The sequence below is a fragment of the Scardinius erythrophthalmus genome (assembly GCF_964197995.2).
Source record: "Scardinius erythrophthalmus genome assembly, chromosome: 13".
NCBI lineage: Eukaryota > Metazoa > Chordata > Actinopteri > Cypriniformes > Leuciscidae > Scardinius > Scardinius erythrophthalmus.
The window spans coordinates 26,722,295-26,866,473 of record NC_138233.1 but is presented as its reverse complement, the minus strand read 5'-3'; the positions used below and the strand labels follow the sequence as shown (position 1 = coordinate 26,866,473).

Here is a 144,179-nt window from a genome sequence, read left to right as displayed (position 1 = left end):
TACCGTGTAGCTTTAAGGAAAATGTTAAGTATGGATAGTGTTCTAATATACGTTTGGGGCCATACTGTAAAAAGTGATCAGTTGACTTAACTTAAAAAAAAGTGAGGAAACCCATTACCTTAAAATGAACTAAACTTAATGCGTAATTGAAAAAATTAAGTTATGTGGAATTGTCAAGTTGAAGTTTCTCCACTTTTTTAAAGTCAACTGATCACTTTTTTACAGTGTATCATAAATAAATAATAAATAAATCTCATTAATGATGAAACAGAAACAGATAATTTCTTCCGTATCGTGACGTACATCTGACTGAAACGAATTATCAAAAAAAAAAAAAAAATGTAGGGTGGGGGCTCACCATAAGATTGGGTTATGATATTTTGATTAAAAATTATTTTTCAAAAAAGAAAGAAAGAAAGAAAGAACCATATGCAATAAGATCAATAAGATGATCAATAACATGCCAGGGTGAATTTTCATTTCATGCTGAATTTAATGCATTAAAATAATGCAGTAAGGGGACATTTTATCAGTAAAGATAAATGAAAACATATCGGTATAATATACTGTATGTCAGATTTATTTCAACCTTTTATGGCCCGCTCCAGTATGAACATAAATCCCTTTAATATTCCTGTGCAGAACTTCTCTCTCTCTACAAACAAACTGTACCAGAGGCCAGTAGCAGAAGCAGTGCCAGACATATCCGCATGAAATTGTAATCTCTATAATCAAAGTATAACATAAAACCAACTGTTTAATTCTGAATACCTCAAAAGAATTAGTTAAAACCACTATATTACAAAAATGACGCACCATAATCTCTGTGAACTCTTATAAACCAAACATTTATTCAGAGCTGATTACAGACAGATTTTCTCTGCTTCGTGTTATTCCTCAAACAAAATCACAGTCATATTCGAGAAATAACAAACTTATTACACTGTAAAAAATTATATGATCGTTACATTATGACAACACGTGTTTTCACTCGTCAAAATAATTTAAGCAATTTTCAACTTTTTTATAAGTTATACAAGATTCAACTCATCTTTTAAGTCAGTTTAACGTAATTGAATTTGAAATGCCTTAAGTTGATTGTACTTAAACATTTTGAAATGGCAAAATGGAACCAAAACAAGAGATTTATAGACATTGTATCGTCAATTGTGCATTTTCACGGGACTTCAATGCCTGTTTTCACTGCTTTGTATTCCAGTTGCTGAGGTTGCTGTGCTGCTGTTTTTGGTGGGGTGTGTTCAGGCGCTGGACCGCACACTCATGCTGTCCAATGAGAGGAGCTCGATAGAGAGAACATACGAGCTGACCAAATACCTGGACCACCAGCTGAAGGAGATCAGAGACACCTACGTGAGTCACAATCTGTTTGTGTGTGTGTGTTTTATCAGTGTGTGGCGATGAATGACGTTTTTGTTTATAGATGTTTTCCTGTGGATGCTCTCATCCTCACTCTTTTTATCTCTTTTGCTTCTTCCTTTTGTGATACATGCTCTAGTTTTATCATTTGTTTCTAGTATCTCGTAACTGACCTAACTTTTGCCAGCTAATAGTGTATAAAGACCCTTTTAAATGGTTTGATAGTAGTTTTGTTAGCTGTGTTTATGTGTTTACTTGCTAATGAAACAGTTGGGGTGGGACACACATGTCCTTTTCATATTACCTAGTCCTTAAAATCAGCATGAAATGAAATTCACCCATTTTTCTATATGTATATTATAAATCTTAACGTGAACAATTAATCTGTGCATACGTTTAATTTTCTTCCTGTGAAAACGACAGACTTCTCCCTGGTGAACCATGCAGGACTTCTCATATCATTTAGTTGATTAAACTCGTCCCTGCATGCTCACGTTCATCTGCCTCCACTTTTGAGTGCAACACCCAATGCATTGAACCAAGTGACCAAGTTTCTTTTTCAATATCCTATTTCACTCGGATGTGCGTCACAATACAGAAGAAAAGATTTGTCACTACTTCCATTTCTTCGCAACTTTAAAGGGATAGTTCATCCAAATTATGAATATCCTGTCATTACTAACTCACCCTCATGTTGTTCCAAAACTTTTCTTTCTTCTGCGGAACATAAAAGAAGATATTTTGAAGAATGTTGGTAACCAGACAGTTTTTGGTTACCACTGACCACAAAATAAAGAAAGTCGTAGAGGTTTGAAACAACATGAGGGTAAGTGATGAGAGAATATAAATTTTTAAACAACAAACATGCCAACTAAACAAAAACAAACAACCAGTATACCATGACTTGCTACTTTCTAGTCAGAAGCAGATGGTATTAAAGGGATAGTTCACCCAAAAATGAAACATCTGTCATCATTTACACACCTTCAGGTTGTTCCAAACCTGTATGAGTTTCTTTGTTCTGTTGAACACAAAGGAAGAATGTGGGAAACTTAACAGTTCTGAGGCACCATTGACTTCCATAGTATTTTTTTTTCCTACCGTGGAAGTCAATGGTGCCTTAAAGCGACCCAGTAACAAATTTTCTTCAAAATATCTTCCTTTGTGTTCAGCAGAACAAAACTCATACAGGTTTGGAACAACCTGAAGGTGTGTAAATTATGACAGAATCTTCTAGTTCACACTCTTAAAAATGTAGGAGAGCAACAGAATAATATTTTGGGTTCCCCAAAGAACCTTTCAGTGATCAGTTCTTAAAATAATAATATTTCAATAATCTAAAGAACATGTCCACGATAAATAACATTTTCTGCAATGGAAAGTGTTAAATGTTCCTCATGGAACCATCAATGCCAATGAAGTACCTTTATTTGCAATTTTGATTTCATGGGGTCTTGAAGTGCCTAAAAGGACATCTAAAACCTGACAGAATCAGTGTAATTGTTTTCTAATATCTCTCCTCATCTCTGGTCCTCAGCTGTCGTATCTCGGGCCTCCATTCAGTGATCCCGGCTTCTCTCCTCCACGTCCCAACAGCTCCTCTCTGTCCGTGCCCAGTGCAGCTACACGCGTGGACTTGTGGCGCGGGCTGGAGAACGGTGCCCGTCTGGCACAGAACCAGCGGGCGTACAGCATTCTCCTGTGTGCCGTGAGGGAGCTGGCGCGCTCCACCCTGTGCCCGTACCTCCAGAGCTCTCTCCTGCACTTCTGCTCCGGCCTCAGCGGGTTACTCGGCTCAATATCCGGCCTGATGAACGCCCTGGGCTACACCAACCTGCCACCCTCCACGGGATACGCTACGCCCGTTCAGGGATACGCCCCACCCTTGTCGTCACAGTTTCAGGGCGTGAGCGAGAACAGCCCCGCCCCTCTACGGAGTTACGTGCCTCGAAACAAAGGCGCTCACACCGCCTCCGGTGTGAGAGAGGGAACGACTCGGGCGGATCTCAAGCGGGATAGAGAGAGGGAGAGGGGGAGGAGAGGGAGAAGGAAAGAAGTAGAGAGTTGGGTCGCCAAAGAGGAGGGAGAGAAGGAGGAAGGAATGGAGAGATGGGGGAAAAGGAGAAGACTGCTGAGCATGGAAGAGGAGAAAATGATCAAACTGAACAACATGAACTACACCACTTTAAAAGTTGGAGACGGATACCGAAAGCAGCCCCTACTCTTTTCCTCGCCATCCCTCCATCCTCGTCGATCTATCCGTTCCCTGCCGTCTCGCCACGATGGTCTCTCTCCTCTCTCGCTCCTCTATCAGTACGGAGGGCCGGCCACTGAGGTTCACGCTTTGCTGGCGGCCCCTGTGCTGTCATCACATCCCTATCCTAATGACTTCTCCCGGAAAGTCGAGGGATTTTGGGTACTGCGGGAGCTGCAGAGCTGGCTGTGGAGATCCGCGAAAGACTTCACCAGGCTGAAGAAACGGCTACGCGCTTGAGAGAGAACAAAGGCTCGGGTCTAAAACCTAGTGAGCTGCCTCGCTGCCTTCTAACAACTTGCGGTCACATTAGCGAAATTTCATGGACAAAAAAAAGGTTGTCTATTGTCAATAGTGTAGCGATGTATGAAGGACAGCTCACACAGAAGACACTTTCAGACCTAGCAGTTTTCTGCAAACCACATGAACAACTAGAACCTGTTGCATTTATGCAAAATTCCCAATTGCATGGATTCCTTTCGAAATGACTGGATTTCACCCACAAAAATATGCCGAACAACAGTAAATGTGGCGTACAGCAAGGATGATTGAAGCCTTACAAATGAATGATTCCAACAGAGTTTGATAATAGCTTGTTGCTAAGCAAACAACATGACACTCCAATCAGAATATAAAGCACAAAATGCGCACATTTTAGGTAAAATAGTCAGGCATGCAGTTACTGTGAACTTTTGATACTTTTTGACATTGAATGAAACATACATGTTTTAATTGATATATCTAATGCTTCAGCCACCATGTTTAATTTATTTTTTCACTAGGCTTTTAGCAATGCATTCTGGGATTGCCTTATTTGCGAAGGATAGATGCAATGCTGGTCAAAACCAAATGTCGTCCATGTCAGGAGCTTGGATATGATGCCTTAAAATGCAGCCTGTGGAAGCAGCTCACTAGGTTTTGGAACAGAGCAGAAGTGTGTGTGAAACAGATTGATTCATGCTCTATGGATGGGGATCTAAGGACTTCAGATGGTCACGCTTTGCACTAAATCACCAAACAGAAAAGAGCCGCCAGTACGTTACAGACAAAGGGAAGAGAGCGCTCATTGAGAGAGCAAGACGTGATTCAGCAGAAGGAAAGTGAATCATGTTTGGAGTCATGCAGTAGTGAAAGGGTCAATGGGCAAAGTGGAGGAAATGTGGCATAACTAAAGAGACAATGGAGATTTTTTTGCTGCCTCACAAACTGAGTCAGTAATGCCTCATTGACACTGACTCGTCTTTTTCCAGACACACACAAATACACACCTACACATTTGGAAACAAGTGCACAAATCTGATGCTCAGATGGAAGTGACCATGAAAGTATATTATTCAAAAAGGTTTCTAAAATTTTTGGGCATGGTACCATGGTAATACTGTTTTCTAGAAATGTACAATGAGAATAGTATGGTGATTTTTGTAGACACATGCAGTACTATGTAAATACCAAGGTACGTGAATGTGGTAATCATTCAGTACCATGGTATATATCAAAGTACCACAGTATTACTATGTTTTTTGGCATGATACCCTGATAATACTGTGTTTTCTGGAAGTATAGAATGGTAATACCATGATATTTTTTGTAGGAAAATGTGGAGTACTATGTAAATACTATGGTATGTGAATATGGTAATCATTCAGTACCATAGTATTCCCATTTTAAAGATAAAAGTATTCTTGAAGGTTCATTTGGGTATCAGGGAAATACCAGAGTATATAATATATGGCATTTACATGATACTCCAGTCATACAAAAAAGCACAAAAAGTACCATAATGTGACATTTTTGTGGAGAACATGTAAATACCATGGTATTTCAGTACCATAGTATTTGATTTTTAACATAGTTTCATGGCAATCAGTCAGTACCAATGCTATGTTTTTTGACAAGGCATACCATGGAACTAATTGAAATAGGATTTAATATAAATTCCACTGTATACAAATATGATAGTCATACAGTCCCATAATATACTATAGTATTACCATTCTTTCAACATGTTACCACCACAGAGCTTTTTTTTAATAGATAAGGGATTCTACAAACATGAAAATGAGAGGGTGTATAAATATGAGTGTTTGTGTACAGTCTGTACATTGATTTCTGTATGTGTGTATATGTCTGTTATATTTATTTAATACTATTTATTTCTCTGGGGTATGACATTATGATGTCACGTGTTTTTTTTGAGAGTACAAAAGACCTTTACTGACTATACTTTGGGTGTGTGTGTGTGTACTGTTACCCCTTGAGGAAAAACCAGAGGGACTGGGAGGATAGCGAGTTTTATTCGTCTGTCTGAGCGAAATTTATGACCACTCCGTTCTTTCATGTAATCCCACATCCTCTCATCCCTCTCTTCCCCTCTATCTCTCTCTCACGCCTCTCCTCTTCCCTAGCGCTCACCTACTGACACACACACACACACACACACACACACACACACACACACACACACACACACACGTTTACTTCACTATCTAAATGGGAACACTGCATAGACTTCTATTGTTTTTATGTTAGAAAGGCCTCATATTAAGTGACTGTAGTGAGATTTAAATTAATAATTTGAAACAATGCACTTATTGTGTACATACATGTTTTTGTATTTTAAAAATACAATGCCTTTATTTCTGTAATTCCATTCTGTAATTACACTGTTGGGTAACACTTTATTTTACAGTTACACATTACTTTGTGTACTTACGAACTGTAAATTATGCAGAATTACAACTAACGCTAAACCAAACCCTAACCATAACTCAAAAGTAATACATGTAACTTAGTTAACTAATATTGCTCAGTACTTATTTGGAGTAAGTACAATGTAACAACGTCACCTTAAAATAAAGTGTAACCTATTGTTGACCTTCCATTACACCTTAACCCACCCTTAAATTTGGGAGGGTTTTTTAGCTCATTTCTGGGCTCAAATTCAAATTTGCCCCCAGAACATGTAGGTACGCACACATACTGTACATACACAAGATAAAAACAAAATGTCACATGTCATACTGACTTATGGCACAAACATCACAGTACAACATAATCAAATGAACGAAAGTTCAGGCGCTTAATGTTACTTTTCCTCAGGCTATGTTTGAGGTAAAATTAAAGGATCAATGATAATTTGTGTTTACCTTTGAGCAACACACCTGCACTGGAGTTATCACGACACAACCACACCCACACACACTGGGGTGTGACCTTCTTTTATGTGCAATTATCACAAATTACGGGAAAACATGAGTTTGGTGAGGGGGAACACTTTCTCTCTCACACACACACACATGGCCGACGACTCAGCGAAATGCGTAATGCAGAATCCAGTTAGCTTCGGCCCCTAAATGGATGACCACACATCGGCAACAAAGGCCGCATTGTGCGCGTGTGTGTGTGTGTGTGTGTGTGTGTGTATGTGTGTGTGTGTGTGTGTGTGTGTGTCATCACGTGTCGCTTCACTGAATCAGCGCGAGAGACTGTTTATGCATCTGCGCGACTGTAAAGTAGTTTTATTTGTTTTAGCCTACTTTAAAAGGCCCTTTTCCGAAGCCTCTCATCTCGTGCCATCGCGTCTGCCTCTATCTTTCCGCCATATGTGCAGCAGGTCGAGAGCAAGTCTCCACTGCCAATCACGCATTAAATCACTCGTCTGTCATCAGGTCGTCAGCAGCAGCCTATTTAGTCCATCTTTATAGCTCCCTCCATTCTCATTCTGTCTTTTCGACTTCTTCTGCTCGTCGTCAGTTTTTGTTTCCCATCCTCGTCCAGCACGCCCCCCCCCTCTCCCCTCTCCCCTCTCTCCCTCTCTCCCTCTATCCCCCTCTCTCCCTCTTTCTCTCTCTCTCTCCCTCCGTGTCGAGCCCTGATCACCTGCAGCACATAAAAATTCCTTTTTTCTCTCTCCAGAGGATTGCGCCGCTGCCTAGGGAGTTTCTGCATTCCTGTTTCTCTCTCATTCCGTCTGACTCTGTCTCCTCGATCCTGCTGTTTTTTTTTCTCTCTCTTGCCGTTTGCTTTGTCTTTCCCTCTCTCACCTGTGGCCCAGCCCTTCCTGTTACCTCACGGCACCCACCACCTGCCGCGCCCCCGCCCGCGCCGCGCCGCGCTTCTTTGGCTGCAGGGCTGGGCTGACTCTCCCAAACCGCTCGGTGCGGGGGAAACCCTAGGGCACAGGTTGACTGATTTATTACCTAATCAATTGATCCTCCCAGATAAGAGTCGGTAACCATAAGTTCATTTATGTACGCGAATGTTGACTGAGCCCCTGAGGAAAAAACTGACTTTAATGTACCGTGGCGTGTTTTAGTGTTATTCAACATGCTTTCAGAAAAGATTATGGATGATTGTTTTGGATTGCCTACAGAGAGTTTGGTGTGCGTGTGTGAATGTGGGTGAATGAGTCAAGTGTGTATAAAGTCGCACCTGTGAGCTGCTTATATCTTACCGCCTACATAGTCAATATCTTAACTGAAATGACACCCTGATTTGAAATGCTCTATACGTACAGTAATGGTGCTCCTCCAAGGAGGTCTATAATACCTGGAGAATAGCCTACATTATCTCACTCACAACTAAGTGGTTGATGGCACCACAAGAAGATGCACAGTCCATCTTATGCTCTCCAAAAAAAAAAGAAAGGAAAAAGCACTGGTAAAAAATCATAAATTATATTCTGAAATATTAGCCATATAAAAGTTTGGGTCAGCAATTTTTAAAATGTTTTTAAAAGAAGTATAGTGCATGTTCTGTGCAAACATATCTCCATTTCATGGCTAACTAGATAATGAATTCTCCTCCCCGCATCTGAATATGCCTACATCTCTACAATATTAGTAGGTGAAAAGCAGCAATCAAAGTACACTGAAACCAAATCAATCAAGTTAATTCATTTAAAGGGATAGTTCACCCAAATCTGAAAAATCTGTCATTATTTAGCCTACTCACCCTCAAGTTGTTACAAACCTGTATTTCTTTGTTCTGCTGAATACAAAAGAAGATACAGTAGGCTATTTAGAAGAATGTTGGTTACCAAACAGTTGATGGTCCCCACTGACTTCCACAGAAGCCTATTCCCCCTGATCGGATAGCGAACTGAATTGTTAAAAATGTCCCATTTACACTTGGCCACATAATGTGTCTCTCCACAAAACGAATATAAATCCGATCTTCAATTCCCTAAAAAAAGTTGCTGCCTTAAATGTTTTAAGTACAATCAACTTGGACATTTAAGTCATTTCAACTTAAATTACATTAAACTGACCTAAGAAATGAGTTGAATCTTGTTTAACATAAAAAGTTGAAAATTACTTAACTTATTTTGATGAGTTAAAGCAATGTAAAAACATATGTCGTCATAACTTATTGATCATATCTTTTTTTTTTACAGTGATCAGAGTTAATGTCAGCGAAAGCAAAAGATATTAGCTGCATTTTATTTATCATCAGCTAATTTCAAGATCAGAGACCGCAACTGAAGAGAGAGCGGCATCAGCACTGGTAAGATAATTTATTCTCACTACTTTTAAAGGGGTGGTATAATGCCCTTTTCACAAAATGTAAAATAAGTCTGATAAGTTTCTATGTGAAGTTTTAGCTCAAAATACCCCTCATATATTTTTATATAGCATTTTTATATAGCTCCTGTGCTAGCAGCTCCAATTACCACACACAGACAATGATGGAGAGACTCAAGAAGAAGTGACAACATGGTAGACAACATTTCTGAATGGTTAGTTGATGAATTTATGTAGCTTATGTGTAGTTACTTCTAGTCATTGATTTGCATATTCTGTCTTGATAATCTATAAATCGTGTTCGGGGGCGGGGTTTATGTAAATTTTAGCGTTGGTGATGTCACTAACTCGGGAGGAATGTCGTGTAGTCCCTACCAGCCGTTTGTTGTAGTCCTTAAAAAGCAATTTCTTTAAAAGCAAATATCTCCCTTTGCTTTGAACGTCGTTACTTTGCAGATGTTGTTTATGCTCAAACAGCAACATTACACACTAACTAAAGTTAGAAAAGTGAAATCATAATCAACCACCCCTTTAATGAAGAAGTTTACGCGTTGAGCTTCAGGATGCAATGCTGAACTTTCATTTTCATTTGTGGCAGTTTGCGCATTTGTGGCTTGAGATACTCAAAATTGACATGTGGCTTCAACAACCACATGCATTTACACTCTTCCAGTTTTCGTCACTCTTTCGACTACTTTCTGAAGTGATCAGAGGGATCTGATTTAAATCTGTCCCAAAATCGTTTCAGAGGGTATTTACTGCTGGTCTTTTCCCGATTGGATAGCTATCAGATCAGAGAAAACGTATGAAGTGACCAGGCGTAAACGGGCCCTTTGAAGAACACACAATGGTGCCTTTGATTTTAGCTAAATATTATCTTAGAAGGCTGCATAATGTTGCTGCCTACCTTTTGAAATCTGTTGCACTGTTGTTTTAAAATGCTGTCTAGGTAGGAAGGTTTGGAACAAAGTACTGAGTGAATAAAAACTGGTTGATAGAATTACTATAGCCAATGGTTTGGTTTAAAAAACATGTTGGCAGTTTCCCAGATGAAAAATAGGGTTAGCATGTGTTTGAGTGTGTGTGTGTGTGTGTGTGTGTGTGTGTGTGTGTGTGTGTGTGTGTGTGTGTGTGTGTGAGAGAGAGAGAGAGAGAGAGAGAGAGAGAGAGAGAGAGAGAGAGAGAGAGAGAGAGAGAGAGAGAGAGAGACATAATGTAGGTGATCATAAAAAGCTCTGCCAGGGAGGATGAACTCAACTGTAATGTGAAGGACACACAAAGTTTGATGAACACACACGTTTGTCTGTGAGCGTGTGAGTAAGTGAGTGAGTGAGAGGTAAATAAAAAGCTTTTAGTGTCAGAGATGGAAGGACAAAGATTACAGTCACAAAACCTCCCACACTGTCTCACCAACAATTGTACACTCACACGTATCCTATCTGATTTGTCTCCACACACACACACACACACATGGCTGGGCCTATTTTTGGAGGCTTTTAAAAGTTCCAGAATCTTCAACATAAACTAATGAACTGTAACAGTTCCTTAAAATCCGGATGAGCATGTAATGTTCTTCCATTCCGTTCTGCTTCTCCTCTGTCTCTTTCATTTCGATCTGTTGTTTCTCCGTGAACCAAACACAGGCTGACAGGTGAAGAATGGCTTTCTCACGCTGCGAGCGTGAGCGAGAGATCTCGCGGAGGATTTCGAGAGCGCTGCACACGCCCTCGAGGGATTCCACTTTTACAGCAGTTAAATGAGGTTGGCTAAGTGCCACGATCAGAACATCTAAAAACAGGAGCTTATTGAATAAATTATTGTCTATTTTTGGTCAAAGTTATCGTATGACATTAGAAGAACTGGTATACAGTATAATAAAATGAAAGGTTCTTGATTGGCATCATTGGCCTATTGAGATGCATTTTGGTTGATCGGATCACAAGTAGATGATGCTAAATACTGAAGCATATTGAACTTTCGACCACTTCCAGAGAAAAAGCTAATGTGTTCGAACAGCCACAAAAGATCTACTCTCCTCCTACTGACCTACTCCTTAACATTATGGGAAGTGCTCTAGTCAGACGAGATTTAAACTGTCAGCTGGAGACCCAAGTTTGGTTTGAAGACGAAAAATGTACCAAGCAAGATGTTCTCTCACCATTCCTGATTTCTAACACACACTCACAGAGTCTTTATGGCTGTCAAAGCAGAAACAAACGCTGATGTTCTCCATATGTTTTTCCGTCGTCTCCGGTTGTGTTCATATGTATATTTGCGCAAGCTTATTTTGTCCATTTGATCAAAAGATCTGAAAAAGCACATACATTTAAAGACCCAAAGACCCTCCCCATGAAGAAATCAGGACAGAAGTGGTTGAAAGTGGACAAAAGAGACGGATTAAAACTCCAGGTGTAAACGAGGATGTATCTCCCTCGTCTACTTGTGATCCAATCGACTAAAACGCATCTTAACAGGTGTAAACAGGGCCGGCTCTTAATGGAGCCTTTCCATTTTTTAGGTTCTTTAGATTTTTTTAAATGTTCTTCACACTATACAATAAAAAGGTTATTTTAGGAACTGTCAACTGAAAAAAATTGTTCATTGCTGCGAAAACCGACTTTTGGAACCTTTATTTTTTAAGAGTGTATTTCTACGGTACTTTGTGTCCTCGTTCACCTTCATTGTGTGGAAAAGAGTAGCGTCAACATTCTTCAGAACATCACATTTTGTTTTCCTCGGAATAAGGAAGTTTCAGTGGGGAAATTCCCAAATTCTTTTTTTATTAATCAAATCCTCAGTAAGATCTTTATTTATTAAGTGCTTTTGTTATTTCTGAATAGATGAAACGCAGCATTCTCAAATGCGACCACAGTTAGAATTTACCGAGAAACATCTTGCCAAACGCTTTCCATTGTATTTGACCGCTGAATCCAGTGAAGTCTAAGGAGCATGTTTACGTTCCATTCATTGAGAACTGTCAAGGTGGAAACATGTTGAAAAGATGAAAAGTCAGTGGAGCCTCCTTTAAATGCTTGAGCAATACTGTTTAGAATCACACACCTGTTTTTGAAGCAAAGGGAACTACACATGCACATAAACACACACCCATAAGTAAAGTTTGGGGAAGCGATCGAAGAGAAATTACAGACATGTGTGGACTCTGAAGGTAGAACTCAGTTGTACGAACTTTGACATGAAACCATGACCTTTGGAGATCTTTACGGAAGCAGACCTAAAGACAAGAGTTAAGCTACTGACTGACTGTTTATATACATACTATGAACATATGTTAGAAAACTCAACTGTCAGCTTAACTAGACAAATTGAACAAAACATTATTCATGGAGCATTTTTTTAGACAGACAAAGAGTCTGATCAAGCAGACAAACAAATGGACTTTTGCCCTTTTCAATGAATGTTTAAAACAGGACTTACATTTTTAGTTAAAGGGTTAGCTCACCCAAAAAATAAAAAAAATCTGTCATTAATTACGCTCCCTCATGAGACCTTCGCTCAACTTCAGAGCACAAATTAAGATGTTTTTGATGAAATCCGAGAGCTTTCTGAACCCCGATAGACTGCAACATTATTACCACTTTCAAGGCCCAGAAAAGTAGTAAAGACATCGATAAAATAGTCCATGTGAAGCGCTGTTATTTTAAAACAGTCAAACATAAGTTATAGCCTATCTCGCCATTGCCTAACATTGAGACATTATTTAGGCTATTTTAAAACAATGATTTGCTCTACATATTTTTTCGTATCCATCTTTCATGAGTTTTTTTTTTTTTTTTAATTGTAAATGAGAGATTTGATGTTTTTGGTGACAATGCATTTAATTGCAATTTAATTGTGCGAATGCGTAAAAAGCATTTTTAAAAATATGTATCTTCTAAATTAATAAATTCTATTTATTTGAATTGCTAGAGAGGGGTCAATATTACACTGTTAAAAAATACATGATCAATAAGTTATGACAACGTATGTTTTTACATTGCTTTAACTCATAAAAATAAGTTAAGTAATACAAGATTCAACTCATTTTAAGCCAGTTTAATGTTATTTAAGTTAAAATGACTTAAACATCCAAGTTGATTGTACTTAAAAATATATGGCAGCAACTTTGGGGGGGGGGGCACTTAGTTATTTGCGTTCTGGCTAATAGTTCTAATCTAACATAATACACAATTCTCTCTCCAAAAAAATATGTTTTGTGCTTTAATTGCTTTAATAAAAAACTAATGTGACTACAATTTGCACCTTAGCTATTCTTGGAAAGTGTCTTTTAGTGTCATAATAATAGTTTCTGTTACAGATTAAGTTTTTAACATGTCACACAGCAGCAGTAAAAATGATCGCAATGTCATGAATGACATAATTCTACAAATCAAACTCGATCTCCCATGCGCTGCATATGAGGAAACTAATGTTTTTTGACAAAAGGAACGGTGATCTTGTCAAAGCTCATTGCTGATCTGCTCTAAATAAGCGTTTTTATGGCAGCAGCGCTGTAGCTGGATCTCAGAAGTGCTTTCTGTCATGAGCAATCACATAATCAGCGGAAAACACAGCGCCGCTACAAATACAGCACAGTTTACAAGTCTACAGAAGTCCAAGGGTTTGTTCGGTTTGATGTTTACAGAGTCTGCAGAGAGGGAAATTGGTCTCCTCAATTTATCCCAGCAATGGAGATGTGTGAGCAATTTATGAGGGCTAACTGCATGAATGACAACACTATTGTTCTTTGTCCTCAGGTTGGGTGAAGGAGCGGATTTTAATAACACCATTTTAGACATTTAAGACACCTTTTGTTGTTTTATAGTTTAACCCTATCCACCGCTTTTCCCCCTCACATTCTCTTCTCTTCCACTGTCATCCATCATCCGTGTCGCTGGAGGTCACAAGCCATGGATCAGTCTCCCCCTTAAACATCACCTCTTGATCTCGCTTGTGTCTTAAATCAATTGATTCGAAGCAAGTCTTAATCATAATGATGGTTATGGTTACTAAAATAATAACTGTTACATGTATATGTTCACAGACTGTTTTCTTCTGGATAGTCTGATACTACACGTACACAAAAACCCACCCCCAATTGTAAAAAAAAGAGAAAAAAAAGTGAGAAATAGTTGTATAAAGTAGTTGTAAAAATTGTTGAGAATAGTTGAGAAAACTCAAAATATCATAATGTCTGAATTTTCTTAATGTTTTGACTCAACACACAAATAAAATGTTTAGCTTTCCATAGTTGAGAAGTTTATGGTACACTTCAAATGTTGTTTTTTTATTATTATTTGTGAGAAAAAAAAAAAAAGATTATTTGAGTACATTATACTAGAATATTCTATCTCAGTTCCAAATTTAATGTTTAATTCAATATAATTTCTTTGTAATTATTTGTGAAATTTACTTGCAATTTATGTGAAAATGTTATATCAATGATATGAAACATTATCATAATTATATAATGACAACATGTTTTTAACTTTTTCAAGTCAGTTTAATGTAATTTAAGTAGAAATGACTTAAACATCCAAGTTGATGTTTTTCTGTTTCTGACAGTCACTTTAATTTTTTATTTCTTGTCATAGCAACTAGAAATGTTATCCAGCAATTAGCATTTAAAACATTTTGATTTGCAATTTATTTAACACAGTTTTTTTTATATGTTTGCCACTGAAAGAGGGAACATAAGCTTGACGACATAAAGTTTAAGAAGCAAATATAGACCTGACAAAACATAAAACTCAATAATGGGGATAATTAACCAACACATATATTTTGAAGTATCTTATTTCATATTGTAACTCCAATATAATCAGTATAATTACTTACAGAAATAAAGTCTTGATCACAATACTTACAATAGAAAGAGAAAGCAAATGAAGTGCGTGTTTACTGAATTAATATGATTAAATGAAAAACATAAAAAATTCAAAGGATATAGTGCTGATAAGAAAAGAAGTGTTTTGGTGCCACCAAGTGGATATGAAAAGCAGCTGTTTGACATCCTGGCCCTTAAGAGCCCCACGGTCGGCCCCTCACAGATCTTCTGAAGAAATAACAATAAACTCAATCCTGTGTTTCTGCCTTGGAAGTGGAGTTCGTCTTTTACTGAAGTTTTACAATGAAACTCAAGCTCAGCCAAACTCCAAACGTTGCCCGGGGACGAAAATTAAAACCACATGAGCGAGAGAGAGAGAGAGAGAGAGAGAGAGAGAGAGAGAGATGTCTGTTTATATGTTCATACTGATTGCAGTCTGGTCATCATTAAGAACAGAGAAATTTAGGAATGATAATAAGGTCTAATTTGAGAGGAATTTAAATCTCACCAAAGCATTTGAGATCGTTTGTTAGGTGATCTGCTATTGTCAGAGTGTATTTGTAAATCACAACATTAGATTCCTTCAAAATCTGAAATCCAGTTTAATCCGATGAAGGAAGATGCTTGTTTGTGATGTATTTCCTGATCCGTGTCTGTGCCAAAAGGTTTTGTGCTGGCATTTTGATGTGTGCTGGCTGTTTGAGCGTCAAACACAACATGTGATATTTACAAAGTCTTTAGGAACATTTGTGTCTGCTTCTTCAAATTAGCAGGCCTGTATGTAAGATAATTAACTGTTTTTAACACTTCAGATTTGAGAAGAAACTTTTTTCATTTAAAGTATGTGCTGAAAACTTTTTTTTAGATTTAAATATATTCTACATTATCATTCAGTTGACTATTTCAATACAGTTACAAAAACATTTTAAATAACACAATGTAACAATGCTACACATTTTACATTTGTAAAATACATTTGTAGATACAGGTAATTGCAAATAAGCAGACTAAATTGGACAATACATGTAATTTTACTGTACATTTTTTGGGGGGGGGAAGTGAATTGACAATCTATGGTGAAAAAAGGTCTATATTAGTCTATATTCAAAAAGACAATACAAATAATATAGCCTACATATGAAGTAAAAAATATATGTTAAATGAAATTGAACAATATACTTTTTTTTTGGGGGGGGGGGGGGGAGAAGACATACATATACACTACAGTAAAGTATAGTTATTGTACAAAACATGATTTTAATAGTTATAGTTCAATATAAGTAGCAGGTTGGTATTTAAGGGGCTATGTAGGAATTTCCATTTATGAATCACCTTTTCATTGCCAATGTGTGAACAGCTTCAAATTAAACTTAAATAGAGAGATCTTCCCTGACTTCATAGGTTGTTTATGACAGAGGTGGACGAAGTACACAACTTCCTTACTTGAGTGAAAGTATAGATACTACTGGTCAAATATTACTAAGTAAAAGTTGTAAAGACCTATTTTTACTTAAGTAAAAGTACAGAAGTACTCGTTTTAAAAGTACTTAAGTATCAAAAGTAAAAAGTAAATGTCAATGCATTGTTTTATTATTGTTGCATTGTTGTATGTAATACTTAAAGTACCGTATGCCTCTGAATCTATGCCTGCCTACCCTCATGTCAATATCAGATTTATTTCTAGAACACAGTTCCAGTAGTGGGATTGAATGTGAGATTGAATAAATGCACTCAATAACGTCCACAATGGTTTTGGACACCCAAATGGCTGTTCCCTCAAATAGTGCCCTATTTAATTTTTTTTGGCTTTTAGTATGAATATGTTAGCCTTTACTGTTATCTATAAGCTAGTGTGCTCCAAAAAAGTGACAAAATTCACATTTAGAAAACCAAACCCAACGCTGAAAATGAAAATCGGGTTTATGTCAGAATCCAATATCAGATTGACGTTGATCTCCAACATCGGACAGACGTTGTATTGTGGTTGAAAATGAAAATAGGGTTGACTTCAGAAACCAACATCAGTCGGGTTCTGTCGTCAACCCGACTTTTATTTTCAATCAATATCCAATGTCAATCTGACGTCGGGTTCTGATGTAAATCGGATGCAGGGTTCTTACGTCAACCCGACTTTCATTTCCAACCAAAATGCAACCCCTGCAACCAAAATCATCCACTGACTGATGTTACTTTCTACTCAAGGACCTTGACAGATTTGTAGTGGAGTAAAAAGTACGATATTTGTCTTTCAAATGTAGCCTAGTGAAGTTAAAGTAAAAAGTTTCCAGAAAAAATAATACTCAAGTAAAGTACAGATACTCAAAAAGTGTACTTAAGTACAGTACTCAAGTAAATGTACTTTGTTACTGTCCACCTCTGGTTTATGAGAACATGTAGACTGTTTTTTTTTTTTTTTACGCAAAGGACTCGGGACGTTTTTGGCGGGAAAATCCAAAGGACGCACAATCGCGCGATCCCGCGAAACTCTCTTCCGTTCTTTGACACGTGAAACGAATGCTTAGCCTACAATATTACGGATTATGTAGTGTAATGATCATGTATCATGCAGAGAAAAGGATTAACTCAAACTATAGTCTCAATTTACTTCATTTAAATTCAATATCTATCTTAATAGTTTAATTTTGAGTTTGTGCTGCAAACATATTCACACATTGCTATGATCAGATTCTTTCTTAACTGCTGTTTTCTCACAGCTGTCATTTTGTTGTGTTTATTTTGTTATTGAGAGGAAAGTGCAGCACATAGGCCTATTTACATATTCATCTAAACGTTCGTTAATAGTAGGCCTGTCACTGAAAGGTATTCCCAATAACAAGGGTTTCTGAATTCTACATATAGCCTGTTTAACATTTTACCAGTTAATAAAACATACAGTTATGAACAGTAAATAGGCACCAAAATGCCTGTAAAGCCACTGTATTTTTTGGTGAATTACAATATAAAGCAACGACATCTAAAGATAAAGGCGTCAAGGATTCAAGACAGGCTCACAGGACATTTTGAGATCAGCTATGGCTTGCTGAACAATAATTCATCAGTATAAGGTCATACGTTTGGCACAATGTGTGCCAAATAATGTTTAAGACAGATGTTCTGATGGTCTCTGGAGTCTTTAACACACATGCTTCAGTCTCAGTAATTCAATGACATCACAACCATTCATGACCATTACATACCACAGGTGCATCTGGACATTGTTTACGATATTAAATTTGAACATTAAATTTCTGTGTCTAGACATAAGAGGTCATTTTCAGTACAATCAATAAATATAACAGAGACACAAGACGGCAGCAGCCGTAAGAGAGCGAGTGTTCAGTCAGTGTGATATGAGAGACATGAAAGATTCCCAGGTGGGCAGTATATTATTCAGCGTTGCTATTGACGACAGAATGTCACACCTGACAAATCAGAATCAAGTATTCCAAAGAGAGCCTTGTTATAAAGAAAAATAGTGCAAAGTAATAATGCATCTAATAATGCATCCAAATCCACAAAGTTGAACACGGGGGACAAGAAGATATTACACATAACCTCCTTTTTTAAGTTGGTGTGTGTCAGATTCAGCTGTCAAGCATCAGTGACATCTTCACTGATAGTCTGTCTCCATGGTTACTGGCCCACCTGTTCTTCATCACCTCATGATTCAATACCTTATCCCACTTTTTGTTGTTGTTGCATGTTTTCCTGTAATTTCCCTGTCTGGATTCTGTTTATAATTTTGAGTTCATGATCCTAATCTGTATCTTTGACTTCTCTCTTTGAACGCCCCTCCTATGTTTGGATTATTGGATTACATCAGCACCGAATGTGGAACTGATTTATTGATGACTGAAACTGGACTGCAGATTTAGCTTTGAAGCTATAATTGTTCACAGGGATGATAACCAAATGTCATCGATACTGAAGGCATTACTATGAATCTGTAATCTATTCTGAGTGTATTTATCAGCACTGTTCGTCTGTGTTTTCCTGGGCCCTTTTATTCATAATGGCTTCCTCCATTATCAAGAAGCTTATACGAATCTTAAATTCAAACATTGTAACTTAAAGTCTCCCAGTGGTGAAAATCAAGCTTTTAATGTTGTTTATATGTCTATTTTATGTTTTAATATGCTTTAAGACAAACCATGTGCAAATGCATGAGTCAATACCATTGCTTTGTATTTTCTCCTTAAAACTGCAGTGAACCAAAGACTGTCTCAAAAACACAGTTTGAAATCACTGGTGTTTCTGACGTCACAAACTACCTTGTCAGGTCAGGTCAACCATCAAAGGGATATTTCACCGCTGGAAAGATGAATGTGTATTTAAATTGGGTCATTTATGTAGTAGAAATGTGAAATTATTTTAGAAGTTGGTGCCTTCTAGACTGAGAAAAGCCAGAAAATGTATTTTTGGCTCATGTGGATGAAAGACAACAACTCCCAGAATGCACTTGCTTCGCTGCCCTACGAGGCCACTCCCAAGCCACGCCTACCGGTTACAGAGGGCAGTATCGGAAGAAATGATGCAACTAGGCTACTAATAACTCGACACTGAAAAGACGCCGTTTTATTGTGAGATCCCCCTATGGGCGGGTTGAACACATGCAGAACGAGCTCCTCCTACTGGCTGGAGTCTCTCGCCTCTGGACAAAAACTACGCTGTTCAACTGCTTTTGTGGGAAAAGGTTTAGAATCAAAAGCCTGTCCGCTAATCTTCAACATGTTTGCTCTCAAACGTTCATTTGGATTGATCTATTTTTAGAGTATATACTGAACAAAAGGCTGTTTTGTAAAAGAAGTCACAGACAATAGCGCAAGGTATGATTCAGTTTACGGCACTTCTCATTAATTTCTATGGTATCCATAAACAGTGATTGGCGGTCGCACAACTCCAAGGGAAATTCATTGAAGTCAAGGCTGTAAATTGTTTATCAAGGTGCTCCAAGTAAGGCTCCTTCCAATGGTAGAGCCATAGTCTCTCTTATCGCCCAATAATAAGACCTTCTCTGCCTTCAGATTGATGGAAGAAGGTCTGGACCCCATCACAGCTTTCATTGGCAAGGCCCGCTCAAGAGGATGCCTGACTGACATGTAAAGCAACCAATCACAGTTCATTTTGTTCTGTGTCATGTTTAGGGATGTGAAAATGTAAAGTTGACCATTTCCAGGTGGACCGTTAAAGAATGCGACAGGGAATTCAACCAATCAGATGACGACTTAGAAACCCTGAGGCTGTGTCAGAAATTGCCCCCTATACCCTTAAATAGGGCACTATTTGAAGTGACACAGTTTTGTAGTGGTGTCCGAAACCATAGAGGGAGATATCGAGTGCACATTTTCAATCCAATAATGCACCGATATAACGCAATAACAACCAATGTACACTCAACTGCTAGAGAATGCCCATAATGCACTGTGAGGGCCGTGCTGAATGAATTTCCGCGTCTCATCACAAGATGGCGTCACGTCATAAGAGAAGAGAAGTCACTGCAAGAGGGATGGAAAGTTATTTTAAAGATTAAAAATTATGAGGGCACATGAAAAAAAGAAAGATTTTTAATAAATATGGCAATATTCCATTAAAATATAAGAATAGTCCATTTTTGATTTCATGGTGACTTTAATCAAACAGGTCTCACAGCTCAGATTTGCTCCTCTAATGCTTTTTAAAACGTCACTGGAAACTTGAAATCTTAAAAGCAAATTGAGAATAACAATAAAAGTGATAGCCTTCCATTCCCACATCCTTGATACTCTTTCAGATGGGAGCACCCAAATGTTAATGTGATAATCCCTGGTAATCATGTGCATGCATCCTTTTGAACACTGAATGGTTCTTGATGGCCCATCGCCACGTGACTCGTTATATGCCTAAGTGATTCGTATCACTCCAGTGGTACTATTTACATATTACTGAGATTGTTGCAGTGTGGAATTAGGGTTTGAGGAGGCCAGTTTCAAACATCTGTTTGAATTACAGACACGTGTCTGATCAGGAAGAAGCTGATTAGTGTCAGGAAGGGTTAGGTTTACACAGATGGTGTACTATGTGCACCTTGAATGCAGCTGAAATAAACTTTGAGCTCAGAGTTATGTTATGTTTCATTGTGTTTTTTTCGTTTCCCTGTGTCCCAGTGTGTCTGATTAGTCATTTCGTTCACCTGGTGTCCTTCAATTATCTCATTAGTTCCCTCGTTTAGTTCTGATATACATGAAGATACATACTTCAGAGATACATGAAGTTAAGATCCAAAACCAAAACCATTTTTTTTTTGGTATTTGTCAGTGTTATTGTTTGTGTTTTTGGACTGGTGAGTATGGCGTTAAACTACCTCATGTCTCAAAGCACATAACGTTACTATAATAATGAACATAAACAGAGCACTGACCTTTTCCACCTGACTGCTGCAGATTCATTTCAGCATTGATAGTGTTGCCATTGAAATGCACACATTCTTGTCACGAACCACTCCAAGTATAACGTCACGGGTTTCCATCTCTTCCGAATTATGGTAGTTATGCAGTGAACGCAGCATAAGCTAGTTGTTTTGGTTCAGGAGGAACTGTAAAAGATGGCTGCTGTTTCGGTTGTGGTGCTCGGTGACTGACGTCTGTCTACACTGCATAGCATGAAACGGAGGTATGAAATACATATGTTGACGGGCAGGTAGGACATCGTTCCATGGCATTCAGACCAAATGCAATGATTGGACAAACCTTTTATGGTCCTATGCCTTCGACAGACGATATATATATATGTATATATAAACCTCTTAAAGGCACACTATGTAATTTTTCACCACTAGAGGTTGTTTAATCAAATCAAAGGCTTGATGACATGGTGATTTGGTTGTTGTCTTCACCTCTACAGCCAGTGGAGAATACGAGGGGACTCGCACAGAAATCATATCAGTGGATGACCGGTAAGATTTATTAACATTACGAATGTCGTTGGAGCGATTGCTACTGACAAGCACAACACACAGCTCAAGAGCATTGGAGCTTTTATTATGCTACGCTTCCGCTTCTTCCGGTCATGCATTCCAGTGAGGTACCGCACGTGTGTGTGTGTGTTGAAAGCTGTTATAATGCAACTCTGTGTGATCGCTCGGTGGCTACTATATGAGACACTTGTTGCACACTGCTGTGAGCTAGATCCATATTAGACATGGGAAATATGATTTAAACATTAAGACGAACTGTGTTGAGCTGTATATCAATTATTAGTTTTCTGTTGTTGAATGTATCCAACCAGTTGCTCACCTGTCTAATAAAACATATACTGTATATTAAAGTGTCTTTGGTGTTTCCATGGTTTCTACAAAATAAAACCGGAAATCGAGGGTAACGCGGGTATAGGCGACGTACGGACACAGTCCGTGTTTTGGTTTATTTATCTGGATTTAAACATTCTTATGGAATATTAGAAATATTTGGAATAATGTAAGTACTAAAATAAAATGATAAACAATATATAAATACTACTAATAATAAATAAAATAAAAATAAATAAAACAAAATATTTAACATTATTCTAGTAGTTTTTGGATATTTTATTAAATAAAAATCTTAAATATTGTGCATTTAAAGGTTCTCTAAGCGATGTCACGCGTTTTAGGCCAAAACATTTTTTGTCACATACAGCAAACATCTCCTCACCACACTGAACACGCGGTCTCTGTAGACAGCTCAGGCTCCACAAACGGCAAGAAAAACAAACTGGACTAACCCGCACCACGAAACATAACAAACTGTTTCAGCCAATAACCAACAAGAAGGATTTGGGGTGTGGTTTGGGGGGTTAGTGCGCGAATGTGGAGGAGGGAGGGTCTAGCTAGCCTCCGTTTTGTTTGATAATACCAGAGCCTGTCTACGGAGAGCCTGGCCACTCCCTTGAGTGCAAAATAAATGGCAGTCTATGGTGCTAGACGGCTAAATTTGTCTCTTTCACCCGATTGCCGTTGAGAAATCTCAGATTTGATTGTAGGTTTTGCAAGTTCAACATGGGTTATAGGTCGAAAGTTGAATGAACAAGTTCTTATTTCCTTTCGATTTCTTACAGGTTGAGTTGTTGTTGCCCATAACACGCTAGCATTCTGTTAATGAACGCTGATTAATCGGTGAAGGACTGATTTCGACCAGAGATACCACTTGATGGCATCTTGGCATCCGTGTGCGTGTGTGTATTTTTGGTGTGGTCTTTTAAAACAACAAAACAAAAACTCTTCTAGCACGTGTATTTACCTGTGTCAGCTGTGTTGTCGAAGCCTCGAGAGAAAAGAAAGTGCAGAGCGCGAAAGCACCAAAGTGACTGAAGAACTGCCGTAAAGCATTATCTCTGGTCGTACGATGACGTCATTGATATTTTAAAAGACTTTTTAAAGCAAATAAGTGACTCTAAAAAATCTAACACCCAGCAAAGTGTAATTTCTTTGCATCTCCTTTCGAATACAACATTCAAATTACTAGACAAAAAATTCTATCCTGAGAAAAGTGGATATGGAACCAGAGTGGAACTGGAACTGCAACCAGTTCAGAACCCCGAAGTTTACTGAGAGTGGAAGTTCTCCCCTTATTAGACATTCTCTGACAATACTTTAAACATCATCAAGAAGTGACGACACCCAACATCACTTAGAGCACCTTTAACTTAGTGATAGCTATCACGATGTGAAGAGACTTTCAACCAGCATAACAAAAAACTTTCTGGAACAAATTGCCTACCCTGCCTTTAAAACAAAACTAATTAATTAAAATGAAATACATAAAATTTTTCCATGAATGGAAGCCCTAAAAGGTTCTTATATATGAACCATCTGACCAGACAGAACCCTGTCAGGTTCTAAATAGAACTTTTACGTCAGCACACTGATTTAACGACCATGATGCTAATTCGTCAGCCTCCAGAGATTCTACAATCCACCACCAGAGGTCACTGTTACCCCATATTGACCTCGGTCGCCATGGTTACTGCCACAAGTGTTCCTCACTATCATGATTAGATTGTCTCCATATACAAATGCTCTCTGTATATGAATAGCACTTTGTAAAGTTTAGCATGTATTCACATCACTGCTGAGCACATTAAATATGCCAGCATGAGGTTAGCCCCCCTTCTTGGTATCTGTTTTAATTCCTTTTTAATTCATGGTTTCCTGCCGGATACAATGATATCTGTCTTGCTTGTGCCGGTAATCAAGGATAAGTCTGGTAAGGTTGGTTGCTCTGATAACTACAGACCAATAGCCCTTGCCAGTGTATTGTCTAAAGTTTTTGAAAGCATCCTGTTGAGCAGAATTGTGGACATTATCCCCTCTACTGACAATCAATTTGGCTTTAAACCTAAACATGGCACAGATATGGCCATATATTCCTTAAAGGAAATTGTTAATACGTATAGAGATAAGAATTCCTCAGTTTTAATGAGTTTTATTGATGCCTCAAAAGCTTTTGACCGTGTCAATCACTACAAGTTATTTGACAAAATGTGTAAGAGAGGTGTATCTAAATGTATTGTGAGAATTCTGTCCTACTGGTATGCCAACCAGTCTATGTTTATAAAATGGGGCCACTGTGTTTCTGCCCCTTTTGGGGCCAGTAACGGGGTCAGACAAGGTGGAATCCTCTCCCCTATTCTTTTTAACATGTATGTTGATGAGCTCTCTGTCTGCCTGAATTCGTGTAACACTGGGTGTATGATAGGCAACACTTTAGTGAATCATATTATGTATGCAGATGACCTTGTGGTCTTCAGTCCTAGCAGTGCTGGTCTTCAACAGCTTCTTAATGTTTGCTCTGACTATGGAACTGTTTATGACATGAAATTTAATACAGACAAGAGTGCGGTGATGATTTGCAGAACAAAGGAGGATAAATGTCTAATGTTTCCTCCTTTTAAATTGGCAGGTAATACCTTGAGAGTTTTGAGCAAATACAAGTATCTTGGGCATCTCATTACAGACCAGTTGAAGGATGACCTTGACGTTTACAGGCAATGCCGTTCTTTATATGCTCAGGAGAATAGTTTGGCTCGCAAGTTTGGTGGGTGCACAGATAGAGTGAAAGTTGCTTTGTTCAGAGCATACTGCACTCCTCTTTACAATGCACACTTGTGGTCTAGTTTCAGCAAAGCTAGCTTGCATAAACTCCAGGTAGCTTACAATGATGCACTGAGAATACTGCTGAGAAGACCACGCTGGTGTAGTGCCAGTGAGATGTTTGTGGCTGCAGGTGTTAATACACTGCAAGCCACATTGAGAAATGTTATGTACAAATTTATATGTCGGCTGAATAACTCAGAGAATTACATAATTATGGCATTGACCAGCATCAAGTTTAGCACTACACGGTATAAGTCTCCTCTGAAGTTTTTTATTGTATTGTGTGTACTGTCTTGTTTTTTATTTGGACCTGTGAGTCTGTAATAAAGTTTATTATTATTATTATTATTATTATTATTCTCACTGAAATTCAGAGTAATTGTCCTCATTCTGTTGGTAAACCAAACCTGTAAATACATCATACATGTCAAAAGCAAAGTAATGAGCAATCTTTTTTAAAATAATATAAATAAAATCTGGAATAAATATTTTTACTTGATGTAATCAACCATCATTCAAAAAACTGCATGTCCACTTTAAACAACCAGATTTTATGTTCATGACCCGCAGACGGTATCTTATCAGCAGGGGCACTATATGATATTTATTATCAATACATATCTTTGGTAATAATATATAATTCCTAGTGCTGTCAAATTGATTAACATCTGAGATAAAAGTTTGTATATATATATATCCTATACCACACACACACACACACACACACACACACACACACACACACACACACACACACACACACACACACACACACACACACACACACACACACACACACACACACACACACACACACACACACACACACACACACACACACACACACACACACACACACACACACACACACACATATATATATGCATATGATACATACATTCACAATAGTAACACATTCAAATTCTGCTGTAAATCAGCTCTAACAAGCCTCTAGTGTCATTATTCAGCTCAGATCAGTTCAGTATTGATTCAGTTCCACAACTGTGTAAAATTCATCAATTGTGCATAATGTATATACAGTGCATTTTTGTGTTGGAGTGCTATGACAAACTCCACTGCACACTGAACAAGCAAAAGACAAGATATAGGGTTTTACATTTTTCACATCTGTGTGTATTTTGGCGTGGATGCGGCTAATAATTTTATGTCTGTGTGTAGACTTACAAAAATAGCATTTCTAGAGTGCTTGCTTTTGCAAGAGATGTGTGATGTTTTGCATCTTTTGTGTAGAGTTTTGAGAAATGGAGCCATATAAAGAAACTGTAATACACATTTGAGTGATTCTGAGAACGTAAAATTGATGAAAAATTAAAAACAAAAAAAAAAACAAATAGGCTCTTAACATTCATGTACAAAATTATTCAACCCCCAAAAGTCAAATTTGGTGCAGAATCTTTTATTCTTTGTAACCTCCAATAAATGCTGCTGTAAGTTCTTACAAGCTTCTGTCAGCTCTCTACTGCAATCCTTGCTTGAAAAGAAAACGCTTCCAATCTTTGGTTTTCACATTACCACTGCTTTCTTCAAATTCCACCAAATATTTGTAATGAGATTTAAATCTGAATACTGTTACAGGCCACTCAAGAACATATACGACTGATCCCTGAACCAAGCTTCGGTATATTTGCATGTATGGGATGTCCTGCAGTAAAGTCCATTAATCATCAAGCTTCAGTCTCAGCACCAAAGGCATCACAATCTTTGCCAAAATGGCTTAATACTTCAAATAATTCATGATGTCCTTCATACAGTCAAGATTTCCACTTCCTGCGACACCAAAGCACTCCTATAATACTGGACCACCTGCATGTTTGACCAATGGAGATGCTGTTGTTCTGCTCAGAAGCTTTGCTGATCCAAAAACTTCCAGTTTTGGTCATATCAATCAATTAAACATTCTTCCAGAACTCCACAGATATATCCAAATCAATTTTAGCATATTCAAGTCGGCCTTTTGTGTTCTTCTTGGTCAAGGGTAGCATTCAGCAAGATCTCCCAATATGAAGGCTTGTAGTGTATCTCTTATTGAAATGTTTTTTCCTCCTTTCATCAGGGCATATTGCCAGTCTTTGGCAGTAAATTGAGGGCTTTTCTCAGTTGCTCTGATCAAACATTTTATTTCCCTTAATGATATTGTGCCTTTTCTTCATAACCCTCAGAGGTTTCCTGGTACACCACATTTTAAACTTATGAAGAAGGCAGGCAGCTGTGTTGTTAGTGTTTTGGAAATCTTCTTGTAGCCATAGACTTTCAAATGTTACATTAAATAAGCAATTTATAGCTTTTGTGAGAGCCCTTTTGACCATTTGCTTTAGCTCATGCATGGACTAAATGTATGAATGTATAACAGAACAAGCTATAATTCTGTTTTGTCCTCCAAAGTGTTTTAATACAATTCTGTACCATACAAATAAGTGACTTAAAAACAGCAGCGTTGAATGTGAGGTTGAATAATTATGACATGGCTATAATCTTTCAAACTGAACTCTTAAAGTTACCATGGTTACCGTGTTCGTTAAAATGCTGTAGTTATGGCTAGTCACTACATTAAACAGCGGCAGCCTCTTTATAGCCACAACTGAGAAGTAGCCTAAACAAAACTTTGTCACAGTAGTAACTGTTAACTATTGTGTAACTAACTGTTCGTAAAGGTATTGTAGCCTTACTAGCCTATAGTAATGTAAGTTACAGTAACTGAATGCATACGCCCACAAGCTGAGGAGCGAGCACGAGAAGAAGAAAAAGGGGGGACAGCGTGGAGGGTGTTACTCTCATAGATATCATATGGTTACTCTCACTCTATCCATCATTGTTAAATATAGGAGGTTAGTAACACAAGGAACAGAAGCTCAGGCCAGATAACTCCACTATCGAGTTGACTTCGGCGGCAACAGGAGAGAATTGGTAATATCTGTATTCTGTTTTAGCGCCGAAACCCGAGGAAACCAGGAAACAACGTAACGTTGCGGTTGACATTAGGAAATTATACAGAAATGAAGTAAGTTAATTCAATTTAAGCCATCATACATATTTTTTTAAAGAAAAGTAAAGGATTAAGGAACAAGTGCATTGTGTAGGTTGGTGGGTTCATCTTAAGGCTAACGTTAATGTAAATAGAGACTTTGGTAACTACACATAGAGACACGTGGCGAGTTCTGACTCTGAATTCAGCTTTTAATGAGTTTCCCGTGTTTCCTTAAAAAAAAAAAGTTGTTTTTTTTTTACGGAAAATGTCCGTTTGTTGTATTTTAAAAGAGCTCAAATGTATTTTGTATGAGCTAACTTTCTACTTAAGACTGCGCGTGAGACAGGCGTGTTTTATTGTAGTCGTGGAACGCGCATGTGGCGCGACCTTGAGCATCTCATCGGCTGAGGAAAAACTGTTTGTTTGTGTAATCCCGTCGAGAGAGTAGCCTAGACCCTACATTTGTTTCTCCTTGGGACACGCCGAGAAAGCTAAACCCTTTGTCCTCTGTGGAAATAGGAAATAGGAAATAGGAAAAGAGTTTGCCTAGACCAGAAAAACATTTCCCCCCGCCGAGTGTCTCACTGATGGATCTTCATTGAGGAATCGATTCGATTAATGCCTTTCGAACGATGTACATCCATAGTTTCTAACGATGGTGGAACACGCTACCCAAATTTAGATCCTCAGTCGTTTGATGCCTCGTGTTTTACAGTCTGTTCAGATTTTAAAAGTCAAGTAGGCCTAGCTAATACTTTAAGAAGGTTTCAAAAAGACTCAGTTCGGTTACTGTGTTGGATCATGGAAGATTTGTCCATTTAAAAGATTCGATTCCTCAGCAGGACAATATTCAATTCTATTACTACCAGAGATAATAAAGGATTGTAAAGATTTGATTCAAATGGAAATTTAGGGCACATTTAACCCACCAGAGGTAAAAAATTACCACATTTTATTTCAATTAAATGAATGTACTATATTTTAGTTTGATAATGTTTTTTATTTAATATTTTGTATTTTTAGGGGATTTTGTGGTACTGAATTATATTTATAATTTTATTATACATTATATTTTATAATCCATTTATTCACTTTCTGAGCATAGACCTGAAAATAACATTTCCAACTTGGTCTTGAATGCTTTAATTTAGATAACAGACTTAAGTTTGATCTCCTTTTAAAGACGACACTTGGCAGATTATTGCTGAACCGAAAAAAGTTTAAAAAAGTGAACTTAAAAAAAAGTCACAGAACGTTACGTTTATTGTCATGAAAAATGCACAAAAATACTATTTTCAATTTTTATATGAAATGCATATTTACTCTAAAACGGCAAGAAAATCAAAGCCATAAATCTAAATAAGTTGTGTTCCAAATTTGAGCTTGATATCTCAAAAAATGAGCTTTCAATAAGATTTTGTTTGGCCACAGTGCCAAAAGTTTTCACTAAATTTGTCTCCCATTCATTTCCCATTCATTACAATTGTTTTTCGGGACCATTTAACCTTTTCAAATCATGTCAATGATTTAGTTTTTGTGTTCACATAGCAAGTGGCAAAACTTTTACCAAGTTTTGTACCATTTCAATGAAGTACAAAATTATAAAAATGTCCGAAGAGCACCAGAGTGTGAAATATTACAATCTTGAAGTGCTCCCAAGACTTCACTCACTTTTGGTGCTTGAACTTCATTATAAAGCATCCTCTACTAAAAGCATCAACTGTAAAATTCCCAGGGCCCAGGGCTGGAATAAGCATTTTATAGGGGCCATCCTCCATTTCTCTGCTCAGAGAGTAATGAACCGGCGTACAGGACCTCAGTGGTCCCCTGCAAACACACACACAACGTGAATTGTTCCAGTCGAGTGTCGCATGACTCACTGGACAGAACTGTCAATAGTTACTTTTTAACTGTGCAATGTGAGCAATGTGGTTCACATACCTGTGTGCCAACAGGTTTACAGTAGATACCTACTGTTTTCACTAAACACTTGATAACATGAAAACCCAAAACCGTCTTCACTCATACTGTGAACAAACACACATGTGCCTGACCTAAACTGAGTCCTCTTGAAGATAAAAAAAGTGTGAAAGGCTTTCTTTCTTTCTTTGTGAAACTGCCAGGTAGTGAAACCTGCTTTCTCTCATTCAGGAGGATATCAGTGGAGGTTATTTTGAGCACGTGCCACCGTGTGAGTTACAAAAAAAATCCTCCCATAAGCCTGTGTGTTGAGGACAAAGACATCTAGTGGACTGCGTCTAATCGTATTAAACACAACACGCTGAATCAGTGTCCTGCTGAGATCCCTGCAGTTTCTTCTCTCTGGCTCTGTCTCCCTCTTTGTATTGCCTGTAACCCCCCCCCCCCCCCCCACTACTCTTATCTCTTTCTTTCTTTCTTTATTGTGTGTGTGTGTGTGTGTGTGTGTGTGTGTGTGTTAGTGGGTGTTTTGGTCATCAAAGTTATAATGACCGATCTCTTGCAGTCATGTCATGGGATAAGTTGACCCGGTTTACAAACAAAAACTTGGACTCACTTTTTTATTATCTCTAATCAGAAGGTACACATTTATCTTGCCTTTAAGCTCTGATTTATCAAATTAATTTGGTACACAGCATCACAATATGATCGCTGGTGGTTTTTCAAGATGTTTCACAAATAGCAGCCAATGCAAATTGATTGGACACACCCCTGTTTAAAGAGCTTTTGACTGGCAGTAAGTTGTCGGAAATGGTTAGGTGTGTCTCTCTTTTACAATTCACAAGAATTGCCAGAGATTTCAAGAATGAAGGCTTCACATTACGATTTGTGGACCAAGTGGACAACTGAACAATTTCTGAAATGTCATGAAAATATCCACCAGCGATGTGTTTGAAATATTTTTTTGACTAAGCAATGTACCTGTCTTAAGACTAATTTCATAGTGCCTGTAGCTAAAAAAATGGGCTAGTTAGTTAGATCGAACTTGAGGAAAGTAACAAGTAATGCACATGCGTCACCGTTTTCACAGAGTTGCGGTTTTGTAGTTTACACGGAGACGTTAACGGTAGCGTTTTCACTTTGAAACCTATTTTCAAAAGTTTACGTTTTCAGGCCCAAATCGCTGTTGCCGTGTAAATGAACGGCCAAAACGCATAAAGTTTTTGGTTTTTAGTTGAAAACGGTGTCCTGTGAACGGCCCATGACATCAAAGCTCTTCAGTTTACGCATAACAACTTTTTACCTTAAAGGGTTAGTTCACCCAAAAATTAAAATTCTGTCAGAAATTACTCACCCTCATGTTGTTCCAACCGCGTAAGACCTTCGTTCATCTTCGGAACACAAATTAAGATATTTTTGATGAAATCTGAGCCATGTTTCACTCCTCCATAGGCTTCCAGTGTGACCGAAACTTGCTGGCCCAGAAAAGTTATTAAAGAGATCGTTAATATTGTCCAAGTGACTCCAGTGGCTCAATCTTAAGTATATCAAGCGACGAGAATACTTTTTGTGCGCAAAAACAAACAAAAATAACGACTTTATTCCACTATTCATTTCCTTCTCTCTGGGCCTCGTAGTGTTTTTGCGCAGCGCGTCTGTGTTACACGTCACCACGTAGGCTCACTATTGGCCGACGCCGGTCATGTGTGTGTTGCGTGATGACGTGCAACACAGACACGCAGCGCAAAAACACTACGAGGCCCAGAGAGAAGGAAATGAAAAGTGGAATAAAGTCGTTATTTTTGTTTGTTTTTGCGCACAAAAAGTATTCTCGTCGCATGATAAACTTAATGTAGTGCCACTGTAGTTACTTGGACTATTTTAACGATGTTTTAATAACTATTCTGGGCCGGTGAGTTTCGGTCACACTGGAAGCCTATGGAGGAGTAAAAATTCTGTCAGATTTCATCAAAAATATCTTAATTTGTGTTCCGAAGATGAACGAAAGACTTACATGGTTGGAACAACATGAGGGTGAGTAATTACTGACAGAATTTTCATTTTTGGGTGAACTAACCCTTTAAATTAGCCTATTGTTTACATTCTCACCAAAACTAAGACTTGTATCATATGTTCCCATACACTTAAAACGTTCCACAATTTCAACAGCATAATAATTAAACATTAGTTTCCCTAACTAACAGAATTAACGTTGAAGATCAGTTGTGTTGTTTTCCTATGTCACATTTACTATGTGCAAACCACTCGATTTGCACCAGTCTTCAGTAACAACCACATTTCTGTCAGATACACTATCGTCAAGTACGATTGATAATTAGCATACAGCATAATTAGCATACAGTTAGGATTGGCGGTATTGTTCTGTTCTGGCCAAGAACTCCCTGCGCATCCATGCTTGTTACTTGCTTGTTGCTAGTTTTGACGTAAATGGGCACTAAGATACAACTTATGCACTACTAAATATTTAAATTAAACTTAGTTGAAGCGTAACTTTACGTATAAACTAAATATTTATGATAGCCTCCGATCAGGAGTAGCGGTTGGACTAAAATATCAGACCGACTGAACTGCATTAATAAGCTCTTTTACCTGACAGACTTCAATTCTTTAGACATATGATAATGCTGACATTTAAACTCGCTTACATTTTAAAAGAGAGAACATTATGTTAATAGATAACTTTGCTAGCGGCTGATCAACACGTACATCCTACAGCGCTGCTGTGTGCATCCTGTCCCATCGGCCCATCGTGTTGTGCATGTTACATAAAATCTTATATAAAATATAATATAATATTTCTTATGTTTTTTTTCATCATTACATATTTATTTATCCTTATTAATTTGTTTCAAATACAGTTTCTGAATGTTATTTACATATTAAAAACACTTATGTTATTAATGATCAAGTAGGCTATCGTATTTAATGGAAACGTATTTATACTGTTAGTTAAGTGAGGCGAAAGAAGTTAGAATGAAGGATAAACTGAAATTTACAGCATTTCAATACAACTTTTGCTCACGTATTTGAAGGCTGCTATTGGATCATCGAGGCTAAACGTCATATTATGCGACTACGCATTACTTTACGAAGAGCTTACGACCTAGGCTACTAGCTACATTCTGCCTTACGAACAAATGGTGCAACGAAATAAAGTACAGAGTTAGTTACAAACTAGCTAGTAGTTACTATTACTAATTCGTCTCGCGGTCCTACCCCAAAGCAACAAATAAAATAAAATTCCTTATCAAAATTTATAAGGAAAGACAAGTATTTTGTTTAGGCTTGGCTTGTAGGGAATTCCAAACCTGCGTATATTCTAACGCACATAACTATAGAACCCATTCTAAATGCGCATGTGACCGCCATCAGCGTTTCTCACAGGTTCGCGTTTAAAGTCTGTGTAGAGAGAATGGTGTCGTCTTAGCGGCCCCTAATTTAATAACAAATGATCATTGCGACGGAACCAAATCAATTAAAACTAACTTTAGATGGAAATAACTTAACTCTGCTGTAAAGCCGAAACAATCTCTGTTACCTTAAATTATACGCTTATCTCTGTAAAGCTGCTTTGAGACAATCTACATTGTTAAAAGCGCTATATAAATGAAGATGACTTGACTTGACTTGACTAAGCCTCTAGTGTGGACTTTACGAAAGAACTTACGAACAGCTGGTGCAACCCTACCCAGATGTATAACTCTATAGCATATTGGTATATATTGAGAGTAAGAGTAGTGACTGCTAGTGTTGCACGATATACCGGTACTAGAAAGGTATCGCGATACCTTGCTATTAAAAATGATACGATATTAACTTTTATTAGTACCGGTAATTTAAGAGTGACAGAGTACTCTAAATAATAAGAGCAGTATTTCTTAATTTGCCTAGCTGTGTGACAGCAGGAGTCAGGACGTGTACATTCACTAAACAACGGAAGCAGAACAGTAAAATATATACGCGCAGCACTTGACAAAGAAACTTGCATGCATGCATTATTAGGTTTGAATAGTCAAAATGATATGTAAAAATGCACGTCATGGCGAGTATTCACGTAAACACAGTCGGGTATGTCTTAAAGGAGAACTCCGGTCAATTTTAACATTGAGCTCATTTTGTACATTTGGAGTGCTGTCAATACAGAGAACAACGACAAAAATCGGTGTTGCCTACACCGAGTTATTCTATTTTTATAATTTGCACCCTGTTGACTTCAATAGGGCAAGTACTAAATCTGCTTTTAGCCTCTTAAAGGAGTCATGACCTAGTATTACCTTCGATACCTACTGCTGTATTATAGTCTTTCAGGCCCTTCTAAAAAAGAAAAGTGGAAAAAAATTAAACACAGAGCTCCTCAGACCCTTATTTCTGAAGGCATTATTGTCTCGCGAGATCTGATGCGATATTTTGGCTGTCGTGGACAGTCATTTTAATGATGCAAATGAGGGGCGCATTGATTGGTGGCAGGAAGGAGGGGGTTGACACCGCAGGTGACGCTTTAGCATATCATTACAAAATGACATCATGGCGCAAATTATGAATGAACCCGACCCGACCCGAAGTATGAGGCGCCGTTTAGGGCTTAAATCAAACTTCATTCACGCACACATATATGAAACACGCTTGCATACATACTAAGTAGTCACACATACATGTATATGAACTCTCCACGCACATACTCATTTGAGACGCGAGCACACACACAAACTCGCGCACATACTCATATGAGACGCGAGCACACACACACACACACACACACACAAACTAGACGGCGCCTCATATATAAGCGTTAGGCAATCAATATACAATAGCCGAATTCATGATGATCTCAGTCATTTGTTGTTTGCAAAGTAACGTTAGCAGCCATTCCCCATGTTTACCTCGAAGCTAATACTCCCGCTAGCATACAATAGCCGCATTAGCAGTTAGCTGCTGTTTGTTACACAGAGTAGAGCAATAAAAACACATTCTTACTGTTTCAATTGCAGGCAAGTGTCTGATTGTTGAAAATGGCCCCTTTTTCCCGAGCTTCGATGCCAACTTCGCCTGATATTGCCTCAAATTTGTGAAGGATTCTGGCGTAAAATGTTTAGTTAGCACAGACACATAACGTTAAGCCAGTGGGAAGGGTTGTAGGAACCGCGTCATTAAAAATGAATTTAATCCACTGGTCCCTGACAGCTTGGTCCGTTCTTGGGAGAGAAAACACATTTACATGTTGATTCTGGCAGTCAACAACAGAGCAACTCAGTGTGCACTACGTTTCTGCTTCTTTCTCGACTGAATATGAGGGGAGGAGGGGCGCCAGGGCGCACTTCCTGTGGCAGGTCTGCGGTGTCCATATATGGTATATCCTGCCCCGTCATGACGTCAAGTCGGGGCTGAAATCAAAATCTCGTATTTGAGTGCGCGTGCACGCGCGCTGGTTTATGAACCCTGGGGTAAACGAACGCTTCACTTTTAAATATCGGCTTCCAGGCCAGTGTATAATCGTTAGGCAATCATAACATACATTGATTCTCGTGGAAAAGTGAAAATTGCAGGTCATGACTCCTTTAACATCCTTGATGTGTCATTACAAGTGCACAATGCCGAGTTCACGCGCATAGGTTTAGTACCTATGATCACGCGCGTGAACTCGGCAATCGACTACTTTGGACTTCAACCGAAAACAGGATGTAAACAAAGGTATTTGCGCTGGCTTAAATAACATCATTTTTATTCATATCTTTCACATCTACTGCAGTCAGATTCACTCGTGTTCACTCAGAGGGAATCACTCACATTTTCTGTGCACTTGTAATGACACATCAAGGATGTTAAGAGGCTAAAAGCAGGTTTAGTACTTGCCCTATTGAAGTCAACAGGGTGCAAATTTTAAAAATAGAATAACTCGGTGTAGGCAACACCGATTTTTGTCGTTGTTCTCTGTATTGACAGCACTCCAAATGTACAAAAAATGCTCAATGTTAAAATTGACCGGAGTTCTCCTTTAAGTGAATGTAAACCGTTTGTAAAAAGAAATCGTATATGTTCCAATGTATTGGATACGTGCAGGTCTTAAAGGGCCGGACCGACAGCGTAATATTCTGTGTGATTAATGTTAATCCAACAACAAAAGAAAATAGACAGTCACCCAATGCTTGACTGAATAAATTTAATCTATTTATTAAGAATCAGTCTATAGTTAATTTATAGAGTGAAGACCTTATTTTTTCAGCTACAGAGGGTCTATTTAGCTTTCAAAAAAGAAATTAAGCACTGTTTATTTTATTTGTCTCTTATAGTATTTGTCATATTGTTTGTAATTTGTTGTTTTGCTTATTTTTAATAACAAAGATACAATTAAATTAAATATCTATATTATAATTATAAAATTACTTTTAAAAAATATTAAATGACTCGTATCATGAAATAAGATTTTGGTCATTCCAACCTGTTCAGAGTTGTGAAAGGTTTGTAAATGTTAGCATGACTGATAATAATGTGATTGTTGCAAACATCTCGGTAAGGACGTTCACACTGACATGTAATTATTATTTTTAATATTTTTAAAGGAGAACTCCGGTCAATTTTAACATTGAGCTCATTTTTTTGTACATTTGGAGTGCTGTCAATACAGAGAACAACGACAAAAATCGGTGTTGCCAACACCGAGTTATTCTATTTAAAAAAATTGCACCCTGTTGACTTCAATAGGGCAAGTACTAAACCTGCTTTTAGGCTCTTAACATCCTTGATGTGTCATTACAAGTGCACAGCTAATGTGAGTGATTCCTTCTGAGTGAACACGAGTGAATCTGACTGCAGTAGATGTGAAATAAATGTATAAAAATGATGTTATTTAAGCCAGCGCAAATACCTGTGTTTACATCCTGTTTTCGGTCGAAGTCCAAAGTAGTCGATTGCCGAGTTCACGCGCGTGATCATAGGTAACTAAACCTATGCGCATAAACTCGGCAATCGATTACTTTGGACTTCACCCAAAAACAGGATGTAAACACAGGTATTTGCACTGGCTTAAATAACATCATTTTTATACATTTCTTTCACATCTACTGCAGTCAGATTCACTCGTGTTCACTCTGAAGTAGGCTTGTTGCGATAGTCGGTGTTACCGGTGATACACGGTGTTTAACCCACCTACCGGTCATAGCACTTGACCACCGTCACCGTCCCCATCGTGTTGAAGTTTTAGCCTATAGTAATAAAGCACTTAATTCAGTTAGTGACTATGTGCCTTCTTAATTTAGCGTAAGCGGAACGAGCGCCGCAGTAAAGCAGCAGGTGTCCGATTTCATTTATCATTTGAGGAGAGTGAGGCGAGCTAACTGGCAAAGGATGGCGGAAGATCTGGTTTCAAAGAGAAATGCAAACGTGAGTTTAATTTTTATATTAGCTTTTTTTTTTGCACTTAAGTGTCCAGTGATTATTCGGGTAGGCTACCTTATTTAACGAAGTTTTTGATGTTCGTTCGTTTCATATTCGATGGTTGTGCGGTGTTTTTTTGTTTGTTTTTTTTTTAGCTGAAAAAGGCAGGCACTTTATTTAACGAATAGTGATTTTTTATATATAATTTCTTGTTTGATACTTGCACGATGTGTGCAGTGGTTCGTTTTGTTAATAAATGCACTTTAAAGGTGTTTCATAAGTGCTTTTGTTTAGTTTTTACATGGTGTGTTAAGTTATTATTCATTTTGCAATAAAGATGTGTGTAATACAAGCGAGTGTCTTATTGTTTTGTGTATTTTTATTAAGAATAAAATAAATTAACCCATGATTAATTCAAACAAATGCTACTAAATTGCCGCTAATTAAAGTGAAAGTAAATTGAGACGTGTGCACGTGCGCATTTTCGGCCACCCGAAATCCCCGACACGCAACCCCGGTGACACCGGGATTACCGGTTTTTTTACACGTCGATTAACCGGTGGAAAAAATCCGTCACCGCAACATCCTTACTCTGAAGGAATCACTCAGTTCTCCTTTAATAAAGGGGAGGGAATGGTCATAAAGCAGGGCAGGAACATGCTGGTCATGTGAGTTTTTAGCTTTTTAAAATTAATTTATAAAACAATGATTTGTAAGTTCTGTCATATTTTTCAATTACTTTTACTGTTTTAGTTTTTTTTGCCTTGGTATCGATTCGGTATCGAGGTATTTTGGTCTGGTATCGTATCGAAGTCATAATTTTGGTATCGTGACAACACTAGTGACAGCACACAACCCTGTGGTTCCCCTGTATTTAAAACCAGTTCTTTTGAAAATGTGCTCTTGATAAAAAAAAAACGTTGTGGTTGATCTGAAAGTGCGTCATTGCAGAATTTATATCCACATTACAAAAGCAAATGAACCTAGTGCATTGTATTAAAAGCTGAGGTAAAAGCAATAAAAAGTGCCTGTGCACAAGATTTAGTCCTGGGTATGCTTTACTATAAAATCATAGTAAGTGTGGCATATTCTGTCCCTCTGTATGGTCCATATGCAAACTTCAATGGATCTAAAATCTAGCCTAACTCACTGATACAGTAATAACATAACATGTTTGCTTACAATTCTTTCCAAACATTTTGCCAGGACAGAAGTCAATGCAACTGATCTATAATTTTCGAGTAGAAATCATTTATACACTACTGTTCAATAGTCTGGGATCAGTAGGATTTTTTGTTGTTGTTGTTGAAAAATATTAATACTTGGACTCATTGAATTAATCAAAAGTGTCAGTAAAGACATTTATAATGTTATAAATAAATGCTGTTCTTTTGAAATTTCTATTCTTCAAAGAATCCTGAAAAAGAAATGTATCATGGTTTCCTCAAAAATATGAATTAGATCAATTCGATAATTAAATATAATTAAACTGTTTTCAACATTGATGATGTAAACAAGAAATATTTATTGAGCATCAAATCATATTAGAATGATTGTGACACTGAAAATTCAGCTTTGCATCACAGGAATAAATTGCTTTTTAAAATATATTCAAATAGAACAGTTGTTTTAGTTTTTAATAATATTTCACAATAATATTGTTTTTACTGTATTTTTGATCAAATAAATGCAACCATATAAGAGATTTGCTGTCATGCTGCCGAAGAACCTTATGTCATAGTAAAGTTTGCTAGGGCAGAATTTGCATATGTTTTTTAATATACCACTATGCGTTTACTGTCAGACCCTTGATCTATTTTGTTTTTTAATAGACCCTCTTTTTTTTCTGTTTGATAGGGGGATGGCTCCCTCTCTAACACAGGCGTTCAGGAGGCGCTGGTGGATGGCCGTCACAGCGGTGTTGGAGAATCTGTTGTGTTCGGCTGTGCTGTTGGGCTGGGGCTCTCTACTCATCATGCTCAAAAGGGAGGGCTTTTACTCCCACCTGTGTACAGGTAATCAGTCGCAGAAGTCAAACACAATCACCCTAACTCAAGTCACTAACTAGCACAAAAAGAAAACGGAGCCAGAGTTCCTGGGAAACCTGAACTGCTTGGAGACATTAAAACTTAATAAAGTGTCTCTGTCTCTTGCTTTCATTGACCTTCTCTCTCTCTCTCTCTCTCTCTCTCTCTCTCTCGCTGTAGAAAATAAGACTGCTAGTGTGAACGTTAGCGAACCAGATGAATGGCTGAGCTGTGTGGAACAGGATGAAATGTTGAACTTGGGCTTCACCATTGGCTCATTTCTGCTAAGTGCCGCCACATTGCCATTGGGTATTCTCATGGATCGGTTCGGCCCCAGGCCACTGCGCCTCGGTGGAAGGTGAACACACTCATACACACTAATATTTACATTTTAAATTGATTCACTTAGCTGACGTTTTTATCCAAAGCGACTTACAATTGCTATACATGTCAGAGGTTGCACGCCTCTGGAGCAACTAGGGGTTAAGTGTCTTGCTCAGGGACACATTGGTGTCTCACAGTGGATTCGAACCCGGGTCTCTCACACCAAAGGCACGTGTCTTATCCACTGCGCCATCACCACCCATAATATGTGCATATAAGAGCACTTTCACTTTCAAGTTATTTATTATAAGTGTTTAATTTTATCGATAAAACAATCTTTTGATGCAAAATTAATGCTGCAGTTTTGCATAAAGAATGAATAAGGATTTGAATAAGGCAAGCAATATCTTTGTCATAGTATCCTTTCAATGGTTAAAGTCATTGCATGTGCTGCACTTTATATGTACCATTTTGTTTTATTAGTTTATTTATCTATTAAATAAAGATATTGTTTGATTAGTGAGATCTCTGATTGTAGTCCTTGAAAACCAAAAAAGTAGTGCTTGAATTTCATTGTACAGTCTCTGTACAAACCCTGATTACATTTGTATTTCTATCTTGGTCTGTTTTTGTTTCATTAACGATTATTCATGTATTAATTTTTTTTCTCAGTGCGTGTTTTGCGGTCTCTTGTATGATCATGTCTCTATCAGCCTATCAACCGGAAGGTGAGCGAACTAATACATTAAGAATGTGCAAGAGTCCCCGAATTATGGCAGTGATCAATCAGAGTTTTTAAAAACATTTTTAAAACATTTAACATTCAACAACACATTGTTTATAATTTGTTTATAATTCATTAGTGGCTATTTTGATAATTGATTATTAATAATCAGTCGAGGATTTCAAAAAACTGAATTTAAAAAAGCATAATTTTATTTTCAGAAAGTTGTTTATTTAGTTTGCTACATTTTTTTTCAATAGAAACAATTTAACTACTGTATAGTGATGTCTTTTTTTAATGAATTTTTGCTGCCTTTAAATATAGAGCAATGATAGATCAATATACCTTGTGCATCAATTTAAAAAAGTCATACAAATCAGAAGTTTTGAAGCACAGATTTGACCCTTGGCAAGATTTTTGTTTAAGGACAAATCAAAAGTTAAAGTTAAAAGTTTAAAAAGTGAAACAAAAAGAATTGAAAATTGTGAAAATTATTTATGAAAATTATTTTATATTAAGTATACATTTAATAAAATACGCTGAACCAAACCTGCTAGAAAATCAAAGCCATGAATCTAAACAAATTGTGTTCCAAATTTGCAGTTGAAGTCTAAAACGCACAAGGGATATATTGGCAGAGCCAAACCATTGTCAGATTATTAGCAATAGCCAATTTGATGAATTAACAGTAGTAGTATTTTTATTCCAAGTAAATTCTATAAATTATAAGTACATTTTGTGTAAAATATATGTTCACAGTTGTACACCGAGTCTCACATGTAGCATTTAGTAGTAAATTCTGAATTTATATGCATGCTACTCTATACAGCGGACACATAAAATGTAATGCGTCATTTTTCAGTTGACCAAACAGCTGTTTCAATTGTGTAATAATGGTTGTGCCTTTCTTTCTAGTCCTCTCTGCACTCATTTTTCTGGCTCTGTCACTCAATGGCTTCGGAGGGATCTGTCTGACCTTCACATCTCTTACGGTAAGAAGAAAATACAAAATGGTAGAGCGAAAGCGCACCTGTGGTGACTTGGATGTTTTGTAGTGCAGCTGTCACATGAAGCTTTTTTGAAGTTTATTTTGTCCAGACAAGTGTGTGGGTGTGCATGTGTGTATTTATGTTTTGGCCAGTCAGAGGATTGACGCACATGACCGAAGGAGAAATTCTGGCCTTTTCAGTGCCCACCAATCAGAATGCTAAACTGCCCACACACCTTCTCTGACGCCCTCTCCCTCCTATCAACCTCTAGCTGAAACAGAGCAAGGGCACAAACATTGTACCGCACTTTCCTATCGGTTTAGTGATATCACCTGGTGTGGGAAAGAATGACTATATATATCAGCTGCTCCCAAAACACACTTACCCTTGTGCATTTACATTGCTCATCTAGTGCTGCTGAGGTATGCGTACACACTGCCCTACACTAGACAACACATGGTGCTTTCTATCCAATGAGATCCTGATGCACACGTCTGAGAAAAACATAGCATAAGACTTTCTGCGTCTTTGTTGACAGTGATTCACTACCAGCATGGAGACTATAACAGCGTGTTCTGATATTGCACTGAACACTATTTACCATGTTCCACAATGTGCGTTGTTGTGATGTTATCTGAACTGACTTGTGATCAGCAGGTCAGTGACCTCCATGATTTTGTGTACTCATTACACATAATAAAATCCAATCACAAATGAGATCTCTTTAACTCTTTTTTGTCCTAGACAGCAATGATATGAAGGCAAGAGCGGATGGAAACGTTTAGCTTAAATCTCCTTTTCAGACGTCTCTTCTAAGCAAAAGGCCCCACTAATCTCACACTCAACATTCTCACACTATGCTCAGATTTAAAAAACAAACAAACGCTGTAATCAAAATTCAGCTAACCGTTTCTTATCAAATTCTTCCAAGATTAAATAACCATTGGTGTACCTCAAGGTCGTGTGTTGGGCCCCCTCCTCTTTTCAGTATATAAACAATGCTGACATCTATCATCCAGGCACATTGGTTTTCTTACCATTGTTACGCCAGCGACGCACCTCTTTACCTCTCATTTCATATGACCTTAGCTATTCTTTCCACAACTATGTTATTATAGCATTTATAGCTGTACGTCAGTAATTGCCTCTTATGTCTACTTGTATTTGTCTGAGGAATTTTAGTTGAAACTTCTGAAGCAATACTTGCCATTAACACAACTGAGAACTCTATTAACTTTCCTGAACTATGAACATCTGAGAAATAAATAACATCATTTCCTTCGGGTACTGCACTGGTCTTTAAGGTTTCCAACCTTCTGTAACAAGTTCCTTCAGGTTGTTGTACCACTCTGTGTTTGTGTGTGAAAACCACAAGGAAGTATCAACGTGCCGTTTCTCAGAAGTATGCGTTTGTGACCTTTTCATTTCACACAGGGTAGTAAAACACACTAGCACATCCCTGTCAGTTTGCAAGAGTCTGGAAAATGAAGCACTGCTTGGAAAGTTCTTGGAAAACAAATTTGGGAGTTCTTTGAAAACAATCCACGCCAGGACTTCGTGCTAACAGTAGCAAACATCTTTCTCACACAGCTTTTCTCAAAGTTTTTGTTATTGGTATTTAAGTCAGGCAGTTAGGCAGTTGCAGTTAGACACGTGATGCGGTTAGACAAGTGATGTTCGCTTGACTTTTGACTTGTGTCATTGAGAAACCACCCAGAACACCTTAGCATCGAGTGTTTCCATGGTCAAGCAAGCACCACTCACATTGTTTTCAAAAAATAAAATAATCTAGTTATTTTTCCTGTTTTTGTGTTTTGCAAATCAGCAGCGTCTTCTGATTTTCCTATACTGATAACGATGTGCGTGTCCTCTCTCCCTGTGATAGCTGCCGAACATGTTTGGAAGCCTGAGCTCCACCGTGCTGTCACTGATGATTGGCTCGTACGCGTCGTCGGCTGTCACCTTCCCTGGAGTCAAGGTATTTTCTTTTGTGTAAATAAAGGTTATACCAGTTTGACATGTACAGTTGCTACATGTACAGTCGCTACAGTCTGATGAAACATTGCATCAGATTGAAGGAAGCTGAAACACCTGTGCCACGTGTGTAGAAATCATCAACTTAAACTTCAGAATATAAAAGTGATATTCATTCATTCCAGGTTTTGAGCTGGGATTGTGTACGGCCAAATACATTCTTTAGTTTTAAACCATTTTAAAGGGATAGTTCACCCAAAAATGAAAATTCTGTCATCATTTACTCTCCCTCATGTTGTTCCAAACCTGTAGGACTTTCTTTCTTCTGCTGAACACAAAAGAAGATATTTTGAAGAAAGTCGGTAACCAAACGACTGATGGACCCCATTGACTTCCATAGTAGGAAAAAAAAAATACTATGGAAGTCAATGGGGACCAGCAACTGTTTTACCAACCTTCTTTAAAATATCTTCTTTTGTGTTTAGCAGAAGAAAGGAAATCATACAGGTTTGGAACAACTTGAGGGAGAGTAAATGATGACAGAATTTTCATTTTTGGGTGAACTATCCCTTTAATGCCAACATGAAATCGGAATGGACCCCATGTACTTACATTTTATTTAAAACACATCTGATGTTATAATGTTAGTCTAAAAAAAATGTCGTAATCATTTCTTTCATCAAAATGATTGGAAAACTGGACAAAATGGTCATGTTGCTGTTGGTTAGAAAGTACATTAGTGTTTATACGTTGTTTGTGAAAGAAGTATCTTGTCTGTTGTAAAGGCTGCATTTATTTGATCAAAAATACATTAAAACAGTAATATTGTGCAACATTATTACAATTTAAAATAACTTTTCTATTTTAACATATTTTAAAATATTATTTATTCCTGGTTTTTCAGCATCCAGTCTTCAGTGTCACATGATCCTTCATAAATCACTCTGATATGCTGATTTAATGCTTAAATATTAGTGGTGCTTAGTTATTATAAAAGTTCTCATTATTTTTTGCTGCTTTATATTTTAGAGGAACCCTTTTTCAGGGTTCAAAAGAACCCTCTTTTTTGTTCAATTTAATGTATTGATGCTGAATAAAAGTATTGATTTCTTTAAAAGAAAAGTCGTACTGAAGTGCACATGCTGACCTCTGTTATAACTGGATTTAGCAACATGTTGTTCTTTGCTATTTTGTCATGCTGAACCTAGTGTTACATGCTTTCTTCAGCCTCATTCAAACCTAATACCATCAACTAGATGCCGCAGACAAGCAACATCTTTTTTTTTTTTTTTTTTCGCCGACCATTCAAGCATGTCATACAAATGGAAAAAAACTCATCAATATTACATCTTGTCTTTGTCTCTTTGTCTTTCTCCAGCTGATATATGATGCCGGGGTGTCGTTTACTGTTATCATGTGGACGTGGGCCGGCCTGGCAGGTCTGGTGTGCCTCAACTGTTTTCTGAACTGGCCAGCAGAAGGGTTCCCTACCCCTGAAGAGATGTTAGTCCAACATTTTTGTTACCTATATAATCCTACTCAGTATTGTTACTTAAAAAAAAGCCTACCTAACTTTTACCCTCTTTGAGAGGGAATCTCTGGCGCCTTTAAACTTCTGAATAATTATTCCTTCCTTTTCCAACCATTTATTAGGAAACAAAAGAAATCAGCTGAAAACCACAAATTGTCTCCAGTTGAAGAGGCGACAGGAGAAACCGAGAAACTGCCTGCTGTAGCTCAGGATACACAACGTGAGACGCTTTGAGATGAAGTGATACATTCTGAGACGCTTTGTTACACTTGTGTGAATGTGTAGCTGAAGCTAACTTCCTGGAAATCTTTTTCTCAGCTTCTGTCCCGTTCCGTCGCTCTGTGTTCTCTCCCATCTTCCTGTGGAGTCTGATCACTATGGGAATGACTCAGCTGAGAATCATCTTCTTTATGGGAGCCATGAACAAGATGCTTGAGTTCATGGTCACCCACGGAGAGAAGCAATGTAAGTGAAGCAACACAGCTTGTGCATTATCACTGTATTTATTAAACCTGCCATCTGTCCAGGTGACTTAAAATGCGTTTCTGTCTTGTTTAGCCCTTAAAGAAGAGGAGGAGACAGAGCGGACAGGTGAGACCCTTCAAACTTTTGTTAGTTTGATGAATGAAACTGATAATGTGATTAAATGTGCTGATTGTGACCATATTTGAACTTCCAGTGAGTTTCTACTCGTCCATCTTTGGCACACTGCAGCTCTTGTGTCTAGTCACTTGTCCTCTGATTGGATACATCATGGACTGGAAGATGAAAGAGTGTGAGGTGGATCAGAAGACAGTGGCGAGAGAAAAAGAGTAAGGAATTGAAGCTCTTCTAGTCTCAGTAGTCTCTTCTCTGATGATGTGTTTAGTGGCACGAGGGCGGGGCAACCTGTCACTCACATGAGATCCACCAATAGCAAACCACAACCGTCCAATCAATTCCCCTTGGCCCTACATTTGTTCTTGTTTGAGAGGCCGTTTCACTCGGATATGTGTCACAATCGTTCTGTAAAAATCATTCTTTGACTTCTTGTCTCCCGCCAGAGCTGTTGCTGTACCAAAGCGTGACAGAAAGATCCAGAAGTTGACCAATGCCATGAGAGCCTTCACTTTCACAAATGTTCTGCTGATTCTGTTTGGAATCCTCTCACTCATAGACAACCTGCCTCTGCAGGTAACAACACACTGCTAGCAGGCTAAGAAGCTCACGTTATGAGTGGATTGATGGATATTCCAGTATCATGTTATATATACACCACCAGTCAAACCTTTGGGGTCGCTAAGGTTTTTTCAAATGTTTTTGAAAGAAGTCTTTTATACTCATCAAGCCTGCATTTATTTGAACAAAAAAAATACAGTAATATTAGTACAATTTAAGATGTTTTCTATTGTAATTATTTTCAAATGATAGTAAAGCCGAATTGTTACATGATCCTTCAGAAATCATTCTAATACGCTGATTTAATTCTCAAGAAATATTATCATCAATGTCGATAAAACAGTTGTGCTGCTAAATATTTTTGTGGAAACGTGATGCAGTTTTCAGGATTCTTTAATAAATAGAAAGCTCAAAAGAACAGCATTTTATTTAAAATTCAAAAGTTTATTAAATAAATCTGACTCCAAACTTTTGAACTTTTGATGTGTCATCTGGTTACTTTCTTATAACTGTCATTCTCTTTGTCCAGATTCTGACGTTCATTTTGCATACTATGGTACGAGGCTTCATTCACTCCTGTTGTGGAGGCCTGTATGCTGCTGTGTAAGTACATAAACACACACACACACACACACACACACACACACTAAACCTGTTGTTTAAACACTGTCAAGTTCAGACTTATCCTGCTCTAATAAGAGCATCTAATAATCCTGCGCTTGACAGGATCAGGTTTACCCTGTTTGTGTGTGAAGTATAGCATTGAGTGTGTAAAATTCAGACCCAGTGACAGGCATTAGTGTTACCCAGGCAAATGACCATGATGCCCTAACGAAATCACACATGCACCGTTTGACCTGTCATTTAAATGCCACAACTCTTCATTACAATCACAAAATGAAGAAACCTGAAAACGGTTTTCTCTCTCTTTCTCAGGTACCCATCCAATCATTTTGGCACTCTCACCGGGCTGCAGTCTATGATCAGCGCTGTGCTGGCTCTACTGCAGCAGCCCCTCTTCATGATCATGTTGGGACCTCTGAAAGGAGATGCTTTCCGGGTAAGAAATGCAATTTTTACCTGCTATATTTAGTAGAAGATCCAGTTCCTATTTAAATCTATAGCTCTAATCCACAATGAAGTGAGCTGCCTACCTAGACCGCATCTAAGGCATCATGGACCCGATTTTCTAAGATGCTTGTATTGGAAGACTATTTAAATCCTTTGTGGTGAGGGCAAACCCAGAATGCATTGTGACAAGCTCTGTGAAAGAAAAAGTTTCAGTTTGATGACTATTGATTCAAAGTAAATCCTACAATTAGGCTGTAGACAGCAAGGCTTGTGTTTATGGGTGTTTTCAGTGACAAATAACTATCATGTGATTTTATATGGTAAATGTATTTTCTTTCAATCCGATCAGATCAACGTGGGGCTTCTGATCTTCTCACTGTCCGGTTTCCTGCTGCCGGGATACTTGCTCTTCCACCGCAGACAACTTTGTCAGATGAGGGCTGAAGGAAAAGGTAACGGACACATTTATGTTGAGGACCAAGCCGTAAACCAGCCTCTGACCAACGGACACAGCAACGGTCACGTCCCGCAGGAAGCTTAACTCAATAACGGAGCATCACAGGACTTTACACATTTCATCCGCATCGGCAGGAGATGTGACAAACTCTCCCATTCCCGACATCTTCATTAAACACGCAACTTTTTCATTTTTTGTTGTTGTATGCAAGACATGTGGTTATCAGATCAGTATTGTCTTCTACTGAGTATCTATTTAAAATCTCAAAATCTGCCTGTGAAAAGCAATGCTTTCACAAGTTTTTAGAGGAATATTTATTGAACTGCACACACGTTGGCTGTGATTCACGGACATGGACTACCTCAGCCAACCTCTGGACTCACAGAGGGAATGGTTTCTGCCTGTTCAGCGTCTGTTCTCCTTCACAGAACAGAGAGAGTGTTGATTATTGTGTGTATTATAGTTCCTGTTTTTCTGTCTATGATTTAAAACTTGAGAGACAATCAACACAAGCATTTCAGCGAACACCAAAGACACTGCTAATGGAGCTTTTTAAAGTGTATCACTTTATTCTCCTCTTTTAGTTCACTACATTACGTGTTATCCCAAAGCAAAAACATTTCAGGCAGATTCGACAGGGTTTTTTTATAAAGCAGCAGAAATGAATTTAGTGTGTATTCAGCTTTTTCCCCTCTGTGCATTATTTTGAAAGGGAATTCTATTTTTGTATTTCTGTTATTGTGTCATCATTTTATCATTTAATGCGTATGAGCTGTTGATGCTTTGTATATAATACAACATGTATTCATGATATTTGCGTAAGCTTGTGGGATTGTTTGATTGGGTGTTTTTTTAAAGTTGGGAACTAATGACATGCTTTCGGTGTCTCTTTCAAATGTCAATATGAGTTTTCATTTATTTGTGTGAAACTAGTGCCTTATGTTATTATTTAAAGTCATCATTTTAGAGATTTGTGGAAAACCAAAGCCATTTGATCTTACTGGACATGGAGGCATTAAAGCCATATGGGACTATTGGAGATGCAGATGTGCGAGAGGAAGAGAGTATCCATGTACCGGGTGCAAGAATGTCAGATTTGAAATACCAAAAACATTAAAGAAATTCATACAGTTATTTTGAATGGTTCGCTTGAGTCTTCTATCTAAGATTGATATTGTCTTCATGGAGCATGTCTCCATCTAGTGGTAACTGCAATAGTGTTATTTTAGGATTATTTATATACTGTTATTTATTAGATTCAATTTTTTATTAGAATATAATATAAGTGTGTTTACACAGGAATTACAGTTACAGAAATAATGTTAAATACACTGCCTGGACAGACAAAAAAAAAAAAAAAAAAAAAAAAAAAAGTTGCTGTTTGGATTCAAATGAGCAAATGCTGATTGGATCATATTAATTGCAGTGATGATTATGATGTTAGGAAGACACATCATGGCCATATTCCAGGATGACAATGTCAAGATTCATCAGGCTCAGATTGTGTAATAATGGTTGGTAGGATCATGAAGAATCATTTGCACACATGAATCTCCTCTGAGTCCTTAAAAAGTCTTTGGGATGTGCTGGAGGAGACTTTACAGAGCGCTGGACTCTCAATACAAGATCTGGACCAAAAATGTATGCACCTCTTGATGGAAATAAATGTTGTGATGTAACAGTTGCCAAACATATAACATGCCAGAAACATAATAATCACTGCAATAATCATCTAATAGTAAACTCTTAGCATTTGCCAATCTAAACCCAGACAGCGACGTTACAGTGATGTGAATACAGAACCATTAATGACTTTTTTAAAATATTATAAACAAATTCGAATTAATATTGAAATATATGCTCTGTCATTACAAGGTGAAAGTGTAAGGCTGTATTTCTTATACACAGAAGCAACATTTTAGACGTTTTGCTATATATATATATTTGATAAATAGGTTAATGTTTTTGTTACTTTGTTTTATCTATTCATATCACGTCAGAAATGATGGCAAAGACTGTCATAAAATTAATCTAGAGGGGAAAAAGCTGAGAGCAAAGCCTTCAGTCGCCCAGTCCAAACTGTAAACGGCCATTCCCGTTTGTGCGCGTGCGCAGCGTGTGTTTAGTCTGTCAGGTCACGAGGTGCGACTAAGTTTGATTTTTATCAGCTTTACTGTCTGTGAATGCTCCCTGTCAGTTAACTTTGACGACCCGCAGCAAGTTACTAAGCACTACTCATTCAGAAACGCTGTCCCAGGCCCTGTGAAGAGGGGACCAGCCCAATACTACTCAGAAATATGTGGCTCAGCACTCAGAGATGGTGTCCCGGTCCGGCGGTCCTCGTTCAGCCTTCTTATTTGGCAAGTTTTCCGCTTTTTCCTTACACTACAGCAAATGAAATGTCTAGAGCAATGTTGCGACATCTCTCTCTACACACACACGACACTCTTTTGACTTACTGTGTGTGTTTTTTGTCCAACACTGCCCTCTCCTGACCGAATAACGTGTGACTGTTTCAATGACATTTTTTTAAGTGGTTTTAGATTACAGCTGTTTAGAGCTAAAACTAATTATCCTGACGAAAAAAAAAAGTTAATTTGAAGCACGTGTAAAGAACAAAGTTTATTCATTCAGGTTTTCTTTATATTCAGAAAAAAAAAAGGCAGAAATCTTCAACAATCAAGTCTTTGTAAACATCAGTCAAACACACTGGTCCATATCAGGGTCTCTAACACTGTTCAACATGCTTTCATACACACACACACACGCACACACACACACACGCACTATCTCAGGCTGTTGCTGTTGGTTTGAGATCCAGTGAGACCAGGATGATCAGGACTGTGTCGATTCTGAGAGAAAAAGAGGGTAAAGACGACGTTTCAAAAGCATGCACAGAATATACTGGGATCTGCAGTTTACAATGTCTAGCAAGATTATAAGCGAAATATTCTACAGCGTATGGATGGGGTTTAGGTGGCATTTTTTATTTCGGATGTTATTGATATCAAAGCTTATGTATTTATGCATTTAATATCGTATTTTTTATTGTAGTGTTATTTATATACCATTAAAGTACATAAATAGTATATACATGTATATTAATAATATTTTGAATTAGCCTTTATTTTATATTTTTAATGTATCCCTATTATTTTTAGTCTTATTTTGTGCTTTTTTTATTGTCAGTTTGTTTTGTCTAATACTTGTATCCTTATTTCTCATTTTAGATTTTTAATCTAATATTTATATTTTAGCTTTACATCCATTAACGAAAACATTTATAGTTGTTTTAGTTAACAGTAACAACACTTATTTTATTCAAGTTACAAAGCTGCTATAAATATGTAAAATCAGAAAGTTACACATTGATTAAATTTGCACAATTAAAGTTTTAGATACACATTTATTAATATAAATGAATGAAAATATGAAATTACAAAATCTGAAACTTCAAATTAATTATGAAATATATACACTTCCATGACAAGGGCAAAGTTTAAGGCTGCATCTCATTCACCGCCTCCAAAGTTTATGTATTTATACATTAATTACTGCATTTATTTATTTATTAAAAAAACAATATAGTCTGTCCTCTAAGACCCAATCTTGCTCAAAAGTACTTTTTGGACTGTTGTAAGCCCGTCCTGACGTTCTGCGCAATCTCATACCTTTTTTTTCTTTTTGTCTTTCTTTTTCTTCTTGCGATCAGGGTCATCATCCCTCTTTTTCTTCTTCTTCTTGGGATCAGAATCCGAAGGGGTTTCTGCACAGGAAAACACAGGTCACAGCATGCACGTACACGCAGAGACTATCAGCATGTGCAAATGTCTCAGGTCAGTAGTCACCTGGTGGTAGAGGATCCTGCGGTCGATGATGTCTGTGTTTGTGTTTGCTCTTTTTCTTTGGCGGCTGTATGTGCATCAGTCTGTATTGCTCTGGAAGCTACAGCACACACAAACACCAGAAACATTAAGCTTTCAGAGGTTTAAACAATATGCTGTCTAGACATGCAGCTCACTACTAGTGCACTATTTTACCGGGCCGGTGTGTAGTCTAAACCCAGTGAGGAGAGCCCCTGTCAGTGGACTGAAAGAGTTTCCACAGACCGGATTTTTTTCTATGAGAGAGCGCAGAGAACTGCCATCTTGAGCCCCAGGACAGTCTATCATCCCTGCAAGAGAGAGAACACATCTTAGTGGCAAAATGCTATGATAACAACACCCTTGTATAATTATGTCAAAAGCCAGTTTATCATTTGTGGCAAGCTCTTTCACGGAATTCATTGGATATTATGCATCTCTCTCTCTCTCTCAAATTGCTGTACCTGGTAACTCTGGTAAGAAGTTGCTCAGTTTCTCCTTCACTTTCTTGCCGCAGAATTTATTATACGCGTGTTCCAGATTATAATGCGTGATGAGGTTCGTGTTTCCCGTCAGGTCGTTTCCAACTGAAGCAGAACAACCACAGATGCAGTATACCATGTTACATAACATTGTTACAAATCACATATGTACTTTAAGGCCTTCTTAAACACTACAGACGTATTTACCAGGCAGTTCTCGTAGTAAATAGAAAGGTTCGTTCATGGCTCCGGGTTTTCGCAGTGTAGGCCCCTCATCCCCGTGCTGTGCTGGAATCGGAGCCGCCACAGGCGCTTGGTTGGGCGGCATTGGCGGCGGAGGTTTTCCGGGGGCGAACCCCAAAGCCGCTGGCCCCGTGGGTGGCTGTGCGTCATTTTGTCCGAACAAAGATGAAAATATTTCCGTCATAACTTCTGAAATTAAGTCATTTATATATTATTATAAAACAAAGTTCAAATAAAAAAGGCCCGAACTGCTGCCGGTCACACGGGTTTTGTACTGAGTTCAAGCGGCTCTCTCACATTATCAACAACAGCGGTACCATAATGACACGACCATAAGCGCACTCAATTTTATTAAAGGGATAGTTCACCCAAAAATGAAAATTGCTGTCATTACTTACCCTCATATTGTTTTATACCTGTATGAGTTTCTTTCTTCTGCTGAACACAAAAGAAAATAATTTAAAGGATGATGGTAAGCGGACAGTTGACGGCACCCACTGACTTCCATAGTTTTTAAAAAACACCCTAGTTTCTGTAAATAAATTAATTTGAAGCTTGTATTATTTATTTTTAACGACCATAACATGCTTGTGGGCTGTATTATCAAATAATAACCAGAGTTGAAAAAAGTTTCCCTTGCACAAATTTCCACCAATATTACATCGTACATTAGCACTGTCAAAAAAAAATATGCTTCTTATAATGTAAAAGGAGATCCTGTATCAATATATATTATATTACAATAGCAACAATAACTGTAGATATTTTCTATTTGAATATTGCATTTAAATTACAATCTTGTCCATTGGAATAATTCTCTTCGAGTACTACAGTAACAGCAAATCGTGTCTTTTTCATTTATTTATTCTTTCCACCGAGACAAATGAAACGCAACACTGTTAAAAAGTGCATGAAATGTTTAATGATTAGAGTACACATACTATTGGCATATTATAACACAATAAACCATGCAGATGCACATTAAGTTCATATTCAAGCTTCACTTAATCAAAAAAAGAGAGAGAGAGAAAGATATTTAGACTATGGATGTTAGAGAGACCCGAAGTTTTCAGATGAGGAAAGAGTCAAAACAACTGGTTCCAGATCTTCAAGAGATGCCTGCAGGCGGAGAACAAGAGTTAAAGCTGAATCTGTGGTAACTTATGGCAATGAAAATGTGTGAGTGTCTCAATGAAATCAGTTTTTCCTCTTACCCTCCATTCCTCCACTCCTGAGGCAATGCGCTGCTCGGTGTGTGTGATGTTCTCTCGGCCGGCCTGCACCTTCTGAGCAAGAGCAGCGTTCTCCTTCTGGAGTTTCTTCAGCTGGATCCGCATGTACTCCTCCTGCTTCTTATAATACGACACTAAACCACTGCACACATCCTGCTCTGGAACACCACTCGGACGCCTGCAATATATAAACGTTCAAAATAAAGCAAAAATCTTTAATTTAGAGGGATGATAAGAGAGAGATAGTAGTATATAAAGGGATATTTTCCACCGCTGGAAAGATGAATGTGTATTTAAATTGGGTCATTTATGTAGTAGAAATGTGAAATTATTTCAGAAGTTGGTGCCTTCTAGACTGAGAAAAGCCAGAAAATGTATTTTTGGCTCATGTGGATGAAAGACAACAACTCCCAGAATGCACTTGCTTCGCTGCCCTACGAGGCCACTCCCAAGCCACGCCTACCGGTTACAGAGGGCAGTATCGGAAGAAATGATACAACTAGGCTACAAGTTGACTCAACACTGAAAAGACGCCGTTTTATCGTGAGATCCCCCTACGGGCGGGTTGAACACATGCGGAACGAGCTCCTACTACTGGCTGGAGTCTCTCGCCTCAAGCCAAAAAAGCCTCCGATGACGCAAAATGACGACACTAGTGGCACTGAGTGGAATTACAAAAATAAAGCATATTTCAGACAACATGGCAAACGCCACTTTCGCACCTCCCCCAAACACAGCTCCTAATGGGTGCTTTTGAAGGCATGTCTCAACAGGTACTTTCAATAAAAGCTCCAACATATTAGGAATACTTTTAGCTGTACTGATATGTATCATGATTAAGCCACTGACTAGGTTAACACTGTAGAGCGAATGGGAGCGTCTAGAATATGAGTTATAATAAACCCATCTGCACCAGGTGCATTTTTGACATGCCACTCCACAATTGTTTGAGGCTGTCTACACTGGACACATCAAAGGATACATCAGAACTGGTACATTTGTCTTTCTGAACAAGTGAATGATGATGTTGTATTGAACCGTCCATCATAGCGTGTGGCAGCGCAATGCCCCGTTTGCTTTGACATTTTCATGACCTGTTTAATCATTGAAAGTCTATGTGTGGAGAATTTTTGCTTTCTCTTCTGTACCCAAAAGCTAAACGTCTTTTTCCATGTAACGTTTCAGTTTTTGGCTAAAAAAAAAAAAAAAAAAAGTCTCCGCTTACTACAGTAATGGGCCCCATTGACTTCCATAGTATTTGTTTTCCCACTATGGGTGTCGTCAACGGTTACCAACACTCTTTAAAATATCTTCTTTTGTGTTCAGCGGAAGAAAAAAAAACTCATACAGGTTTGGAACAACTTGAGGGTGAGTAAATGATGACAGAATTTTCATTTTTGGGCGAACAATCCCTTGAAGAGTTAAAAGGAATTAGCTCCACAGTCCACATATTGTGTTGTATATCATTACTGTAAAAAAAAAAAAAAATGGAGGCACTGTTTCCCCCATTTTTATACATACCTGTATATGGTACGTAACAATTTTGTAGTAATATTATGTTATTGTTTTTATTGTAGGAATAATGCCTATTTTGGTTATTGTATGTATGGTAGAAACAAGACTCAGTGTAGTCAGGAGAGCATCAGTCTGTGAGCTCACCATGCAGCTTGTGGCGTGTCTTTAGCAAGCTCCTCCAGTTTGTCCAACTCTTCAAGCTTCACCTGCAGGTCGCCCTCCTCAATCACAGAGGCAATTTCTTTCTGAACACATAACCAACACAAAACATGATCAGAATGATCACTACTAAAACTGTGCACAGATACACTGCTAACATAAAGCAACGTTCTGATCAAATAAACTGCTGAATGTTACACGGCTCAATCCATCAAATTACCCATGTGTAATCTGTTGTGTGTAGATAGTGTGACTTAAGACTGTAAAGAATGTGTGTGGGGGGGATTAAGTTAGATTTTGCTTGAAGAAATTAGAAAATTAAGCCCATTTTAGGACCATCAAGATTACTTTAATTGTGACATTATTTTCATGACAATTAAAGGCACAGTATGTAAGTTTCATCGCTAGAGGTCACTTATTCAAAACAATAACAAAAGTGTAGTTTGATGATGCCATGACTAAGTATCATGGGAGTTGTCGTCTTCACCTCCACAGCCGATGGAAAGCAGTCCGATGGGACTCAGGCAGAAATCGTGTTCATCGGTGAGCTAATGTATTAAGTCTTATTAACGTTACTGTGCTATGAAGCAGGGTGGAGTCGAGAGCCTGGGACGTTAACATGCCTCACGTTTCGCATCAACAATTGAATTTTAATGGCAGCCTACGGTGACATTTCACTAGTGAAAATACAATTACAGATATCAAGAATTATAGTTTTTACCAGTTGAAATTCAATTCTTGATATCTAGAATGAGCATTTTAATTAGTAAAAATGTAATTGTTGATATCAAGAATTAGCATTGTTACTAGTGGAAATGTAATTTCTGATATCAAAAATTGCCATTGCTACTAGTATAAATCTAATTCCTGATATCACTAACTATAATTTGAACTAGTGAAAATTGAATTGTTGATATCAAGAATTCATATCCTGGAAATTAATAAAAGTTAAAACGGCTTGCCATAGTTACACTGTTTAAAATATATAATACACACAATATGTAACGTGCATGCATTACCTTACCTGTACTAAAGTCTGCAGTTGGCTGATGAACTGTTTGTGCATGGCTTCAGTCAGCTGAGGGTTTTGCTTTGACAGCGGCTGGAAATAGTGGGAAAACCTATCGAAACTGACACACAGAGTGCAACTAACTTTAAACATTGAAGCTACTTATTAGTACAGACAACAAAAACACCCAGTCTGAATGCGGATGAAGTGAGATGATCCGGGTTAACGTTACCTGGCGTTGTCCAGCAGCCACTGCAGACTCTTCTCCATCACTTTACTGAAGAGCTTGAGTCTCGGTTTAGACTGAGATGACTTCACCGAGTCACTGCGACGAGTCGACGCTTCAGACGACACATCACCGACTTTCTCCGCATTATGTTGAGCTGAAACAGATTCGCTGCTCTTCTCGGACTCCTCCATGTTTCTGCCTAGCTGTTGATATTTACAAAAGTCCCCGCCAACCACGCGCGCGTCACACTACGGAAAGCGAGCAGCTGCCAGTTCAAATCGTTTTCTCGAAACGCGCTTATCTGGTCTGAAGGTTCATATTACCGCACTCACCCCTCAGCTGTCTTATGATCTATTTCTACCCTCCCCTTCTCTTTCCTTTACCACATGGGAGTTGGTTTTTACATCGGCTGCAGCAATGAGTTTAATTAGAGGCCTTGTTTCCACTTTATACCATCTTCCAAAGATTTATAAATGGTTTTATCGGCCCTATTACCTGCTGTCACTGCTGATGACCCTGGCGTTTCCCCTCGTGCGCCGCTGCCCGGGACTGTGCGAGCATTTGCCCTCTCAGAGAGAAGACAACAACTCATGCGCCTTCGACTGGGTCAGTGCTGCAGCTCAGAGGCAGCCTTCAGGAAACTGTCATGCTAAAGAATTTTTACTATAGCATAACTTTATTGCAGCTTAATAACACTTTACACTTGCATGAGCAGAAAAGTAACATGGTACTACTGACATGTTTTTGGACCTTGGTACTGCTGCATGTCCCTGTAAATAAAGCAAAACGCAATATCTAAGTGTATTCTACAGCCTACAATAATGTCATTGTTATATATACAGTACCAGTCAGAAAAAAACAGTAATATTGTGAAATATTATTCCAATTTAAAATAATGGTTTTCAATCTGAATATACTTTAAAATATACTTTATTTATGTGATCAAAGCTGAATTTTAAGTTGTCATAATCCTTTTTTCAGGATTCATTGATGAGTCAGTAGTAATGTTTCCTGACTTTTAGCCTATGTGTTTATTTATGTGTATTATGTGCATTATTGTTCCTTATAGAGGGAGGTGGAGATTTTAATGTTTCTCAGTGCCATTGTCATGATGAAGAACCGCAGAGCAAGTAAGTTCAGATCACACACATCACCAAATAGATATTCATGAAAAATATGCACATCGTTGGTGCTTTATTTGAATAGAGGATTGATCTTTCTCCCTCTCAGTAACCGTGGAGCAACACATAGGGAATATATTTCTCTTCAGTAAGGTGGCGAACGTGGTGCTGTTCTTCCGAGTGGACCTGAGACTGGGCCTTCTCTACCTCTCGCTGTGTGTGGGTAAATAAATGAAAATAAGACACACTTGGAAATGGTCACGAGTACACACGTGATTCGGAAAATAACAGCATAATACATAATTCTGTGATGTGCGATATTACATTATTCTGATACACTGTGCCTTCTCTATACAGTGTTTTTGATCACATGTAAACCACCGATCCACATGGGCCCCGAGTACATCAAATACTTCAGTGACTCGACTATAGATGTGAGTGGAATTCAGTAAGACTCCAGTATATTTGACCAATATCTTCTTTTGCATGTTGATATGCATGTGTAACACTCAAACACTTCTGCTTTTTAATAAAAATGTAATATTTATGTTCTTGCTTTTATATTAAAACAAGCATTAATTAAATTTTTTTTCCCTTTTCAGTGTAATCATTTGTAATTTGCCATAATTTTTGTACACTCTTGATATACATAAAAAAAACACTTAAATTTGATATCACATGTTACTGACAGACAGTAGCTATTCAAGTCATCTGACAATACATTGCAGTTGTCAGGATCCTGTGATCTGTGTCATGTCTTTTATTTTGAAATTTACAATTCATGCGTTCATGTTGATTTGTTGTTCTGTCCATGGTCTTAGTTCATTTGCTCTTTGTAATTAGTTGTTTTATCATGTTTCAGTTAGCTATTTAAAATTGTGTCTATCCTTTCCCCTTGTGGATTATTGTTTGTTTGTGTGTATGTGCCTCTCATGGTTCATGGTGTTACGGGTCAATATCAAGAGTTACGTCTCATGTCATGTGTCCCACGGTCAAGTCATGGATATGTACCATTAAACTTTTGAGGCCATGTTACAGTAGTATAAACTCTGCTACTACTAAAGACTCCACATTATTTAATTTAATGTCATGTTCTGTCATGAACTGAAACTAATGTGCACATTATTCCATACAATGTCAGGAGGAACTGCAAAGGGACGGTCGTGAGACATGGATTGTTGAGTTTTATGCCAACTGGTCTCCAGAGTGTCAGTCATTTGCCCCCATTTTTGCTGACCTCTCACTTAAGTAAGTCACACTACTAACACACACATCGGCTCTTAATGAGGTTAATGACTTTGCCTGTGTTCAACAGCTATAGCTGCTTAGGCCTCAAATTTGGAAAAGTGGACATTGGACAATACGGAGCAGTTGCCGAGAGGTAAAGCCATCTTTATATCTCTTCAAAGTCAGCATGAAATAGAAGCAGCAATAGTCTTTTCTTCCCTATATTGTGGCGTATATCTGAGTGAAACGGCTTCTCGATGTAGGGCGGGACTTTTGTCCATGGGGAATTGATTGGATGGTTGTGGTTTGCTATTGGTGGATCTGATGTGAGTGACAGGTTGCCCCGCCCTCGCGCCACTAAACACATCATCAGAGAAGAGAAGCTACTTTGATTAAAGAAAATAAAGATCTGTCCAATTTCGATTGGGCTTTAACCTCAACATATTTTTAGCAACAGTCTTGTTAAGAGATGTGTCTTGTTATACTAGTTCTGATTAAAGACAACACTGACAGTCCTGTGCTCTCATTCCAGGTATAATGTAAACCCTTCGCCTCTCTGCAAGCAACTGCCCTCCCTGTTGCTACTGCAGGGTGGCCGAGAACTCATGCGGCGCCCTCTGGTGGACAAGAAGGGACGGGCCATTGGGTGGAACTTCACTGAGGTAAAAACTCCAACACTCTCAAGATATACACAACAATTGGTTATTCTTCTCTAAAACATTTGTTTGTGTGTTTTACAGGAAAATATCATTCGAGAGTTTAATCTCAATGAGATATTCCAAAAATATAAGAAACTCAGCAAGGGAGAGAAGTCTGAGAAACCGAAGCCACTCCTGCAGGAGGATCCTGAAGAGGAGGAGCTAGTCGGCCCTCATGAGGAAGGGGAGGAGGAGGAGGAAGAAGAGGAGGAAGAGCCAGAGAGTAAAAAAGACAAATAAGACACAGAACTGAACTGACATGAATTCAGCATAATGAACCCAACACACATGTTATTCCTCTAGACTTAATAGTGCAGCACATCTAAATGACTTTTCCTGCTAATCTTAACTGCGACTTTCATTTTAGTTCACAGAAAACTTTTCAGGAAAACAATCTTAAAGTTATGTCATTCAACACATAAACCTGCAATATTTCAGCTTTCATATATCACATTGTGACCTCTGGCTTTTATAATAAATGTATTGAGTACAGTTTGAACTTGGCCTCTTTGCATTCATTTTTTATACTCACAAGGAAAATCATTTTTAAACTCTTAAGTCAGGGTGGTACTGCAGGGGGTTTGCCAATCGCTGTTTGATCTAAAAAAAAAAAATTAGGCAAAAGCACAATATTAAGTTAACTTCCACCAAAGATAAAATCCTGTCCGCGATTATATAATGCCAGCATCATAAACTTGTAAATGCATGAGGATGACATTATACGCGTTTTATAGGCCATTTAAAATGTAACGTCCCTGATCCATCTCTCAATCCACCAAGGGGTTCTTGGCCTCGAAATGGTCGAACACTCCTGACTCAGGCTTTATTTTATGCTACATTTGCCTCTGAGGTTGAAAGTTTTAAAACTGCTGAGTAAATCCTGTTTGATCCAGCATTAGTTATTCATACTGATATTTCACAGTCTTGAAGGAATATCCCAAAAATGAACATGCTGTCATCATTTATTCATACTCATGTGTTTCAAACCCCATATGTATGGAAGCTTGTTTCCGCCACTGAATAATAAACAAATAATAATAATTGTGACTTTTTATCTCACAATTCTGACTTTTTTGAAGTCAGAATTGTGAGAAATAAAGTCGCAATTCTGATAAATAAAGTCGCAATTGTGAGATATAAAGTCGCAATTCTGAGAAATAAAGTCGCAATTGTGAGATATTAAGTCGCAATTCTAAGAAAACAAAGTCTCAATTGTGATATATAAAGTCGCAATTGTGAGAAATAAAGTCGCAATTGTGAGATATAAAGTCGCAATTCTGAGAAATAAAGTCGCAATTGGGAGATATAAATTCAGAATTGCATGATATAAAGTCGCAATTGTGAGATATAAAGTCGCAATTCTGAGAAATAAAGTCGCAATTGGGAGATATAAAGTCAGAATTGCATGATATAAAGTCGCAATTGCGTGTTATAAAGTCAGAATTGTGAGATATAAACTATTCTGAGGTAAAAAAAAAAAGTCTGTCTTTTTTCCCCTTAGAATTGGACTTTATATCTCACAATTCTGAGAAAAGATGTCAGAATTGCGAGATATACACTCGCAATTATGTGTTATAAAGTCAGAATTGCGTGATATAAAGTCGCAATTGCCAGAAAAAAAGTCAGAATTCTGACTTTAGGCCTATATCACGCAATTCTGACTTTATATCACGCAATTGCGACTTTATTTCACGTAATTCTGACTTTATATCTCGCAATTCGTTATATCTCGCAAAAGATGTAAACTCGCAATTGTGAGATAAAAAGTCGCCTTTTAAAATGTTTTATTTTGTGGCGGAAACAAGCTTCCATACTTGTGCCTTGTGATTAATTACAATATTTTGGGTGAACTGTCCCTTTAAATTGAGCAGCAAATCCAATCAACACACTAGGAAAAACATTTGTGAAATGAGGGAATGACCTCATATGAAGTTCATTATTGAAATCTTCTTAACGTTGATAACACAATCAAAGCTCTAGTGCTTTCTTTATTTACCTTGTTTACATGTTATTGGTATGTGATGAAATGACTGGTCCTGAGTTTCATATTGACGTGAATATCATATGTGTGCCATCAGAACATGCAGCTGAAGCAGGAGCATAAGATATTTTCAGATCATACTACCAGTGTGTATATAGTTTAGAACATATATAGTTTTACAATTATAAATATTTTTGAAAGAAGTCTTTTATGATTATTAAGGCTGCATTTATTTGCTCAAAAATACAGTAAAACCAGTACTATATATTTAAATATTATTGCAATTTAAAAGAACGGCTTTCTATTTGAATGCATTTTAAAATGTAATTTATTCCTGTGATGGTAAAGCTGAATTTTCAGCATCATTACTCCAGTCTTCTTTGTCACATGATCCTTCAGAAATCATTCTAATATGATGATTTGATGCTCAAAAAACATTTCTGATTATTATCAATGCTGAAAACAGTTGTGCTGCTCATAGGTCATATATGAAAAAAATCAAAATTATTTCACACTTTTGATCAGTAGGCAATGAAACAATGTTTCCTGTGCACAGCTTAAAAAAAGACAGTAATCCTCCCTGTCTGAGCCCATCTGTATTAGACTCTGTTTATATGTACTGTATATGAGCCAATATGAGTCATTCTCTCTCTTTCTATTGACATGCGAATCTTTGTGAGTCTTATTATCTGCTCCCGTTTGCCTCTGAAGCTCGGAGAGAGGGGTCTGGGTATACTGTAGCATCATGGCACCTGGCAGACAGCGTGTTGGCATGGCCGAGGATACAGAGACAGATTGAGGCTGACACAGCAGACCTTCACTTGGCGAATGGCTGGCAGTGCCCGCTGTGCGGATCAGAGCAGGCCTCTGTGACTCCTCTCGGGGAGTGGAAAAAAAAGGAGTGCTGTTGGACTTCAGTTCCGGCTGCAGGATGGTAACAACAACAGCGGAAAACGTTTGGAAATCCTTCACAGTATGATGCCATATTCTAAATGTCATGGAGCCAAGTGTCTCACAAAGAAATTGGGGCATTTATGAAGGGCGCTTTCCTTACATTTAGAGTGTCAAACCTGATTTGAATGGCAAGGATGATAAGGGATATTTTCTCTTTGGTTATTAATGTTGAAAAGAGTTGTGCTGCTTAATAATTTTGTGAAAATTGTGCATTTTTTCTAGCCTGGGTTTCCTCATGCTGCCTTGTGCGCAGAGATTTTCGCCTCAGCGGGGGGACCAATCACAGAACGGGGAGGGAGCAGCAAGACTATGACGACGTCTATGCGACACACCGAAGCAGTTTGTTTATATCTATGGATCCAACATGGCATCAGACGCGAAGTTACCTTTTGATGCAGCCTTAGATAGTGTTCTAAGAACGCAAGTTTATTTAGTCTTCTTTCCTCGTCGAATTTCTGTCGCTCTACATACGTCATCTGGTATAGTTGAAACGATTGGCTATGAGCTACGTACAGGCGCATTTGATAGACATTTGTATCGCCCAATAAACGGCTCTGGGCATTCGTAAACCACGCCTCAAATACGAGAAAATGAACATGTGGTTCCCAGACCACGTCTCAAAGAGAAGAGGTCTGACGTTAGCCAGGCTACATTTTTTCAGCATTCTTTTATGAATAGATATGTCAAAGGAACAGCATTTATTTGAAATAGAAAACTTTTGTAAAATCAATTTAATGCACCTTTAAAAACAATAAATCTTACTGACCCTGAATGTTTAAATGGATAAATATACAGTATTTAAAATGTTGGCTATAAAACGCAAAATGGCGCCAGTTACTTTGAAACAAAGGAGAGCAATTCCTCGTTGCAATACGAGAAAAATACGAGATTTCTGCTTGATGTAATAGGCCTACCCTGGAAATAATAATAATATAAAAAGACACAAGTAGCGCCGGCTTCAGTTACGTCATTGAACGAATTATCTGACTGAAAAAAAAAAGATCTGACTGCTGTGTGATCAATTAGTAAGCCTATTCACAGATTCGTGCTTTTTTTTTGTTTACACAGAGACGATAATTTTATCGTTTTCAAAAAGTTTGCGTTTTCAGGCCCGTTTTCAACGCTGTTGTCGTGTAAATGAACGGCCGAAACGCATAAAAAGTTTTACGCTTTTAAAAAACGGTGTCGTGTAAATGGCGCCTAAAAGTAACAAACTAAAAGTTTAAGAAAACGAAAACACATTCCATTAATTTAGCAAACATTATGTGACCGTTTTTGAATGTTCTCTGAATCCGCCCAAGTAGCAGTGCTTCGCCTTCTGAGAATAGTTCCCAGTATGTATATATGGTTAGAAGATGTCTCATGTGACCTTGTTATTTGTACACGCTGTGACTATCCAAATCACAACATGTAAATAGGAAAATGTTGGCGTTATTTTGTCACTTACTGGGAGCAGTAGGCTAGCTGGAGCCATTTACCTCCAGTCTTTGTGCTAAGCTAGGCTAGTGGTGGGTGCGTCAGACAGAGTTACGGCACGCACGGAGATGAAAAGGGTGTGTATGGACTTATCTAACTCTGGGGGATACGGTGAATAAGCTAAAGTCCCAAAAAGTCGACGTGTTCATTTAACGTTATACTGGAAGGATTTTAACTAAAGAGCGATAGCTAAAGTTCTGAGGACGTTCCCTGTCAGCTGGGAAGGCCAGGATCACCTGCTTAGCTTCCCTCACTATATGTGCACTGTCAGTCGCTATCAGATCAGCCATGTTCAAGTCAAGCATTTTCAGTTCAGCCATGTCCTAGAGTCTTAATGTCATTTTGCCAAGCTTTCCAGCAAAAAGAGGGTTGCAGATGAATTTCAATAATGAGCCATGTGCTGCAAACAGCAGGACTCTTGTCTGGTCTCCTGTTCAAGCTGTGACTTGAGTATGCATGCTTTGCACCCAAACAAGGCAACAGGGGGCTTAAAGTGTGCTGCCCCATTTTATAATAGAGGATTATTTAAAAATCTGAATACTCAATCAGTAGGAAATAATTAAGCATTCTCAAATCAGCCCTGCATCCGATAAGCATATTGATCAGCCATGGTCTGCAGGATATTGTACACTGAGCCAAGTGCAGAATACAGTAGGATCCTTAATTAGTAGCCTAGCTATAATTAACATCCCAGATCGAGCCATTTATTGCAATTTGTCCATGCACGTATACATACATATTCAAACATCAAAGTGAAGGACTGAAAGCAAAATGGCCTCCCATGCTGTGTTTCTGCACAGCTCATTAACTGGGGTAAAGCTGGACCTACTTCCCTCATCCTTGAGCTCAGTTTCGTAACTGGGCACTGGGTTAAAATGATCTCTATGGAAAGCTTGTGAAAAAGGCAGGCCTATAACCCTTGGCTCTGGGGGATCTCTTCTCTTTAGGAGCGTCTTGAGTAAATCGAGTGCTGTCTGAAAGGCAGCTGCATCAGAGCTGTCAGACTGTCATGTCGTCTAATTCTAGAAATAGCTGTGAGGAGGGTTAGGCGAAGAGGCTGTCGGATTATCCGTGTTCATGAGAAATGCTTTAAAAAGATCTTAATGCAAATAAATGCTCTTTGAACGGAAAATGTCGATTTCATCCTTGGCTTTTGGTGTGAAGGTTTTTGTAGTTATGTTTGGCGCCATCTTTTGGTAATGAAACATTAAGCAGCCCAAGCTAGCAAATTTATTTTATATCAACACAGGCCTTATTTCTTCATTCTGAGTTCTTTACACCTTATAAATATCTCACACAATTATTTTTTTCTTATCTTATTAAGAAAATAATTGTATTCTTATTTTTACTTATCTTAGAATATGAATATGTCGTCATGAACTTGGACCATGTGTTTGTAAATGAAGACTATGTGCATGTAACTTGTATTTCTAGTAATTTTGAATATGATTGTTTGCTTGACCATTTTGAGTCACAGTCACAGTGCCTATGTATGCTCAGATGTGTTGTTGTTTTGGCGAACTGTTGTTGTTGTAACCCTGGCCTGGAACCTTCTAGAACATTCTAGAACGTGAAAAGCTTCTCAAAGACAATAGAAATAGATATACAATTTTGTTTTGATTTTGTTTCAATGTAATCATTATTTAATAAACATTTGTAATCTTAATGTGTTTTTATTTTTAGTTATTTATTCATTTTGTATTTATTGAATAAGAAATATTGTGCTCCTGTGAGGTTAACTGATGCTTTGAGTTTTTTTTTTCTTGTTTCGGGCAGTTACAGTGGGGATTTTAGTTTCACATAGTTATGGTGGTGATTTAATACACTTTAAATACTTTTTTGTCTGTTTCTGTTTCCAAACCCAATGCTTTTACTTTGTGTATTTTTAGAGCTTATATTATATGAGCTCAATGAGCTTGACTTCAAGGGATAGTTCACCCAAAAATGAAAATCTTGTCATCACTTACTCACCCTCAAGTTTTTACAAACCTGTAAGATTTTCTTTCTTCTGTCGAACACAAAAGAAGATATTTTGAAGAATATTGGTAACCAGACAGTTGAAGGCAGCCATTGACTACCATAGTAGGAAGAAAACAAATACTATTGGGTGCCGTCAACTGTTTGATTACCAATATTCTGTGTGTTCAACAGAAGAAAGAAACTCATACATACAGGTTTGGAAAAAGGGTTCGTATGTGATGACAATATTTTCATTTTTTGGTGAACTATCCCTTTCACAGCACTGGGAATCGGCTAAACCCCGCCTCGGTCTGTCTGATGGGGGCGTGGTCAAAGCGTACAGACAAACCCGAACCAATCGGCATTTAGAAAGCCGGAGCTCTGTGTCAGCACTGCCCAATAAGGTGATCCTATGTTTGGACATAGACTTTCTCGGAGTATATAACATTGAAGAATCCTGCGCGTCATTGCCTGACGCCAAGGGTTGGGGTGTGCAAGGCGCAGAAGTTATCTTGCTTTAAACTTACGTACTTTGAACTTTATTTTTTATTTTTAAATAACTTTATTTCATAAAAATCAAAGATTTATATATTTGTTTTTAATCAGATCATCAAATCTACAAAAGGTAAGCAATATATTAATTTATTATTAATATATCAGATTTTATAAATAAAGGCGCAGTGTACTTATTACATTACGATATGTTTTTTCAAGCTCTAAGTTAGATGTTTCTTTTAAACTGATGGTTGATCAGGCCTACAAATGTTCTCCACCACCGTAAAACAAACAGAAGCCTCTCTATGTTCGTACGCTAAAAGTTAAATGTATGGCTTGGAAATGGAAGCTAAATTGTTAATGTGAATGTACTGATTTAAAGTTTAACATTAAGTCGATTGAAACAAACCAGGTGTAGTTGAACGGCTTAAACGGAGCACAAACATCGTGAACTCGCCAGTTAGTAACTGTTAGCATAGACTGTTTGGTTAGTGGACATGCCCAGACATGACCAGCGGCCCTCGCGCACGAGTGAGCCTGTAAGTTAGTCTCCAGCTCTGACTTACACCATTGAGTAATGCAGAAAAAAAAGACGACGTTGTAAAACATGAGCACTGTTGAGTTTAGTACATTGTCAACGCGTGGATATTTAAGTGCTTTAATAGTTTCGTGAGTCAGGACATGCCCGGACATGTATTTAGACCCTCGTTCTCAAAGCGCTCAAGATGAACACAACACTTGTTTTAGCTCTTAGCGATATTTCACCCACAAATTAGTCTTTAATTACTCACCCTCATGTCATTCCAAACCCGTAAGACTTTTGTTCATCTTAAGAACTCAAATGAAGTTATTTTTAATGAAGTCTGAGATATTTCTGTCCCTCCATTGACAGTTACGCAACTACTACCACTTTGAAGCTTCAAAAAGATCATAAAGAGATTGTAAAACAAACCATTTGAATAAGGTTTAGTCAATTTTCTGAAGAGACTTTCTTCAGAAAGTCGCTTTGTTAATGTGCGAGAAACAATTAAGTTAATTCTGGTGTTACGCAGCACGTTAGAGCTTCAGCAAGAGCCAATGAGGTTTGAGCATTAGTCATGTTCGGTTGAGCTTCTGTTTACGTTTGCTGATAAATGTTTAGGCCTATGTGAATAAAAAGCCTAAATTCAATCTGTTCGTCATATAAAGCGATTGAGTCTTCAGAAATTTTGGATTAAACTGTGCGATTCATGGATTAGCCTAGTTTTACGATCTCTTTATTAACTTTTTTTGAAGTGTAGTTGCCTACACTTCACAAAGCTCTCAGATTTTATTAAAAATATCTTCATTTGTGTTCTGAAAATGTATGAAAGTTTTACGTGTTTGGAACAACTTGAGCGTGAGTGATTAATGACAATTTACGTTTTTGGGTGAACTAACCCTTTAAAGGCACAATATGTAATTTTTTTGCTTTAAAAATAGCAAAAATCACTATATCTATGTTATATATATATATATATATATATATTTTTTTTTTAGTTGTGTACTTACATTATCCCAACTGTTTCCAACAACTATCAAACCAGGAGAAATTTTAATTTAATTTGAAGACACAGCACGTTTCTTTATTTCCGTTTTGTCGCCGTCAATGGCGTCATATCCGCGTTGTCCCTGGTTTTGCTCGTACTGCCATGGTAACCAGAGCTATGAACCAGAGCCCTCAGATAGTAACCAAGGCGACAGACGTGGACAATGTAGTTCGCAATGTCTATTAGCACACTGTTGTTGTTTCGTTCAAACATCATGGACCATGGCAAGCAGACTTTGGATAAAAAAGGAGAACTGAAACGAGAATCAATATCAGTATCAATATGTTTTCGAGATGCCGAGAGCTCCCATAGATAGTATATAAACGATAGCTCCACGTCCGAGACTTCGACCGCTCCTACATGTGCTTTATTAAACAGGTGAGCACAAAACATAAAACTAATCAATGTTATATAGTTCAACAATGATAAAATGTTGTAATATGATCTGTATGTTATTCTAATGTTGATCTAGCTTACTGCTAGTCTCATACAGACAGACTAACACATTAATTTCAACACATTGAAATGCAGTTTAGTGTGATAGTGTAATGTTAGACCAGGTGAAACAGCGCTTCGTTACCTCACAAGTTTAATTTGTCTAATAAACTGGCCTGTGAGTAGTAATTCTGCGTGTAGTTCGGTAGAATGAAATGTCCATATTCCTTTTATATCCGCGGGACTCACGTCGCGTGTGGAGCTGATAGCTGTCTCTTAGCAATCCCGAACTGCTTCATATCACAGTCATGATAAAACATCGATGTATTTACTCATCCATAAACATTATTAGATCGGTCGGCTTGACGTTGACGACAAGATTCATAATTCTTAGCAAATGTTGCGTCATCAAACTACGCCTTTGTTATTGTAAGAGGTTAGCGACCCCTAGCGGCTAAAAAAATGACATACTGTACGTTTAACTTGCATTGTTACAAATGTATCATTTGATGTCCTTAAAAACAGGTGTAAGACTGTATTTTAATATTCTGAAATCAGATATTTTGGGAACACTTGAGCACTAGGTGTATCATAACTTGGCCTGCTTCGATTCTTATTTACTTTATCGTACTAGTAGTGCAGAGGTCAGATGTTTTCAGCTTGTATTTGCATCCCACGTAAAATTGTCTGCATGGAAAACCATCTAATAGAAGCATTAATTTTTTGCTGTTATCTTAAAAAGTGCTTTAGTTTAGCGTTTATAATTGAATTCTAAATGTTGTTGTATTATAATTTCAGATGATTGACAAGGTTACCGGAGCAGGGGCTTTGCCTTTTGCAGTCCAGCTCAAAGCTCTTCTGGACCAAGAAGCCAGATATCAGCCCAAACTCAGTGGACTCCGAGTTATCGAGTCTGCTCAGGATAATGGTCTGAGAATGACTGTCAAGCTTCGAGACTTTCAAGTGAGAGAGCTTCTGTCCTTGACACGATTCTTCGGGTTTAGTGGGGATACGTTCTCCCTTGCTGTGAATCTTCTAGATCGATTCCTGGCTGTGGTGAAGGTGTGTGTTTTTGGACAAATTTAAATGTTTATTATACCATTGGTCCTAATCCTCTCAGTATTTGACCTTCTGAATATGAATCAAAGAGGTTTTATCTGTCTTTTCTTCAGATTCAGCCCAAGCATCTGTCCTGTGTGGGTCTCTGCTGCTTCTACATCGCTGTGAAGACTTCAGAAGAAGAAAGGAATATTCCTTTGGCCAGCGACCTCATCAGGATCAGTCAGAATCGCTTTACGGTCCATGACATGATGAGGATGGAGAAGATTGTTCTGGAAAAGCTCTACTGGAAGGTCAAGGCTCCAACTGCCCTTCACTTCCTCAGATTCTTTCACTCTCACATTCAAGAGAAGATGGACGCAGAAAGGTGAGCGGCTCGACTTTGTGTTTGTGTGTATATAATGCAGTTCAAAAGTTGGTAAGAAATATGTAATATTGTGGAATATTACAGTTAAGTGTCTGTTTTCTATTCTAATGCAGTTCAAAGTGTAATTTATTCCTGTGATCATTACTGCTTAAGAAACATTTATTTATTATCAATGTTGAAAACCGTTGTGCTGCTTAATTTCTGTGGATGTTTTTTTTAAAGGTTTCTTTGAATAGAAGGTTCAAAAGAACAGCATTTATTTGAAATGAAAATCTTTTGAAACATTATGAATGTCTTTACTGTCACTTTTGATCAATTTAATGCATCCTTGCTGAATAAAGTATTAATTTCTTAGTCTTTCTGACAGTCATTACCTACATGTTTGAATGTGTATGTTTCTTGAAAATAAACATAACCTGTTTTAAATGATTTCGTAGGCCTACTGAAATAATGTTTCAATGTTTCTTTTCAGTAAGAGGATTCTGAACATTGAGAGGCTTGAGGCTCAGTTGAAAGCTTGCCACTGCTCCTTTATTTTCACTAAACTAAAGGTAAGCTGTTTGGACCGTTTTACAGTTCGATATCTAAACAAAGTATGTTTGGAGTTTGACTATAATTCTGCTTCTACAGCCTTCACTGCTTGCTTTGTCCCTTCTGGCCCTGGAGATCGAGGATCAGCACGAGTGTGAGCCAGTTCCGGCTCTGAAAGAGGCTCTAGATGCTCTACAGGAGCGTTTGTCTGTGAGTTTCCTTTAGCAGATTTACTGATTTCCATAAATGGCTGCTGCTTAACTCTTTCCCCGCCATTGATGGAATTTTCTGGCTTGCCGTGTTTTCACTGTTAACAGTTGGGCGCTGCTACACATCTTTTGAAAGATTACTGAATCTCCTTATCGAAACTATCGATGGCATTATGAACGTAGATGCATATTTAAAATAATCTGATCATCAACATTAACGGCATATAAATCAAAACTGCTTAACATTACCGAATGAAATGTCGACCCAGGAAGTGCTTTAGGACTGTGTTCTTTGTGGGGTGTTGATGGACTTGATCTACTCCATTGGTGTTTTGATCATCGTTCTGAATGCGACCCAGATGTAGTCTTTGACAAAGGCTTTTTTTTTTTTTAAGCTTTTTGCTCAATGTTGCTTGTTTATTAAACTTAATCTAATTCAAGAGTTGATTTAAGAGTTTAGAAGCTAGAATAATTTTTTTTAAGCAAGAGGGTCTGTTCTTTTTATAGAGAGAGAGAGAGAGATAGGTTTAGATATTCATGCAACAAGATAGATAGATGGATGGATAGATAGATAGAAGGTTTAGATATTCATACGGATGGATGGATGGAGATATTCATACAACAAGATGGATGGAGGGAGGGAGGGAGGGAGGGATGGATGGATGGATGGATGAAGGGATGGATGGAGGGATGGATGGATGATAGATGGTTTAGATATTCATATGGATGGAGGAATGGATGGATGATAGATGGTTTAGATATTCATATGGATGGAGGAATGGATGGATGATAGATGGTTTAGATATTCATATGGATGGAGGGATAGATGGATGATAGATGGTTTAGATATTCATATGGATGGATGGATGGATAGATAGGTTTAGATATTCATACAACAAGATCGATGGATAGATGGAAGGTTTAGATATTCATACAACAAGATAGAAAGAGTAAAAGAGAAAGAAAGAAAGGTTTAGATATTCATACAACAAAATATTTCTGGGGCCCATGAAATATTTGTGAAAATTATGAAATGCACTGACAGGCAACTTTTCAAAAAAAGCGCTGACAGGGAAACATCTTGTTTACTTGGTTGGGAAATCAGGTGGAGACATAAGCAAAGTGTGTTGCGCAACCAGTTATGCTGGGTTCAGACAAAGTCTCTTTAAAGGGATACTCCACTTTTTTTGGAAATAAGCTCATTTTACTACTCCCCCAGAGTTAAACAGTTGAGTTTTACCGTTTTCGAATCCATTCAGCCGATCTCCGGGTCTGGGGGTACCACTTTTAGCATAGCTTAGCATAATGAATTAACCCGGACAAGACCATTAGCATCTCTCTCAAAAAAATGACCAAAGAGTTTCGATATTTTTCCTATTTAAAACTTGACTCTTCTGTAGTTACATTGTGTACTAAGCCCGACAAAAAATGAAAAGGTGCGATTTTGAGAGTATAGTTCCTAGCCATATCAGCCTAGAAAATTGAAACTTTACATTTTCCGTTGGTCTTTTTACACGATGATTCTATGCAACGATTGTTGAGTGGATTTTGCTTTTGCTTTTCAGGTTAAAGCTGGAGACCTGGCTTGCATGAGGGAGCTTGTTGCTAAATGCCTGGCTGAATACGCCACCACCAAGTGCCTGAAACCGAATGGCCAGAGACTGCGATGGATGATTTCGGGTAGAACCGCCAGACAACTCAAGCATAGTTACTACAAGATTGCACATCTACCCACGATTCCTGAATCCGCTTATTAAGACTGTTAGTGTTGAGTGCCCATGACTGAACAACTAAATTCAGTCCTATGGAAAACCGTGTGATTGGTTTAATACTTTAATCTATGCTATGGACACCCAACACTAATTTCTTTAAAGCGCTTCATTTCTGCTAACTTTAATTCCTTCCTCAGTCTTTATGTCCTCTATGACACCTGCCGTGATTGTATTTATTTAACATCCACACTGGCTCAATCTTGATTACTAGTCAAGGGTGGGTTTGAGCAAGTTTATCAGATGGGTTTCACTGGTAAGACTTGCACATGTTCATTTGAATCGGCGCAAAAAGCGCTGGTTGTTTAAAGCAATGAAGTATAGAACCGCCTAGGTCCTCAGTCCACTGTGTGGAAGAGGAGGGAGAAGGGTTTTGAGATTCAAGACAACATCAGAACCAAGAGATCAGGCCCAAAACCCTTAACTCCCACCCTAGGTTGTCAGCTGTTGTAATGCACACTCCTACCCAAGGTGATGAAAATGAGATGGTTTTTTGTTTTTGTTTTCTTTTATTTTGGCTTTCTGCTTTCTAATGTGGCATGATGAAATCTGGATGGCTATGGAAATACAGGTTTTAACGCCTCTAATAGGAAGAAAATAGCAATTACTAACTAACCAGGCTGAAGCTTATTTTACATTTGGTTATTACTACAATTTTACGTAACATGACCATTTGTTTTATACCTGGTATAAATTCAACTCCAAACAAAGATGAGTGGAACAAATAAAACTGTTGAAATGGATTGAATTTAATGCAAGTGACTCCTTTGTTTTGGCAGCGTTTTGCAAAGTGATGTAGTTGAACCTTTCAATAAAACTGTATTGAAATGCGAAACATGCTTGTTTGTGGTGTTTGAGAAAAGCCATTTAATAAGTGCTGGAAGAACCACTGTGGTGCATTTACAAAACCTTGGCCTTGGCAAATTAAAACCACCATAAAGACTCGAGTCAAAGGCTGCTTGTGATTAGATTATGGCATATCAGTAGCCAGATAGCATTGTGATTTATATTACAAAGGAAGAAATGTGGAATATGTTCTCAAAGGAAATAAACTGGTGCAATTTGTTAAGACTACACCAAGTACATTAATGAAAGTAGTCCTTTTATTTTTGCAAGCTGGAGAAATCTGGTCCACCGCCCTGAAAGTTCCCTGAGATCTCTGCCCCGCTGAAGTCAAATCCAGGGTTCTGTTTGAAACAGAAGATATAAATAAATACACTACTGTTCGGTTATAAAGACATTTAGAAAGTTACAAGAGATCCAAGTTTCTTTAGGACTTTCTATTCCTCAAATAATCCTGTGAATATGAGTTATTGATCTCAAAATAAAGGTCTCAATGAGCTCTATCCAATGGTGCCAAAAATACCTATCTGAGATCAAACTGTATTGAATAAAGCAACAAACCAATAAAGACCTACACAAAAGTGTGAGTAATGTTTGGAGCTCTGAAAAATACATGTAGTTCTACAGTGGACAGTGAGTAGAACTAAACAAACCAGTGAACAGAAAAGCATATAAGACGCGACATGATTCTTTGGATGTGGTCAATGAATAGACTCACAGAGTAATTGAAATGGTTGAACAAAAAAGAAAAGTGAAATGAGTAAAAAGAACACGAGAGAACTGTCAATTGTATAGAGTATTTGAAAACAAAAAAGAATGAATGTAATGAAATAAATTGAACAACTCATGAATTGCCAATCAGAAGTGTGTTTAGCAAGTTCAGTGACTTATTACAGTCTGTACTGAATGGAAAAGTGAAATGAAAAATAAATAAAATTAATTAATTAATGAGTTAAATGAAAATTAATTACTTGTTCAAGTGTTATTCAAGTGTTAATTATTCAATCAATTCCCCTTTTGACCAATTATTTTCTGCATTGTTCAGCAGATACGCCCAATATGTCCATAGAAGACTTGGAAATGTTTGGTGCCAAAAAGGCGTATCTGACGTTTTTGCCATATTTTTTTTATTTTAAAATGTTTTAGAACATGTTCATTGTATTAAGTATGCATACAAGTATGCCTGTGGTTACAATGTTTGTGGTGTAAGGTTAATAATACAGGTGATTGAAGTGTGGTAAAAATTTAGTTTAGTCTCTCCTGTAAAGTTTGTCAAAAGCCCTCGCGGTTACATGTAGTCCAGTCATTTTGAGCCAAAATGGGGGTCAACCTTGAACAAATTGCAACAGAAGCAAACTCAACTGATTTAGTATCCTCAATATGTCCTGAGTAAGGGAAAAAAAAGCCCAGAAGAATCCCATTGGGGACAGTTTCGAAAAAGACCCAAATATAGCCTATTCATACGCCTATTCATTCTTTTTCTCACGTGAATAGGATAAAAATTTTAACCTTTAGATATCACCATGAAAATTACTGAGTTGATTACTTACATCAAGACAAACAAAAAATGTATTACAAGTTTTTTAAATGGTTTGTTAACATGGACAAATGGTGCATAATCTAATTATGTATGTGCTAATTTGCATAAATACCACAACAGATCTAAACATTAGGTATAGGCCCGGTGAAAATGTCTTGTTGACTCTTGTTGACACATTACAGTAAAATACTTCATGTTAAGGTCTGAATGGAACCCATTTAGGATACCCATGAGCATTAATACATAGAGGCAGGAAGAAGTACTTTAGAAACCAGCCTTTATTAATTATTAAGATATAGGGTTTGGGGCTGGGTCCGTGGGACTGTTTCTGGGGATTGACTTTTTATTTTGCCTACATTTTGTCTTCTGCATTCTCCTTACTATTGTCTCCTGTTCTTCCCTAAAGGCCCATTCACACCAAGCACGATAACGATAAAGATAACTATAAAGATATAATTCTAAAAATGGTTCTCCATATTAAAGAATAACAGAGTTCACACCACAACTAAAACGATAAAGATATGAGGAACGATATCGTTGGGATCACTTTCAGAACGATTTTTTTTCCAGCTGGCAAACGATAAAACACTGACAGCCAATCAGAATCCATTCTAGCAGGTCATCCATTTTCGCTACTTTGAAACCGCAGCGCGGGCGCGCGCATGCTTATAATGAAAAGACCATTATCGGTCGTTGGTGTGGACGCATGTATAGTTATCTTTATCGTTATCTTTATAGTTATCGTGCTTGGTGTGAACGGGCCTTTAGGGAAGAACAGGAGACAACGGTAAGGAGAAGAACACAAAATGTAGGCAAAATAAAAAGTCAATCCCCAGAAACAGTCCCACGGACCCAGCCCCAAACCCTATATCTTAATAATTAATAAAGGCTGGTTTCTAAAGTACTTCTTCCTGCCTCTATGTATTAATGCTCATGGGTATCCTAAATGGGTTCCATTCAGACCTTAACATGAAGTATTTTACTGTTATGTGTCAACAAGACATTTTCACCGGGCTATACCTAATGTTTAGATCTGTTGTGGTATTTATGCAAATTAGCACATACATAATTAGATTATGCACCGTTTGTCCACGTTAACAAACCATTTAAAACCATTTTTACCATTTAAATTGATATCTAAAGGTTAAAATGTTTATCCTATTCACGTGAGAAAAAGAATGAATAGGCGTATGGATAGGCTATATTTGGGTCTTTTTCGAAACTGTCCCCAATGGGATTCTTCTGGGCTTTTTTTCCTTACTCAGGACATATTGAGGATACTAAATCAGTTGATTCTGTTGCAATTTGTTCAACCTTTTTTCATAAAATGACTGGACTAATGACAATGTACTAAAAATGAATTTTTTTAAAAACGTCTTAAAAAATCTTACCGTCCCAAACTTTTGAGATGTAGTTTGACTTAATTTGGCAAATATATACATTTATATATTTTTTTAATTCAGGAGGTTGTTCATGAGACCTTCAAGTACATCTGAATGAAGTGTAGTGGAATATTTCCGCACCTCTCTCTGAAACCTCTCCAGCGTCAGCTTCCTCTGCATCTGATCCTGCACCCACGGGTCCGCCGCGTACTCTCCCTCCAGAAGAGACTGCCAGCAGTTCCCAGCCTCTCGGTTCGTCTTCATGAGAACTATTTGGATCATTTTTTTGTCCTCTGCATGGCACAACAAAGACGACAAGCAACATGCACTATTTACTCCAACATGAATATGTAAATGGCTTTTAGTCTTACCTAACGTCCATGTTGCTTCGTCGCCGACAGTAGATCCAAACAGCTTCCCCTACGAGACGACAGAAAACAATTTAAAATTTAGAAGTAGCTGATAGTTTCCATTAGCATCACCAGCAACGTGTACCTCAGTGGGACGTTTCACATGCCTATGCCACATTGCGGCACACAATAGAGGCGCAGGAGAAAATAACGACTTTATTCAACCATCTCTTCTCTTCCATGTCATTCTCCTAAGCTGTTGACGTAGCGTAACAGCGCAGCGCTTCTGGGTTGTACGACAGAACGTAGGCTCACTATTGGCCGACGCTGGTCATGTGTGTGATGCCGGTCAATAGTGAGCCTACGTTCTGACGTACAACACTGAAGCGCTGCGCTGTTACACTACGTGAATTCACTCAGAGCCCCACACAGAAGAAAATTAATAGTTGAATAAAGTCGTTATGTTTTTTTTTTTTTGCACATAAAAATATTCTCATCGCTTGATAAACTTATGGTTGAGCCACTCTAGTCACTATTTACTATTTTTGGGTGAACTAACCCTTTAAATCATCTGACATTAATAAGTGTGATTTACATTTGCAATATTCCTATAAAAATAAATTCTATGAAACTTGTTATTACAATATTTGATCACACTTAAGATTAGGGTCCAATTCTCACTATGAACTATGACTTTTGCCTCAAACTCCTAATTATTAGTAAGGTAGTTGTTAAGTTTAGGTATTGGGTCGGATTAAGAGATGTAGAGTATTGTCATGCAGAATAAGACATTAATATATGCTTTAGAAGTACTAATAAACAGCCAATGTCATTGTAATATGCATGCTAATAAGCAACTAGTTACTGGTGAGAATTGGACCCTAAACTAAAGTGTTACCCAATATTTATGTAATATTGCCCCCAAATCACATATATCAAATATTTATTTGATAGAAACAAGACACATATGTAATAAAGTTTTTTTTTGGCCCATGCTTACATAAAATGTGTAATAAAATAAAATAAATTAATATTGTAGTAACGGATCATTCCATTCAACTTTTAGCTGAGAGATAATGTGCAAATCTGGTTAATGTACAGTTTAGTAGAATTTGAGATTTCTGAACAGGCACTGCTAATGTATACTAACTAGTGTGTGTGTGCACAAAAAATACACCATAAAACATATGTTGTATTTTGTTTATTTACATTTTTAACTATTATTATTGTATATTTGAATGACATCAGAGAGCACATTATACTACAAAATCTGAAGTTGAACATATAAAGCATATATTTTCATTCACCAATTAAGTTTTAGGTTTCAGAAGGCTGTAACGTCCATTTTGATTGTCAGTTATGGGCATTTGTGTATTAAGTTGTCAACGTTTATTTTTTAATATAGTTAGGTGTCGATGTGAACATTATACAGGACACGAACATCTCTCCACGAAAAGTTATCTGGTCTCTATATTAATAATATCTTAATCTTAACACTTTGTAAAGATTTAATTTACTCCAGTCTCCTCTATGCTCATCATCATACCTTGAAGATCTGTTGGTCTTTCACACGAAGCTCTATCTGTTTGCTCCCGATGTTACACTTGATCTCTTTGGCTGAAGTACCAGGAGGAACATTGACTTCGATGAAAACCTCCTCCATAGTCTGATACCACGAGCCCCATGCTGTTTTACACGGGATCACACCACTCCTCTCCTCAAAATGCACTGACATACTGCTCGTTTCACAGGCCTCTCATCAGTGAGATCCTACAAACGCACATCAGCCGCAATAACAGCTATTGCTACAGTGCAGAAACTAGACATATTTCTCATACATTCTGGCAATATCTCTCAGTGTCTTCTTCTGCAGCGGAATGCTGTGGCATGGAGGATCATGTGGGCCATCTAGTGTTGGAGAGCAGGTAAACAAGATTAAATTTGGAAAGCTTCGTCTAAGTAGGAAATATGTACAGCCAGTCGGTCATTGTCGAAAAATAATCTTTATTTTTTTTGTGTGTATTTGTTTAAATACATCGGCTATGTATTTGAGTTGAAATTACACTTTATTTTGCTCTGGCCACCATATATATATATATATATATATATATATATATATATATATATATATATATATATATATATATATATATATATATATATATATATACCTCTTTTGCGCCGACGTCACAAATAAGAAAAACTGTTCAGGAAAAAAAGATAGAAATAATAAAGTTAGATCCCTTTTTCTTGAAAATATCATTTCTGTTTCTCCTGCAATCTCTTATTGGAGTAATTTATTAAAAAATTTAAATTGGAAAAAGATTTGGTCCTTACAACAGAAATATTTTCTAACTAATAAAGTAAAAGAAGTGTCCTTTAAAATAATAAATACATTTTACCCTGTTAAATATTTTATGATTAAATAAAAAGTAATATTGACACAAGATGCTCATTTTGCCAAGTTCACACAGAAACTGTTTATCATTTATTTTGGTCATGTTTCTATACCGAACAACTAAAAAACATTGAAATATTTATTAAAGATAATATCCAGCAAGATATATCAGTAACCTTTAAATACATTATTTTTGGATTCTTTGATTCTGACCGCAATAACAAAAAAGCCTGCTTTGTTAATTATTTATTTTATTTTATTGGCAAATTTTATATCCATAAATGTAAATTCAGCAATAACAAACCAATTTTTATTGTTTTTTTGAAAGAATTTAAAATGTACCTTAACACTATTTCATCCTCAGTAAATAAGAAAGCAATTAAAACAATTTCAAATTGTAATGACTTTAATTTGTGTAATGTCTTGCCCTTATGATTCCTTTTTTCCCCCCTTTTTTTGTCTTAGTTATGCACTGCTGTTATGTTCAGATGACATTGTTATATTTTGTATTGACATTGTATCCATGTTTGTCATCTCTGTATTGTTTGCAAGCGTAATAAAAAAATAAAAAATAAAAATAAATAAGGAAAACTGGAGACAGCGAATACAAACCAGCACTGATTCGGCTACATAGCTTAAAATATTATTATTATTATAATTAAATGTCATCTTATTGTGTTGTTGGATGCAAGAATGGACGGAGTACAGGCTCCAATTTGAAATTGCATCGCATAATGTTTTCTAAACTATTGTGACTATTATGATTGTATAGCCTACATTGTTGTGTTTGATTTGTGACTAGACTTTGAAGAACCTGGTAAGAAAGAATAATCAAATACATAGTTAAAAAATGAATTTGCTGTATCTGGAATTTTTATTTCTTTTAAAATATTCACATCATTAAAATCGGACTGTAATGTCACTCTTTACATGGTCGTCTTCTGGCCTTGGTGGAGCTTCGGATCGTACCACACAACACAAGTCTTGTACGTGACCATTCAGCACATAGTTATAGGCATCTAAAGATTTATATGCCCTCAGTTTCTCTTTATGCTTGGTTTCTCTTTCAGATAGGTGTAGATCAGATGTCAGTCCACTCAACCGAGGTAGTGTTAACGTTAATCCTGTCAGATCGTCCATCCTCTCATCCATTGAGTGAGCAGACAATCTGGTTCCGTCCGTTAAAATGAACTTTTGCAAAAAACAATCGCGGTCCTGGACAATGAGTGACTACACTGGATTTTCTCCAGTCATTGTTAATAATCAAGCTAACAAAACTTGCAAACTAGCGTTAGTGAAGCGGCCAGGGGTATCGTTCTGCATCCACCTAAGCTCCGCCCACAAAAACGTCACAATTATATTTAGCCGTCCGCCATATTGGAACGGTCAAAGTCCGTGACCATGAGTGCGAGTTGTCTCTGCAACCGTTGTTAGACTCGTGTATGAATATCTATATATGCAATAGACTTCAACAGACGATTTAGCTAAACTAACACATTAAAATAAGACGAAGGCGTCAGCTAATACGACATTAAAAGGTTAACATAATATAAAAACCTTTAATATAGAGTTGATAAATATAAATACACAAACAAACACATTCTCACATGTGAAAGGTTATCCCATTTCTTCAGCAATTTAAATCTCCGCAGTTTTAAAACCAGACGCTACGTGGCATCATTGATTCTTACTGTGAGTGATGACACGCTGACTGTTCCAAGATGGCGGGCGCGTCGACGTGTCTGGAACAGTCGAATGTGACTTCTTTGTATACATATATACGGCCTGACAATAAATGTATTTATTCCGTGGTTTGGGAAAGTCAGGGCAACTGCACTGCAATGTTTAGTGAAGCTCAAAATCTAGCAAGAAGTTTGCTAGTTGATATCTTTTTTTTTTTGCTAGTTGAACTACTCTTTAACCTGTTGCTTAAAAAAGCAAGTGGATTTTCCTGATCCCTTAATTTGATTATCCTCAAAGCTTTTTACTTCACATACAGCCCTGCATTTCCTACCAGTCATACATACAAGACAGTGCTTCAGTTCATCTATGGTGCATTATACAGTAGGCTACATTATGACTTTTAAATATTGACAGGTGAATTAATTTCTTTATTATTTGCCACTAAAATGGCTTTTCTTTTGGTCTTGTTATGTCTCTCAAGGTAAGTTAATGGATTAAGCAAATTATACTTACTTTGAATGTTTACTTTAATGCTTTATTTAATTTAAGGTCTAAATTCACTGAAAGGACTAATCAAGATGGGTTTTTTATTTCCGTTTAGTGTTGCCAATGTAATAGGTAAGCAAAAGATAAATTCAGAAAACATAACGCGGATCCTAGATGGGCTTCTTGAGGGTTATGACAATCGGCTGAGGCCAGGATCTGGAGGTAAGCATAGGCCTCTCGGCATTGAAATAATGTAATATTAAGATTTTCTATACTATGATGTTTCCTTCATTATGTATTTCAACGAACTTTGTAATAATATTATGACTGAGTCACATTTTTTGCATGTATGTGTAACATACGATTAACTTTACAGTCTCTGTAACCGAGGTCAAAACAGACATATTTGTGACAAGTTTTGGACCAGTTTCTGATGTTAATATGGTGAGAAAATACAGCCTAAACTTTATTGTATTGTTTTATTTATGTACAAATTCCACATCACTGAAAAAAAAAAAAAATTGGTTGTTATGAAATCAAAACATGATTCACAGAAATAAATTGTTCTCTCTCTCAGGAGTACACCATGGATATGTTTTTCCGCCAAATGTGGGTTGATGAGAGGTTAGCCTTTCAGGGGCCCATTGAAATATTGCCTTTGAACAACCGCATGGTGGACAAGATCTGGACACCTGACACATTTTTTCGCAATGCAAGGAGATCACACGCACACAACACGACAACTCCTAACAAGCTGTTCCGGATCATGCAAAATGGAACAGTCTTTTACACCATGAGGTAAAACAACCAGATGAGCTGAGTACTGAATAACACTTGATAGGAAACCCTTTAAAAATTGGCTAGTTTCCCTTTGAACAATACAAACGTTAAAGATGTTCCTTTGCTGCGCATTTAAGATCTTATATCATTTGGGTCACCTAATAAATACCTGTTTTCTCTATATTTTAGGCTAACTGTAAGTGCAGAATGTCCAATGGTGTTGATGGACTTTCCTATGGATGGGCACACATGTCCTCTCCTGTTTGGAAGCTGTAAGATCTATCTGTCTGTCTGTCTATCCATCCATCCATCCATCCATCCATCCATCCATCCACCGACCCACCAATCAATCAATCAAACAATCAATCCATCCATCCATCCACATCCGCAGCCATCCATAGCCCTCCATCCACATCCATCCATCTATCGACATCCATCCATCCATCCACAGCATCCATCCACATCCATCCATCCATCCATCCATCCATCCTCCGACCCACCAATCAATCAATCAAACAATCAATCAATCAATCAATCAATCAATCAATCAATCAATCAATCAATCAATCAATCAAACAATCAATCCATCCATCCATCCATCCATCCATCCATCCATCCATCCATCGACCCACCAATCAATCAATCAAACAATCAATCAAACAATTAATAAATCAATCCATCCATCCATCCACATCCACAGCCATCCATCCATCCGCAGCCATCCATAGCCCTCCATCCACATCTATTCATCCATCCATCCACAGCCATCCATCCACATCTATTCATCCATCCATCCAGCCCTCCATCCACATCTATTCATCCATCCATCCACATCCATCCATCCATCCATCCATCCATCCATCCGCAGCCATCCATCCACATCCATCAATCTATCCACAGCCATCCATCCATCCATCCATCCATCTATCAATCCATCCACAGCCATCCACCCACCATTTTTCAATCTTATACCTTCAGATGCTTACACTAATCGGGAAATTGTCTACACATGGAGGAAGGGTCTTCTGGCATCTGTAGATTTTCCTCCAGAATCATCAAGCCTACTTCAGTATGATCTTTTGGGCCAGACCTTGTTCAGTGAAACATATAAATTCAGTACAGGTATGTTTTTAGTTATTGCTTGGTTTTCTCAGAATATTACAGAAGTAGCATGCCAAATGTCTTGTACTATTGCTTCAGAGAATGACTTATCTAATTGTGTGTGTTAAGAGCTACAAGTCAGGCTGATCCCCGGGCAGCTTTCCCTCTGAGAGGCAATCTAAGATGCTTAACTGATCAGGCCTAATTCATGATGTCTGTCTTTAAAAATAACTGCGTGTCCCGAGGATGACCAGGGGCTCAGTAATGAGAAATTTCTGGGCAGGCAAAAGGCAGGGACCACCTGCTACGTACCCATCATATCTGTGGAAATGGATCAGGCACCTAAAAGAAAGGATTGTGCCTTTTTCTGTCTTTTCTTGTAATTAAGGACAGAAATGAAGAGTCAAAAGCCAAAATTCTCTCTAAATGTTTTGGAAACCAGTTTGGCCAAATGGCCCTGATCACAGCATCATATGGATGTGTACAGGCTGCATAATTTGTCTTCTTTAATGTCCTCCTCTAATCTCTTGGCACCATCTAGGTCTGTATTCGGTCCAGGTTGTCCATTTCTATCTTCAGAGAAAGCTTGGCTACCATCTTATCCAAACGTACATCCCTTTAATTATGGTGGTTGTCCTGTCACAAGTCGCATTCTGGATCAACAAGGAGTCTGTCCCGGCTCGAACAGTGGCTGGTACGAGCGTGTCTTTTTTTAAATTTTCATATTTCTTTGAGTATTAAAAAGACGATGAACATCTACACTGAACACCAAGTCTCTTATGCTCAGCAAGGCTGCATTTATTTGATAGAAATAATGAAATGGCATTACAATAAAAATCCATTTTAATCTATTTTAAAATGTAATTTATTCCTGTGATGGTAAAGCTGAATTTTCATCATCATAACTCCATTCTTCAGTGTCACATGATACTTCAGAAATCATTCTAATATGATGATTTGATGCTCAAGATACATTTATTATGTTGAAAACAATTGTGCTAGTTAATATTTTTGTGGAAATTGTGATAAATATTTTTCAGGATCTTTTGATGAATTGAAAGGTCAAAGCATTTATCTGAAATATACATGTTTTGTTACATTATAAATGTTTTACTGTCACTTTTGCTCAGTTTAATGAATCCTTGCTGAAAAAATGTAATTCTTAAAATTTCCTAAAACTTACTAACCCAAACTTTTGAACAGTGTGGTGCATATTTTAGTGTTTCAATATGAAATGCAAAGTGCAGTTTTAACATTGTGACCCTACCTGATGTAAAATAGAACATTTAATAACAAAAATATTTTGTTTCATATCAATTGCAAAGTTTTCCATTAGCTGCTAGCCCTCCATCCCAGTAAAGAACACCAGTCACCACATACTATCCATATTTATTCTATGGAATAACATGCTACTATTGTTATTGCTGCAATACAAAGTGTGCATACTTTGCTAAGTATGCAGTTTTTCTGTATACATGCAATAACAAAATGATGAATTACAAAATGTGCTGTATTATAGAGTACACTGCAAAACAGTACAATGTGCTTGACTTGACCTTTTATTTTTAGAATGATGAATGAACTGGAAGTAATCAGCCTCAGTTTTTTATGTCTTGACTCATTATTTGATCGTACTCTGCCAAATGTTGCATTTTTACAAAAAGGGAATTAAAATAGCAAAATAGTTTTTATTTCCAGAATGATGACCCTGAATTAAAAATGTAATATGATCAGCTCATATGACGGAAATAGTACCGTCACATGACAATAATATAGTATACTACCCTTTAAACATTTATTGTGGAATATATGTTCATTATAATTTCATTACTTCTACACATACCATATATGATAGGCTATCTACATCTGCAATAGACTTCAGCAGATGATTTTGCTAAACTAACACAATACAACAAGACGAAGGCGTCAGCTAACACGACATTAAAAAGTGACCATAGTAAAAGTAAAAACATTAAAAAGTTCCACAGTTAAAACCTGTAATATTGAGTTAGTACATAGAAAAACACAAACCAACACATTCTCGCATGTGAAAGGTTATCACATTTCTTCAGGAATTTAAATCTAGTTATATATACCTATGCTCTCTGCTTTTGTTTCATGTTCTCACTGTTTCTTGCTTTTTTCTCATATTTGCATGTATATCTGTACTTGTGAGCATAGCGTGTTCACATAGTCCCTTCTGACCTTCAGGAATCACCACTGTGCTCACCATGACTACTTTAAGCATCAGTGCCCGCTCTTCACTACCTAAAGTCTCCTACGCCACCGCCATGGACTGGTTCATCGCCGTCTGCTTTGCCTTTGTGGCTTCGGCCCTCGTTGAGTTTGCCGCGGTCAACTACTTCGCCACGCTCGAGGCCAACAGGGAAAAACGCAAGCTCTCCATGGCCTCCATTCTGGAGTCCACAGCCCAGGGCAGCGATGATGATGAGGAGACGGTAACTATCTCCTGTGAGCCTCACTTAGGCAGAGCGTAATTAACACTGTGCTCTGGACGAAAACCACAGCTGATATGCACAACACGAGCGCTGCTCTTCACAAACCAGTGAACTGTGTCACTGTTTATTGTGATGCTAAACGAGTGTCGCTGCAGCTGCATACATGCGCCTCCTAAAGGGCTGGTTAAATGCCTCTAAAGACATATTTAGCACGCATAACTAATCATAGCACAAGGCCTAACCTTTAATGTGTCCACTGCTGTGTTAAGAAGCGACTTTGTTCAGGTGTTCGGTCCTCCGTGAGGAGTCATTTACCTGCTCTGTGCAGCTCTCGCAGCCACGTGTGAATTGTAGTTCTTATCTGTTGTGCTGAGATAGAAATGGTAATTCAACAGGCATGTAGCGTCTCCCGGGACCGCTCTCACACGGGGAGCTCATGGTTGGTGTTTTAAAAATAGCCCCTCGTATTAAAACTGCGAGCCATGACTCCTATAATCTCTCACCTGTGCTGTGGATCCGTTTGCTCCAGTTCTCTCTCTGGCTTAGACTGGAAGAGGAAAGAAATATGACCACATTAAGTGCCAGCATGAAGGGTGTAGGTAGTTTAACATCTTATTTTCATTAAGGACAATAAAATATATTAGCAGTTGACCGATATTTTGAAGGCTAGGCAATTATTAAGCAGATATTTGGCTATTTATGTGATTTGGCACATTAGCAGAAGTCAAACCAAGCAGCTCTGTTTTGGCCGATGTGGCGAATTCGCGTGGAAAACTTGAACCTGTTATGAAATCTAGTGTTCGGAGATCTTTCGCCCTAACGAGAATGTCATGATTGTGTGGATTTCTATTAAAATGACTGGGTTTCGAGCAATGGTCAATTTCACCACACTGTAAAAAACTAAATTCTGTGAATTTATGGTAAAAAAGCAGCAGATGTGTTGCCAGAAATTTACTATAAAAAATACTGTAGCTACATTCTAGGTTTTATGGATTTAGCTTAAATTTACAGTAAAATACTGGATCAAAAATACTGTAATTAAAGGGATAGTTCACTCAAAGAGGAAAATTAGCCCATGATATTCTCACCCTCAAGTCATCCTTGGTGTATATGACTTTCTTCTTTCAGACAAACAGAGTTTTATTAAAAAAAATGTCCTGGCTCTTCCAAGCTTTATAATGGCTGTTTCTATTTTGAAGTCCATAAAAGTGCATAAAAGCTTGTTTTGTGTCATTCACAGTTTCAGCCTCAGACGGATGGCTACAGTCGTAGAAGAAAGGCAGACTCTGTGTCTGAGGCGCCCATCACTCGCATTCCCATCTTCCTTCAGGGCTCAGCTGTCCCACCCAACATAATGCTGGCAGGCACCAGTACTATAGACGAGTATGCCCGAGTCCTCTTTCCTCTGGCCTTTGGGATCTTCAACCTCATCTACTGGTACATCTACCTCAGCAAGGACACCTTGGAAAAGCCCAGGTCTGTGCTCACACCACTATAATTCTTAGTGTTTTCTGTTAATTTATGTGTTCTTTCTCTCAGTAATAAAGGAGGAAATCACTAATCAATTGGTTCTTTTAGACAGCAATGAGATTAAAGGTGCATTAACACAATGTCAGAATTACAGTGATTACGATATTTCTGAAAAAAGTGTTCACGTCCTCGTAGAACTTACAAAAATATTAAAACTTGTAAACTGAATTTTCGGAGAGCTCAGACTTCGCTGCAACGCAAACATTTACTATTCTTAATGTCTTAATAATGCGAGATTAATGAAAGACATAGAAAATAGTTTAGTGCAGTTTAGTGCAGCTCTGGGCGAGTTGGATAACTAATGTCTAATTTCCTGCTTAAAAGTGCAGTAAGCGAGTGATTGCTGAACACTGTTGATATTTGAAATCAACCCAAACAAACACACCCCTCCCTTCATTGCTCCTCCCCCAAAACACGCAACATGAACACGCAATGCAAGAGCGCATGTCCCTTTATTGTTGCTGTAGCAAAGCAAATTAAAGCTTCGCGAAAAATAAGCTAAGATGATAAATGAACAACAAGGAAGAACAAAAAATGTACATACTGTAGTAAGAGTTTACAAGCAATAGTTTGTTGTTAGTCGCCAGCAGCACACACTCAAAACCATGTTACTCACGTATGGAGCAGAAACAAAGCAACCTCTGTGTCCGTTTTCAGGCCTTCCTGCTTATGTCTCTCCAGCTCTGGAAATCTTTTCTAATATTAACATGGATCCTTAAGCTCTTGCCTGATCATAGCCCTTCTTTTTCCAGTGATATTCCTCTGAGCTTTTCTCTTTTGTAATGTCTCTCAGCCATCTCTCTTTCTACAGTCTTTCTTCAAATCTCCCTCTTGCTAACTCTCTCTCCTCCCCCATCATGAGTGTATACACCCCTACTGCTGATTGGCTACAAGTGTGTTGTGATCCACTTTCAACAGTTTCTCAGAAATCGCTTACTGCACCTTTAAAGTCACCATGAAATCAAAACTGACAATTCTTTTTTTATTTAATGGAATATTGCAGTGTTTATTATAAATAATGTATCGGTGCACTTCATTATTATAATATTTATTTATTTATATTTTATTTTATTTATATTCATTATTGTAATTTAATTCATATGCCCTCGTAATCTTTAATCAAAAACAGTAAGTTCCCCTCTTCTTCGTATTAGGACAATAATCCTTATATACCAACAGCCTGTCAATCACATGAGATCGCAACAATTAGCGAATGTCAACGATCCAATCAATTCCTGATGGACGAAATCAAGTCAAGTCCCAATTTTTTCTCGTTTGATAAGCCATTTCACTTGGATATACACAATAGGGAAGAAAAAACGATTGCAATTTCCGCTTTATCCAGACTTTAATAAGCAAAATAATTTTGTGTATTAAAGAGTTAGTTCGCCCAAAATGGAAAATTCTGTCATTAATTACTCATGTCGTTCCAAACCCGTAAGACTTTCGTTCATCTTCGGAACACAAATGAAGATCCTTTTAATGAAATCTGAGAGATTTCTGTCCACTGGAGTCACGTGTTTTTTTTTTTAATAATGTCTTTACCTTTCTGGGGCTTGAAAGTAGTAGTTGCGTAGCTGTCAATGGAGGGACAGACATCTCTCAGATTTCATCAAAAATATCTTCATTTATTTTCAGAAGATGAATGAAAGTTTTACGGGTTTGGAATGACATGAGGGTGAGTAATTAATGACAGAATTTTCATTTTTGGGTGAACTATCCCTTGAAGTATATTAAGAAGGTTTATGCATTATGAAAGCTACTTGATGTATTATAGTTTTGTCTACTGATAACACAAATGACAGATTTATTTTGTAATTCCAAGTTTAACTACATGATCAGCTCCGAATAGAATATCCGGGTTGTCATCTAATAATTGCGGTAATTACAGCATGATGTGAACGCAGCTTAAATCAATAGCAAATGGAACATTTTGACTATACTGACTGACTAAGAAAAAGACTAACTTGTCTAACATGTCTTTTTTTTTTCCTCTGAAAATTGTAGGACAAACCCATGAGACAAAATTTATAATAGAATAAAGCACTCCAATAAGTCTCACGATCTTAAAAAAAAATATGCAATAGCATTTTGATTATAGGCCATAATTGCAAGATATATTATAGGGACAAGGAGTTGAATCGTGGATTCTTTGGCATTTATTTTTCCTGTGGTTTTCATATTTATATCTGCTCTGTAGCTTATCTTCTCATCCCAGCTACACAGAATGCTGTAGATGTGTTTTTCAGGATACTATGATGGCACACGGTTGTAAATACATGAATAATTTCTGAACCTAAAACAGCCGCAGGACTTGAGCAGGTGAAAACAGGAGAGATGATGTTCCTTCTGGGTGACCCTGTTCCTGCGGTTGTTGAGGTTAGAGCCCTATCCAAGATTCATCACTTAGGGCCAACTCTTAAAAAAAAAAAAAAAGATCCTCTGCTAGATTTTTTTCTCTCCACCAAATGCTTGAATCATCTGATATGTTCAAAGGGACTATGAAGCAAACGTCACATTTAATCCCAAATTTCCCTCAATGCCGAAGGCGTGAGATTTACCGAATCAAGAAAATCAACACATCCTCTCAAAATAGTCACTTATCAAACTCAAAAGCTAAAGTTTCATTATTTGTTTCCTGAGGGGAGCTAAAGGCAGTCATTTGAGGCCTTTGCAATGTACTGCTTGAAATATAAGATGCAATAATATACGTCTTAAAATGGCATCGAGCCATCGCTCTGCGCATTACATCCCGATTTCACACGGAAAGAAATGATTTTCATCAAACATTAATCATTGACGTCAGGATACAGGCGATGAAAGCGCGTGTGAGGCTGTGAACACTTGTATGCCACGTTCTCATCTCTGCTGATCTTGTATTTGTCTTTTGTTGTGTTTTATCTCCACAGGGAGAACGAGTGAGTTTCTCCAGAGGAGCACAAGACATATTCAGCAGAAAGATTGTGTCCTCGGCTAAAGGGTGTGCTTTCCTTTGGACCTCTCTTTCTCCGTCTCTCACTTTCGTCATCTAGCAACTTAATCCCTGATGGAGCACGCGCCTGTCTGACACTATTTGACAAGCATTTGATCCTGTTCCTTTCGCATTTTATCACCTATATATACTTTCCACTCCACTTGCCATTATATTCACAGCCGAGGGCCACGTCGTTATACTACACTGGAAACCCTCCTCTGGTTCTGCTCTAGTTCTTCTCTAGTTCTGCTCTTCTGCATGTGTGTGTGTAACACACTATGGAGTTGATGACATAATCTGCAGCTCTAAGTGGTGATGCAACATTGAACCAATGCTTTCAGTGGCCTGCCCTCTACAGAGACGCGGCTCGCACTACACTAGATCAAAAGCAGTGGGTTTATACTGACAGCTTCAAAGATTTTGCCTTGAAAATAAAGGAGAAAAAGTGTATCCATAGAACTGAACTTTTACCAACACCATTCACACGCATACGTTTTCAGAAGCGAATGGTGATTCTCTTGGCGCGGTGGCGCTGTAATAGAGGGATAAAGTAAATCTCAGTGTGGGGGGTGGATGTTTAATATGCGTTCTCGGCTCGCGGTTTATTTGATGTTCTCTGATGTTTCTCTGTGCATCTAGTTCTCGGCTCTCTCTGTTGGGAGAACATGCATATGCCCAGTAATGCATGATGATGCCTGCTGCTGATGTCTTCATGAATTCAGACAACTCATAATATAATTACGCTTAACATCATAAATGGCTTTTAAACCCCATTTGGAGGAGACAATGTGGCACTGAAGAATAAACATGCAAGTGCTAATGTAAATCTCAGGAATTAAGTACATTCATTTACTGAATTATACTTGCATTATGTACTTGCATAATGTGTATTTGTATCAACGTAATTCGCAATTAGGATTTTTTTTTTCCTTATATATGTTTATTTGTCTGATGGTCAACTCATGCAATCTAATAAACATTAAAAAAGTCATGTTTAAAGATGATTATATATAATCACAGATCCATTTAATGGAACTCTAATGGCACAGAAATACACATTTCATCTTTAAAGACCTAATTTTTGTGTGGTTTTTAGTTCATGTCTATAACACTGTAAAATATGTTTTTTTTTTCAGAGTTTAAATAAAGATTTTGAAAGTATTATTTCACTCTTTCTACTTTGAAAGTTCATGTTTAATTAAATGTGTTACTCGCCATTTCTTTGTAAATAGGCTAATTGTAAAACTTTACCAGCAATTTCAAAAAAAAAAATAAAAAATCAACCAAATTTTTTCAGTGTAGCTTTGAGGTCATCTATATATACACATCAAAGTAGTAAACTCCTGAACCTTCACAAAATAACCTTTTAACAGATCTAGGCCTGGTTTCACAGACAGGGTTTAGATAAAGCCAGGATTATGCCTTTGTTCAATTAGGACATTTAAGTAGCTTTAATAAACGTACCTTAGAAACAAATATTACTGGTGTGCATCTTGAGACAAAACAATGACACTGACATATTTTAAGAGACAGTGCAAGTTGCTCTCAGTTAAAACAGCTCAAACATGCATTTTAGTCTGGGACTAGCTTAAAGCTGCAGTCCGTAACTTTTCTGGGTTAAAAATTATCCAAAATAAATTTGAGGAAGTAAATAACCAGCCAGTGTTCAAAACTGTCTGCTTGCCGTAGCTCGATTCAAAACGGTAAGCTTGTAATAATGTTCCAGTGATACTGGTGGATTTCCGCGGGAAATTTGAGCATGTCTTTGCATCATTACGTCACATCTGTACACATAAAGAAGGAGTCTCGGCTAGTAGGCTATGAGTGTGAGGATGTTGGAGGTGGAAATTTATAGCCTTTTCTCACAGTGCTTGATATAATTAAACTTATCAATTTGATGGCGGATCCAGAAAGGTTCCAATTAGGGCTGCATGATTTGGGGAAAATGTCATATTGCGATAATAGAGGTCAATATTGCGATTGCGATATGCGATATAATAAACAAATGGCTTCATGAGTCAACTTGCTTGGTTCTCAAGGAAAATAAATGCACACACAGATTGGTGATAATCTGCCTAAAGAAAAAAGTTCTTTAGTCAAGAGCAGTGAGTGTTTTTCTCTGTTCCCTTTGTTCTTTGATTAACATTAGCGACAAATATAATTAGTGGCTACTGTGTACTGTCCCTTTAAGACCAGCCGCTGCTGTAAGAGACGTGGATCTCACACGCGCCTCATTCTTTCACGAGTACAACTCTTCACGTTCATCATAAGACTACTCTTATGTTATGAAGATACTCGACAAAAAGACATTTTGGGATAATTGTGTGTGTTATTGTTCGTTCAAGCTCGAAAGAGAACTGTATTCTGGCCTGCTGTTTTGTGGGCACGCACGATATTAGCGCGAGTCTTTCTGTGTGTCACAGTCAGGACATTCACAGGCAGCGCGTTCATTTTGGCATACATGTGTGTTGTTCGTTCTACCGCGAAAGAGAACTTGATACTGGCGTGCTGTCTGTACGATACTGGCGCGCATCTATCTGTGGGTCGTGTGTATGTGTGTGTGTCAGGAGGACATTCACTGACAGCGCGTTCTTTTTTGTCTTATCGCGCATGAATGGTTTAAAAGCATTTGCATGAATAAGAGCGGGATCATAACACTAGCCAAAGGATGCCAAAAATTAACAGATGCTGTGTTAATTGCGTTAACAGCGCTAATTTGTTTATTTAATAAAAAATCGCAGCATTTTGCGCCATATAATCGCGTAGGTTTGACATCACGATTGCGATTGCGATACGATTAATCGTGCAGCACTAGTTCAAACGACAATCACCAGTGACAACTGGAGATTCACCCGTTGTAAAATGCAAAAGACTTCAGACTTCGGAGAAAAAAAGAGACTGCAACCGGGCCCATGCGAAAACAAGGATAAATATCGGAAGGGCTTTTGAAAGGTGGCATGAACTTCATGTTTTGAAGGGGTTCAAAACGAACACAGAGACGGCATTTCAATGGTTCAATTATGTACCAGTAGCGCACTTTCATACAGTTACGGAGTACTGAACTACAGGTAGCCCTAATACACATTAAATGTAGTCACGCAATGCTGATGTTGTTAACATTAAAAATTTGAGAACAAAGTATAATTTGCACGGTTTGACGTGATATGACAAGCGATCGTTAAATTTAATCTCAATTTACTGCAATGCTTTTTTTCCCTTAGTTGGTCAGAACAAAAGTGGATGTTACATGTTCAGATGACAAGTAGAATCTGTGATTCCGAATGACAGTATTCACACTGATTTCGAACAGAGATGGCGACAGGAAAAACTGCGGACTGCAGCTTTAAGCCTTGATTGTGAAACCAGGCAAATTTAACGGACTACAAATATTGATGATTCGTCCTGCACTCATGGGCGTTTCCAGCTTTTTGTCCAATCAAATGCTCTCTAGAATGAGAATGTCCCTCCCCCTCATACCACCTGTTTCCGACTATCAATAGCAAGCGGCTATTCACAGTAAACTAAAGACTACTGTCCTATTTCAATTGGAAATACACAGCGGAGAAACCTTTACTCGTGAAGCAATTCCATTTGGTCTTTAGCTGTAATATGTTTAATATGTTATTATCTGTTTCTCTCAGAAGCGAAGTAACTCTTAGCGGCTGTTTATTTCGAGACGTTTAAAGCACACGTTAATGACTTCGATGATACCTGAAGTTCGGTATGACTGAAAAACCCCTTCACGTAACCTTCAGGACGCTGCACTAACCTGTCAAGTTCCAGATTCACACACACGACTAAAAATGCTGCATGAAGATCACCTGATGTCTTCTTTTCTTGACTTGGTTTATTCAGTCGTCCCTTTAATTTTTCCCCCGCAATGGAAACAGCTCATCCAGCATCATCAGGAGCTGCTCTTTGATCTGGAGCTGGCGTGTGCGCATGCGCAGCTCATTGCCTTCGCTGCACTGGCTTCAGTAAGTTGGATGTGCGCCGTCTTCATCATCACATCCAAAACCCCATCAAAACTGTTGCAATGGAGAGTATCGGAAAAACGCCACATATCTTCTTATTATGTCCGCTGATCGTGGCCGTGGCATGCGCGCAGAGGTATGGTTGCATTTTGTGCCTTTTTCGAAAAGAAAATGTTGTGGTTTGGGGATGTAACAGGAATTTACGAACATCTCGTGATATTATTGCAGTAGCAGAGACCCGAGCAATATGCCAGTGGTCAAAGACACCGTGGACAGACTCATGAAAGGATACGACATTCGGCTGAGGCCAGATTTCGGAGGTAATGCATGTGTAAAATTCGTATAATTGTTGCATTTGGATTGTCACGCGCACTAACATGCCCAATTACTCATGCAAACCTTGTTCATTCATCTCAGTCTCTGATCAGGCGTGCACGTCAATGCATGAGAAAAAATGAACGCATGCTTATTTACTGCTGTTTTGCCATTTTATCTTTTCCCAGAGAGGGACGCGAACTTGGGGATCAATTCAATTTGCAGTGCAACTTTTGTTGCGTCATGACGACAAATGAAATGTCAAGCTTTACAAAAATATCCTTTGATGCACGCGCATACACGCGAGTCCATCAGAGAAGATGCTCAAGCTGTTATTGATAGATGGACACGTCTAACTGTTCATTTGTCAGTCATGCAGTTGCATTTGTGCGTTCACCTCCAGTGGTTGTTACAAATCAACAATTTCATGCGCATTGCCACGTGAATATGGGGTGTTGGTGTTTCATATATATATATATATGTGTGTATGTAATGTCACAATAAAATGATTTAGTGTAATTAGGGACAATCTGTCCCTGGATGAAATGAGGGTATACATGCATGCAATTCAATCAATCAGTCCCGTTTTTAACAATTTTCCCTTCTCTCCATCAGGCGCTCCGGTGGCGGTAGGGATGAATATAGACATAGCCAGCATAGACATGGTATCCGAAGTAAACATGGTATGTTGCATGTAACAATTTCCCATTGGTGTTATGTGTCCTGATGTGTGCTTATGTGTCCAAAGCATTATGTTAAAATGCATTCCCAGAGAATATCAATGCACACTAACTTGAGGCGCACCAGCTGATGTGTCTCACACATGATGATTAGATGTGAAACTGCAGAAGTTCATTGGCATGCTGCGGTATCTGCTCTGCATTTCGCTGCTACATTTGAATTCAAAACACACGCGCACTGGCGCACTCGCACGCGCACCCGCACGCGCTCCGCATGTCTCACACTGTGTTTTTGAGCCTGGCAGTTTTTGATATGCCACCGAGAAAACAGGCACGTTCGTGGAAGCACCTTCACACTCCATGACTTGTGTTTTTTAGCTAATCTAGTTCAAGGTGAGCGTTGCCCTCTCAAGGAGAAAGACGGCACGTGCCGTGTATGCTCACGGAATCACGCGTTTCTATCTCAGTAGAGAGGGGTTTTGCGAGATGTACATCTATGAACAGCCCCTGTCGATGTTTTTGTTGGTGTGTCTTGCTTTTAAAATGGTCAGACATTAAATTGTGATGTTAAGCAACATACTGTTGATGAGGACAGCTGAAAAGTTTATCTCGCGCAACCGCACCCTCTTTCGGAGGCTGTGGTTAGCGCAGCTGTAATTGCAGGGGAATATGTATGGCTGTGAAATTAAAGATTTATGGCTCGTACTCATTGCAGCTTTATCATTTCAGTGGGGGTGATAGAGTTTGTTTTCAATTCATTTCCCAGTCGCTCCTTTTAACTCGATGAAGGTGAAATGGCCTGTGTCAGGAGGTCTACATTTTCTTCACCAATCGGTTTGGAGAAACAAAAGCATGCTTCGCTTGCAAATTGAGTTCACTATATATTTATAGCTCTGTAGATGGTGTGTACACAAAAAAATGTCAAATCTATGATGAAAGCAATGCTGTTTCATTCATTGAAGTTACATAGAAGCATTTTTGTGAGAATTATGCGTATACTTGCCTGTTTATCCTGGTTGTCTTCATAAAAATGATTTGAATATGACAGCTATTGTCCATCAAGGTCAGGATATCCCATGTACACAGAAAACCTAGTTCGGAAAAGTAATTTAAATAAATAAAATCCTAAAATATAATGGAAATTTCTGTAATTGAATATAAATTGTTGTAGTTATCAGCAGCTTTAAAATATATATTCAACTAGAATTTGCTATTTGTGAAAGTCCTTATACAGCACATATCATGAATAAGGTAAACCATTTCCCATTATTTCTTTATTTATGGTAGCATAGGCACAACTTCCATGTTTTTGCTATTAGAATGGATTTTGTTACACTTATATACTTGTACATAAAATGTAAACATAAAATAAACCTACTAAATTGAACTAGTTTTAAATACATCTCCAGCTTAAAATGGGTATCTTCCCTTTCCCACCTCAGAGGTCTTGACTTTTTTTTTACTGTGCCCAACTATTAAAATATATAATCTGTTGAATTGGTATTCATATCTTGACCTTCAACCAGTTATTTTAATACAGAATGTTGAAACATATAATTTTCTGAAATTTATGAGAGCATAAGTTGTTCAAGAACTGCTATTACGTGCAAACCCATTCTGGTATAGTCTTTATTAGTAACACTATTTGAATGTGTCCTCGTTACACGTTACATGTATTTACTATAGTAATAACTATAAATTAGGCGTATTTACATGCAACTAATCCTAAACCAAACTGTAACCTAAACCAAACTGTAACCCTACAGTAAGTACATGTAGTTAAATGATATTACTCAGTACTTAAATGTATAACAAGGACACCTTAAAATGAAGTGTAACCATTTTATTCATTTATTTTTTGTATGAATTTTAAATTTTAAAACAGCAAACCTCATTTAAAATGAATTGCAAATTCAGACCTTGTACGTTTTATTTCGACCTCGTTAGCTTGACGATCGACGTTTTCATTCACTGATCTCGAATGACTGAGAAAGCCACTGACATTCACGGTTCAAAAGGTGCAGTGAACCCTTCGAGGTGTCACAGCCATACTGCAGTTTTAAGGACGTCGATGCTTCATACTGTGTAGTGATGTGCCTACAAATTACCTTTATAGATCTGTCAAGTTTGTTGCCTGTCACGGGTGAGCTCTGGAATCCCTAAGAGTTGGGAAGAAAAGATGAAAATCTTTGTTTTCTGCAGCTCCGGCGAAATTGGATTTTTTTACCAAGCTAGCGGCCGAGAGGATCCTCGACTATCCTAAGGGTTGACGGGGTTGATCTCTGAGATTTGGAGCCATTAGTATCTGATATTTCCATTCAAAGCCAGCACCCCATGCCTCACGCCTCATTCGCTCTTACGCTCGCCTCGTACCAGTTTACTGTCTCATTAGTCCAGCGTGATGCCTGCGTCTTAGACAGATGTATGATCTCTCAATTAGGAGCGGCACGGATGCCCCAGGTGTCTTTGTTAGGCGTAACTGCTTGAAGCGTTTTGTTTTAAAACGAAGCAACCCCCCTCTCTTCATCTCCTCCTGCCTGCCATTTCACACGGATGTAAACAAGAGTGTTCGCTGTGTGTTAAACGTGGCCGAAGAAGCCTCGACCAAAGGTCACCCGTGTTGTTTGGCAATGCAAATCTTTAGGCCAGTCTACGTAAGTTGCGTTTCCGCTGCTTGACATTAAAACGCGAGCTATTTTTGGAGAGAGGCCGAAAGAAGAGGCAAACACGGGCCGTGCTCTCTGGCTGAGGCGGCTTCTGATGACTCATTTGAGTTTTGAGGAGGCAAAATACAAACGGGATAGTGTGGTATTCCAGTCGATCTGGCCGATCGCTGATACAGGGTCCTCTGCCTGTGGTTTGTTTGGTGCTTGCATAAATTACTGTGGAAATGACCTTTATTTGTGGCTGGGACGGTGGATATGTTGAACGGTTTTCTCTGAAAACATAATAGTCACTTCAAAGGAAAAGATTCAAGCAGACTTGTGCTAGCTCATGGGCTAAATAATTACCGGGGCGGAAACATTGCCCTTATATGTATCATTATCCTGACAAGCATTAATTGCTTACATGAATAAGAGGCAGGGCCGTGCAATGATAGCCTGTGAAATAACAAATGGATGAAAAGACAAATTTAGACTCAATTAGATTGGTCGACTTAATTACTACTAGTGTGCGTAATTGTAGGTCATTTTTGACTAGTCAGTTAGTGTCTGTTTAGTCCCGTTTTATTGAATTCCGAGCTGATAAACAGTGTTATTTTTACTTTTTGTTGCTATGACAACACCACCCTTCTCAAAAAATGCTGGGTTAATGTGGGCTCTTCTCTGTTTCGACAGATTAGGTTTTAAGGCAAGGCTGCGGATTGTTTTTAGGAATTCTTTCATACTTAACGTCGTGCGATGTAGATTTAGCTACAGTCAGAAATAGAGTAGCAACGCTGTAGTCACATGACGCTCTCTTCCAGACAGCAGCAACTTGTATTATAATTTCATACACTGATGAGATCTGCAGCACATCTCACTCTACTGAGAAGCTTATTATAGTTCTTGCTCTGCTTTTTTTTCTTTTCCACTAATTTCTGCATTTAATTAATCACAACCCGTTAACGTACACTTGACTCCTTTTAGACTTTGTTTTGTGGGTTATTTCAGTCTTTCTTAGGTGTATTTTTTTTTGTAAACCATTCTTTTTAAGACATTTAAAGTTGAAATATTTGAAGAATGCAAATGCTGCGATGCGTTAGTTGCATACTGAATTGTGATTGGTCTTACTTTGCTCGCATTTATTTAACGGCTTATACACTGCAAAGGCGTACTTTTGATTCTTATGCACAGCACACTGTCTCTTGACAACCGTGAAGTGTCTTTGATGCAGCATTTCAGTTATGCAGAACTAAAACCTAAACTTACCTAAAGCCTTAAAGGGATAGTTCACCCAAAAATTCAAATTCTGTCATCATTTACACACCCTCATGTCGTTCCAAACCCATAAGACTTTTGTCTTCATTTTCAAAACACAAGTGAAGATATTTTTAATGAAATCTGAGAGCTTTCCTCCATTGAAAGTATATTCACACAAGACGTTCGCTTCGAAACGTTCATAAAGCGCTCGTAAAATAAATCCATATGCAAGTGTGCTTGCATGACGTGTGAGAACCAATGAGGTTCATTCTCGTATTATGCATCATGTTTGAGCTTCAGCAAGAACCAATGAGGTTCATTCTCGTATTATGCATCATGTTTGAGCTTCAGCAAGAACCAATGAGGTTCATTCGTGTGTTACGCATCATATTTGAGCTTCTGCAAGAACCAATGAGGTTCATTCTCGTGTTACGCATCACATTTGAGCTTCTGCAAGAACCAATGAGGTTCATTCTCGTGTTACGCATCATATTTGAGCTTCTGCAAGAACCAATGAGGTTCATTCGTGTGTTACGCATCATATTTGAGCTTCTGCAAGAACCAATGAGGTTCATTCTCGTCTTACACATCACATTTGAGCTTCTGCAAGAACCAATGAGGTTCATTCTCGTGTTACGCATCATGTTTGAGCTTCTGCAAGAACCAATGAGGTTCATTCTTGTGTTACGCAGCGCGTTTGAGCTTTTTTCCCCTAAGATTTAGTTTTTTGATTCTAAGAATACACAAATATTATGATCCTCTTGCAAAGGATCCGCTTCCTAAAATATATAGGCAACTATTTTAATTTAGACTAGTACGTGTGATACTATAAAGACAAATTAATCAACATGCATGTTTGTTGTCATTGTCAAGTAATGGTTAACATATTATCTGAACTCAAAATCATTTTTATTAGTGCAGCACAACACAATATACATTTGTCCAAATCTTTGTTAAATATAAATGTTGTAGTTTTTTTTTCTCCAGTTGGGGGTCCTGGTATAACCCCCCTGGTAAAAATGTACCATTGCCTACATGCATAGCTCTGAAAGTTTCATGTGTCTTGTAGTCTCTTTCTTTTTTAATGTTCTTCTCAAATTTTACAGTAATTTACATTTATCTATTAATATATGTATTTAATTTATTAATCAAATCAACATTTAAGCGGGACAGTGCTTTGCGTCGGGGTCCTGATCACCCTGTGCAGGTCTAGTTATTTGCGATGATCAGCTGACTGTTCATTATCCCTTATATGGAAAAAGTCTAACATAAAATGTTTTCAGAACAAAGTTTAATCAAATAACAACATTAAACTCTGATTTCCAAACTAATTCTGCAAAGAGGCGCTCAGTTGTAGATTAATTTGAAACACCTGGCGTTTGGAGTCTGTCTGACATTGCAATAAACTTTGCCACTTAATCACGTCTTCGACATCAAACGTTTATCTCCAAACATGTCATCAACATCCTCATCACGGCACTTGCAGTTATGAGTTTAGATTAAGTGAAGTTAATGTGACAGATTTCGCTTGTGTAATCTGTTATTATATCATCCTGTGATGGGGTGTTAGGCTGTTAAATCAAACGTGTTTAAGTAGCTGTAGAAAACGCTCCGTTGGGAATAAAGGCTAATCGGGCCAGTCATGCTATCAGCACCCCGGGTATGGCCACTGGATCTTAAGTCCATCTCTCTTGCAACCTCCAATATTTAGAGGCTTGTGCTTAACCAGTCATTCGGATGGTTTCGTTGTCATGACCAATTAATGATGTCTCCCAAGTCCACAGCGAGTGCGTTGGTGTTTCTCTTATTTGGAGAGACAGTGAAACTATGGCAGTGGTGCTGTTAAGTGCCTTGTTATCAGCATTTTCCATCACAGTCTCTTTACGCGCTCATTTGGTACTTTCCTCAAATAGGGATGAACAGAAACACTTTGGTGCCACATGACTTATTCAAAGCATTAGAGGCACAAATCCCATGTTTTTTGTTGTGAGAACATTTAGACATGTTAAATCATATGACATGAAATGAGCCTAGAATGAAGAGCAGATAGATTTAAACAAGCATTTTGTACTCAACTCAATTTTCTGCATTACAAACCATGTAACTTTCCTTAAAATTGTGGCACCCAAAAAATTACACGGTTTGGATCATGTTTACATCATGATGGGAGGACAAGTACAAAATCTCATTCTGTTTTCTCAATTTCTTCACAGATCGTAATGTTGAGAGCATTGACAATTGCACACTGTTATGCAAGTAATTGTAAGAAAAAAATGTCAAAAACATATTTCTCTTGCATTTAAAATAAAGTTGATCAGTAACTACTAAAAAACACATTTGTTCCCAAACTAGCTAGCTACTAATGAGTGACTTATTATGCAATTTTAAAGGTTCCTAATTTTGTCTTGGACTCCTACAATAGGTTTACATGCATCCAAGGTTAAAAAACACTTGAATTTTCTCATAAGATACATTGCAGCATCAGCTCTTTTCTCACAGTGTCTGAAACAATTCGATAAAGGATTCAGTCTCCTAAACCCCTCCTTTCCGAGAACCTACTCTGCTCTGATTGGTCAGATGGTCCAGTCTGTTGTGATTGGTCTACTCTGCTCTGATTGGTCAGATGGTCCAGTCTGTTGTGATTGGTCTACTCTGCTCTGATTGGTCAGATGGTCCAGTCTGAATAAATGAATAAAATGAATAAATGTTGTGATTGGTCTACTCTGCTCTCATTGGTCAGATGGTCCAGTCTGTTGTGATTGGTCTACTCTGCTCTCATTGGTCAGATGGTCCAGTCTCTTGTGATTGGTCTACTCTGCTCTCATTGGTCAGATGGTCCAGTCTGTTGTGATTGGTCTACTCTGCTCTGATTGGTCAGATGGTCCAGTCTGTTGTGATTGGTCTACTCTGCTCTGATTGGTCAGATGGTCCAGTCTGTTGTGATTGGTCTACTCTGCTCTGATTGGTCAGATGGTCCAGTCTGTTGTGATTGGTCTACTCTGCTCTGATTGGTCAGATGGTGCAGTCTGTTGTGATTGGTCTACTCTGCTCTGATTGGTCAGATGGTCCAGTCTGTTGTGATTGGTCTACTCTGCTCTGATTGGTCAGATGGTCCAGTCTGTTGTGATTGGTCTACTCTGCTCTCATTGGTCAGATGGTCCAGTCTGTTGTGATTGGGCAACCACTTACAGCGCATGTCAGAAATGAAATGCTTATTACCGTATCTGAAGTTCAGCTCTGGTTTTTCCTTAGCACTTCATACACAGTGATATGAATATTAACGATGGAGTCGATTTCACCGTATCAGTTCCAGCACGAGTCCTTATCCTTCGGAAGTGCATGCAAAGTGGATTTGCTTTCGCGATGCAGAAAACAGCGTCTTCTCAACACGTCGATAACACGAACCAAACTCTTCCAGTCCTCGACTACAACTACAGTGTTTCAGGGTCAAAGTACATTGTTCACAGGCAGCCTGCAGTGAAGACCATAGTTCGGCATTATGCTAATTTGTTACAAACCTACGTAGGTTTCGAGCAGGAAGTAAGACTGGAATTACTGATGACTCTTTTCAGAATCGCCAATAAGACAATATCTCTATTTATCATGCACTTTGATATTTGAAACTTTGCAGACCTTTTACACAAACAGCTATATTCCTCACAAACAGTTACTGTATATAACACACTACATGAAAAGTAATATCTGAAAAAGCATTATAGGGACACTTTAATTTAAATTAGCAACCATGTGTGCATATATTTAATTTTTAAAATATTTTGTATATTTAATTTGAATGTTTATTTAATATTTAACTGTAAAAGTCACACAAATCAACTTCTCAAACTTTGGCTTGCAACAGTGGTACAGAAATTACAAGCCTCATATCAAATAAAAATCAATAAACTGTTCATATAATATTCAGTTTGACATCCTGAGGTGGAAGACCAATGTTTTCTAAGCACCTCCGGTTACACTTTATTTTAAGGTGTCATTGTTACAGTGTAATTATATATTTAAGTACTGAATAATATTAATTAACTACATGTACTTACTATGGGGTTAGGGTAGGATTAGGATTTGGTTGAGGGTTAGTTGCATGTAATTATGCATAATTTACTGTTATTACTATGGTAAGTACATGTAACATATGTAACAAGGACACTGTAAAATAAAGTGTTACCGCACCTCCTTTCACTGACTATTTGTGTGGGGAAAGAAAAACTTTCAGTTTCTACCATATTCTTGGAAAATGCCATTTATTTCAATGCATGCAAAAAAAGTGAATCATGTTTTGCATGATGTTAATTTTGCATGACTTCTGTTTTTAAATGGGTTCTGTGCAGTGGAGACGGATGTCTTCTGAACGTGATGAGTGTTGGATTTGGGTTGTGACAGGCTTAATGGAGAACTCCCAGCAGCCTCTGCTTCAGTGTCAGCTCAGTGGGAGAGACCCGACAAATGACGTTGTGTCATTCTGTCACAATCTCAATATGATCTATCGATCTGGGTATCCATCTGAAGAGCTGGCATGCCTCACTTTATCTTGCATAAGGTTGTTTCGCAGATTTGCAGTGCTCTGCTGTAAATAATGCTATGGCAAGGATCAACAATAAGGATTTCTATTTCTGCTGGCCTAGTCGTTCATGGTTTTGCTTTTTACATGCTCTGCCAACATTTTTCATTGACCCAACTGAAACAAATCATGTTTTATTTTTTATCCTTATTGTCGAGCCCTGGTTTGGTGTTTTTTAAATGGGGGCTACGAGAGTTAAACTGAAGGCAGATCCTATTTGATCCAATGACTTTAGAATAGTTTTATTGAATACAAAGACAGCTTTTTCTTGTGTCTGAGACTTCTTTACTTGATGATTTTCCATGTCACATAAAGAATTCATAACCAATGCGCCCTTAATTAGTACATTTATGCTGCAGATTTAGAGACGCCCTTGATTAAATTAATTTGCACTTGCAAATTTCAGCTCTGTTAACGATGATTAAACATCACAACCTAACAGAGGCTTTTTTTGCTCTCTGCTTCTCAAAATTATTTAGTTCACTTAAATATTAATATTCTGTCATTTTTTTTACTCACCTCATTTGTCTGCGGAACACAAAAGGATACATTTTGAATAATTGAATGGTCACACCTTGCCTTTATGGTGCTTTGCATCCTTCCTCAAACTTGAAAGCTTCAGATCCTATTGCATTGTAATTGATTAGAAAAGAATAGCTACATGCTTTAATATTTTACTATATGAAATCATGTAAATGATAGAATTTAAATTTTTGGTAAAAAAAAAAAAAAAAAAAGCAACAAGAACAGATATTAAATGTTCATGTCTCTAAAATCCACCATATATCAATGTCCCAATGCACTGCACTTCTATCTTCATGCCTGATTCTTTTAGTAGAGAGGGAAAAATCCACTCGGTTGCATGTGAGCTCGCAGAAGCTGTGTGTTTGCGTCTCGGTTTGAGATCTATTGATGTCAAAGAAGAGTAAACAGAGCCCAAAGAGGCATCTGCTACCATCTGTGACCATAGTAATTATGCTCACATTTGGCACTGAAGCCAAGAGGAAAGTTCCAAGCCCAGGTGTTCCATATTCTGTACCCTGGCATCCACACTTCGCTCGGGAAAAAACTGTATATTTAACCTCTTTTCTCAAAATGTTAATCCTCAGAAAGTTTTTTCCATTTTTCTGCCGTCCCCCCTCATATGATTTATAACTGTAATACATTAACATATGCAGTCTTATTTTATTGTACTTCATTACTCAACTGGAACACCATGAAAAAGCTCAGAATGGCTGAATACCATTAGGCATAAATATCATCAAAACATATCTTCATGCATAGCACAAATCTTCATGGTTTCTTAAAAGGATAGTTTATCCAAAAATACAATTCTGTTGATAATGCCCTCACCCTTATGCTGTTTCAAACATGAGTGATCTTCATTCCATGGAAAACAAAGGAGTTTTTAGCAGAATGTTCATGTTGCTCATGACTGGGTTTGTCAAGTTCCAAATATAAAATGGTCCTTATATCTTGGGTACTTTTTTTTTTCGGTAAGGAACAGACTCAAAATGTACCTCATTAATGCGATTTGAATATTGTTCATATTCAAATTTGGCTTGTTGTAACCATGAATTATACATGAAATGTATATTTCATGGTTAATGTATATTTCATGGTCTTTACCTCACACAACTATTGTTTGACTTCTCAAGATGTGAAATATAGGGCACAAGATCACTTTTATGGTTCATTAAGATGTGTTTTGGTCAATCGGATCACGAGTAGAGGAGGGAGACACTTTCCTGTTTACACCTGGTGTTTTAATCCGTCTCTTTTGTCCACTTTCAACCACTTCTGTCCTGATTTCTTCGAGGGGAGGGTCTATGGGTGGGTAAATGTATGGGCTTTTTCAGATCTTTTGATCAAATGGATGAAAAAAGCTCACTCAATTTACATACACACAGAGAGCAGCAGCTTTCGTTTCAGCTCTGACAGCCGCAAGACTCCGCCGAACGCTGTGAGTGTGTGTTAGAAATCAGGAATGGTGAGAGAACATTGTGCTTGGTATGTTTTTCGTCTTCAAACTAAACTTGGGTCTTTCCTGACAAAGTTTAAATCCCGTCTGGCTAGCGCACTTCCCACTAATGTGTACGCATTAGGTCAGTAGTCGGAGAGTAGATGGTCTTTTGTGGCTGTTCACACATTTGACCACATGAGCGTTTATACAATGAAAGCAATCCGGTTGAATGCGTTTTCGACTACCTCTGGAAGGGATCGAAAGTGGACAAGCTCAAAACGTTTTAGACCCTATTTATACCGTCTGCTTGTGATCAGGTTGACGAAAACATTTCTTAATACCAGGTGTAAACAGGGCCTATGGTGCTTTTATTGTGTTTTGAAAGATGCTGGTTCCCATTCACTTGTATTTGAGAGCAGCATAAATATTCTTCAAAACGCCTCTTTTTGTTTTGCACAAAGGAATATAAAGCTGCGTTCCGAGTTACAGGATTCCAGTCCACTTTATAAAATGTGTAATAAAACCCATCAAACACCAATATAGTGCACATATTAGAGACGTTTGAGGCATGATAACATAATATACTTCTGCAAAAAAATGTAATATAAATTACCATACTTTCATTTAATATGTAACACATACATGTGTTTTTATATAAATATTAAGTTATTATTAGTATACTTAATAAATTTGTAAATGCTAAACGGAATGATAAATGTCTCTTGCAATGAAAATAAACATAATTCCGTTATATTAAATGTGTTTTTTCCCCTTATATAACTGTAATCATAATAGTTGGATTGTAACTGTCACATCTGGCACACTTTATACCCGCAAACAACCGTGTACAAACCACACCTGGGACTAATTAAACTCAATAAAAATGCTGAAGCCTCAAATCATTTTTACTGCGTTTATTTTAGTCAAACTTCAAGTGCTGGAATGATGTGCAATTACTGGTGTGTAAATTTCCTGTGACGTGATGTTTCGATGTTCCCTAATTCTCTATGGCGTTGCAATCTTACTTAAGGTGACGGAAAACCCTGTGAAACCCACTTCGCAGAGCATTTACGGTCGAATGGAATACACCTTAAGTGAATACGGTTTGAAACGACATGAGCGTAAATAATGCATTGTAACACATTTATCTGTGGAATTTAATAATAGAATGTCTCAGTAAGAGATAGTTCGCCCAAAAATGAACATTCTATAATAATTTGCTCACCCTTATGTCAGTCCAAACTGTGAGACATTCTTTCTTCTGTGGAACACGAAATACGTTTTTTGAAAAAAGTTGGTAACAAAACAATTTTTGTACACTTTGACTTTGAATTGAATGTACAAAAACATATTTCTCAAATATCATCTGTGATGTTCCACACAAGAAAGACTATTGAGAGCCTTATATAGAGTCTGTTGGGTTGGGAAGCACATGAGAGTGAGTAAAAATGTTCATTTATGAGTGAACTATCTCTCTAAGGGTTTGAGGTGGCTAAAGTGACTCTGTCGCCCAAGGCATCAGCTGCTTCTCCTGAGGGAAACCTGCAGTGTAGATGCTCAGCACCGGCTTTAACACACTCAATGCATAATGACAGATGCTAAAGATCGGAGGGAATTATGTGAGCCAAGCTACCACTGGCTATGGACCATCTGCATGCTCATTCAAGCTTTATGTAGTCATATCTTTATCATCAATAATTTGGATTTTTATGTATTTGGATTTTCTTATCAGAAAAGTTCCATAAAGGATTGTTCTTTTTAAAGAGGCCGTATTAGGTCCTATTTCAGTGCCTTGATTTTGGTTTTGATGTTCACTAGAATACGTTTTTGTGCTTGAACATTGAAAAAACACATTATTTTCAGATATTTGACATTGTTGCAGCACCTCTCTTCCCAGTCTGTCAGTAACGCTCTGTTTAGTTCTGTCTCTGTGAAGCCCCTCCTTTCGAAAAGCGCAATGTGCTCTGATTGGTTGTTGTGATTTGTCGACCGCTTTGAGCGTATTTTGGAAATGTCACTCCATAATAACCACCAGTTTCAACATTTCTAACTCAACTCAACCACCCCTTTATTTTGCATGTGCCTTGGGTGGGAATTATTTAAATGAGGAATATTGTGACGTGTTCATTCCTGGAAGAAAGCTCAAGACCACAATCGAGGCGTTTCAGGGAGTTCAGAAACACTGCTGACTGATATAGAGAATAACTCCCTTTGGAGTGACTTTGTAACTTTTTAAACCTTTTTCATTCTCAAACAGCATAAACAGTGACAAAGCATAATTGGTCCTCTTTAAATAATAATTTCCAGAAAATACCAAAAATGAGTAACAGAAATGTTGTGCAAAAACTAGAAGTAGTGAAGTAGTGGTATTATACACTGCCCTGCCTGGTCACTGTTTGTTTTAAATAGGCAAATGCTTAAGAGTCTGTGATTGGATCATTATTGCAGTGGTTATTATGTTTCTAGCATGTAATATGTTTGCCTACAGTTCTTCTAACTCAAACTGATGGTTGTTTAAGAAATGAAAAGCTACACACTCTATGTAGGAAGACACATCATGGCCATATTCCAGGATGGCAATGTCAAGATTCATCAGGCTCAGATTGTGTAATAATGGTTGGTAGGATCATGAAGAATCATTTGCACACATGAATCGTCTCCTCTGAGTCCTTAAATTCAGTGGAAGTCTTTGGGATGTGCTGGAGGAGACTTTACAGAGCGCTGGAGTCTTGCATTGTCAATACAAGATCTGGACCAAAAATTTGATGCACCTCTTGATGGAAATAAATGTTGTGATGTAACTGTTGCCAAACATTTAACATGCATGAAGCTTTGCATAAGCATTTGCCTATTTAAATCCAAACAGCTACTGCCGGGCAGTGTGTATGCGTACGGGATATGTCATGGGGAATTGGGGCGTGTGTGTGTGCAGGTGTGTTTAGCGTGTGTTTGCTCATGCTGAAGTGGCTGTTTGAAAGTGCACACGCAGGACAGTGTGAGTCACAGCTGGTTCTTCCAGCGGCTTTTGAATCAGAGGGAGGGTTTGTCCTTTAATGCCTGAGAGTAACTTTATCAAGTGTGCTGGTTATTTTTGGCAGAAGACGATTGCCGGTTTTAAGAGTTCCCTCACAGGTCACTGCTGGAGAAGCACGGAGAGATAAATATGGGGCTAGAAACTGCCTGCCACCGTTCAGCCAGCCCACTGCCCCCTCATCCTCTGGCCACGCTGATAAACGCATCCAAAGCACTCCCAAAACAAACCCAAGATAAAATCAGGGGCTTTTAATCCCAGGAGGCATGGGATAAGTGCCTGCTCAAAAACAGTTCGGATGAGAAAATGATCGACTGTACAGAATTAAAACGAGAAACATTACAAAGTATAAGCTCAAATAGTGTGTAAAGCTGTTTTTAAAAATAAACAAACAGCTGACGCTTCGCTGTGATTGGCTGATTACACTGTCGATGCGAAAATGCCAGCCTATCATGATTGCAGCCAGTCAAAAAATCGGCCTGAATGTGTCAAACTGGTGAAAATGGATGGGCTAATTACAGAGTAAACAACTCACGCACGCTCGGACATCATCACTTTTGGTCACATCCAAATCGGAACGAACTTGTAATGACTTGAAACGCAAAGTGATTTGTGACTGAGGCAGTTTTAGCGAGCACTCAGCTGAGTTAAATTAAAAGGTGCATCTGCGTGCCTGCCACCGTCTGCGGTGTTTACCGAAAATTTGTTGACTAATGATCTGAAAGAAGGCGACTGCTAATAAAAACAGCTTAACAACAGTTAGTAGTAACTAATGAAATAGATAATAAATGTTCTTGTTACTGTACTATTGAAGTTGTTATTTTATAGGCAACTTGATGAGACTTGTGACCAAAAACGTCATAAAATGCTTCATGTGGTAACATCTAAATGAATTAATTCAAAATAAAAAATATTATCAACCTACACTGCTATTAAAAGGTTTGGGGTCGGTATAGATTTTTTTTTTCTTAAAGACATTCATACTTTTACTTTTTTTTTTTTTTTTTACACTTATGCAAGGACACATTAAACTGATCAAAAGTGACAAGTTACAAAACATTTCTATTTCAGATAAATGCTGTTCTTTTAAACTTTCTATTCATCAAAAGAATCCTGAAAAAAAGTGTTACTGTTTCCACAAAAATATTTAGCAGCCAAATCGTTTTCAGCATTGATAATTAATAATACAGAATGTTTCTTGAGCAACATATGTGACCCTGGACCACAAAACCAGTCACATGGGTCAATTTTTTGAAATTGAGATTTATACATCATCTGAAAGCTGAATAAATTTCCATTGATGTATGGTTTGTAAGGATATGACAATATTGGCAGAGATACAGCTATTTGAAAATCTGGAATCTGAGGGTGCAAAAAAATCTAAACATTGAGATAATCGCCTTAAAAGTTTTACAGTTATGTTTGCGATTTATGCTGCGTTCACTCAAACACAAAAAAATGTTTTTTAAATATATTTATGGTAGGAAATTTACTAAATATCTTCATAGAACATGATCTTTACTTCATATCCTAATGATTTTTGACAAAAAAGAAAAATCTATAATTTTGACCCATACAATGTATTGTTGGCTATTGCCACAAATATATCCGTGCGACATGTGACTGGTTTTTGTGATCCAGGGTAATGATTTAAAAACATTTTTATACATAGAAAAATAGAACATTTTAAGGTGTAATAATATTTCGCAATATTACTGCTTTTACTGAATTTTTGATCAAATTAACTGAATAAGAAAATTTTACGAGCTTTTGAACGTTTGAACGTTGAGCTTTTATTGTTTCGAATAAGATACACCAAGAAAACTAAAGGATTAGATCAGGTGGGAAAAGCTCCTTAAAGTAACATTTGCAGGTTACCACTTTTTACATTGTGGTTTTAAATTTTAATATTAAATACTTACATATTAATTACAGTGTGGTTTGAAATATTAATATTAAATATTGATGTAAAGCATACAAAAATATGATAGTGTTGGTTGCCTGTTGATAGTGTAAGGCAGATGCCCATATACACTTAACCTGGAAACTGTGCAAACATCCATTTGAACATTGTCAATACATCTTGTATTGACAATGCAAGAGTCCAGCGCTCTGTAAAGTCTCCTCCAGCACATCCTAAAGACTTTCACTGAATTTAAGGACTCAGAGGAGACGATTCATGCGTGAAAATGATTCTTTATGATCCTCCCAACCATTCTTCCACTTTTCCTAATTATCCTAATTTTCCTCTTATTTGTAGGACTACACTCTGACCATGTATTTCCAGCAAGCTTGGCGAGACAAGCGCTTGTCTTACACCGAGATCCCTCTGAATCTAACCTTGGATAACCGCGTCGCCGACCAGCTCTGGGTGCCCGACACCTACTTCCTCAACGATAAGAAATCCTTCGTTCACGGAGTGACAGTCAAGAACCGAATGATACGCCTGCACCCCGATGGCACCGTGCTGTACGGATTAAGGTACGTCCATTGAGGTCATTTTCATTGTCGTTATCGACCTGAAGCTGACCGGTAATCACGTTCGGCAGAGGTCGTTTAACTCCTCTCATAATTCTATCCGAGCGCTGGTGCAAACTATTTGCAATCCACCCACATAACGCGCTCACGACATGTTCTGAGGCCTGTTTTTATTTTCTCTCGCTGCTGATTGCATTATGCCGGTGTAAATGACTCAACATCGGTGTCTATGTTTAGAAGGGATGAAATTGTTGTTGCTAATTCCAAAGCTGCATATTGTGCTTTCTGTTCCTCAGCCTGACAGCAGCGTCCTTATCAGAAGAGTGCTTAAAAATTAAAAATCTGCATTGCAGCAGATAATTCACTCTTATTAAGCTAGCAAAATCAATAAATATAATTTATAACGCTTCATTATGTAAGTGCCCAATTACATAAGCTTTTTTTTTTTTTTTTTACATAACCCAAAAGGGAGAATGCGTGCAGAAACACTAAATGCACATGATGAAACATTGATGGGAATGTGTGAGAGTGCCGTGACCTGGCCCGCAGAACATTGCTGCTGGGACTGCCAGCGCGCTGCTTTGTCAATGGAGACTTTCCTATGTGAGACAGCGCCGGCTGCGGCCACACGAGTGTGTGTGTGTGTGAGCATGTGTTGAGGAGGCAGTAATAGAGCGTTCTCTCTTGTGACATTTGAAATTTAGTGAGAATCTGTGCTCTGTTGCAGTTTGACATAAAAGAGTGTTGGAAGATGGGGTTCTTTGGGTTTGTAAATGCGTTTGTGAGTGTGTGTTTGTGGTGAGTGGGGGTGTGTTGTCCGTCTAGGTGCCCTGCTCCACTAAGCCTGCCAAAGCATGTTCCTCAATTACCAGGAGAAGAAGAAAATAACAGTGCCCTTCTATAACTGTCTGCGAGAGCCCAGTCTGAAAATTTAGCACAGGCAGGTAGATCTGATTATCTTGCTCCTAAAAGACTTCAACCAATAATGCAGACACCGGCCAAGAGATGAAAATACACAGGCTTGAATACAATTTCCAAGTCATAATACAACAACTGAATCATTTTACAGCTTAGCAGTCTGTGTAATGGGCTAATGTCAAAACATTTTCTATGCCTTAGACATTTTCATATTCATTTAGTTTCATATATTTCATCTGTTATTGTTTGGAAACTGTCTTTGATGCATAGTACAGTATACATTTTTTCTTGATTCACATAGCGGTTTATTCTGGCCATAAATCACCTGCTTAGACACAAAAAACCCCAAAGTGATATGTATTTTATGTATCTATTTTCCTTGCTACTGGACGCCTCAAACAAACTCTGAGCATCGTTCAATTCAGTCATTAGTTCTTTCTCAAAAACATACAGTACCTTTATAGTAAACTCTTTTAAACACTACTTTGTTTAAAAAGACCGTATGCCTTTATTCCTGAGAATATGCTTTCTGCTTTTGTGTGGAATGTATATAAAACAGTAAGTGCTATCTTAGGCTGAGACTAAACTCGTTCATTGAAATGTAAACACAATGACTTGGTAACACTTAACTTCAAGCCTTTATGCAATATAAAGGTATTCATAATGTACATTTATACTGCATTATATCTTTTCATAAATAGTTGTAACCAAAGTTAAAATGCTTTATAATATTAGCAGATTCCTTGTTGCATCTGAAATTGGGTGTTTGTCATGTGTTTTAATGCATTATACTTTCCAAAGATGTAAGATTGAGTAGCTAAGTGTTATAATGTATTATAAATGTGGTTATAATTATTCATGAGATTATACAATGCATTATATGGTGCATTACAAGGCATAATTAATGAATTATATATATTATAATGTATTATACATAAAGGCCTTAAGTAAAGTGTTAGTAATGACTTAGTCTGAATTAAACTAACATTGCAAGTAGGGTTTTAGAAGTTATTGGCTTATTGTGTTGCGATGTGTCACATTCACAGCATTTTGGAGCACAACATAACTCGGTATACAAACAATATGAGGTGTTCAGCAAGTCTATGTACTAGGCCCAATTAAGAAGCGTTCCAGTGCACTTCTGTCTAAATGCAATTGACTAATTTGGGATATAATGGACTTAAGCAAATCTAAATGACTACACTTGGTGACTGAGAGAAGAAGAGGTGTTCTGTTTACCATCTAATTTATAGTGGATGAGCCACACAATAAAATGGAGACATGATCATTATTTCTCATTTACAGAAAGGTTGCCTATTATATGGAGGTGAAGTGCATCGGCTGGTGTTATTTTTTTTTCAAGAGACTTGAAGATGTCTAAGGGCAGAATAGGACAGCTTCTATTTATATCCAGCAATAATTTATTTTGTGTGTAATCACACATTCCTGTGCTGTCTTTCTGTGTAAAGGTGGGTGAATACCAGTGCAGCAGGAAAACTCAGATAGGACATTCAGCACTGAAAGGAAAATTGCTGAACTTTCTGCAGAATTCAATACCACGTACTTCTCTTGCACTTTATCTCCCATTCTGTCAATAGTGGCTTAGCAGGATCACCAAAGAAATATATATTAAATATATTATAAAATATATAAAAGTAAACACTCTGATCTTAATGTGACACTTGCCTTCTTTGCTTTTCACTATAAGAAAAGCTTCTGCAAATTAAATTTATGTTTAAAAACATATCTTCAGTGGGTAAATTCAACATGAACTCTAAATTGACCCTATTTAATAAAAAAAAAAAAATTATGCTTTGAAGGTATACATTTTATCACTTCATGCTGGGAATGCACGATATATCGGCCACCATATCAGTATCGGCCGATATGTTCATCTTTAATAGCCGCTTTCCGACCGGAGGAACCTTTTCACAGTTCCTAGAACTATTGGCTATAGTACCCGGATGTCGGCGTGTTCGCACCGCAGGAACTAGGAACGGTTTTAGTTCTAGGAACTCAATTTGTAGGAACTAATTTAGGTCCTACTTCAGAGTAGGGTCTAAACCAGCACTATAGGAACTACCCGTGACGTTAGTGTTCGCTGATTGGCCGAACGCACGCGGAACACCAGCACCCGCCATTTTTAAAACAGCTAGAATGTAAACACACAGATTATAGCCTATATATTTACTCCATAAACTAACTATACAAACATGGAAAACGGTGATAGGTGGGTCTCTAAACCTTTATGCTGAAGAGAAAATCCAACGCAACTTTGAGGGGACCAAGCCAAACATGATTATGTAGGCTAATAACCTTTTTTCATATACTGTCTACTTTCTATAACAGTTCTATCTAATAACATATTAAACAGTACTGTGTTAGACAGATCGCTAACTAATAAACACAGAGAATGCGAGCATTGTTTGCTCTGGCGTTCTCAGCGCCGCCAAAATAAAGGTCCGTCGCGCCTTCAAAATAAAAGTCACCGTGCTTGCGTCACTCCCTTACCCCTCCTACCAGTTCCTATGGCCACTTGGCCAGTGCGAACGCAAACAGCAAAACCGAGTTTGGGGGAGAGTAGTCCTTAGAACTGTTTAGAAGTGGACAGTTCCTAGAACTAAGTTCCTGTAACTACTTGGTCGGAAAGCGGCTAATGTTAATGATAAATATATATGTTTAATGATAAATAATGGATTATTTCCTTCATCTGAGACACTTCACATGGCTTTTAATGGTGAGACTTTGGGTTTTGTTATCAGGGTCTCAAAAATTGGATTTGGATTTATCGACCAATATATCGGTTATCAGCTTTCAAATATGAAGAATTATCGGTTATCGGTATCGGCCAAAATGTTCATATCTGTGCATCCCCCTACTTCATGCATTCCCTAGGAATTCAACACATGACCTTGGCGTTGCTAATGCTATGCTTTACAGGAAAAAGTCACATTCCGAGTTAGTATGTGCACATTATTATTTATCTAAAGAAAAAATGTGTCTTTAATCTCTCATCAAAATGTGCTCCGCCTCTGAAATTACATTCCATGTCTTCAGATGTCACCAAGTCCTCTCATTTGTCAGCCCATCCCTTTCCAACCAATTGTTATATATAAATTACAGACCATTTTTCCCCATCCAAGCATTCACTGCACTTTTTGAAAATCCCATTCTAGTAATTCAGTGTATGAAATCCTTGATCCAGTTCGGGACTAAGATTTTCACTGCAGCGTTTTCAGCGCGTCCTCTTGCCACCCTCAGTGTAATTTAGTCAGAACCCCTGCGTTGTGTGTTGCAGCGCGGGCCTTAGTAAACAAGGTCGTTTGGAATAAAGGTACACATGATGCCTTGGGGTCTGTACCCAACCCTTACATGAACCTGTGTTTTGCACGGGGAAACCGTAGTGCTGCAGCCCGGCCATGATAGATGGGTGGATTCATGAAGTTTAGTGTGTTGGTGAAGAAAGCGGTCTTGAATGTATGCGGAGGAGAAGACCACAGTGTCGGTGGGTTTCAGTGCAGGGAAGTAGCAGTCTAATGGCACTATAGAGTAAACATCTCCGACTTTTATTCATCAGACCCTTTTCAAGCTGATACAAGCTGCCAGAGGCGTTAAGCGGCACTAAACCGGTGAGGGTCAGGCCTAGCTTCCTTCTGCTCTTAATATATTGAGCCAAGCCCTCTTCAGCCAGATACAAATCAACCAGTAAGCAGCAGGTCACCGTGAGAGAGAGAGAGCAGAGAACTGAGAGATGAGAAAGAGAGACTGAGAGCAAAATCTATTTTTAAGTTTTTCTTCCCAACTCGCAGACTACTACAAATATACCTATGAACTTTTAGTTAAATAAGCATCTATTTTTGGCAAAAGTACAGTATACAGTTAATAGACTCATAATGAGAAAGACTAGTTTATAATTTCAGATTTAATAGAAGAAGCCGGAGTATTTGGTGTGGTTGGGGGCAGTTTATAACACCTGACAAATAATGATATTAACCTACTTTCACATAAGCTCACACATCTGGGTTATGATGTCATTGCTTTAATAAGCAGTTATATATTTGCTTTGTTTTCTCCTTTATATGGTACTATTTATTTTAGCTGAATAATGTGTTTAAATGAAAAGTTTAAGTGGGAATTAAAAAATTAAATCCTGTTTACAAAAATATATCTTATCTTCAGTGTCACATGATCCTCCAGAAATCATTCTAATATGATGATTTGCTGATCAAGAAATATATATATATTTTTTTTTTTATTATCAGTGTTGAAAACAGTTGTTGCTTGATATTTTTGTGGAAACCATTTCTTCAGGATTGTTTGATGAATAGCAAGTTCAAAAGAACAGCATTTATTTGAAACATTAACAATGTCTATTATGTCACTTGATCAATTAAATGCATACTTGCTGAATAAAAGTATTAATTTCTTTCAAAAAACAATAAAAAAATGCACTAATCCCAAAGTTTTAAATGGTAGTGTATAATCGGTTGTTCTTAGATGGATGGAAAACCGAATTGAGCATGTGCTGAATAAGCATCATCATTCTAGCTTATTTATGATTAATGAAATTTAGTTTGTTATAAATTTCCCCCGATACAACAGCCAATGGTTTTCCCTAGCACAGAGAAAAAGAGACGTACTGTATGTAGTGAAAGAAAGGCGGAAGATGGAAAGAGACGGAGAAGATAAAAGAGGGGTTCAGAGATTGAGTAAGGGTTAACAATGTTAAGAGAGAGAGAACGAGAGAAAGAGGAAGTTATCATGAGGCTGATCAACTTGAGGGACATCGAGGCTCCATGTGTCTCTCCACCACTAACTCTTCTCACAGCTTTCCAACAACACACTTCCACAGACACCAAACCTCATCAGCTAGAGGGACCAATATCTCTCTAATCTATCCATCTTTTAGACATCAGAAATGCACAGAGACTTTTTGCTGATGATGTAGCAACCTATAAATAGCCTGTTATTTTTACCTCTGCCATCTTGGCCTAATTTCCTGATTTCCCAGAGCTCCCAGTACTTCCACCACGCTTCCTGTGGAATTGTGATTGCCGACTGGTGCACTAGGAATCTCCAGAGTGTTGATGTTTTTAGCATGCTGATTTATGACCGTAGCGTTGTGAACAAAGAAAGAGATGAGGCTTGTTCTCACTACATGCTGACAATGCTGACTGGATGATTAAAAATTGCAACCCACAAAAATTCAAAAAATATATAGTGCCTCGCACACCTGAATCAGTCATAGGTGCGTTGGATGATTGTACGTTGCAATATTAGCTAGAAAAATATGTTAGGGATAATGTATAGCGAGGCGGTTGTTATAGCGAATAACAACCCCGACAGGCTTAACGGGACTTATACCATGGTCTGGGTGAATACTCGATTCTGATTGGCTGCAGGGTGTCCGTTAAAAAGTGATAATGTACACCTAGGAAAGGCATCCCGTCAATTTTCCTGATGACAGTTCTAAATGATTGCGCTGGCTCAAACTCACTGATCAACTGCTGCAGTCGGGTCGCTGTGGCCATGTTGCTTGGCAACGCCTGTATACGGGAGATATTAAATAGTGCGCTCGACTTAATAAATAAAAACCCTCACGATTTTTACTCTAAAACACATTAAAGTATTATTAATTGATTAAATATTTCTTTCTTTCGTAAGTGACCATGGTATAAGCGGGTTAATGCCCGACGAGGTGTCCATTGTCAGGTATTAATGGACTTCGGCGGAGGCAACCGGCCTCGCCGTGACGCCGTCGTCCATTAATACCTGATAATGGACACCTCGTCGGGCATTAACCCTTACTTGAATCAGCCTGAAGGGGTTGTTATTCGCTATAACAACCGCCTCGCTATACATTATCCCACTTATTACATGGCTACCTTCAAAATAAATAAATAATTTGACACAAAATATTGATTTAAAAAGGAGTTTATTGATTTAAAAACGATTGTATTGCTTCCGTTAAAGAAAATAGTCCGTTCCGCGTCCATAGCAACGCTCTGTTTTTCATGGCAACGGTGTGTTATACTTGTCAAGAAATAACAGACCGCATTCTACATTGGAATTCAACCAAGCCATGTAATAAATATAATTAAAATATTTTAATGAGCAATGTTTTGTTTAAATTAACCTTCCAAAAACATACAAAATGCAAGCACATTTGAGAAGAGTACAATCAGCTGTCAGTAATAATTATCACCACAACTTCAATTACGAAAGGAACAAACGAAAATTCAATTCTACACCCAAATGTACAATGATACACAAAAGTCTCACACCTTATGTGTATTGTAAGCCTGAGGAAGGTCAATTGACAGAAATGTTACTCATTAAAATATTTGAATTTTTTTTTAATTAATTACTTAATTAACTTTGAAACTCTAAAATGCCACAAAATCAAGTGTAAAATGATTGTGACATGTTAAAGTCACCATGAAATCAAAATGGACAATTCTTCTTTTTTTTTTTCTTTTTTTTTTTTTTTTACACAGAATGTTGCAGTGCTTATTATAAATGATTTATCTATGCACATCATTATTTTAAAATTCATGCTCCAAACGGCATCTCTTCTCCTCATTATGCGTGTCTCGGCGGAGGGTGGGACTAAATACCCTCCTCAACTGACTGCAAACTGGCATTCAGATTCAGATCATTCAGAACGCCCAACTTCCTACGATCCAAACTATTCCCCAGGACCAAATCAAGTACCACCCTACATTTTTCCCTAATTCCAGAAACCGTTTCACTCGTATATTCATCACAATAGGGAAGAAAAGACTATTGCAGTTTCTGTTTCACGCCAACCTTAAATGGATTTTGTTCTTGCTCTTTTAAATGTCATTTCCTAATCAATTTGGTTAAAACCAGGGTGGATACTTTCACATTTCTCTGCCAAAAAGAAAAAGCCGCCCTAAAAAACAAAGTTGCACTCCCGTCCATTGCGGAATTCATGTAAAAGGCTCTCGAATTGAATTGTGAGCTAAATTATTAACGATAAGCAGTTCTCCAGATTAAGTTTTAACAACCCACATGAAGTTCAGGGACATCTATTAAATTTTAGTTTGCAGACCTCTTTTTAATTTCCTGTGAAAATGCTGCAGCAGTTGGGTCAGCCTCAAAAGACTTCAGGTAATGAGGACTTTGTCCACCACAGATTATGGCATTTGGAAGTGAACATCAAAACTTCTTCCATACTTGCTCATTAAACCTTTTATTTTATAGAATACATTTATAGAATAGCACAATTTTTCTCGACAGCATCCGACTCCAAACAGATCTGCAAACCATTTGCAGGCTGTGGCCCACCAGTCTTTTCCATGTCACTCTGAGCTTTAGATGTGAGACTGGTCTGATTATATAGATGGAGGGTTGCTCTTGCCCTGCCTTGTCTCGGTTGTCCTTGAGAAGCGTCAGTAATCCCCACAGTCCCTTGTCTCTGCTTTGCATTCAGGATCACCACCACCGCTGCCTGTATGATGGACCTGAGGCGATACCCGCTGGATGAGCAGAACTGCACGTTGGAGATCGAGAGCTGTGAGTGTTGCACCTTTTTATCCTTCTTGACCCAGCTCAGATCCTCTCACTGGACCAGATCCATGCATCTGTTTTTCATCATCACCCTGACTAGAGGTCAACCGATAGTGTTTTTAAAAACAATATTCTGAAAAATTATTAAAAACAATAAAATATGTCATTATAATATTATTGTTTATAATAGTAATAATGTATAAACTGTTGTATTATTATGAAGTAGTTTGTTTGTTGTTTTTTTGTTAATAATTTGTATTTATGCCATGACTAGAGGTCAACTGATATTGTTTTCAGGATTTTTCTAGCATTTATTTTCATGTTGAACTATTTTTTTTTTATTTTTTTTTATTTTTATTATAATAATGAAAAATGATTTTTCACATAATAATGAAAAAATATTATTAAAAACAATAAAATATGTAATAATAATAACATATATATACATATATAAATATTTATAATTATATTATATTATATTATATTATATTATATTATATTATATTATATTATATTATATTATATTATATTATATTAAAGTTTTTTTATTAATAATTTGTGTTTATGCCATAAATATAATGGTATTATTTTTATTATTATTATATATTGATAATAATAATATAATCACAAATGTAATTTCATTTTTATGCAACACTGTAACTACTATGTAACATTAAAGGGATAGTTCACCTAAAAGTGAAAATTAGCCCATGATTTACTGACCCTGAAGCCATCCTATATGACATACTTATTTCAGACGAATACAGTCAGAGTTATATTAAAAAATGTCCTGGCTCTTCCAAGCTTTATAATGGCAGTGAATGGCGTTTCTGTTTTGAAGTCCATAAAAGTGCATCTATCCCTCATAAATGTGCATCTATCCCTCATAAATGTGCATCTATCCATCATAAAAGTGCATCTATCCATCATAAAAGTGCATCTATCCATCATAAAAGTGCTCCACACAGCTCCGGGGGTTTATAAAGGCCTTCTGAAGTAAAGCGATGCGTTAGTGTAAGAAAAGTATCCATATTTAAGACGAGACACGGCAGGCAAAAACCTCGTTTTTTTTTTTTTACTGGTCAATTTTGAGATTTTTGGATATTTGTCTTCAATAACATGTCTTCTTTCAGACTTGTGGTGAAAAAAAGTCAGAAATACACATTTAGGTCTTTATTTTACTACACTTTGTCGGTTTGCGTCTGTAGATTTCTCATAAATTCAACAAAAGTTGGCGTACTTAATCAACATGTTGCTGCTCCCTGTCATCACATGCACCGCTGGAAAGCTCTCTCTCTCCTGTACAATCCTGTCGGATCCAAATATGGTCATTTCCTTTTTATCAACAACCAATCGTGAAAGTGAAAGGGCTGAATGCGTGATCTCATTGGCTGATGATAAATCTTTAATGCCCATTTTCTCAAAATGACTTTTTTCTCATACTCCAAGTCTGAAATCTGCACTTCAGTAGCACATATATACACCAAACTTTCCAGTCTTGTTCCTAGTTATATTATGAAGACATTTACAAAGGGATTTGTAATATATTATTCCTAGCCTGATTTATATAACATTTTATTCCAAAAAACATGGCGAAAATCATTTTTTTAAGGCTATTGACAGTATATTCTGATTTACAGGATAACAAAAGTAGATATCCATAAATCCCTCTGTAATTTTTTCCCATCTAATATGTGAACACAATGAAAAGAGAATTTTTAATCTGGCTTCATCCAATACTCAGATTTATACAAAATTCTAGCTTCCGGCCAAACGGCCATACGCTGTCTACTTGCGCCTAAAGCGCAACTTACGCAACTTGTGACGTCAGAAGTAGCGTAGTGCGTCATGGCGTAGCGTAAATATCAGCAGTACGTCGCAGTACGTCGCATTACTCGCATAAGTTGCACTTTTCAAAGTTTCTAAACTTTCTAAGGGTTTAAAGAAGGATATTTTTCTTACACAAACGCATCGCTTCAGAAGGCCTTTATTTACCCCCCCAGAGCCATGTGGATTACTTTTGTGATGAATATATGCACTTTTGTGATGAATATATGCACTTTTGTGATGAATAGATGAACTTTTATGATGGATAAATGCACTTTTATGATGGATAGATGCACTTTTATGATGGATAAATGCACTTTTATGATGGATAGATGCACTTTTATGATGAATAGATGCACTTTTATGATGGATAGATGCACTTTTATGATGAACAGATGCACTTTTATGATGAATAGATGCACTTTTATGATGGATAAATGCACTTTTATGATGGATAGATGCACTTTTATGATGAACAGATGCACTTTTATGATGAATAGATGCACTTTTATGATGGATAAATGCACTTTTATGATGGATAGATGCACTTTTATGATGGATAGATGAACTTTTATGATGAACAGATGAACTTTTATGATGAATAGATGCACTTTTATGATGGATAGAAGCACTTTTATGATTGATAGATGCACTTTTATGATGAATAGATGCACTTTTATGATGGATAGATGCACTTTTATGATGAATAGATGCACTTTTATGATGGATAGATGCACTTTTATGATGAACAGATGCACTATTATGATGAATAGATGCACTTTTATGATGAATAGATGCACTTTTATGATGGATAAATGCACTTTTATGATGGATAGATGCACTTTTATGATGGATAGATGAACTTTTATGATGAACAGATGCACTATTATGATGAATAGATGCACTTTTATGATGGATAGAAGCACTTTTATGATTGATAGATGCACTTTTATGATGAATAGATGTTTTTTTATGATTGATAGATGGACTTTTATGATGAACAGATGCACTTTTATGATGAACAGATGCACTATTATGATGAATAGAAGCACTTTTATGATTGATAGATGCACTTTTATGATGAATAGATGCACTTTTATGATTAATAGATGCACTATTATGATGGATAGATGCACTACTATTATGATGAATAGATGCACTATTATGATGAATAGAAGCACTTTTATGATTGATAGATGCACTTTTATGATGAATAGAAGCACTATTATGATGAATAGATGCGCTATTATGATTCACTATTATGATGAATAGATGCACTATTATGATGAATAGAAGCACTTTTATGATTGATAGATGCACTTTTATGATGAATAGAAGCACTTTTATGATTGATAGATGCACTATTATGGATAGATGCACTTTTATGATTGATAGATGGACTTTTATGATGAATAGATGCACTACTATTATGATGAATAGATGCACTATTATGATGAATAGAAGCACTTTTATGATTGATAGATGCACTTTTATGAATAGATGCACTTTTATGATTGATAGATGCACTTTTATGATGAATAGATGCACTATTATGATGAATAGAAGCACTTTTATGATTGATAGATGCACTTTTATGATTGATAGATGCACTTTTATGATGAATAGATGCACTATTATGATGAATAGATGCACTATTATGATGAATAGAAGCACTTTTATGATTGATAGATGCACTTTTATGATAAATAGAAGCACTTTTATGATTGATAGATGCACTATTATGATGGATAGATGCACTATTATGATGAATAGATGCACTACTATTATGATGAATAGATGCACTATTATGATGAATAGATGCACTATTGTGATGAATAGAAGCACTTTTATGATTGATAGATGCACTTTTATGATGAATAGATGCACTTTTATGATTGATAGATGGACTTTTATGATGAATAGATGCACTTTTATGATGGATAGATGCACTTTTATGATGAACAGATGCACTATTATGATGAATAGATGCACTATTATGATGGATAGATGCACTTTAATGATGGATATATGCACTTTTATGATGGATAGATGCACTTTTATGATGAATAGATGCACTTTTATGATGGATAAATGCACTTTTATGATGGATAGATGCACTTTTATGATGGATAGATGCACTATTATGATGGACAGATGCACTTTTATGATGAATAGATGCACTTTTATGATGGATAGATGCACTTTTATGATGAATAGATGCACTTTTATGATGGATAGATGCACTTTTATGATGATAGATGCACTTTTATGATGGATAGATGCACTTTTATGATGGATAGATGCAGTTTTATGATGAATCGATGCACTTTTATGATGGATAGATGCACTTTTATGATGGATAGATGCACTTTTATGGACTTTCAAAACAGAAACGGCCATTCACTGCCATTATAAAGCTTGGAAGAGCCAGGACATTTTTTTTAATATCACTCCGATTGTATTCGTCTGAAAGAAGAATGTCATATACACATAGGATGACTTGAGGGTGAGTATATGATGGGCTAATTTAAATTTTTGGGTGAACTATCCCTTTAAGCTTAAAATGCTACGCTCTTGAGAGTGATTGGCTATTAGGTAAACAGCTGAATAATTTATGTAGGCAATGCATTAAGTAAGTCACTCTACCTGTTTACAATGTTGTTTCTTGTCGAACGCACAGTGGTTTAATAGTGTTGTCGGGTTCTGTTCTGTAGAAGTGCTGCCATTGATCTGTAAACCCTAACACAACTGACCAAATAGAAAAGTATGTTAAAAACATAGGTTCAACCGCTAATCGGTTATCTCTCAGCCAGACCCATCTGATGCCAGGACCTTTAAACACAGATGATGTGGTTGTTCAGCTGTGCCATGACAGCAATGGTAAATTATGCATTTACAGCCATAACAAAAGCTAATCATCTCCCTCTTTATCAAGATGAATGGGCTTTCTATTTTGTCATTATTGCCTGTAATTGTGTGTAACGCAATTTTTCTTGTAATAAAAAGTGCGAGACATAGGAGAAGAATGAGAGGTCTTCTCAGTGTGTTATCTGCGTCCCTGGAGTCATGGATTACAGCGCTGTGATGTGATGCTCAGGCACAGGCTGACTCCGTTTGATCATTAAGTTGCCAGAAGCGTTAAGCAGCACAAAAACAGTGAGGGTCAGGCCTGGCTTCCTTCAGCTACTAACACATTGCGCAGTATTCTGTTTCTCCCTCTTTCTCTCGCTCTATCCCTCCATTCCTGTCTCTTTTCCCACTTCAACTCATTCCATCCTCTTCTCTTCAGGGCGTTTTTTTTCATTTAAGAATCGGCTCACTTTTATTCCATGAGTGTACATTTGAATTGAATTGAGCATGGCCCAAAGCATGTTGAATTGAAGTGAGAGTGGAAAACAGTCAAAGGAATATGCATTTAATGTGTAGTATATGTAATATGCTAAATATGCACATTTATTTTTTATATGTAAAATATATTTTTTGCTCATAACTAACTTCAACACGGTTAATGCGATTAATGCAATTATCAAATACACACACAAACATATATGTGTACTTAACTGTGCTTTGAGGACAAATTTGTACCCAGAAGTGACCAAAACTTGACAAAATCTCCAAAAACTTCCCTTTAGGGATGTCCTCATTTGTAAATCTGAAATTATTAAAGTTTTTTTTTAAAATGTAAAAATGCAGAAAGTTTTCTGTGATGGATAGGTTTAGGGGTAGGGTTAGTGTAAGGGGATAGAATATACAGTTTGTACAGTATAAAAGACCATTCCGTCTATGTGTGTGTGTGTGTGTGTTTATGTGTGTATAATGTCAAGTTCAGTCATGAAATTTTAGTTTCCAAGCAATCACATCACTACCACATGGCACAAGTTGATTTGGCGTCTACTGATCCTGCAGCCAATGAGACAATTGAATAATATATTTTATATATATATATATATATATATATATATATATATATATATATATATATATATATATATATATATATATATATATATATATATATATATATATATATATATATATTTAGTCAAACCAATTTTTTTTCAGACTTCTTGCTATCATAACTTGCATAAATGAACTATAGTGTCCTGCACCCACTAGTAAAACAAATATCAAAAATGAATTGGTTTGAGTGTGTGTGTGTGTGTGTGTATATATATATGTTTATATATATATATATTAGAATACTGCATCCTGTTTTTGGCTAATCTAATTCAACTTGCATAAACTTGGCATTCTCGATTCAGTTCCGCATGGCGCACAACCCTGCTTGTCTTTCATTTTCTCTCCCACACTCTCGTTTCTCATCGATCTCTCTTTTCCAGCGTCTCAGCCCTTTCGCATGCACACACTTGCACGCACAATTGCGTGTTTTTCCTCGTAAATTTCATCCGCATATCTGTGCTCGGTGTCAGAAAGCAGAGGGCTGGGATGTAACATCCTGGAAGAGAAATGTTTTGTGTCAGCCTGTGTTATTTCATGCAGGCTAATGAGACACAAGCTAAAGCCTACTTTTCCCTGATAATCTTGATTCTTGATACATTTTTAATGGCCGCGATTCAGAAACAGATTTTAAAGCATAGCAAAGTAGCAGCTCTCCGCTCGAGTCAGTCACCTCTGATGTGGATTCCAGCTCGCCTTGTTCTCGTCCTTTTTCTTTCGAGGCCCTGAGGGAATAACGGAGCAGTAGCAGTAACCCCTCAGAGCAGAGTAAAGTGATGTGATCTATTGACGGTAATCAGCCAGTCAATTGACAGAATCAGACGCGGTGGCACAGGGATAATAGTTTTAATGGAAAGTGAAACACCAGTCCTTCCCAGTCCGGCAGCGGTTTCCTCCAGAGTCCTCGGCTCTCTCTCTCTCTCTTGTGCTCTCTCGCTTTTCGTCTGCTCGCCGTTTAAAAGCCTTTTCAGACTGCGGGGTGAACACGACTCAACCTTACGTGGTTATGGTCTCCAAATGCTCCCACGCTAAGAAGACATATCTTATGATTGTCACATGGCTGAAGCTCTTGTCGTATTTACATCTCATGCTCTCTGGCCCATTAAACGAATGGAAAAAGCCGTATTTGTTATCTTTGTCGCTGAGTAGTTCATTAATGCTTTATAAGGCCTGCAGCTTTGTTGGCCTTTTTAAGTCTGTACCTGGTTGCTAAGTCATGCAGAGATAACTCCCTTGAATATGAAGAAATCTGAAGCTCATCTTTAATTATTCAATACACTAAATAGGTCACTGGTTCTCATTATAAGTTGCACGCAGACAAACTGGTACAGACGGAGAAGGAACCTTAGCGAGGACGGAGAACAAGCAAACACACAAATTCCTTCACGGATGTGCATTCGTGTCTGTTTCATAACCAGCTGTCCCCTTACATAATTTAATGATTACTTGTTTTGAAATCTAAATGTCACCGTCAATATTTATACGGCACTTTCCATAAATATGGTGCACGTTTGAGTATTAAAAACACAGAAACCATGTTTTTGGTTGCGAGGACTATTGGATCTCTTCAATGTGTTGGTAGAATTTAAGAGTGTGAAATTGGCCACATGGCCCAAAGCATTTTGAATTGAAATTAATTTTGAAATAAGTGAAGAATACAATTAAAGGAATTTTAAGTTTTATTTTATTTTTTATGTATATTTTTTGCTAACTAACTTCAAAACAGTTAAAACGATTAATCAAAAAACGTGTTTTCCCCTTTAAATTTTGGTTTGTCCCACCAGAGGTTAAAGGGATAGTTCACTTTGAAATTAAATTTTGGTATGTTTTAGTTTACCTCAAGGGCATCCAAGATGTAGGTGTCTTTGTTTCCGCAGTAGTTTCAATTTGATATTTTTAAGTCAAACCGTTCTTGTCTGTCAGTCATATAATGCAGGTCTATGGTCACTGTCTCAAAGAGCATGCACAGAGTCCAAATTAAAACAATTCCCCATGGTCCAAATTAAACAATTCCCCATCGTAAGTACACATTGATGGCCTAAGACACGAAACGAGCGGTTTGTGTGAGAAAACGAACAGTATTTATATCGTTTTTACCTCTACACAACCACGTCCAAGTGATCTGAGGGCGCGCACGCTTCCTGGTGTGTGTGACGTGTGCGTTCTGGCTTAGTCTGCGCAAGTGCCGAAAAGTGTACAAGAGGTAAAAACTATATAAATACTGTTCGTTTTCTCACACAAACCGCTCATTTCGTGTCTTAGGCCATCAATGTGTACTTACGATGGGATATTGTTTAATTTGGACTCTGTGCATGCTCTTTCAGATAGTGACCATAGACCTGCATTATATGACTGACTGACAAAAACGGTTTGACCTAAAAATATCAAAATTGAAACTACTGCGGAAACAAAAGACACCTACATCTTGGATGCCCTTGAGGTAAGCTAAAACATACCAAAATTTAATTTCAAAGTGAACTATCCCTTTAACCCTCTTGGTTAAACTGTTAAAGCAACGTACAACGTCGTCATTTTGACAATATATTAAGTTTAAAGTAATTGTGGTAAAAATAACATAATATGGATGTTTTCCACACATAACCTCATTCCATTTTCTTGTTGATTGCATAATTTATAAGTATTAAAAACAATCTTTTGTTCTCAACTAGTTGTTGAGTGACATCTTAATTCAGGCTACATTTACAACCCTGTCACCCTTATTTGCATAGTTATTAAGTATGTTTTTAGACATTCTCCAAATATTGATTGAAAATAATGTTTTAATGTAAATGAATAGAAAACAATTGTCTTATAATATCTAATATTTAAATTGACCTCCTGAGGATGATGATCACCTCCTTTGACTGAACAAAAATGTAATAATTATAATTTTGTGATAATTATATATATTTGTTTGTTGCAAAAGGAAGTAATGCAGTCTTTTTCCAGAGCTCATTTCCTGCTGCTGTTCCTCATATGTGCTCATATGTAAGGTTTGTTTTAACACGCATGTGTTTGGGATCCTCCAGATGGCTACACTACAGACGATATCGAGTTTTACTGGCGAGGGGGAAACGGAGCCGTTACGGGGGTGGAGAGGATAGAACTGCCTCAGTTCTCCATCGTGGACTACAAACTCATCTCGAAGAACGTGGTTTTCTCTACAGGTTGAATTTATTCTCTTTTCTGTGTGTTGTACAGTTGGGAGCACGAGTCAGATCTGTTCAAAAGTAATGTTTGATCTACTCTAGGGGTGGGCGGTATGACCAGAATATTATATCACAGAATGAGCAGTTTCATTACGAGAACGGTACACACATGAAGTTAATTTGACTGCAAATTATATATTTACAAATGAAAGGTATTTCATCTCATTTCATTTATTTTTCATTTGAACCTTGAAGGACACAAACCAAAAGATGTGAATATTCAAGACTCGAGTTAAAGACAAAAGTAAACCCAATATTATAAAATGGATGGAGTTCTTTCAATTGTTTATGAGCCACATTCAAAGCCTTCACGTGCAGAAGGCCAATAGACTGGGATGCCGCCCTGTCCTGGTATGATCCCTACACTTTAACCATGAAATTATTACAAACTGAAATGCTGTGGTGCAGATGTTATTGCATGCGTATATATAGTTACAGTGTCCTTTTGCTAAACCTTGAAGCGATGTATGCGATGAGTAAGCATGTGAGTAAGTGCACATAATTTGTGTTTTTCTCCAGTCTTATTATCATCACTGGTCTGCCTTTCAGGAACAGATAAAGTCACGCAGTCTGGCTGTCTGACTCTACCCACATTCTCAGACACTGCGCTTATTACTGTGACCTGTTCTGCCACCTAATATATATTTGTGGTGGCCTGTTTGTTTACTAGAGATAGACCAATGCATTGATTTATCAAATTAAAGCTATCAGCAGTCTGCAAAGAGCAAGAAAAAGGCTGATGTTAAAAAACTGGTTATTGATGATCTTGTTTATTCACATCACTGTTAAAAAGTTTAGGGTCAGAACAATTTTTTTATTTTTTTTATTCAGCAAGGATGCATTAAATAGATCAAAATTGACAGTAAAAGATTTCTCTTAAAAAAAAAAAAAGCTTTCTATTCATCAAATAATCCTAAAAAAATTATCCAGGTTTGCACAGTAAAAATATATATTTTTTTAAACATTGATAATAATAAGAAATGTTTCTTGAGCAGCAAATCATCATATTAGAATGCTTTCTGAAGGATCAGGTGATGCTGAAAAATCACATGATTTATTTTCATTTGAATTATTTTAAATTGTAATAATATTCCACAGTATTGTTGTTACTGGAACAAAATTGCTGTATTTATGATCAAATAAATGCAGCCTTGGTGAAGATAAGAGATGTCTTTAAAATTAATCATAAATACAGACACCAAACTTTTGAATGGTAGTGCCCGATTATTGCAATTTCCAAAATGAAGCATCTCTAGATTTGACTATAGAGCATGAGTGAAACTGTCCTTCTCTCTGTTTTTTTTGGACCAGGTTCTTATCCACGCCTGTCTCTGAGTTTCAAACTCAAGAGGAACATTGGTTACTTCATCCTGCAGACCTACATGCCCTCAATCCTAATCACCATCCTGTCCTGGGTATCCTTCTGGATCAACTACGACGCTTCTGCTGCCCGTGTGGCTTTAGGTGGGACATCTGATCAAGTGATGTGTGTTGACTAACTGCATACCCTCTATATGCGAGTTGAGTTGCTGGAGATGATTGCTGGGCTCATGGTGACCACTCTGTACTGTATCTTTATTCTCTGTGCTCAGGGATTGGCTATGATGGTTCTTTGGATTTCTAGTACTTGTTTTACAGCCTCTCATTGCAGTTGAGTAATACATCAGTGACTGTGATTTTGCCGAGACATGTTTCTGTATCAACATCCTTGTTGGTTCTGGAACAACATTCCTATTGAGTGCTGCAGTGATGATGTGTTGTTTTTTTTTTTTTGTCACCCCTGGTTCCCTCAACTAAAAACCAATTGGATTTTTTTTCGTTGGCTTTTGGATTATTGCAGAAAATAAGCTCTGTGACTAACAAAAGTCTATGATTCTTTCCCATTTTGTTAATCATGATAATCTTCAAAAATTAGCATTTTGAATTTTGAAGCTAAACATATATAAACGAACTACATCACAGTCTGATGACTTTCAGACAACTCTTTCAGTCTTTATTTAAAAACATTTTCCATGAAAGTTTAAAGTGTAATAGTTTGTCAGAGTGTGATTATAAACATAATGAGGCTGTAAAAGCGGCTTTATTTCAGGCATTTAACTAACAACCCATTAAAAAACCCATTGACTTCGAGACGATGGAATCGGAAGTGCTAAAATGCTAACTCGTTTCTGGGATTTAGGAGTCATGCTTGCAGCACTCTATTAACAAATCTGATTTTAGGTTCCATTTGTAGTCAAATGTGGGATATTCCTACTTGATGATATCTCAGATTTCCAGAGGTGTTCCATTTACTCCCCACTCAAAAGATGACGTACAGGGAAACAAAAAACCAGTAGAGAATAAGTGATGATACGCATTCATTTTGCAGGTGTGAGATTTCCTGCACATTTTTGTTTTTTTTACACATCTTTCTTTTCAAAAACTTGCAAAATAGGTTACGTCTTATAATGTTGGAGCTTTGACTCACTGATTCTTTGCATTTGCTCAAATGTCATTACTTTCTACATACTCCAGAGTGGCGTCATATTTGTGTGACGTCAAGCTAGTTTAATAGTTTGTAGTCAGATTTTTAACTGACACCATGAGGTTAGGGCTCTATAGTCGCTTCAGTTGACCAAGGACCGCCCACTTAACTCTTTCCCCGCCAGCTTTTTTTTAAAAAGTTGCCAACGTTGTTGATAATTTTAATAAAGGTTTCATGGCCCCCTGAGATTTGTTTTGAATGAATATCTGAACATGTATATCAAAAGAAAGAACAGAGCCTCTGATTTAGAACAAATTTTTTTTTTTATTTTAACTAAATGGATTTTTTTTACTTGAATGTGGGTGTTTCAGCAATTTTTTTTCCAAAAAGCTAAGAAAATATTTTCTTCAAAGACAACAATATGCATAAGCAATACTTTTATGGTTTGTTTCTGCACCTGTTTGATCTGGAGATTTTCTACTCTTACAGAAGATGCGATTAGCGCCTCCTATCGTATAACCATATAACTTAAAATTTAGTTTTTTTGAAGCATTGTCTTATAAATGATGGAAAATTCCATCAATGACGGGGAAAGAGTTCCTACTTAGGAAGAGGTCGCCTGTAAAGCGACCAATAACTGTTAATTTGTTCAACATCATGTTTAAGTGTGGTTAAAGGTCACTTCAATAACAATAGAGTGTAACCATACATCATTCCTTAAAGATTGGCATCAAAATTACAGTCGTCATTAAATAGTTTTGTGTCCTTTCTTCCCTATCGTGACTTATATTCGAGTGAAACAGCTTCTCGAACGAGCGGGACTTGATTTTGCCCATGGGGAATGGATTGGATGGTTGTGGTTTGCTATTGGTGGATCTGATGTGAGTAAAAGGTTGTCCCGCCCTCGCGCCAGTAAACACGACATCAGAGAAGAGATATTACTTCAAGAGGGAGTGAAAGGTATTTAGATTAAAGATTACGAGGCACATGAATTTGAAAAACATAATGATGTGCTCAGATAAATCATCCATAATAAATACTGCAATATTCCATACAAAAATAATTTGGATATCATGGTGGCTTAAAAGGAAATAATGGTGCAACATTCTCAATTCTCAAAAAAACCCATGAGAAATTAGTTGATGTCTGTGAATTTTTTTTTTTAATCCAACTAAAACAAATAAGCACTGATTATTTCAATGGCGTTCACTTCGTTAAAAGCCATCAGACGCTCCCGGTCCACGTATGTTTGAAGCACATCTTTACACATTTTAGTGTCTACAAGTTATTTTGGTGATTAAGGGTGTGTTCACACTTGTAGTTCGGTTCACTTAATTTGTTTGGTCCGAACCAAAAAAAAAAAAAACATTTAGTCCTGGTCCACTTAGCGTTCACAAAGGCATTTTAACACCGAACCTAAAGATACCGAACCTAAAGCCAATTGGTCGTTATTATGACGTTGATTTTGCGACGGAACTTACCGAACATCCAAAACAATGCTGTGTGCTGGGCTAAATGTGCTCGTTGTATGTGCGTAGCCTAATATGATCGTGTTTTGACCAGCTGAGAACTCGTGAAGAGCTTATAAGATCTGCTGTGAGGAGACGCGATTCTGATGCCTGTACTGAACTGTGATGGGCAATATAACGACTGATGAGAAAAACAGGCATGCTTGAGTATTCTGTCCTTTTTAGGGTCGTATCTTGTGACATCATGTCCAGTTTTTGGTTTGTTTACATGTCTTTGGTCCGTGTTGTGTTCATATATCATTCGAACCACACCAGAGTTCGCTTGGAAGTGGACAGAGACTCATCTTTTCAGGTTTGGTGCGCACCAGGATTCAGATGGCAGCATTCACACTTATTTAAATTGACAGAGCACTAACAGAGCAATCGCACCAGGGTTTAATTGAACCAAACATGTCAAGTGTGAACACACACTAAAAATACACTTACTTAGGGAGCGCTGATTTGTTTCCTGGCAAACCATTACACGCCAATCAGTTTGCCAATCAGATTTACAGTTTACTGTGCATCAGGCGTTCCATGTAGGCAAGAATGTTGTTCCAGGATCGACAAAGATACTGATGCAGAGACATGTCTTGGCAAAATCAAGGTGACCTTAATACAAATGTTCCCAGGACGAGAATTGCTCAGAGGTTGTTCTTTCATTGCTCAAGAGACCTAGACCTACTGGGGTCCTTTGTTTCATTTAAGTATCAACTCAGATGTTTCTCCCAATATTTGTTAGAAGAATGTAGAGAAAAATGTTTGAAAGCATATTGATAGACACAGATCTTTGATAGACTTGCAAATCTGATGACAGTTTGAGACAGTATCTCTTCAGAAGCTCGAGAGGAGACAAATGAGATTACTAAGATCTTTTTTAATTTCCATCTCCAAACTAGTGAGACACTGCGGTTGCGCTTTCCTTCGTGCAGTACCTGCCTGTGCTCCTAAAGAGGAAGCTCAAATTGCAAATGAAATTGTATGATGCTTGGACTCAAGTGGGTCTTAAATCTGCCTCACTCCAATGAAGATGCTGCGCTGCCAGTGCTCCCCTCCCTCCCGCTCCAAACTCTATTAGAAGCGCTCTGTAGCCTCTCCTGATCTGCGCTGATGTATTACTGCTGATTAAGCTGACAAACTTTCCTCCGGTCGGTCTTTACTGACGTGTTTTATGTCCAGGGCCATGTTCCTGCCATTATGACAAAATGGCTTCTTCTGATGTTGATACTGGGGGGGGGGGGGAGACGGAGAGAATAGATCACTGATGATAGGAAGGCCGGGCCTTTTGTGTTTGGGTGAACTTGTCAGAATTAATCTGTCTGCAGTGAGGGGCATGTGACAAGGAAACACATGTCTCAACCCTGCTGTATTGTTTAAACAGAAATACAGCATCTCTATTACAGACTTGACAGCGCTTTCTCTATCTCCTTCCTTCTCTCTCTCTCTTCGAAATGAATTGCTTGAGCTTTCTTCAGTGAACGTGTGCTAAAGCTTAATGTGTGAAACCAGAGATGATGCTGAACAAATTAAACATTTGGGAATATGGGGAAAATGCTGATGAATTGTTTTTGACTAATTTGGCGCATGGTTAGAGGTGAGCTTAGAGGTGGAAATCCATCATATAACTAGATTTTGACGTTTTCTTGTCGTAAAAAAATGTCGTTGGTGCTTGCCTGTGCAAAAGTCACCACCATGATGGGGGTCTAGGTGGTTTTTAGCATTGCTGTGTTCTGGGTGTTTGCTAGACTGTTTTAGCTTGTTGCTAGGGTGTTCTGAGTGGTTGCTAGGCAGCTGCTTACTTGCTCAAGTCAAAAGAGCCCAGTCTCAAATCTCTGGTCTATTCTGGTCTCTAGACGCCCTACCGTTATCTAAGGTTTGGGGACAGTAATATTTTTTTTTAAATAAATGAATCCTTTTATTCAGCAGGGATGCATTAAATTAACAGTAAAATATGTATAATCTTACAAAAACATGCGGTTTATTTTAACTTTCTATTTTTCAAAGAATCTATCAGGTGAATATCTTAAGGCACATGATTTGAGGAATCACTGATGTAGCGAAACATTGCGTGCCGAAATTTAAACAGGATCGAACAAACCCCTAAACCCAAGTATTAATCTTCGTCATGCAACTCGTCCCGCAATGTTCGTACCACATGAGTGCTACCTGAAATCATCCTTTGTTGAAATCCATAACCCTGTGTAGGATATGAATAGTGAGATACACATATATACACATATCTAGTGCCCTGTTCACACCTGGTATTAAGATCGGATCACACTTTGTGTTTTAATCCACATCTTTTGTCCACTTTCAACCACTTCTGTCCTGATTTCTTTGAGGAGAAGGTAAATGTATGGGCTTTTTCAGATCTTTCGATCTAATGGACGAAATAATCTCATGCAATTTACATATGAACGCGACAGAAAAACATATGGAGAACATCAGCTTTCGTTTCTGCTTTGACAGCTACAAGACCAATTCGAACGCTGTGAGTGTGTGTTAGGAATCAGGAATGCAGGAATCAAGTTTTTCATCTTCAAACATCTGGGTCTTCAGGCGACACAGTTTAAATCCCATCAGGCTAGCGCGCTTCCTGTGATGTTAGCGCAGAAGGTCAGTAGTCGTAAAGTAGGCGGCCTTTTGTGGCTGTTCGAACGCATTCGACCACATGAGCGTTTACACTACGAAAGCAATCCGGTTCTCAACTCCCTCTGAAAGTGCTTGAAAGTGGACAAGCTCAAAACGTTTTAGACCCCGTTTACACCGCCCACTTGTGACCCGATCGACCAAAACGAATCTTAATACCAGGTGTAAACAGGGTCAAAGTATATCTTAATGCTTCTCTCTGGGAGTGCTGTAGCTTGCAGCACATCATTTCAGTTTGCATTTGCATTAGCACATTGTGTTCAAGTTTATTGTTGTCAAAGTTTGCATAATGGTTTCAAGTTTGAAGATGACACATGAATAACCTCTGTAATTGCTTAGTTGGCAGCTCCTACTCAGTACTTGCTGGATAATTACGTCTCTTGTTATATAAAGCTGCAATTGACTTGAGCTTCACAGTGCTGTGCTTAATTATCCTTGAACACTTTCTTTGAACTCCAGGTATCACCACCGTGCTGACCATGACCACCATTAATACTCACTTGCGAGAGACCCTTCCCAAGATTCCCTATGTGAAAGCCATAGACATGTACCTGATGGGCTGCTTTGTCTTTGTGTTCCTGGCGCTGCTGGAGTACGCCTTCGTCAATTATATCTTCTTCGGGAGAGGCCCTCAGCGGCAGAAGAAGGCGGCGGAAAAAGCCGCCACGGCCAACAATGAGAAACTCAGAAACGACCCCAACAAGGTACTGCCGAGCTGACCGCACACACACACGCCGTGCATCATTAGGGTTTGTTGAAAAAAGGCCTCTGGTCAGTAGGTGGTCAGTTCTCTGAGGTAATATGTTGTGACTTCTATCAGTGTCCTTTCAGGGTCAGTGGTCTTTGGAGATTGCTAAAACAACGGATGTATAGCTGTATTTTTTCCACTGGCATAAGCTTGTTCACCAACCACAAGCTAATGGGCTTTTACGCTCAGAAACATGTGATGAAATATCCGGGAGATCTGCGCAGACTTTTGTTAGCTGTAAACAACAGACACGCTCGCTCACGCCGGGCCGGCCTCGTCCGAGCTCGTGGCTGGCGGAGCCTCTAGGGCTTTCCTTCTAATCTCATTGAAAGAGTTGTGTCTCTCTCTTGAGTGCGGCCGACCTCTATAACAGTGCTGATTTTGTATGCTTGCAGTGGTTGGTGGGAAGTGTAGTTCAGAGAGACGATGCTCTCTATGCCAGAATGAAACAGAGGGAAATTGACGGGTATGACTCGATGTGGGATCCGATCTTTGCGGAGGATGCAGCATTAGGACTAGGCGATCAAAGACTTAAGGTACTGAATATTTGACCTGAAGTCAAAAAAATGCAATGGCTCTGCATCGATAACCAACCAGAAGTAAACATACCCAAGCTCTTTTTGTTTGATTATTATTTCTTTGGATGACTTTCTGTTATTCCTTTAGAGTAATGATGGTAGCCATCATCATTTCCACCATTACGTTGTCCTGCCCTTTTTTCAGTTACTGTTTGCACCCGAGCCTTTTCCCAAATGCCCATTCCTGTTTGATCGGCGAGCGTGGCGTTTTGAGCATTGTTAGCATAAAAGCCCATTCACACCAAGCATAATGATATGATGTTTTAATAATAGTTTACATTCTCATTATATGAGAATAGGAAAGTCAACACCACAAATATAACGATAACAACCCACAGGAACTATATAACTGCAGTCACTTTCAGAAGTGATGAACGATAAAGACATTGACATCCAATCAGAATCCAACAGACTTTAAAGAGGCAGATGGCAAAACTGCATCGTCCCTTGATGTGGAAGGTAATATAGTAGATGTCTTTATATCTATCGTTCTTGGTGTGAATGGGTCGTAACTGTCTGGAAATTTAGAGTGCAGAGTTTGATTTTGGGGTCATTTTTAGCACAAAATAAGTTCTATAAAATTTCAAACTAGCCAAGATTATTATCTACATTTGAAGAGTTCAGATGCAAAAGCCTCTAAATGCCATCTGAAATTTTTGTCTAGAATGATCATTTTTATCAAGCTCGTATATTTAAATTCAATAATTTCACTTAAATGGCAATAAAAATTACCTAATAATTGTCATTCAAGTGAAATTACTGAACTTAAATATACGAGCTTTATAAAAATGATCATTCTATAAGAAAATTTCAGATGGCACTTAGAGGCTTTTGCATCTGAACTCTTCATTTAAAACCTAAGTGGCCAATTGTTAATAAACTGCAGATATATGTATATGATGTAATATAATTCAAAGCAAATGAGGTATAAAATGTTAAAATTAAGTGAAAACTTCTGTTACACCATATTTAGAAAAGTCTATTTTCAAGGTTATCTGTAGATTTTTTTAAAACAGCACAAAGGGGAACTAACACTTAATCTGTCATATAGGCATTACTCAGTCTCAGTGAAATCAAAATGATTTGAATATACTAATAAATCGCTTTCTCACTAGCCAAAGGCAACATTTGTTACTCTGTACAGTAGCATTAGCAATTAGCAAACCGCATTAGCAATGTTTACGTCTCAAGGGCAGCTTTTGCCGGATAATTTGATGATCAGTGGGCAGCTTAAGATATAATAATGCCTAAAATTACACTTTAAAATTAGCACTTGTAACAATGTAACAGTAAAAACAGTGTTTTAGTAGGGTTATCGTGGAAAGTGAAAGCAACCAAATGCTTTCCTTCCCGCCCCGGCCTTTCCTTTCCTCCATCTCTGCAACCTGATTCCTCACTGTTGATCTAGACTTTTGCCTTCATGTTTTTGCCTTTTTTATTTGCATTTATTTGGCTTATTTATATGCAGACAGAATTTTAACCATGTTATGGTTGAAATTCGGAAATAACTGGATATTATTGCCTGAAAAGCTTTATTCACAGCTTACTATGAGTGCAGTGTAACTATCGCTGATGATTGATTTACTCTATAGTATATTTGCCAACTATGGTTGTACTGCATTCATCATAGTTTTAAAGGGACAGTCCACTTCTTTTCAACATCTAGTTCATGATATCCATCATTGTACATCATTCCAACTTATGGAAAAACAGCATTAGCCTGCGGTCTGTGATTCAAAAAAGAAGACGTTCAGGAAGTAAAGGCGGCTTCCAGTTACATCAAGAGTAACATTGAAAATGTCTTACCCACAGATCTCAGAAAAATGCTGGTTTTGCACATATAGCGTTGACTTATAAAGGGCTCCTTAGCATGACTTCAATAACGTGCCATTTGAAGACAGTGATTGATTCTTAGACCTGATTCTACACTGTTTCTTCTCTCTACAGATGACCGCTGATGATATCCGGCTGACCACGGTAGAGATGAAGAACGAAATGGGGCCGTCCGATCTGTCCAGGGGTCTCGGTGACCCGCGCAACACCATGCTAGCCTACGACAGCTCTACCCTGCAGTACCGCCGGGCGGCCATGGCTCGGCAAAACTACGGCCACAGCGCCCTGGAGCGCCACGCCACCCAGAAGAAAAGCAGGCTCAGGAGACGGGCTTCCCAGCTCAAGGTCAACATCCCAGACCTGTCCGATGTCAACTCCATCGACAAGTGGTCGAGAATGATCTTCCCCACCGTTTTTTCCTTCTTCAACGTAGTTTACTGGCTTTACTACGTCCATTAAAAGGATCCGGAGAGCGGAACGGACCAAAAAAGAAAACAAAGAAGAGTAAAAAAGAATAAAACAATACACACCTTTTGCTGATTTATTTCAAATATATAGTGGAAAGACTAAGGAAAGACAGTCAAAGTAAAAAAAAAAAAATCAGGATGGACTCTCTTTCGATTTTTTTGGACATAAACATTGAGGAAACACATCGGCGGCGTAACTGGAGAAAAAAACATGCAGTACAGGGCTTGTTCCAGAGTTTCAATATACCACTTATATTTGTCATATGTAGATTACTCTGTGGATCAAATATTTATGCTTGTCTTTGCATATATTTTAGGGATTTGTTTTTTGGGTTAGTATATATGTTTACTTCGTAGCCAACTGCATCCAAGAAAGCTTTACAAACGGAGTCGGTCTTGAAAGTCTATTTTCCTATAGTTAAGCTGTATATCAGATATCTTTTAAAAGCATGCTTTGGTTTGTTTTCTTTATCTCTTGCAGAGAGCTGGAGCACAATGCATTTTCATTTGACACTTTAAAGGTTCTTCTGTTCTTTCAAATGAGTTTGCAGGATGCAATGCAAAGACGCTGTCAGGAAGCCATACAGGGTATTTTCAAAACAGGTCCTTTTACTATTGTTTTTTTCTTCTTCTTCTTCTTCTTCTTCTTCTTCTTTTTTTGATGTTGGGCCAACAAGGAAACTCAGCCCTATTAAAACGAAGGTTTTATCTGATGCAGGGGAAATACGCACAGGCTGGGCCACGACGAAGGACATATGTGGAAAGGACGGACTGACATGGACCATTACCCTGGTGGTTGGACTCACTGTCCACTCCAGCTGTGTCAACAGTACCTTGGCCGTGTAAATGCTAAACAGTCCTCATCTCTACACTGTATAAACTTTGTGTGGTGAGCCGCTGGGGAGGGGACACGGCTGTTTAACATCTCTCAAGTGTTTTTCAATACGTAGGTGTATTGGATGAGGCCAGTTAACCTCAACGAAGAAAGACGCAATATATCTGTAAACCATTAACACTATCGATAGATATAAGTTGAAAACTAGTAGCTGATATTACATCATGGTAAAAAAAAAGAAAAAAAGAAACTTTCTGATTCAATAGTTATAATATCAGATGTTAATGTTATGGTTCATTATTTAAACGTATTTTTTGGTGTATTAGATTTCTTAATGTTGAAGACTTTGGTTGAAGAAAAAAATCTTGCTTCTTAAAAATTGGGCAAAGGATCTGAATCTTTTTCAAAGGCCTCAAAGTGTACCAGTTGAATTTAAGCAAGAAACCGATCATTGCTACTCTCAAATTTATGGTAACTATCGCTTCAGTTGACTAACAATATGTGAAGGATCTGGATCATACAATCAAGGCATCTGTCAGGCAATTTTGTATAAAATCCTGTAAATTATAATGATATTTCATAATGACCTGTAAATATATATATTGTGTAATGATTGTCAACAATAATGAAAATGTATCTAAATTAAATTATTAAAGCTTAATGAAGCTTATATCTCTTAAACCATTATCTTACAGAATTTTCCTTATCGTTTAACGGCGGCTCCAGTTGGAATTTCTAGATTACCAGTAACCCATTACAGGTGACACGAGTTACGTAATCAGATTACTTTTTCAGGTAACAAGTAATGCATTACTTTTAAATTCACAACAAAAAATCTGAGTTACTTTGTTTTCCCGTTAATGCGCTGTGAGAACATGATGGTTTTGCGGCTAAACGTGGACATGCATTTACTCATCTCACTTCCACAAGAACAGATTCAGTATTCCTCAATGTGAAACGCAAACTCAGATTATTACGCAAACCTGCAGTAATTAAATGTTAAATAACACAAATATACTTTATGTATTTAATCTCACTTTATTAACCAACGTCTTTGCTGCTGAACTTCAATGATCCAATTCAACCATACTAAAAGGCTAAAATGACTAGTTATACAACACATTTGTGTTTCTTCTCCTGCATCCTATTCCTCTACGATCCAGAACCGCAGCTGAAATGTTTGTTTGAGCTGCGCCTTCTACTGTACAGACGTGAATTTGCATTTCCTTTTTTAATTTACACTTTTTGTATGAAAAGGCCTTTACATTTTCCAAAAATATAACTTTTTTTAGTTCATAAACAACACACAACCCCAGGTGAGAAAAAGTAACTCAAATGTAACATTACTTTCCATAAAAAGTAATTAACAAAATTAGTTACTTTTTTAGGGAGTGATGCAATTTTGTAATGCATTACTTTTAAAAGTAACCATCCCCAAACTGCTAGTTTACTAATAGTGCACACTGTATATTGTATACTGCCTACTATTTTTCTAAAATCAGTGAAACAGCTGACAGTATTCAACTATAAACATTTCAACATTGTACTGTATGCTTCATTGTTGTCACTTGACCTCTTCACATTGCACATTGAGTGGTGTCTAGATATCATTATTTAGCATTTTCAATTGAATTATGATTCATTAAAATAAAACAATTTAGCATTTTTATTTATTTTTTTATTAGTTTTTTTTTTTCATTCCCTTTTTTGGTCATATTCAAGTCTTTCCTTGACGAGATGTTAAAATCACAGTTGTAATTATTTCTGGTCACACTAAATATGTAATTCATTTGTCACACTAAAAAGGAAAGTCAAGTTGAGTACTTTGCATTATTCTGTTGTGTACTGCGCGTTTTGGCGGATGTATGGGTATTCTATGCATACGGAACCAAATGCACACAGTATGCCTTCTGTGTACTTCAGAAATAGTATGATGGTAGTGTACTATTCTGAACATATCCACCAGCTCATTAGATTAAGCAGAAGAACAATATTGAATTTGTTCTCAGTCATGTTGTGCGTTTAATCCCATTGTAGGCCAGTTGGGACGTGTACATGATTACGTTGCTCACAGTTCATTATCTCTGGTTTGTTTGAAATATGGATTTTGCTAACACAGCACAGGACTAATATCTTTATGGATCCCTGGAAAATGATGAGCACTTTAATAACTTTGGAAGATTTTCAATAGCCCTTCAATGTGCGTTGACGTATTACGCTTAAATTACCATAAATCCATGTGAGCTCCATACAAAGGAGAGGAGAAGATTAAGATGTGTTATTGTCGCCAGGTGATTGAGAGACTGGGGTGTGTGTGTGTGCGTCAGGAGCGAGTGGAGTGGGGAGTTGTGCTCACGCTATGACTGACTGGGTGCCAGAATGCATAATGGACGAAAACACTCCTCTGATAGACAGAAAGGAGGGGGGAAATGCAGTTCTCATGGGCAATGGAGGCTGCCACAGGGGACATTAAGGCAGAAAGGCATGAACGTTTCAATACACTATGGACTCGGTGTAAAAGAATGGCCCTGTAGGCCAAAGGAACGGCTAAATGAAAGCTAGGCGGAAATAGAGATCAGAAATAAAGATTTTTCACCTCAACAGAACCCTTACTGACTCACAAACATGCATGAATTTTTAAAATGGTGATTTCCAGGCCTGGAGAAACTCAAAAGTCAAGGGAATGTCTATAGAGAAAATACATTTTGTAGTTATGCTTATAGCATTAAAGAATTATTTTGTGAATATAAAATGATTTTACAGTAATGGATATCCAATACCTTTTTGTGAAAGGAATCACTGTTTATATGATTTTATTATCAATGTATTCTCTCAGTGCTTGTAAATTGGAAAATTCCGTTCTGTCATGACAACTCTCAGAGTGTTTGGCATGGTAATGGATATGACAATGTTGAAATGTTTGGTCTTTGCTGAATAGATCTGCTGCTGTTATTGCTGCTGCTGTTGGTTATTGCTACGGGACTTGCTACTGCCAGTAGATACACAACACTCTGCAGTGAGCAAGTATGACATGCTGCTACAGGTACATAAATTACCCATAGCAGATCTATACAGGTGGAGCTGGGGACGGTGGAGGGTTTCTGAAAGTGCTATGCAAATGCAGATCAAATATCTGAAGATTGAGCAGCGAGCTCATTGGCTGCTGATACAGCAGGAACCAATCAGCTGTGCCCTATATGAATGATGCGATTACAAGCAGATTGAGTTAAGGACCTCAAGAGCCATCTAGAGTTTCATGACAGAACTTTGTTTTTGTTTTGAGACTATGAATATGCTCACTTAATTTTTTTTTTATTTTTTATTTTTTTTACTGTAAATGTCCAGATTGTACAATGTTAACAACCCTTGCTATATATATATATATATATATATATATATATATATATATATATATATATATATATATATATATATATATATATATACTATATATATACACAGTGCTATGCATAAGTTTAGACACCCATGCTAAAGTTGACTAAAAAGATGAATAAAAAATCATCTTTTGGAAATTGAACTTAATGCCTTAATTTAAAAAATTAGGAAAAATCCAACCTTCAAGGACACCAATTTTCTTTGTGAATGAATAATGTATCGTAAATAACCTAGAGATTGGCATGGGGTACTTTCTATAAGATCATCTCTTAATGCAAATCAAACTGGCTAACTGAAATAAAACCATGCCAATCTCTAGGTATGGTGAAGGCTATGTGATGATGTGGGGCTATTTTAATTCCAAAGGCCAAGGGAACTTTATCAGGATGCATAGTATCCTAAAAAAATACAAAAAAAAAAAAAAACTTAAAAATAAAAATCTGCCTGCCTCTATGGGAATTTAACATAGGGGTGTCCAAACTTATGCACCCTGTATTTTAAGGAAGAAAATTTATTTATTTACGATACATTATTCATTCACAAAGAAAATTGGTGTCCTTAAAGGTTGGATTTTTCCTAATTCTTTTAATTAAGGCATTAAGTTCAGTTTCCAAAAGATGATTTTTTATTCCTCTTTTTAGTCAACTTTAGTATGGGTGTCTAAACTTATGCATAGCACTGTATATAAATATATATATATATATATATATATATATATATATATATATATATATATATATATATATATATATATATATAATTATAATTTTATTTATAGTATTTGTAAAGATGGAGATAAAAACATACCTTGCATCAGAGGTGAGAAAATACAAACATTTTGGTGTATGATTTACTTTAAAACTTCACTCCGAAATTTCTAGATTTTTTTTTTTTTACAATTATTACACAGAAATGACATTTTGAAGTAGAAAGACTGAAAAAGTATTCCAATGATCTTTGCTTTGTTTACGACTCACTGGAAATCATTTTTTACAGTGTATTTCCGCATTCAGTCATCCATGGTTTTACTCCTGAGGATTAAATTCCTCTGTCTTAATAGCCCTGAAGCTAACTATGTTAAAGAACTCCACCTGCACAAAGCAGCCGCACAGCCGTACTCAATGTCAAGTGTAGTTGCCATGGAGATCTCTCTGCCAGGAAGTGAGAGAACAAGCTGGCTGTCTTAAAGACAGGGTTGCACGTTCACCCCTAGAGTTGGCAGTCAGTGTGACGGGAGCTGCGGTAATTAAATAGTAAAAGTCTGCACACGGGCCAGCGAGAGGAAGACTGTCACGTCTGAACCGCTGCCACAGCGGGACCATCATCACAGACTGTGCTCAGATGACTTAGTCTTCTCAAAACACAGCGTTTTAGTCAAAGTCGCTGATGTGACTTCTGTGACTTTCTCTTTAATATCTCAATTGTGTCTCTTTGAAAGTAATGATTCTCCTGCTTCTCATATTTTTTCACCAGAGAAAAGATCCCATTAATCTCCCACTAGTCTAGTGATTTATATTTCATACAGTGTGCAGAGAGACCCAGGTTTAAGCCCTGAGCAGATATATATTATTTTTAATAAACCAAGCAAAATATCAG

The 144,179-nt window shown here is 37.6% G+C and overlaps 9 protein-coding genes across 10 annotated transcripts in view; 6 read left to right on the top strand and 3 right to left on the bottom strand.

The window, feature by feature from the left end:
* clcf1 (cardiotrophin-like cytokine factor 1) overlaps window positions 1-4,003 on the top strand; it is an 11,679-nt gene extending 7,676 nt beyond the window's left edge. Inside the window, exons 2-3 of the mRNA XM_081382627.1 lie at window positions 1,220-1,371; window positions 2,915-4,003. Of these exons, the coding sequence (XP_081238753.1) occupies window positions 1,220-1,371; window positions 2,915-3,871 (1,109 nt within the window). The 3' untranslated portion in view covers window positions 3,872-4,003. The remainder of the gene's footprint in view (window positions 1-1,219; window positions 1,372-2,914) is intronic.
* Window positions 4,004-27,830: 23,827 nt separating this feature from the next.
* Window positions 27,831-48,779, top strand: slc43a1a (solute carrier family 43 member 1a). The gene is made up of 16 exons (XM_081382617.1): window positions 27,831-27,931; window positions 28,034-28,104; window positions 39,241-39,398; window positions 39,591-39,768; window positions 40,407-40,462; window positions 41,374-41,450; window positions 43,333-43,425; window positions 44,800-44,924; window positions 45,075-45,172; window positions 45,271-45,417; window positions 45,511-45,543; window positions 45,632-45,764; window positions 45,996-46,125; window positions 46,640-46,713; window positions 47,047-47,170; window positions 47,531-48,779. Exons 2-16 carry the CDS (start codon window positions 28,100-28,102, stop codon window positions 47,720-47,722), a joined length of 1,623 nt encoding a protein of 540 aa, XP_081238743.1. The 5' UTR covers window positions 27,831-27,931; window positions 28,034-28,099; the 3' UTR covers window positions 47,723-48,779.
* Window positions 48,780-50,247: 1,468 nt separating this feature from the next.
* On the bottom strand, window positions 50,248-52,554 carry med19a (mediator complex subunit 19a). The gene is made up of 6 exons (XM_081382633.1): window positions 52,191-52,554; window positions 51,966-52,088; window positions 51,679-51,812; window positions 51,487-51,583; window positions 51,310-51,404; window positions 50,248-50,490 (listed from the first exon to the last, which is right to left on the bottom strand). Exons 1-6 carry the CDS (start codon window positions 52,408-52,410, stop codon window positions 50,425-50,427), a joined length of 735 nt encoding a protein of 244 aa, XP_081238759.1. The 5' UTR covers window positions 52,411-52,554; the 3' UTR covers window positions 50,248-50,424.
* A 543-nt stretch (window positions 52,555-53,097) lies between these two features.
* On the bottom strand, window positions 53,098-56,744 carry pmf1 (polyamine modulated factor 1). The gene is made up of 5 exons (XM_081382634.1): window positions 56,374-56,744; window positions 56,157-56,262; window positions 55,118-55,218; window positions 53,441-53,636; window positions 53,098-53,345 (listed from the first exon to the last, which is right to left on the bottom strand). The coding sequence occupies exons 1-5, from the start codon at window positions 56,559-56,561 to the stop codon at window positions 53,277-53,279; spliced, it is 660 nt and encodes a 219-aa protein (XP_081238760.1). The 5' UTR covers window positions 56,562-56,744; the 3' UTR covers window positions 53,098-53,276.
* A 43-nt stretch (window positions 56,745-56,787) lies between these two features.
* tmx2a (thioredoxin-related transmembrane protein 2a) lies at window positions 56,788-59,913 on the top strand (the record flags this gene model as incomplete). The annotated part of the gene is made up of 8 exons (XM_081382632.1): window positions 56,788-56,976; window positions 57,440-57,500; window positions 57,601-57,714; window positions 57,849-57,925; window positions 58,633-58,739; window positions 58,807-58,872; window positions 59,251-59,380; window positions 59,459-59,913. The coding sequence occupies 8 exons, from the start codon at window positions 56,788-56,790 to the stop codon at window positions 59,654-59,656; spliced, it is 942 nt and encodes a 313-aa protein (XP_081238758.1). The 3' UTR covers window positions 59,657-59,913.
* A 6,291-nt stretch (window positions 59,914-66,204) lies between these two features.
* Window positions 66,205-73,054, top strand: ccng1 (cyclin G1). Its single transcript, XM_081382629.1, has 6 exons — window positions 66,205-66,411; window positions 69,083-69,346; window positions 69,457-69,710; window positions 70,183-70,261; window positions 70,341-70,451; window positions 72,016-73,054. The coding sequence occupies exons 2-6, from the start codon at window positions 69,083-69,085 to the stop codon at window positions 72,205-72,207; spliced, it is 900 nt and encodes a 299-aa protein (XP_081238755.1). The 5' UTR covers window positions 66,205-66,411; the 3' UTR covers window positions 72,208-73,054.
* On the bottom strand, window positions 72,709-78,250 carry nudcd2 (NudC domain containing 2). The gene is made up of 4 exons (XM_081382637.1): window positions 77,881-78,250; window positions 76,356-76,404; window positions 76,126-76,277; window positions 72,709-73,406 (listed from the first exon to the last, which is right to left on the bottom strand). The coding sequence occupies exons 1-4, from the start codon at window positions 78,067-78,069 to the stop codon at window positions 73,323-73,325; spliced, it is 474 nt and encodes a 157-aa protein (XP_081238763.1). The 5' UTR covers window positions 78,070-78,250; the 3' UTR covers window positions 72,709-73,322.
* A 2,473-nt stretch (window positions 78,251-80,723) lies between these two features.
* On the top strand, window positions 80,724-90,928 carry gabra6a (gamma-aminobutyric acid type A receptor subunit alpha6a). The gene is made up of 10 exons (XM_081382623.1): window positions 80,724-80,896; window positions 81,017-81,123; window positions 81,278-81,345; window positions 81,479-81,699; window positions 81,871-81,953; window positions 82,660-82,803; window positions 83,324-83,476; window positions 84,994-85,241; window positions 86,482-86,717; window positions 89,681-90,928. Exons 1-10 carry the CDS (start codon window positions 80,862-80,864, stop codon window positions 89,691-89,693), a joined length of 1,308 nt encoding a protein of 435 aa, XP_081238749.1. The 5' UTR covers window positions 80,724-80,861; the 3' UTR covers window positions 89,694-90,928.
* A 2,326-nt stretch (window positions 90,929-93,254) lies between these two features.
* On the top strand, window positions 93,255-139,416 carry gabrb2a (gamma-aminobutyric acid type A receptor subunit beta2a). Of its 2 annotated transcripts, XR_014031354.1 has the most exons (11): window positions 93,255-93,855; window positions 93,948-94,039; window positions 94,650-94,717; window positions 110,444-110,664; window positions 119,036-119,118; window positions 127,926-128,063; window positions 129,417-129,569; window positions 135,186-135,430; window positions 135,870-136,010; window positions 138,000-138,955; window positions 139,071-139,416. XR_014031354.1 is itself a non-coding variant. In XM_081382618.1 (10 exons), the coding sequence occupies exons 1-10, from the start codon at window positions 93,782-93,784 to the stop codon at window positions 138,342-138,344; spliced, it is 1,560 nt and encodes a 519-aa protein (XP_081238744.1). In that variant the 5' UTR covers window positions 93,255-93,781; the 3' UTR covers window positions 138,345-139,416. The 2 variants fall into 2 exon arrangements, 1 of the variants encoding a protein (XP_081238744.1); XM_081382618.1 differs by having other exon boundaries at window positions 138,000-139,416.
* Window positions 139,417-144,179: the final 4,763 nt, after the last annotated feature.

Excerpts from the sequence above, each read along its gene's own strand:
- slc43a1a (XM_081382617.1), top strand. Across the intron at positions 39,399-39,590 it reads TTACTCCCACCTGTGTACAG|AAAATAAGACTGCTAGTGTG; the intron begins GTAATCAGTCGC and ends CTCTCGCTGTAG. Across the intron at positions 43,426-44,799 it reads TCACCTTCCCTGGAGTCAAG|CTGATATATGATGCCGGGGT; the intron begins GTATTTTCTTTT and ends GTCTTTCTCCAG.
- med19a (XM_081382633.1), bottom strand. The coding sequence starts at position 52,410 with ATGACGGAAATATTTTCATCTTTGTTCGGACAAAATGACGCACAGCCA. Across the intron at positions 51,813-51,965 it reads CTTCTTACCAGAGTTACCAG|GGATGATAGACTGTCCTGGG; the intron begins GTACAGCAATTT and ends TCTCTCTTGCAG. Across the intron at positions 51,584-51,678 it reads TTAGACTACACACCGGCCCG|CTTCCAGAGCAATACAGACT; the intron begins GTAAAATAGTGC and ends TGTGTGCTGTAG.
- pmf1 (XM_081382634.1), bottom strand. The coding sequence starts at position 56,561 with ATGGAGGAGTCCGAGAAGAGCAGCGAATCTGTTTCAGCTCAACATAAT. Across the intron at positions 56,263-56,373 it reads TGGCTGCTGGACAACGCCAG|TTTCGATAGGTTTTCCCACT; the intron begins GTAACGTTAACC and ends TCTGTGTGTCAG. Across the intron at positions 53,637-55,117 it reads GACACGCCACAAGCTGCATG|GCGTCCGAGTGGTGTTCCAG; the intron begins GTGAGCTCACAG and ends TATATATTGCAG.
- ccng1 (XM_081382629.1), top strand. The coding sequence starts at position 69,083 with ATGATTGACAAGGTTACCGGAGCAGGGGCTTTGCCTTTTGCAGTCCAG. Across the intron at positions 69,347-69,456 it reads GATTCCTGGCTGTGGTGAAG|ATTCAGCCCAAGCATCTGTC; the intron begins GTGTGTGTTTTT and ends TCTTTTCTTCAG. Across the intron at positions 70,262-70,340 it reads TTATTTTCACTAAACTAAAG|CCTTCACTGCTTGCTTTGTC; the intron begins GTAAGCTGTTTG and ends CTGCTTCTACAG.
- nudcd2 (XM_081382637.1), bottom strand. The coding sequence starts at position 78,069 with ATGTCAGTGCATTTTGAGGAGAGGAGTGGTGTGATCCCGTGTAAAACA. Across the intron at positions 76,405-77,880 it reads AAGACCAACAGATCTTCAAG|GGGAAGCTGTTTGGATCTAC; the intron begins GTATGATGATGA and ends GTCGTCTCGTAG. Across the intron at positions 73,407-76,125 it reads TGGAGAGGTTTCAGAGAGAG|AACCCTGGATTTGACTTCAG; the intron begins GTGCGGAAATAT and ends TGTTTCAAACAG.
- gabra6a (XM_081382623.1), top strand. The coding sequence starts at position 80,862 with ATGGCTTTTCTTTTGGTCTTGTTATGTCTCTCAAG. Across the intron at positions 81,346-81,478 it reads CAGTTTCTGATGTTAATATG|GAGTACACCATGGATATGTT; the intron begins GTGAGAAAATAC and ends TCTCTCTCTCAG. Across the intron at positions 82,804-83,323 it reads AACATATAAATTCAGTACAG|GTCTGTATTCGGTCCAGGTT; the intron begins GTATGTTTTTAG and ends GGCACCATCTAG.
- gabrb2a (XM_081382618.1), top strand. The coding sequence starts at position 93,782 with ATGGAGAGTATCGGAAAAACGCCACATATCTTCTTATTATGTCCGCTG. Across the intron at positions 110,665-119,035 it reads ACCGTGCTGTACGGATTAAG|GATCACCACCACCGCTGCCT; the intron begins GTACGTCCATTG and ends CTTTGCATTCAG. Across the intron at positions 136,011-137,999 it reads TAGGCGATCAAAGACTTAAG|ATGACCGCTGATGATATCCG; the intron begins GTACTGAATATT and ends TTCTCTCTACAG.